At 37.2% G+C, this 144179-nt stretch overlaps 1 pseudogene; it reads right to left on the bottom strand.

Moving 5' to 3' along the window:
* Positions 1-62094: 62094 nt before the first annotated feature.
* Positions 62095-63461, bottom strand: LOC143611313 (protein IQ-DOMAIN 19 pseudogene; annotated as a pseudogene).
* Between the last annotated feature and the right edge of the window lie 80718 nt (positions 63462-144179).

The raw sequence follows: 144179 nt of genomic DNA, 5'->3' as shown, positions 1-144179 counted from the left end.
AAACCAACTTCGCGGGCTTGGGCTTGGGCCAGTAGGCGAAGTTGTTCCAACTTCGCCTATGGCGAAGTTGTTCTAACTTCGCCTATGGCAGAAGTTGTTATAACTTCGCCTATGGCGAAGTTGTTCTAACTTCGTCACTTCGTCTCCGCTGATTCGAATTGCATATCGACGATCAGAAAATGCACCAACAGACTCCCCTTTGACCGTTGCTCTCAATTCTAACAAACATAAAAGATCATCTGTTACAAAACATGCACCAACAGTACCCGAGTCTGATCAGGCGTATGGTTTATCGCGAATAAGTTCCTCCACTACCACACCCGAGCCGCCCTGCTTACCCCAACACCCTACCACCCATAACCGAACCTATAGAGCATGTTCTTGCAGCTGTTGTTTCCTGTTTAGAGCGTGACGCGGGATTTATGCGCTCGGCGAGAGAGAACGTTTCCGGATTGATAAGAGATGGAACCGAGGCTAGGGAGGAAATTTCCCGCCTGACAGCGGCTATGAAGGAAGTGTAGGATACTAATGATCAGCAGATGAAGATTATGAGAAAAATGCAAGCAGAGATGATAGATTTGCAAGAGCAACTTCTTGTGGCGAGATCCCGGACAGAGATAGCTCTAGAGCGATGCGATATCTTACAGACGCAAATTGCTCAGAATGCAGCAGAACCTGAGCAAGAACCTGAGGAAGATCCCGAGGAGGAACCCGAAGAGGAGCCGGGGAAAGAACCGGCTGAGCCGGAGGCACACTCAGAGGTGTCCTCAGACGATGACATCTAAGGATGATAACACCTAGATGGAGGGGTTTTCTCCATCCAGACTATTATTTTCTATGATTTTAAGGATTGGTTTTAAATACTTTGTAGCGAATACAATGGTTTTAATCATGAATTATTATTTGGATTATATAATGGTTGTGATGTGATGTTTGCTTCTTTTTTTTTTCTTTCTTACCTACCTTTTATTACATGTATGGTGTGTTGCATATGAAACCGAGAATTCATGTCTAACATTTTATGCTGTGACTCTAGGAGATGGCTGGAAGAACGCTGGACATGGTCGCGGTAACATCAACCTAACCGCAACAGAACTCCAAATCCTATTGAATGACCATGCGGCGGCAGCTCTAGCCGCACATGTTCAGAATCAAGCCGGAGGTCCAGCCGGAGCCTGTACTTTCAAGAACTACCTGGATTGCAAGCCCAATTCGTTTAAGGGCACTGAGGGAGCCATGGGTTTCCTGCGTTGGGCTAAGAAGGCAGAGTCAGCTTTCGAGATGTGTAACTGTTCACCCGCCAGTAGGGTCAAATTTGATGTTGGAACACTGGAAGATTCTGCCCTCACTTGGTGGAACTCTAACGTGCAAATTCTTGGATTGGAATTGGCGAACGCTATGAACTGGGTAGAGTTCAAGAATATGATGCGAGAAGAGTACTGCCCTAGAGAGGAAATCGCGAAGTTGGAATCTGATTTTGGTCGTTGAAAATGGTGGGTTCCGAGATTGAAGCCAACACCACCCGTTCCCACGAGCTAGCAGTAATGTGTCCACGGATGGTAGACCCACCGAGTAAGAGAATCGAGATGTATATCGATGGGCTGGTACCACAAATTCAGGGTAAGGTGACGTCTTCCAAACCGGCTACAATTCAGCAAGCGATCCGGTTAGCTCACAAACTGAGGACCAGGCAGTGACACAATGTGCGTTACCACCTAGAGGTTCAACCTCTAAAACCCGAGACAACTCAATCACTGACAACAACAACCCGGGTAATGGAAAGAGGAAATTTGACAACACCAGGTTCTCATCATCGAACCCCCCACAGCAACAACACTACCGTAAGCCCGAACTCACTCGAAGCTTCAATAATCAGGGTTCCAACAATAACAACAACAGTGTCGGGCAGGTTTCGAGTGGCTATGCTGGGAAATACCCGAAATGCAACAAGTGCAACTATCACCATGCTGGCTCATGTGACCGTATCAAGTGTCTGAGATGCGGCAAAATGGGTCATCAGGCCAAGGAATGTAGGGGAGATCTAGCGGCAAAGGGTGCTCCTAAACAGCCTACGCCGACTAAAGGGTGCTTCAAGTGTGGTCAAGAGGGTCACTTCAGGAAGGATTGCCCCAAACTAAAGCAGAATGAGAACAGTGGAGGCAGCAACAGTGGCGGAAGTAGTGGTAAAGGTAGAGCTTTCGTCATTGGGTCGGGCCAGGCCCGCAACGATCCGAATGTGGTTACCGATAAGTTTCCTGTAAATGACTATTTTGCTTCTGTTTTGTTTGACACTGGAGCTGATAGGAGCTTTGTATCGAAAGCCTTTAGTAAACTCTTAGACTTAACTCCAACCCCGTTAGATGCTAAGTTTCCTGTTGAATTAGCTGAAGGTAAGTCTATAGAAACAACTCATGAACTTGCGGGATGTAAGTTGAAACTATCAGGTCATACTTTTGATATCGACCTCATACCTTTTACACTTGGTAGTTTCGATGTCGTTGTCGGCATGGACTGGCTATCCGAGAACCGAGCAGAGATTATATGCCACGACAAGATAGTCCACATCACTACCCCTTCCGGTGAAATCATTTCGATACATGGCGAGAAGAGCGGCATGCCTACAAGTGTTATCACCCTCATGAAGGCGCAGAAATATCTACGAAAGGGTCATCCAGCAATTTTAGCCCATATTGTCGAGAAACCCGCGGAGGAGAAGCGAATCGAAGACATACCGATTGTGCGAGATTTTCCGGAAGTCTTCCTGGAGGATTTGCCTGGACTCCCTCCTATTCGACAAGTCGAGTTCCAAATCGAATTGACCCCCGGTGCAGCACCCATAGCACGAGCCCCGTATCGGCTCGCACCGGCAGAGCTTCAGGAGTTGTCCACTCAATTGCAAGATTTGTTGGATAAAGGTTTTATCCGACCTAGCTCATCACCATGGGGAGCCCCTGTCTTATTTGTTCGAAAGAAGGACGGGACTTTCTGCATGTGCATCGACTACTGAGAGCTGAAAAAGGTGACGATCAAGAACCGTTATCCCCTACCCCGAATTGATGATCTGTTCGACCAGCTTCAAGGATCGAGTTACTACTCGAAGATCGATCTGAGATCTGGTTACCATCAATTAAGAGTGCGCGAAGAAGACATTTCAAAGACGGCTTTCAGAACTTGGTACGGTCACTACGAGTTTTCGGTTATGCCTTTTGGCTTAACCAACGCACCAGCCGTATTTATGGATCTCATGAACCGAGTATGCAAGGCGTACCTCGACAAGTTTGTGATTGTTTTTATTGATGATATCCTCATCTACTCCAAGGACAAGACCGACCACGAAGAACACCTGAGATTGATCTTAGAATTGTTGAAGAAGGAACAGTTGTACGCTAAACTCTCAAAATGCGAATTTTGGCTTTGCGAGGTTCACTTCTTAGGACATGTGATCAATGAGAATGGTATCCATGTCGATCCCGGCAAAGTAGAGGCCATCAAAAACTGGGAAGCACCTAAGACTCTGACTGAGGTGCGAAAATTCCTAGGACTGGCTTGCTACTACCGACGTTTCATCGAGGGATTTTCAAAGATTGCTCAACCCCTCACCGCTTTGACTCACAAGGGTACTAAGTACAATTGGGGTGACGCGCAAGAATCTGCTTTCCAACTGTTGAAAACCAAACTCTGTAGCGCCCCTATCCTAGCCCTTCCCGAGGGAACAGAAAATTTTGAGGTACATTGTGACGCATCGATACAAGGTCTCGGTTGCGTGCTGATGCAACTCGAGAAATTTATAGCCTATGCCTCTCGACAACTACGGATTCACGAGAAGAAATACACGACCCATGACTTGGAACTCGGTACCAAGTTTACCATTTACACCGACCACAAGAGTCTCCAGCATATCTACGATCAGAAAGAGCTGAACATGCGACAGCGTCGTTGGGTCGAGCTGCTTAAGGATTATGACTGTGCCATCAAGTATCATCCTAGCAAGGCCAATGTAGTGGCTGATGCTCTCAGCAGAAAAGAAACCGATAAACCTAGACGAGTGCGAGCATTACAACTCAGGATTCACGCCAACATACCCGATCAGATTCGCGATGCGCAACTCGAAGCCTTGAAAGACGATAACCTCCCATCAGAACTCATGCGAGGTATGAACAAGCAACTTGAAACCAAATCGGACGAAGTCCGATATTTCGAAAACCGGATCTGGGTCCCTCGATACAGAGAGTTGAGAACTCTAGTGATGGACGAAGCACACAAGTCCCGATATTCCATCCACCCTGGCTCAGATAAAATGTACCATGACCTAAAGGCACTTTACTGGTGGCCAAACATGAAAGCCGACATTGCCACCTACGTGAGCAAATTTTTGATTTGTGCAAGAGTCAAAATAGAATATCAGAAACCATCTGGTCTGCTACAACAACCGGAACTTTCGACGTGGAAATGGGAGCACATTTCCATGGATTTCATCACAGGATTACCTAAAATACCGACGGGATGCGATACCATCTGGGTGATCGTTGACCGGTTAACCAAGTTTGCACACTTCTTAGCAATTAAGGAATCGGACAAGATGGAAAGACTGACTCGCATCTACATGAAAGAAGTAGTGTCTAAACACGGAGTGCCTGTCTCAATCATATCTGATCGAGATTCCCGTTTCACTTCGCACTTCTGGAAGTCACTACAGAGTGCACTAGGCACCCGCATTGATATGAGCACAGCATACCATCCTCAGACGGATGGGCAAAGTGAGCGCACCATTCAGACCTTGGAAGTCATGTTGCGTGCATTCGTGTTGGATTTTAGAAAAAGTTGGGAACCTCACTTACCTTTGGTAGAGTTTTCGTATAATAACAGCTACCACGCAAGCATTAAAGTCGCGCCGTTTGAAGCGTTGTACGGACGAAAGTGTTGATCACCTCTCTGCTGGGCAGAGGTGGGTGATAGCCAAATCACTGGTCCAGAACTAGTACTTGAAACCTCCGAAAAAAGATTGTCCAAATCCGAAACCGCATGGCAGCAGCACGAGATCGCCAAAAGAGTTGCGTCGAAAGCCTCTTGAATTTCAAGTGAACGACCAAGTATTACTCAAAGTCTCACCTTGGAAAGGTGTAGTTCGCTTCGGAAAGCGAAACAAACTCAATCCACGATACGTTGGCCCTTACCGGATAACTGAGCGCATTGGTCCGGTAGCGTACCGACTGGATTTACCAACGGAACTCAGTAGCATACACAATGTATTTCATGTATCCAATTTGAAGAAATTCCTTTCCGATGAAACCCAAGCAGTCCCTTTGGACGAGTTACAAGTTGATGAACAGCTACGCTTCATCGAAGAACCAGTCAAAGTTTTGGATTGGGAAACCAAAACACTCAAGCACAGCAAAATTCCAATCGTTAAGGTTCGTTGGAACTCGAGACGTGGACCAGAGTTCACGTGGGAACGCGAGGACCAAATGATGAAAAAGTATCCTCACCTTTTTGAAGGGTTGACCAAACACCAAAAACCGCGAAAGCCGTCAAACCGTCAGAAATCACCAGAGGTATGAATTAAATTTCGGGACGAAGTTTCTTTCTACTAGGGGATGATATGACAAACTGAAAAATTTTTCTTGCCTTTTCAGACACCCATCGCGACTTGACTCAAATTTTCGGGACGAAAATTCTTTCAACATGGGAATGATGTGACACTCGTCAATTTCAGGTTAACTCCGTTAATCCAAACTCCATCAATTCAAACTTAAGATCACTTGATCTATAACGCACATCCCATTACATTTAAACTAGGGTTTTAAATAACGCATGACAATCACTACACATGTAGTCTTTCGGGATTGCACGGAAACGCAAACGAGTTGACTCAAACCATTGGTGAACAAACGACAAACATCAAAAAAATAAGTAATTGATAATTATATGTTAGGCTTATGTGTTATTTGATAATATTGGGTAGAACATTAACTCAAGATGCAAAAAGCTATTTTATGCTAGAAAAGTAATAACTAAAAGTTGAGGGGCCATTGTGTAATATAATTATTATTAATTAATAACAAAAACCCTAACCTCCTCTCTCCCTCCCAAACCCGATCGCCCCCTCCCTCCCTCTCTTCTTGGATGCCGTCACACTACACACACATACACACAAGGATTTTCAAGCTTTTGGTTGAAGAATTAAGGTGCTAGGAAGGTATTAACAACTACTCTATGCATTCCATATGTTTAATTTTGATATGGAATGGGTTAATCAAAACCCTAATTCACGAAATTGATGATTTAGATGAGTTAGGATTTGATTATATGCTTGATGATGATTTGCTAATGAAATTGATAACTTGTTGTGTTATTGTTGTTTGTTAATCATTGTTCTTTGATTTTAAACTTTCAAGAAAAACCCTACTATGTGTATAATGTGAGATTGATATGCATGGTTGGTAAATATTGTGTATAGAGTGTTATATGCATGGGTTATGGTGCATAGATTGTTGTTATGTTGAGTTTTGATGTAAACTGGTACTGGACAGATTGTTAAGTTTATGTTTAGACGACTGTAATTGAATGTTAATGTGGTAATTGGTCGAAATTATTAACACTACGGTGTACTAGGTTGAGTCTTGTTTCTATAAAGTCCAAGTTTGTAATTTTTGGACGTGTAAAAGTTAACTTTTATTATTTTACAAAACTGAAGTGCAAGTTTGAATTGTGAGGTCTGCTGTTAGGCTGTTTTGTAATTATCATATCTCATAAACTACAAGACCAAATGGGTTGGTTCCACTTCTGGAGGTTAACATGTTGAGTTAAGAACCTAACCTAATTGGTCTTGCATTAATTGGAATTACCATTTAACAGGAATAACAAATATCATTCTGTTGCGCATGATTTTGACTGCTGTGAGTTTACTGTAATGTTTTGGTCTTTGTGAGAAAACTATGTGGAATAAAAATACAATAAAAATAGTTCTAGAAACCTTACTCATGTGTTCTTTCGTGAAGATTTTTGGTGAATTGATTGATATGTTATGATCTGTTGAATAGAGTAATCTTTCAAGTAGAAATCTGTCTTGATAAAACTAGCTGCTGAACTATGTGAAAATACATGAAACGTGTTTGTTGATCGATAATTGCTATGTTTTGACTAAATTGCCCCTGGTGGGGAATAATTTACTAGTAATGTACAATGTTAGTATTTGATGCTTAAGTAGTTGTATACATATGTAACGTGTCACCAATGTGTTTGTCGAGTCACAAATAATTCACAAACGAAACAAGAAACGTATCTCATGCATAGGTATTATGTGCCGAGTCTAGGGACTCAATAATAGTTCCAACACTTAGAAAATCTCATTCTTGGTTTAGAACGCTAGTGAGGATTTTCTGTGACGCGCATCTCTCGGTTGACTTGTTTTTGAATTCTTCGCAAACAGTGAGTTTCACGTTCCCCTTTTACTCTCTTAAACACTTTTTACTTGGGGGAGATAACATACTCCAAAACGCTTTAGATGTTGTTATTAATTATATATCACTTGTAAGGCTAAGTGGCAAGCGAACCAACTAAAGTCCTTCATAACATCGAACCGTTTAATATTTGGATAATAGCGAGTCACTGTTGAGTAGTACTACTGGGTTTGACAAACCCCACCCAACTCTAAACTCGACTGGAGGTCGAGTGGGTGTAATTTTGACTAACAAATTTTCCATGGTCGTGGTAGACATGGTGGAAAGGCAATTGATAAACAGTCAGCTTCGGTGTCGAACACTTAGTAATACTTGTTGTATAGGCTAGCTACCTATCGATATATAATTGACATAACATTATCTGGTAACGCAAACGCAAAACGCAAACACTTACACGCAAACGCTTTATTTATATAAACTTGTGGACTCACCAACCCCGTGTTGACACTTTTAGTATGTTATTCTCAGGTAGCCGAGGCGGGCGCGCTGTATAGGAACATGCATTACATTGAACTCTATCGTTTTTGCAAACTTGTTTTTAAACTGTTATTAATTGGGTTTTAAGTCGTCCTGCTTGACGCAACACTTGGTTTATGAATTTACGCTTCCGCACTTATTTACACTTAAATGTTTCGTGGTTTGAAAACTTTACTTATGGTGTTTGATTATAACTAATGATTCCGATCCTGTTAGTTCACACCCTCTGACGGTAAAACTCCGTTACTGGATTTTGAGGGTGTGACAGTAACATGCCCTAGTTCAGTAGTTGGTGTAACTATATTTCCAGTGTCTACCGGAGTAGTATCTGCTAATAGAGTGAAATGTCCTCGAGCCGTTGAACCACCTAAGGTAAAACCTCCAGGGTTCACGCCATCTGTTCGTGGAACAGAATTCGTGATTCTAGCAAAAATGGACGCTGCACCTTCACGTGTTTCAATATTGAGATCACGTGGAGGTTGCGATTGATTCTCCGTCCGCCCTTTAGGTAACTGATTCAAAGAGAACGGAAAAATGTTTTTCCTGTTCTAACAAAAGCACAGATGGCGCCAATGAAGAAACACGGATCTACTCCCCTTGACGGGTCCTAGATCCAATGAGTCCACGGGGTAGAATATGGTTAACTATCGATACGATATGAACACAATTCCTAAAGTCCAATGACGTGAACCTGCAAAACAGACACCGTGAGCTCGTTATGGGAAGGACAAGAGGGGGTCTTCCCGTAACCACCCTCCGGCGTGAGAATAAGTACAGCTATGATGAAGATAATGCACTTAAGTAAATAGTGAAAGTACAGTGGGAGTGAATATGAATACCTCATGATGGTTGAGGAAGTATTTATAGCCGAAGGGTGTGGGAAGGTATTGGGCCAGCTGTCCCTTTGGAAGATGCTCTTGTAACCGCCTGGACAGGTGTCCTCATATTACAGGTTTAGTTTATACGTTGCATGTGCATGTATAACAACCTGGACACGTGTCTTTATATGATAGAATGGTAGACAACCTTGGCCATGTGCATGGTTATAACGACCTGGCCAGGTGTCCTTTACTGATTGGCTAATACATCATGTATTGCTCAAGAAAGCATCTTGGAATATCTTCTAGAATGTTATCAATTAATGACAGCTGTCCCGGTGCATTACCTCATAATTATTTACGCGGACAAATATTCCGTCTCGCGGATAACTTCTGAGGGTGCTAGGATGCTTCCGCATGTCCTGTGAGGGTGTTTCTTCCTTAGGTGATTGTGAGGGTGACCCATATGCCCCGCGGGTGTCTTATGAAGGACTTCTGACTGACCCACGGGTATTATTTAAGGGTATTTGGGTCTTTTCAGTACCCTACCTCTATATGCACCCTTAGTATGGTGTTCTTGCAATAGGTATGTGATGGCCAATACGGGTACTTGTCGTGCTCTCGTTTAACCAGGGACTCACTGGCAAGTCATTCAACACAGGTTTATAGATGCCCGAAAACTGTAGCAGGCTATTAGCTCTTGTTACCAGAAATTTGGCCTTCAGACTATTAGGTGGCTCATGTTCGACTTCAGGAATTCTAGTTATCCTTTCATATCTGGTTTGTTTTTCTTTCATCGTTTTATTTTGTTTGATTATGTATATTTTAATTCATTTCAATTGCTATGATTACTTTTGCTTAATTTAATCACCTTAAAGCTTAAGTGTATGAGATTATTTTGGATATATGTATCATATTTAGGTCTAACCCAAAATGTTTCTAACATTTATACTCCAATTTGATTTCAAATCCTTTAATTTTGAGTTCTCCAGTCATGTTGATCCAATTAAAGATTACTTTCTAACTTCAAGCCCCTAAGAACACCATCAACTACTTGATGGGCTGCAGATTTGTAGTAATTTCAATAATAATTGATCTTGCTCAAATACATCTCATTGACGTGCTTGTGGTCAGTTGTGATGGAACTTAATGAGTAAGTCCAATCTCTTTCACATAACTTGAATGAAAAAGTTTGTTTAGCTAGAATACAGTGACAAATTATAGACTTCAGCTTCTCTAATTACATAGTGTTATATCCCATTGAAGAATATGAGAATACATATTTATTTGTAATTTTATGTCTTGTAGTGCTTTTGTGAAATCACTTGGGTCCATCTGAACTAGGCAAAGTAGTGTTCAGTTAAGTACCCATTTTCATGTTAGTTTAAGGTTAAATTAACGAACATGAACTTGCCCTTGTTATTGTTTGTTTGGTTCATTTACTGTCCTACCCTCAATGGAGTGCTTGTAGTAAATTTTTTGAATCGGTGGCTGGCTTTTGTTTGATCAATTGTTGTTAGAAAACTTGTATTATAAATTCCAGAAAAAGAAATGAAAATAAACGTAAACCGGGCTTGTGTTTAACACAATTCCCTTAAACAGATTCGCGGTCTGTTCCCAGGGTACTCCGGTTCGTAACATAATCGTAGCTCTGCCGGAATCGATCACTTGCCTGAAACGAAAACGAAAACAATATTGTTGCAACAAAGAGGAAGATGAAGTGTGTTTGTTTGTGTGTCTAAAACTGAAAACTGGTCATGGTATTTATAACCAAGAATCATAATCAGATAATCAATTTTGATTTATGACCATTAAAGAACATTAAAGAATAATAATATTCTTATAATGACCATTAGAAAATTGAATAGTAATAATCAGAATCAATATGATCATTAATGGTATTGACCAGACCAACAGATTTTGAATTTCAAAAACGAATTCAAAAAATCGTCTCACGCGGTCTCGGGTTTTTGGAGCTGCGTTCGTGTCCGTGGGAGGTGCGGGCACGCACGAGTTCGATGAATTTCTAGTCCAGAAACCCAAATTTGCACCCCCCCCCCCCAAACTCCTGCACGCGCGTAGGACTTGTGGTAAAACATGTCATAAAGATTCAAATGAGTGGTAAAGGTTCTACCTTATAAACCACTCCTCATTTTGTTTCCAATCCAATGTGGGACAACCATTTACCACTTCCTTATTAAGACTTCTTTCACACACTTTTTTACTTAAACTTCCAAAAATCCCCCACATGAATGGAGATCGAAACAACATTATTCTGATTAGATTTCAGCAGTTGAATCTTGCATACAATAAGTAGGTGTTATCCTTTGAACCTTTTCTTATGAAATATACTTAGCCCACTGGCTCTGAGTAGACAGTGATGTCTTTGAACTCGTCTATCGTTTGTGTAGATGACAATACACTTCACACAACTCTCCCTGACAAAGTCAAGTCCTCATAGTTAAGTTCGTTATGGTCATGAACATGCGCCTAGTTCTGCAAGAGCTATTAAGTATTGTGCCCAACAACACCCTTCGAAGCGACCCCACTTCTCTCTCACATAGGTGATTCACCATGTATGCCTACCTTGGTCGAATCATTAAAAGCCATATGCTTAGCCTCACACTTGTCACTTTAGGACTGGACTAGGAAGGTTACCTACCTATGTGGTAAACTCCCTCTTAAAATTGTAGGGTTATTCCCCCCACAGTGACGTACTAATTCATACAATTAGGTTTTTCTATTGAACTCAATTCTTGGGATCTCCAATCTGTTAAGTTAGGTTTCCTTCTTATGAACTTTAATTTTTCAAGGGTTTCAGTCCCATTCCCATGGACGACTTCTGAACTAACTCTCTACTTAGGCCTGTTGTTAGCGGATCCGCAATATTATACTTTGACTTCACGTAGTCAACAGTGATAATTCCAGTAGATATTAGTTGTCGTATCATATTATGTCTACGTCTAATATGTCTATTATTACCATTATAGATTGTGCTATGAGCTCTGCCAATTGTCAATTGTCTATCACAATGTATACAGATGGCCGATGCTGGCTTAGGCCATCTTGGAATATCCTCAACAAATTGACGTAACCATTCTCCATCTTCGCCCGCTTTATCTAGGGTGATGAATTATGATTCCATCGTGGATCTAGCTATAACCGTTTGTTTTGACGATTTCCATGATATAGTAGCACCTCCAAGTGTGAATACATACCCACTTGTTGCTGTGGAATCATTTTTTTCAGACATCCAATTTGCATGACAATGTCATTCGACAACTGCTGGATATCTGTTATAATGTAACATGTATTCCCTAGTGTATATTAGGTACCGAAGTAACCGAATCACACTGTTCCAATGACTTGTGTATCTACTTAGCTTGCTTACAGCATATTCAAAGTCGGGTCTAGTGCAACTCATAAGATACATCAACCTGTCAATAATTCTTGAGTATTCCAACTGGTTAACAGGTTCCCCTCTATTCTTAGCTAGATGTTGACTTGTGTCAATGGGAGTTCGAGCTACATTAGAGTCATTCGCATTAAACTGCTCAAGTATTTTTCTCAAGTAATGGGATTGACTTAAAACAAGTCCATTTTGGGTCCGTGTGATTTTAACTCCCAAAATCACATCCACAAAACCCATGTCCTTCATGTCAAATCTTGCTTTTAGCATGTTCTTTGTGGACGTTATGATTTTGTCATCACTTCCAGCAATGAGCATATCATCTACGTATAGACACAAAATGACATATCCATCGGATGTTTCCTTCACGTATACACATTTGTCACATTCACTGATTTTGAACCCATCATCAAGCATGACATGATCAAACTTTTGGTGCCATTGTTTAGGAGCTTGTTTCAATCCATACAAGGATTTCACAAGTTTACACACTTTCTTTTCTTGCCTAATGGCTATGAAGCCTTTAGTTTGTTCCATGTAAATCTCTTCCTTTATATTTCCATTTAAGAAAGCTATTTTTACATCCATTTGGTGAAATTCCAAATTTCTAATGGCAGCAATGGCAAGCACCAACCTGATAGAAGTTATTCGCGTAACTGGCGAATACGTATCAAAGTAATCTAAACCTTCTCGTTGTTTATATCCTTTGATCACCAACCTTGCCTTATACTTATCGATGGTGCCATCAGGTTTCATCTTCTTCTTGAAGATCCATCGATATCCTAGTGATTTACACCCTTGAGGAAGATCCACTAGTCCCACGTATGATTTTGTAAGATAGAATCTATCTCACATTTGATGGTCTCCCTCCACTGAGGTCCTTCAGCGGAATTCATCGCTTGTTGATACGTTTGAGGTTCCTCTTCTACCATGTAGGTAAGGAAATCAGGGTCGGAGGATTTTTTAGTCCTTTGCTGTTTACTCTTTCTGATTTCAACCTCCTCTGTCTCAGATTGTTCCCGTGGTTCATCTCTAGTATCCTCGTTTTGAATACTTTCCTCAACCAGTCTAGAATAGCTCGGTTTTCCTTTATCCAAACATGGGAACATATGTTCAAACCATGATGCATCCTTTGATTCTATTTTGGTGCCATTGTTTATTCCAGAATTCTTGGAATCATGCACAAGAAATCGAAATGCACCACCAGGACGGGTATATCCTATAAATACACAATCCACGGTTTTGGGTCCTATTAGTAGGCGTTTTGGTGGAATCACCACTACCTTGGCTAGGCACCCCCACACTCGCAAGTATTTATATGATGGTTTATTTCCCGTCCATCATTCATATGGCGTTAGATCTTTCTTCTTATTGGGTATCATGTTCAAGACATAATTCGCTGATAAGATTGTTTCCCCCCACATGTCCGGGCTTACCCCAGAACTTATTATCATGGCATTCACCATTTCTTTCAAGGTTCGGTTTTTACGTTCCGCTATGCCATTTTATTGAGGGGAGTAAGGAGGCGTGACTTCATGTTTTATTCCTTCTTTTTCACAAAGCCAACAAAAGGTGAAACATATTCACCTCCTCGGTCACTCCTTACTCTTTTGATTTTCTGATTTTGTTGATTCTCAACTTCGGCTTTAAATAAGATAAACTTATCAATAGCCTCGTCCTTACTCTTAAATAAGTAAACATAGCAATACCATGTACTATCATCAATGAACGTGATGAAGTACTAGTTCCCACCACGAGTAGGAATTGCTTTTAGATTACACACATCGGTGTGAATCATCTCGAGGGGTTCGGTAAATCGTTCAATCTTTTTGAATGACGATCTCATTTGTTTTGCCTCCACGCAAGTTTCACATTTATTATTTGAGTCGATATCGAATGTTGGTATACAATTAAGTTTAATCAATCGCCGAATGGAATTAAAATTAACATGACCTAGCCTACCATGCCAAGCATTAGAGGACTCAAATATATAAGAAGAACTAGTAGCATTCTCATTCATTTCATTAAACACGGTTCCATTCAACTTGAACTTGCCATTGAGGGCATAGCCCTTACTGACATACAAACCATTTTTGGTCAACACGACCTTATCAGACTCGATCACCATTTTGAAACCAAACTTGTTCAACTGCCACCCCCGACACAAGATTCTTACGAATTTCGGGAATATACAACACATTTGACAAAGTGAGTTCCTTTCCCGAAGTCATTTTCAAAACCACATTCCCCTCACCTTTGACTTCGGTCGTAGCAGAGTTTCCCATAAACACCTTTTCTCCATTGGTCACCTCTTTGAAAGGGCTAAAGAGACTTTTGTCAAAGCACACATGACAGGTAGCCCCCGTATCGACCCACCAATATTTGTTATTTTTCACAACTAAGTTAACTTCGGTGACCATAATCGAGAGATCCGTGACCACCGCAACAAGTTTCTCAACCTCTCGAGCCATGTTCACATGTCGAGCATTTTCATTCTTTGGAAGCTTGCATTCATTGGCCCTATGGCCTTGCTTTCCACAATTATAACAAGTTCCTTGGAACTTTTTTTCCTCCCAACCTCCTCCCTTAGGACTAAGGTTGAAGCCTTTCCCATGATTCTTCTTTCCACCATTTTTATTACCCTTTAAAGATTGGCCATGTTCAACAACATTGGCCTTTGTTGTTCCAAGACCGTCAATCCTTTTCAATGCAATTTTATTATCTTCTTCAATACGAAGACAAACAACAAGATCTTCAATAGTCATCTCCTTTCGCTTATGCTTGAGATAGTTCTTGAAATCGACCCAACTTGGTGGTAGCTTTTCAATAATACAAGTAACTTGAAACGTCTGCGACATTTCTTCCGCATGAATATCATGAAGAATAACTTGCAAATCTTGGACTTGACTCATAACAGTTTTTGAGTCTATCATTTTAAAGTCCAAGAACTAAGCCACCACGAAATTTCTTAGTACCGGCATCTTCTGTTTTGTATTTGTGGTCCAAAGACTCCCATAATTCTTTGGCAGTCTTGGCCTTACAATACACGTTATAAAGTGCATCCACAATTCCATTCAAGACATAGTTCCGGCATAAGAAATCCGAATGATTCCAATCCTGAACCACGCTCAATGACTGCGCATCCATTGCCCCTTCATCAAGTTGGGGAACAGTTTCATTCAAGAACCTCGCGAGGTTCAAAATGCTCAAATAAACGAACATCTTTTGTTGCCACTGTTTGAAATTCACATCGGTGAACTTCTCCGGTTTCTCAGCATGACTCGTGACTGCATTAGGCAGCGGAGCAACCAAACCGGTTGTGACAGCTATAACGGAAGTCACGATTGTAGAGACGGCAGTACTCATGGGCTGGGATTCCATTCTGAAACAAAAAAACAAGAATATTAAGTAATCTATTTAAGTTTGTTGGAAAACTTGTATTATAAATTCCAAAAAAAGAAACAAAAATAAACGTAAACCAGGCTTGTGTTTAACACAATTCCATTAAACAGATTCGCGGTCTATTCACAGGGTACTCCGGTTCGTAACAGAATTGTAGCTCTGCCGGACTCGATGACGGGTGGTCCATTGGACGACCCTTAAGTGATATAAGATCGTTAATAACCATACATACAATTGATTTATTTTGTGTAATTAGTTGACTATGGTTACTCTTATAATTGCAGGTAGGAGGAGATAGAGGATGTAATTACGAGAACGTGGGCGAAAACGGTGAAGAAAACAGAGTTGAAACGAGAAAGTCATGAAGAAAAAAATGAGGCAAGAATGGAAGAAACCGTAGCTTACGGTGGACCCTGAAGAAAATGGTCACCGTAAGACAGTTTTAAGCCACTGTAAGCTACGGTGGCCACCGTAGCTTACGATGGGCTTGATGCTAAAACTTGTAACAGCCTTATAAACTCGTTTTATGGATGGCTTTTGACATCCTTATCATTATCTTTCATCTAAGGATGACCTAGGGGCGATTTGGAGGTGCTTTAGATCAATTGTGAGTGTGGCATAGAGACTCGATTTTGATTCATATGCAAACTTTAATTGAAGGAATGATGAACCGAATCATGCTCGGCTAAATCCCTTTGTGTTTTCCTTCGGATTGTAAGGTTTATTTATAAATGTTTGGTTGAATGTTTATGCAATTTCTGAGATAATAATTTAATCTTATTGATTTCATTATTATGGTGTTTATGAATTGATTGATAGATTGTTAGTTTATTGAATTCGTGTTCTAAACCGTCAGTTCATGGTGCTTTAACGATCGAGATTAATCGGGAGGGAATCGGGGTTGGATAAACTAATTGGTTTTTGAGTGATTACCTTGCGTTATATAATCCAAGTAATTGATCTTCAATTATCGTAATCGTTTACATAAACACAAACTTTATCTATTGCTCATCTCAGTTTAAACATTAACTTTGACATTTATAGAAACCTGAAACCAAGTGAAGACATATTTTCTCATGTTTATTTTAAACTTGTTAAATTGTCTTTAGTTCTTATTGTTAAATCAAACCAAACAACCAAATCATTGATTTTACTTTTTGCACTTAGTCTAATTTAGATTAGTTACAAAGCTACTTAGTAACACATTTTCCACAAACTCCTTGTGTTTGACACCCGCTTATCGCTATAATTAGTTATAATCGGTTTATTTTTTAGTGAGTCTTCGACCTCACGTCAAATTTTGGTGCCATTGGCAGGGAGTAGTGCGCAACGTGTGTTAGCTTTAGTAGTTTTTGTTTGTTATTTTTGGGTTTACGCTGGTTGTGTTAGTGTGCAGGTACCTACAGGTGTATGCATACTAGAGGCTCCAACCACTAGTAAGTGATCCCGAGATTGAACTGACACTTACAATAAACCAAGTGTTACTTACGGAAAACAAGCTTCTTGGTTCTCCAACTGCATCAAATAGCACCATGGATTCACCAGCTCCTACTTGGGTCAAACATTACCATCCACACCTCTACCAGTTTCACCTCTACCTATCACTACTACCATACCTACCGCATCAAGCGAACTGAACCAAACTCACAAAACCGAACCCATAGTTGCTCATTACACCTACTCAACATCATCCACATTGCTATATATTTCCAACCTTTTCCCTACCTTTGGTGCATCGTCATCTCAACAAAACCCACAACCAATCTTTCAACAATCACAATCAAGTTACCAATATCAACCCTCACCTTTCATGTAACATTCAAGAACACAAGGTGACGGATACGGATATGTGTTTGACAGTGAATTTGAGGGTTATGAAGTGGAAGGTTACTATGTGGGAGGTGACGGAAGCAGAAGGGTAAATCCGGGAAATTTTGGTTATGGTCAATGGCAACAACCGGAATCGTTGCAAGAGCTTAATAAACAACCACTACCGGTTGTTCAACAACAAGCCCAACAACAACCAGTTGTTGTTCAACAAGTTCAACCGCCGCCGGTTATTCAACAACCACAAGCTCCACAACAAGGGCAACTACAAGGGCAACAACAAGATCAACAGTTTCAACAAAAAATGCCCCAACCAGAATTTCAACAATTTTCACCTCCAAGGCCCGGTTACAGGCAAATGGGTCAACCAAGAGTACCAATGGGCAAACCAAGAAGACATGCAAGAGAGATGGTAAGGGGTATTGAAACTCATTTCCGACCGATAATTACTATAACCCGTCTCCGGTTGTTATTCCTTATAATCAACAAGGGAGGACATTTGAGGTGAGAACAAATTCCCTCCAAAGTCTACCTAAGTATAAGGGTCTAGCCACCGAGGAACCTTACTTTTACTTGAAGGCATATGACTCTATTTGCAAAACGATTGGGGGGTTCAAGGTTTTACATCGGATGAGGTTAAGTTAGTATTATTTCAATTTTCATTGGAAGAAAAGGCGAAGAGATGGTTTTACACATTGCCTTCCGCATCCATCTATACTTGGGCTGAGATGCAACAAAGATTCTTGGAAGAATTCTACACGGCCCAAAAGACCAATGATGCAAGAAGGACTTTAAGAACTTTCCAACAACAATCGAGTGAGATGTTTCATGAAGCATTTGAGAGGTTTAACATGATGATTAAACATTTTCCTCATCATGGTATTGCTTTATGGGAGTTGTTGAATGCTTTTCATGAGCGGTTGAGTATGGAAGATGAATGGGATTTGAGGTCGATCACAAATGGTACATTCGGTACCAATCATGAACAAGATGATTGGGCATATTTGGAACAAATGGCGGTTACATAAAAGAGAAAGGCCCAAACCAGAAGAAGAGTAAGACCGAAGATTGGTAGACCACAAGTGCAAGCCGTGGAAGAAGGAGGGGTACAAACCACTAATCAAGTAATTGATGTTTGTACAAATTGTAACGAGTTGGGCCATGCTTAGGAAGTGTGTACGGTGGGTCAAGTGCAAGTGGAGGAGGTGAACGCACTTCAAGGCCAAGGAAGTGGTAGGAATTGCAACATGAACTCCAATACTTACCACCCCGGGTTGAGAAATCATCCGAATTATCGTTATGGAAATCCGGCTACTCAATCCAATCCAAATTTCCAAGGGAATCAAGGAAATTATGTTCCTCGCTAACAATATAACAATCAAGGGTTTCAAGGTCAATGGGGTGGTGGTCAAAGTGGGTCTTCGAGTCAAAGTTCATCAAGTGGTAATGAAGTTATGGAGATGCTCAAGGTGATGCAACAAGACATGCAAAGGACAAATCAACTTGATGAAATTCGCATGCAAAAGGATGAGGTCTGTGACAAAGCCATTCAATCGTTGACCACTCAAATGGGTCAACTTGCAACCGATGTGGTGAGTTTGAAGAAAAACAACTCGAGCTTAAATAATGGGAACAACGTGCATATCAACGCGGTAAGTCTTTTACCTAATTTTGAAATTTCTAGTGTTCAAAGTGATCCAACACCACAGTTTGTTGAGAGGGTGGTGGAAGATATTAGTGATGAGATTGAAAATGTGGGTAATCAAAATAACTCTAAATTACAACCGAATGAAACATCTTTTTGTGAAAATTTTTCTTGCGATAAATGTTTAAATGACAAATTAACCAAAATAAGGGATGAGAGGGTTGATAACAATATTATCCCGAGTAAACTTCAAGACCCAGGAGTGCCCTTTTTATCAATCCAAATTGGTGAATTTAAAACTGATCGGGCACTGCTAGATCTTGGAGCTTGTGTTAGTATAATGCCTGGTAGTTTATATGATCAGTATGAGTTTGGTCCGCTACAAAAAGTAAACACCACCGTGGTATTAGCGGATCAAACCCATACACTTCCCTGAGGCATGATATATAATGTGAAAGTACATGTGGAGGATTTTTGTTACCTAGTTGACTTTTTAGTGCTTGATTATGATAAAAATGTAACTAATACGCAACCCACAGTCATATTGGGTGGACTCTTCCTTGCCAGTGATTGATTTCGCTAAGGGACACTGGAATTAAATTTGGGAATCGTGATAAACTGTTAGTTTTATTTGAAAACACTACTGACCCAGCTATTGTTGACAAGGAAAGCCCGGTGGCGGATTTGGTTAACAAGTGTGTATCCTTGAGCATAGATCACACAAAAGTGGAGTGTTTTGTGATTGGCAGGTCAGCTGAGAAAAATAAGTTTAACATCAACAGAGTGAGAAGGTGGCAGTAAAAGGTTGCCGACCAAAAAAGACGAAAGTGAGACATCCACCTAACCTAAATGATCCAGGGTGGAGGATGAGGATGTTTGGGCCCGGCCCTGGTTTTCCGGAAAACTGGAAACAATTGCTTGAAAAAGGGCGTATTGATAACGAGAAGGCTGCACGGGAGTGGGCCAATCACCCACCTTGAAAGTCATAAAGTTTCAAAAAGGTAGTATTGTACATTTTGTATATTTTTATCTTTATTTTGCATTATAATTTCTAGTTTGTTTGTTATTAATGGTATTTTAAGCATACCATCTTAGCAAAAACCAAGTGTGGGAAATTCTTATGGATTTCTCTTCAACACTGTTGTGGGGACAACACGGGTTTTTCATGAGGGTAGGGTTATTTTCATGTTTTAAAAAAATAAAAAAAAAACAAAAAATAAAATAAAAATATGCCAAAACCATACATTGGGGACAATGTATCCCAAGTGTGGGGATGTGGAGATATTTTTGAGAAAATTTCAAAGTTTTTGAGAAATTTTTGTGTGGTTCAAAAGATGTGTTGAGATAAAAGTCCCTTTTCATTGTCATAATTCTCTTGTGTGAGTGTTGCCAAGTTTTAAAAGAAATGGTAATAGATTTTTGGCCAAGAGTGACATGTTTTTGGTTATTTATTTCACGTAACATGCCGGTAACAAATTTGAAGATGCAGTGTTTTGTGATTGGCAGGTCAGCTGAGAAGAAAGAAGTTTAACATCAACAGAGTGAGAAGGTGGCAGTAAAAGGTTGCCGACCAAAGAAGACGAAAGTGAGACATCCACCTAACCTAAATGATCCAAGATGGAGGATGAGGATGTTTGGGCCCGGCCCTGGTTTTCCGGAAAACTGGCAACAATTGCTTGAAAAAGAGTGTGTTGATAACGAGAAGGCTGCACGGGAGTGGGCCAATCACCCACCTTGAATGTCATAAAGTTTCAAAAAGGTAGTACTGTACATTTTGTATATTTTTATCTTTATTTGCATTATAATTTCTAGTTTGTTTGTTATTAATGGTATTTTAAGAATACCATCTTAGCAAAAACCAAGTGTGGGAAATTGTTATGGATTTCTCTTCGACATTGTGTTGGGGACAACACGGGTTTTTAATGAGGGTAGGGTTATTTTAATGTTTTAAAAAATTAAAAAAAAACAAAAAAAAATAAAATAAAAAATATGCCCAAACCATACATTGGGGATAATGTATCCCAAGTGTGGGGATGTGGAGATATTTTTGAGAAAATTTCAAAATTTTTGAGAAATTTTTGTGTGGTTCAAAAGATGTGTTGAGATAAAAGTTCCTTTTCATGGTCATAATTCTCTTGTTTGAGTGTTGCCAAGTTTTAAAAGAAATGGTAATAGATTTTTGGCCAAGAGTGACATGTTTTTGGTTATTTATTTCACGTAACATGCCGGTAACAAATTTTAGGTTGGAACTTTATACCACGGGTTTTCATAGTTGGCATTATTTGAAGATAGCAGTGTGACCCTTCTTGTTAGAAGTTGTGTAATGAATGCATTTCGAAACCTTGGCATTAGTGCAAAAATGATACAAGCATTTAGGTATAGCCTCGTCTGGATGAGTGCGAATGTGGGTTTTGGGGGTTGGGCCTCATACATTATACCTATGAGCGTGGTTAATGAGATGGGCGGGGAATTGGTTCCTTTAGAAGCCATTTCTTGCACTTATTTTTTATCAATCAACCCCGTTGTTACATTTGCGAGACGATCCGGCTTAGTAGGTTATTTCTTGTAATTGTATTGTTGTTGGTAATTGATATGAGCATTTGGTATTATGTTTGTTAGAATGTAGAGAGTAAGCAAAAAAAAGAAAAAAAAACATGAGATTCATTATTCAAAGTATGGAGATTCAAAAAAAACAAAAGGAAAGGAAAAAGAAAAAGAAAGAAAAAAAAATTAGTGGTGTATATACTTGTTTATTTTAGTTTATGTTTTCTTAGAATGTATGTAATAAGCCGGATCGGATCGCCTCAGCTACTTTTAATATTCCCATTCCTTACCCGAACACTTAGCCCCGTTACAACCCATGATAAGCCCTCTTGATTTGTACGACTGTCTATGCATTTATTAGGTGGAGGTTCGATATTTACACAAGCTTATTATAATAGATTGGCACACGTGCATTTGGGTGGACTAGAACAACATGCTAGCTTTGAGAAAAGTTATTGAGTGGAAAGTTCAAGAGGGGTGTGTTGCGTGAAAGAAAAGCATGAAACGTGTTATGTTTGGTTGAATTTCTAGGTTTGATAAATAAATGCGTTAATAGTGCAAATACGAAACATGTGGGAATAGGGTATGACTTGGGACCTTAATCGAGATGCGTTTTGTTGAATGAGTTAATGTTTAACTTTAAATGATTGAGTTGATTGAGGGAAAGCAACGAGTAAGTGTGGGAATGTGACGGGTGGTTCTTCGGACAATCCTTAAGTGATACAAGATCTTTAATAACCATACATACAATCGGTTAATTTTGTGGAACTAGTTGACTTTGGTTACTCAAATAATTTCAAGTAGGAGAATATTGAGGATGTAATTACAAGAACTTGGGAGAAAACGGTGAAGAAAATGGAATTAAAACGAGAAAGTTATGAAGAAAACAAGGAGGCAAGAATAGAAGCCACCGTAGCTGGGTGAACATGCGATAGAATACAAACCCATGCCAGCAATTAAGGGGCAGGAGTTGGCGGACTTCGTCACGAAGGTCCCGCGACACAAAGAAAATGAATGTTTGATCGAACAACAACCTCAAGTACCTCCTAAAAGGGACAGATTTGGTCACTATTCACAGATGGGGCCTCAAGCAGCGAGGGATCATGCGCAGGCCTCAGGCTAGTCAATCTCGAAGGCCACGAATTTACATATGCCATAAAGTTAGACTTCAAGAGTACTAACAACGAGGCGGAGTACGAAGCTTTCCTGGCGGACCAACGGATAGCCAAAAAGCTGGGGGGGAAACACTTGGAAGCCCACGTGGATTCCATGTTAGTTGCGGTACAGATCAATGGCACGTACGAAGCAAAGAATGACACAATGGCTTCATACGTGTCACAAGCAAAAGATCTGATGCTTCAGTTTTCTTCATGCAAAGTAATTCTCATAAAGAGAAGCTAGAACAAATCCGTGGACGCCCTTAGTAAACTGACTTCAACGAATTTTGAACACTTCGTTAAGGACATCCGCATTGATATACTAGATCGCCCGTCTGTCCCGCAACATCAAGTTTTGGTAATTTAAACTGGAGTGGAATCTTGGATGACACCTATCATAGCATACTTGTCATCAGGAGTCCTCCCAGAAGATAAAACTGTGGCCCGGAAGATTAAACACAAAGCTTTGAACTATCAGATGCATGACGGTGTTTTATACCGATGTTCCTTCCTCGGTCCATTACTTCGATGCGTCGATGCCGAAGATGAGAACTATTTAATTAAAGAAGTTCATGAAGGCATCTGTGGTCTTCACGCGGGCCCACATATGGTCGTAGCTAAACTGATGAATGCCTAATATTACTGGCAAAGAATGCATCTGGACGTTGTGCATGAAATCAGGAAGTGTGATTCATGTCAACATCATGCCCCCAACACGCTACGACCAAAGAACGAACTCGTTCCAGTCACTTCAGCATGGCCGTTCCAGAAATGGGCTATCGATATAATGGGAGCTTTCCCTGAAGCCCCGGGATGCGTCAAGTTTTTAAATGTAGCCATCGACTACTTAACGAAGTGGGTGTAAGCCAAACCAGTGACATCCATAACAGCGGCAAGCGTTATGAAATTCCTGTGGGAATTCATAATTTTCCGGTTTGGTCTTCCGCCGGAATTAGTTAGTGACAACGGTACCCAATTCGCGGATAGTGGGCTACAGGAATGGTTGAAGGAACTGCAGATCTCTCAAATTTTCACATCGGTAGCCCACCCTCAAGAGAACGGTCAGGTTGAGAGAACCAACCGGACAATCAAGGAAGGAATCAAAGCACGATTGGGAACTAAATGGACTGGTTGGGTTGACGAGTTGCCCCATGTACTTTGGGCCTTCCGCACCCAAAAGAATTCTAGTAATTCTGAGACCCCCTTTAGTTTAACCTACGGCACAGAAGCCATGATTCCAGCCGAGATTGGGATTCCATCCGCGAGGGTTTTATTGATCGATGACAATGATTATGAACATCGGATGAATCTTGACCTCCTCGAAGAAAGGAGAGAACTGGCATCGATCCGCGAGCACAATTATAAAGGCCAATTGCAAAAATATTATAACTCGCGGGTCCAAGAAAGCGAGTTTGATGCGGGAAACTTTGTCTTCCGCAACAATGAGGCCTCCAGGCAAGAGCCACCGGGCAAGTTGGCCCCGACTTGGAAAGGACCTTATAGAGTTAAAAAAGTGTTATCTAAAGGTGCCTACAAGTTAGAAAAGGTGGATGGAACTAAGATTCCTAGAACTTGGAACGGGGCCCAATTGAAGAAGTGCTACATATAATACGTTTTTCCTTTTTGGCCTGCGTGCCTAAATAGACTAGCAAGCAAAGTTATGTAATTTCATCTTTTGTAATTCGGCTTATGCCTCACCTATGGAAATTTTATTTCAGTCATGTAATATGTGTTATTATGTAATCCTTTATTGACAAACAAGAATATCCTACAAACACTTATATTATGAAGAATAAGACAAAGTGTACCGGACAACAAAAACTTCTTATTACTTATCAAAAGGGATTACAAAGAGATCTTAGTTACAAGGAAGAAAAATTTATATCTATGATGTTGCGTTTTGGTCTTCCGCATTTCCATCTTCCGCATCATCTGGTGAATCCTCATATTCTCCTTCAACATCAAGTAGAGCTTTCAACTGCTCCACGCTGTCTTCCTTATCCGCAAGCTCGGATATCTGCTCCGCAAGAGAAAACTTCAAAGTATCAAAAAATTTTGTTTTCTGTATAAGTACGGCAGCAGTATCCTTTCCATGTAAAATGTGTTCTTCCGGAAGCTTAGATTCTGAGGCAAATTTATAGCCTTCCTGGAAACCCATTTGACGGCCAGCCTGTTTGGACGCATTCAGAAGAATGGCGACACAATTCCTAAGTTCATCACTCGCCCGGACATCAGCAATGACCTGTTGGAATATTTAAATATAAATAATTATGAACAATTTGATTATTCACAACAAGATAAGACACATACCTTGGGGATTCCCTCCGCCAACAACCACTTCTTGTCTGCCTCAGCTCGGACAAGTTCCATTTTGGGACCTGCACATTCTAAGGCCTGTTCCCGGCTCTTAGTAGCAAGGTCAGTCAAGCGCTTGTCTTTGGCCGCTGACTCGGCCTGAAGAGTTCTTATTAGCTCAGCTTGTTCATCCAAATGCTTTTGGAAGACGTTCTTGGCTTCCTCAGCGGTGAGACGGTTAGCCCTCTCAGCTTCTAAAGCTTGACGGCTCTCTTTTGCCTCATCCATAGCCTTAAGGGCTTCTTCCTTAGCATCAGACGCCGCAGCCGCCAGCTTGTCCCACTCCTCATTCATCGCCAGCTAGTCCCGACATATTTCTAGGCTGGTGGAAACAGTACTCGCCAAATGATATGAATTTGAGCTTAATAACTCGTGGCGAATACGGCGACGTTGTCGCTCCCTTTCCACAGGAGGAAGGCTTTCCCGCAGATATTTGAAGCATACATCCACGTCGTTTAGCATGGAATTTAGATGTAAGGACCAACACGGATTATGTGGGAAAGATCTTCCTCATGAGAAGGAGGAGAGGTTTGACGCCCATAGGCGAAGGCACTAACACCTCCTTGATCTCTGAAGCGATGATCATTGAAAGAAGGTGACATATTAAGGTAATAAAAGTCACCAACTTCCTTATTCTTCAAAGGAGAGTCATCCGCTACATGGATCGAATCTTTGGCGGTGTTAGGTGGTGGAGATGGCGGTGGCGGAAGAGGAGTCGAGCTCTTTAGACCTGAAACATCTTCAAAGAAATCATTCAGGGCCACTGTAAAACGTTAATAGTAGATCAGATATATACATTTGATTCATAACAATCGACAAATTTGAGAAGTATTAAACTTACCCAAGGAGTTGTCTTCTGAGTCAAGTTGGTGTAGGCGCGTTTCCAAATCAGCAGGCTTTTGCCTTTTCGGCTTCTTTGATGGAACAACCTTGGCAGGTTGAATCTTGCGTTTACCAGCCGCTTTAGAAACGCTCGCATCAACAGTTTGATGCTCACCTTCAGGGGTGATGTCATCAACCGTTGGACGACTACCCTCAGCAGTAACGTCAGCATCATCCTCACCCGCAGTAGTGCTAGCAGATGGGTTCTTACCAATTCTCCGGGTCAAACCTATAGATGAAGGCAAGACATTTGTAGAATCAGTGGTATCAAAAAGTGTTCCTCCATCACGGGACAGTGATTCTTCACTAGAAAACAGAAGCACAATCACCCCGCTAGGAGTCATAGCAGTAAGAGGTCGAGGTTTTAAAATGCCCTCACCTTCAGCGATGATCTTCTCACCTTTTGCATACATGGCCTCAGACACCACAGACTCTGAGCGACGGGTGGAGAACAAAAAATTGTGCTGAGTGCGTTCGAGAAATGACAACTCATTAGGATGAATAGGCCGACGCACCATCAGACCCTCCACCTTATCCAGAAGGGAGGAAATAACAGAACCTTCACCTGTAATTAAAAATGTTAAGACGATGAAACGAAATTCTGAACAGTGAAAATAAAGACTCACTCTTGTCAGAATTCTCGAAGAACGGCTCCAAGTTGGGAATGGGCATAAATGGCTCATCTTCGCGTACACCAAAGCCCCCTCATGAATTGCCCGCAGTGGCGTTGGTGTCTAGACTAACGTAGTATACGATGGAAGGTTGATCTCGGTGGTTGCAGTGACGGATGGGGAAACGAGATTGCATCTTCCCGAATCCAGAAGAACTTGGGCTTCCACTCATAAAGGCTCTGGTACCACTCGGTACCAATAGGACCCTTCTTGGTAGAAGCCCAACCGAACCATCCATCGCGGTTCATCTATTTGTAAAAAACGGCAAATCGGGCAACTGTATGCTCAATAACATGGGCCTGACAGTAGAATTCGAAGTGACGAACCCGCAACATCCCGAAGGGATGAATCTGGGACAAATGAAGACCATAAGATGTCAAAATGGCCCTCATAAATTTCGTTGCGGCTAACCAGAAGTTCCCTGTCGTAAAGAAATCAACGTACACGGCCATCTTCCCCGGTGGAGGATTGGTAGCAATTGAACTGTCGTCGGATGTTCCAGTCCCCACTCTGGTGCAAGACCGTATACGTTGATGACATCATCATAATCTTTCTGCTTTAAATTCACAACGTATTCATGAATAGCCGAAGTGTTCTTCTTATTACCAGCCATCAAGCAATTATGTTTGACCAAAGGTTAGAAAGAAATAAATCTCAAAAGGCCTAAGAATTTGAAAGTGATAAGAGTAAATTGGAAACCACGAGTGACTTATTTATACTCATCGCAATAAATGTGACGGACTGACTGACAGAAGAAAGAGAAAACGCGAACCGTCGGATGGTTGACACATCAGACGAGAGATTCAAGAAAGTACGAACAGGTTGTTAAAGGCGTCATGCACGTCCTGTCAGTTATCCCTTAAAAGTTTCTCTCTCCTCCATGTCATCAAAATTATACAACTTTCAAAAATTCAAAATTCAAGAAATATCTTGCAAAGATATTATCAAAACAAACAATATAATATTCACAAGACAAAAAGTTGTTTTCCATTAAATCAAAAGATGATTACAAAAATATGGAGGAGCAATTACAAAGTCTTATAAATCTATCTTATCCTATTCTATGGATGGGGAGCTACAATATCTTCCGGCGGAGTTGGTGGAGTGTCCTCAGATGAGGCGTCCTCAGATTCATCGTTAAGATAACTCTTCAGTTGTTGCACACTATCATTTGCTGAGGAAAACCCTAGAAGCATATTTTGCAGCGGAAACACCAGGATGTAATGTTCCTTAATCCGCATATAATATTCCTGCTTAACGTCAAGGCCATGAAGCGGATGATTTTCGAGGGAACGATTAGTTTGAGCATAGGTCATCCCTTCATTGAAGCCTTTCATTCGACCAAGCAGGGATGAGGCAGTCATCAAGTTAGCAAATCTATCAATTAGCTCCGGACTTCCTTTAATATAGCGGATGACCTGACAACATAAAAAGATAATTTATTTAGCACCAAGGCATGAGATGTATAGTGAACAACAAGTGAGAAAAACTCACAGAATCAAGCCCTGGAGTGAGGACCATTGGCGGTCTTGCTCGGCACGCTCAGCCATCTCTCGAAGTCCTTCGTACTCCTCGGCCATTTGTTGCTTTTCGCTCAAGGCTGCAGTAGCACGGGCTTCCGCCTCTTCGCGAGCTTGCAAAAGGAAGTCATAAGCAGACTACATCTCAGCAGCATTTTTATCATTAAGTTCAGACTACTCCCTCTGCAACTTTAGTTCCGCCTCGAGCTCTTGGATCTGGTTGCCTTGAAGGGTCACTTGACTTTCTAGAGCCGAGTTTGCTTCTTAGGCCCGCACCAAGTCATCTTTTTTCTTTAGAGCTTCAGCCAGGGCAGTTTCAAGAGTGGCATTTTGCCACTCACAGGCCTCCTTCCATTGACGAGCAGCAGCAGCATTCCGATCCTGTTCTCCCCTAAGGGCGATTTCTGCATCCGTTCGTTTTCACCTGGTTGTACTAGCTACTAAGCGATGTTTTTCAGCCTCTTTCTTGACAGTCTCGACAGCTCGAGAAGCCTCACCCAGTTTCCCGCCCATCGTACGCCATTCGCGTAAGATTTCCTGGCTACAGGCCAAAGTGTTAGCCAAGGAAAAGGATAAGTTGGTGTGAAGATCATGGCGGGAACGGCCACGCTGGTATGCCATCTCTGCAGGTGGCACGCAGTGTTTAACAAAACTCATGCAGGTCCCGGGGTCAGAAAACCGGGACCCATTGACAATGTCCCAAGGCGGGACGAACAGATCAAAGTCATCCCCCAGATTCGCCTCCCCGTAATAATGTGAACTCGAAGTTTCAAGGCGAACTGGGATCGAGGAAGATTGTTGAGGGGCACTTTGTATCGAACCTCCTCCAATCTCATGGACAGATGGTCCAAATTGGAAACTCTCGCCTACACCCGTAGTCAAGGGTGAGGAAGTAGAGAAAAATTGAGGAGAAGATCGAGTTGGGGATTCATTAATTCTAAAACCCTCTTCGTTAACCTCAGGGTTATCGCCTGAGAACCAGCAACGTTCCCAGACTGGAACAGATAGTCTAAGGAGTCGTTAGCTCCAGACTGAAAGATGGACCCATCCACATTTGCTTCAGTAGGAGGAGTAGAAGGCTTATCTTCCGTCTCCTTCTCTGGAGGAGGAGATAATTGTTTCTCAAATACCGGGGTGGGTGATGTTAATTTCTCCAACATATCATCCCCGGCAATCGACATATCTGCACAATGAAAAAGTTGCACTTAGCTAACATACTAAAACAGTAAAATATAGCAACGAAACACGTACCATCTACCGTCTGCATACGCTCAGCAAGACTAAACCGCGGCTTCTTCGGAAGATGAGTACGTCGCTTCTTTTTCGAGGATCCTTCTCCGGCGTCCGTGGTACTTGCACCCGCATCACTCGCCTGAAAGAGCGAGAAAGCCCTCTTCTTATCCAACTCTGCCAATAAGTGTGAGACAGAGGAAAATTCAGAGGCATCGTCATCAGAGCCCCCTTCTTCTTGGGATGCAGAATCGTCACTCAAGGATAGAATGGTGATCACCCCATCGGAAGTATGAGCATTAATTGGATGAGGGTTTAAAACATATACACCTGATTGAAAGGTCGCGTCCGAAACTAAGGGTTCGGCTCGCACCTTTGTTGGGAAAAGGAATCGGTCCTTAGTCTTTTCAAGGATAGGTCTGTCTCGCGCATCGCGAATGCTCTTTCGGACACAACCCCTATCCTCGAAAAGAGCGTTGAGCATAGGACCCTGACCTGAAAGGAAAAACATAAAAAACTAATCACAAAATTTCAAGCAAGAAAAAAGTCAATGAGGGTAACTTACGTTCGTCCAAGCCAATAAAAACAGGCTACAAGAACTCCGATGGCCATAGGCGGCTCATTCCTGCCCATACAAGGGCCTCCTCAGGTAACGCCCGCATCGGTGTTGGCTCCGACATTAGGACACAAAACCAATCACGACCCTGTGTGGGGCCGAGACAACTTCCAAGAGCATGTCATTGGCCAGACGTCGGACCATGGTAGGTGGGACCACGTCCTCAGATATCCAGAAGAACTTGCTACGCCAATCCTTGGACCCTTTCTCGACCTCGTAACCGATAATCCTATCGGAAAACCCTTGGCACGTGAACCAACCGCCACGGTTGGAAAATCGGTAGAAGATGGGAAATCGGTCAAGGTGAGGTAACATTCCATGTGCAGTACACACGAATTCGTAATGACGAATTCGCATGACGGCAATGGGATGCAACTGGGATAAATGAATCCCATATGCACTCAGTACCTTCATGAAAAATTTTGTCATGGGAAACCGGAAATTCCCATAGACAAAAAAGTCAGAATACACAGCCATTTTGCCAAGAGGTGGCAGGCTAGCTATGGAACCAGGAGAAGGAAACTCCGGTCCCCACTCCGGTGGAATACCATAAGTTTCGATTAGCTTTTCAAAGTCAGACCGATCCCATTGAATATCTATCTCGTTAATCTTAGATTGACCAGCCATTGTATTACATAAAGAACAATTAACAGAAACTTGGAGGAGATTTAGTGATTAATCGGAAATCTTCAGAGAGAGAAGCAAGATGATAATCATAAATCAAAGGCGATAAAACTTCGGATAGAAGTTAACTCTCACTATTTATACCCATCGCAATTAATGCATTGGGATATGAACAGTAGAGAGAGAAAATCATCGCCCAATCAAAGACCGTCACGTCACGCAGGAAATTCGAAAAAGAGAAAAAGTTGCGCAGTCGGGTACAATGACAACCGTCACAAACGTCTCATCATCTGTTCACGCGCCTGCAAGTGGTCTACTTGTCCTTTTTCATGATTATCCACACCAACGGAAGATATTTTCTACCTAACTTCAAAATTCAAAAACCCCCAATTCTACCTTAAGTACAAAATTTCACCCGCATAAAAACTTCACGCGGAAGAAACACTGGACTGGGGGGAGTTATAGAGGTAGGATACCAAAAAGGCCAAAATACTCTTAAGTACCATCCGCACGTAGGAGAGGAACCCCTTATATACCACCCGCAGAACATACGGATCACCCTCACAACATGGTAGAGGAAGAACATCCTCACACCACTCGCGGAAGCATCTAGGCACCCTCAAAAGTCATCCGCAGGACAGGACATCTGCCTGCCAAAATGACCGGAAGGCAATGTTAACAGGATAACTGTAAATAACTAACTACCTCCTAGAAGAATAACCACAATTGTTACTTGAATAATACGTGACCTATCAGCAAATGAATGAAGGACACCTGGCCAAGTTGTTATAACCGTGCACATGGCCAGGATTTGATTTTTCCTATCATAAAGTGATGCGTGTCCAGGTATACCCATGCACATGGGACGTATAGCTCAACCTATCACAAAGGGACACGCGTCTAGACGGTTACCGAGGTCTTCTAGAAAGGGACAGCTGGCCCATTCACCTTCCCACATCCTTCGGCTATAAATACCTTGTCAATCTTCATGAGGTATTCATTCACAATCACTCACTCACATATTCACTCCCATATACTCCCACGATACTTACTTTGTTTACTTGAGTACTTTCTCTTAAAGAACTGTACTGATTTTCACGCCGGAGGGTGGTTATGGGAAGACCCCCCTCTTGTCCTTCCCATAACGAGACTCACGGTGTCTGTTTTGCAGGTTCCGGTCACTGGACTTTAGGGAGTTGTACTCATATTGTGTTGGTTGTTATCGTATCCTACCCTGTGGACTCATTAGATCCAGGACCCGATCCGGGGATCGGATCCGTGTTTCTTCAAGGTTAATGTTACCTCGGTACTGAACAATGATGCATTGATGTGGGTAGTATTGTAAGTGACATCTTGATTGTCGTGTAGATGTTTATTTGTATAATGTACAATTGTGTGTTTAAAATTGTGTTTTATATCATTTTAGTTGATAAGAATGTTTGAATTTGTTATACTAAAAGAAATTAGAATTCCCCAGCTTTAGGTAATATGATTTAGCATGAATACCAAGGATGTTTATTGCTTGGTAACAATGGCAAGAGTTGTGGGTTAAAGAGTGTCGGGAACGCTGTATCTTGAAGATTGGCACAAAATGATGTACGAACTTCATGACTTTAATAATTCAGCAATATTCCACTGCTTTGGAGCCAAGTATGGATGGGGTGTCACATATCAAGGAAACGAACTTAACTTTGAACGAATCCACATTGTTGCGCAACAGTCAAAATTAGGTTTACTCTTTGACAATACATTGAAGGCTAAAGGTGACTTACTTGATTGGTATGACTTTAGAATCGTGACAGTTGAGTAACCAAAAGCAATAAAAACTTTGGACAAATGCTTGCAATTTGTTCGAACTATATGGGTGAAACTATATGTAGCAATTGATATTTCGTATTAACAAATAAATTGAAAAAAATTACTTGGTAACTCAGATGGTTTAAGATAAAAGATTTACATCATGACTAAAAGGGTCAAAGTGATGAATATTGTTTATGTGAAACTCTCTTATGAAAAATACTAAATTAGTGGTGCATATCTAAATCAAATTAAAAATCATAGTCCCTTCCATATGCTCAATAACATTTACTTAGGTGACAAACACTTGTATTTTATAAAGGACTAATATATCTATTTTACAAATATTTTAATCGTAATAGGTAATAATACTGCATGACTGCATTATTTAATAGCCAATGAGATATACATTCACACTTCTTAATTTCATATAGGTACCACATTATCTACTTTACTCAATTTCATTCCACCTCATATTAAGAAAATTGTTTAACCCTCCTTTATTTCTCTTTATTTAATTTAAAATTGTTTTTTTTAAATTGTTATGTATGTGTAGAGAATTTTAAAGCCCTTTAACATTTTAACTCACATTGCATTTAACGCTCATTAACCCATGAAGGGAGTAGTATATTACTCGTTAACCCTTACCAACTCAACCTTAACGCCGACGCTGTGACATTAATGTATAGCCATGGGCCTTAGCCTCAACTTATAATTCCATTACTCACTTTTAGAGTGCAAACGTAGAACTTGATACTAATTAATTCCGACACCCTGGTGATCATGCCTAAATTTTCACCAATTCGCCCGTGAAATAGCATTCATGTGACCTTGTCAAATGTAACTAGCTTTTGTGAATAATTAGTTTACAAACACTGTCTTAGTATATAAAATATATTTTTGTCAACAACACATGTTGAGTGAGTAAAACACCAGTTTAAAACACAACAGTAATAATATATAATAAATAAATAAAGATGCAAACTGTTCCTTTGAGATAAACAGTTAAACCATAGCACATGCACAAATAATCAACCCTAAAGAAAGGGCTAAACTGTTGCCATGCGAATGGACATTGGTTACCAAAAATGAGGTGTCGGTGAAACCATTGTCAATGCATCGGACGCCGGCCACTACGACGGTCGTATGATCTTACTAGACTGAGAATATGTTGGACCTCTCCGAATGCGGTTCAAATAAAGCAAGTAAGCAAACAGCAAGTTAGGCATATACTGATTTACACACAAGGATTAAACAGTTACAGTTTTGTATACTAGATAAATATGTAAATACGCATAAGTCCCCAAAATGATTTAAAATAAGTAAAAAGGGGAGTGATTACTCACCTGATCGGATGAACGAAATATATGTGATGATGAGAGCAGTTAAACCCTCTTCGGAGTTCACCGACAAGGATTCCTAATTAGATATAATACAATATGAATTAATTATAAAAGATATAACTTAATCTGATGAATTAAGATTTTGATGTTATGGGAGCTAAGTTTGGGATTGCAATGTTATTGATTTGCATGATTGATTTATATAGTTAGAATCATTAGTCTTAAAAAATTATAAATTCATCAATAAGTATTCTTAATAAAATATATAATTAAATATTTAAATAATTAAATAATATAAGATATGCTTGAAATAATAAAGTCTAAATAAATAAATAATTAAATATACAATTTAACTAAAATGATTGGATTAATAATCGGAGATATAATATTTCGGTAAATATGATATAAATATATAGCTAACCAAATGTTCGACTAATTTTAATATATGTGATAGCGCTACTTAAATAAAAATATTGCAAGCTATACATCGTTTAAAATAAACAAAAATATATAATTTGACATAATATCAACCAATAATGTGTTCTAAATCTTTTGATGAAAATTTAACGGTAAAAATATAGTTAACCATTTTAATACGTTTATTATACTTTTTTTTAAAACAACTAATACATATATATTAAAGAATAAAGTTTGTAAAAACGCTTAACGGCGAGAAGCCACTAATATTAGTTTCGGGTTTTATTAAAGTAACGATGATTTATTATTATTGAAAAAATATACTTATAATACACACATATATACACACACACAAACACACAAACACACACACACACACACACATATATATATATATATATATAAACGAAAGCCTTTTAACAAAATTCGACAAAAAAAATGTAACTTAATGATTATTTTTTAATAAAATAACATTTGTTTTGTATTATATGTTAATTATAATGTTTTATGCTTTAAAAATAAGCACAAAACAAAAATTAATAAGCAAAAGGGGCTGGCCGGGACTCGAGCTCACGTCCGTGGCTGGCACCCTGATAAACACATACCACAATAACCATCTGTTCTAGCAAAACATTTGGGTTATAAACGGAAATCAATTATTATATACAAGAACGAACATAAACCCCAAAAACCCAAGAACCCTAGATTCCACAATCACTCAATACACGTTAGATCCGTTTAATTCAAGTTAGGGTTAATGATATACGATGATGAACAATTATGTTACACATCTTAATTACCTCAGAAGATCAAGCAGTGACGTTTAATGGTTCGTTAAGCAGCCGGCACAAAACGATGATGAGCAGGGTATTTGCAGAACAAGATAATCAAATTAGGCTTAGGGTTTACGACCGTGATGGGTTATAAACATTGATAGATTATATTTTGATGTTAGGGTATTGAAGGTCTAAGAAAAGAAATCAATACGTATCATATATTATCTCGTTTCCTAATTAACAGAGTCGGTTAGGCCATAAATGACACGTATAACAATATGTGATAATAAATTCCAAGTTTATAGCGAGTATTAAGGTTCAAGAAACGTAAACGGGTATACGGTTAAGAAAATCGGGTCACGGGTATGGGTTTTGGATCTTGGCAGGTGGTTTAATGGATTATATAATTTGTCAGATTTGCAGTTTAGTCCTTAAACTATGAAGATGGAGACAGATATAGGTTAAAGTATCTCGTTGGGTTAAAAATGTCATAATGTGAAAGTCATAAATATATAATATATAGATAATTAAACTATAATATATAATAATTAATTAACTCGATATTTTATTCGATAGATTAAACGAACGTAAATGCGGGTCGGATAAACTGTAAATTTAAAAACCCGAGTTGTTACAGTCTCCCCTATTTTAGGGAATTTCGTCCCGAAATTAAAAAAATACTAAGATAACACCATTACATTTTGAGGAAAGGAAAATTTTAAATATAAATTTTAAAGTTTTTCATAACACGGAACTTTGAATAGTCAAAACAATGCTCCAAATGAAAATCCAATAAGGGCACTTATATATAGCTTGTACCATCGGCATATCCACCATGTCCTTATCATCTTCACATTTGTACCGTTATTTCAACTACTTTCGATTCTATATTATGACACAAAATTGTACGTTTTATGATTTCCATGCGAGGATTTTGATAATTATGTTCCGGACCATAATTACTTAGATCGTCGGATGGTTCGCATAACTAGTCCCATCGTGTGGTTTACAAAACGTTTGAGGAACGTAATTTTTAGAGAAAACAAGAATCTTAATACGCTTTGGTTATAAATAAAAGACTGTCATTGAGTAAAATATTGCAAAAAAAAAATGAATGTAATTTTTGAGTTTTTTTTTTAACAAAATATTAAAATTACAAAACATCTTTTGAAAGTATTGCAAACAGTTGTCTTTGAAAAGTTAAATTTTATTGTATGAGCATAATCACTTAAAATTAATAAGTTATTAGAATTTAAATTATTTAAATCCAAAAAAAAAATCAAGTGAGGATTTCTTATAATGTATGATTGAGAAAGATTTTTTTATGTTTAGATAAAAAAAAATGACAAAAACATTTTCTTTAATAAACTTAGTTATGATTGATTTGATTTATCTGATTAAAATAACTCGATTAATTAGATCTACAAAAAATTTGGATAATTAAAGTTGATTGAATTGAAATATTTCGATTAGGTTGCAAATTAGGGCTTAATAGAATAAGTTTGGAAATCTTGAGCTTGATGAATATGATTGAATCGAGAACACACATGGCGTAGGTGATTATGGTCTTCACCGTTGTAGCAAGTACGGGTAGCAGATTTGTAGGGTTGAGCAACGACATAGCAAGGGTTTTAGAAATAGACGACATAGATCATTGTGGAACGTCTTGTGGTATATGGAAAATATTAACAAGATGATTGAACGAGTACACTAGGTACAAATGATATGAGGACTGAATTGAATAGTGTTAGTGGCAAGCGAAGCATAACGAGTGAATTTGACGTATAGTTTCTTGTTTGAGACGCTATGATTTTGCTGAGATTGATTGTTAACTTGTTTAATGGCATATAGTTGATGTTTAGACTTGCGTTTGTTATTGTTGTTGTTGTTATGAGCATGAGTAGGTGTTAGGCCCCGTACCTGGTAGCCCTACTTTAGCGTCGGATTTACTCATAAACACAGTTCTTACAAATCAGAGTTCATTAAAACTTTCGCGGAAACGTTAATTGAAATCATTTGTTACAAACATTAAATCTTTTCTTTGATACCATAACCCAAAAATTTATATTTAAAACATCTTTTCTTCTATATTCATATGTCAGCCGTTCAATCCATGCCATGTGCCAACCTCATGCTAGTTCTTTAATCTGATCACCCGCGTGCATACTAAAAGTCAGCTACCCTGAGTGAGTTCTAGTTAATCAAGAAACTTGTCATACAACCACTACTTACAATATATACGTATCCGAAGACACATAGTCCACCGTCTAACCTGCTACTGCTTAACCACTTAATTACCCCTACAACTTAGCCTCTTAATTACCCCTACAGCTTAGCCACCCATGCCAGTTTATGCCACTTTAATAACGAATATCGTTATGCCACTTTGCCAATTTAATAACGAAGTCACGTATAGGCTTACCCTACCATGTACTACCGTCAGGCCACAAACACTCTTGCTAGACTCTTGCCACTTCTAACACACTCTACCTCTACTTGTCTACAACACACTTCATAACATTACATCATTTACATAATAACCAAGTTACATCATAACATTTACGCACACTAAGAACCACTTGACAGTCACTATCCTTGACGATACGTGCAATATCCGAATATCGTTCACGCACCGACAAGCATTATATAATAGCTACTTGTATAACATCTATTGCATACACTTACCACTTAAGGTAAGTGTATTCACACTTCACATCGAGTATGCACACATCCCCGAAAACATAACAAGGAAATGGGGCTAGAAACTCACCTGAACTTGGTTACTTCTTCTGCTACTGGTTATTCCTTCTCGAGCTGCGCGCGTCTAACTGTTTAATAATTAAATATCAAATACTGCTCTAGCCATTCTCATTGCTACTTAATTAGTCTTACGCGTCTAAGCCGGTTTTACTTCATTGAATCATTACCCGTTTAGTTAATCGTTACTCGTTAATCCTTTAAAGGCATCTTTCATTAATTATCAAAGTCCAAGGGCTACTATGCAATTATCTCATTCCTTCTAAGTACAGGGACCATTATGTCATTATGCTAAACTTCTAGTTTAATTATAACCCTCAACGGACGGGGGTCCAGGGGCAGCGCCCCTGGCAGCGGGGTCTAGGGGCGACATCCCCTAGCAGGGTCCAAGGGGCAGAGCCCCTGGCTGGGGTCGAGCTGCCAGGTCAGCTTGGAAAAATTTTATTTCTATTAACCGCCTTAACACATTTTCCATTAAGATGTTAAATTACTATTTTATTCACCATCAGATTTTTCATAACGAATTAAGTGTAATTCGTTATCAGATCACACTCTAATTCGCTATCCAGATCACATTCAGATTCGTTATCCTTCCTTAGTTGATTCGTTAATCTAGTTCGTCATCTTCCATAACGAATTGGACCTTGTTAATGAACTGCTCCTTTAACGAACTGACCCTTAACGAACTGAACTCTTAACGAACTGAACCCTTAGCGAATTGGGGGTTCATTCGTCATCCTTGACTTAACGAATTGACATAACGAATTAAGGCTAATTCGTTATCTTCCCCTAACGAACTGGCATAACGAACTAAGGCTAGTTCGTCTCCTTTTGCTAACGAATTAGGTTTAGGTCAGAGGATGTCAGAACATTCTCTGACATTTACCTTATCCTCGTACCAGCCAACTACCTTCGCCAGAAAATCGTGCGGTGGCCGGAAAAACGTATTCCAACACCGTTTTCACTGTTTTTCGTCCCTTTCGATCCAGATCTGAGCTAGGGTGAACCCTAAGCTCATATTAGGTTCGGTTTATACCCGATTCCACCCGGATCTCGTGACTTCAACGGTTTAACGGTGTCGGTTTATCGTTTCGCCACTAGATCTAACGATTTTGGACCTCTACAATATCACACTATCATACCTTGGGTCGGAAATCGGTTCTCCTTCTTCTTCTTCTTGGTTACGCTTAGAGAGAGAGTAGGATGAGAGAGAGCTAAGTGTGTGTTTTGGTTGTGTATGGAGTATGAGAAAATGAATGATAATTGGGTAATTAAGGCTTTTATAATTTGAATCATGGGCTTAAGCCCATGGTTTCATCCTTCTTTCCTTCATGACCCAAGTCCATAACCCATATCCATTAACCAACACTAGCCCGACCCATACTAACTCCTACTCTATTTCATTATTTCTCCGCTAACCCGAGTAAACTTTCCCTCCAATATTAAATAATATAGTTATTATTATTTTGGAAATTTCAGGATGTTACAGTAGGGGCAAAATAATTGAATTTATTAGTGAATAAGTTAATAAACAAGATTGAATTTATTGTATTTATGTTTTGGAATTGAGTTTATATTTTATAGATCGCATGAGCTATCTCCTTGACTAATCATGTGACCATGAGGCGGTTATAGAAAATAAATAATTTATGTTGGCTGATGTTGAGAAAACATTATATGATTAATAAAGATGTGATTTAATGAGAAGATTGGATAGTTGTGTAGATTTCATATGAGTTATTGTGCAAAACGAAACTTAAATATGTTATGTTGATGTTTATTCATAACTTAAGGATAAGTTAGAATCTAGAATGAAAATCAGTGAGTTAATTTGATAAGTGAATGAGTTTTATCAAAGTTTGACATGTTTTACAAATTAAAATTTGAAGTTGAATACTTGAAATATGTTTAATAGTTTATGTATATGATGTCATGAGTATAAGAAAACCATTTGATTATTAAATTGTGCAATAATATTATTACTAGATTTTTTTGATGATATAATAACGTGATAAGATGAATATGTGAAAACTATTAGAGTGTAAATTGTTTTTGTATTGGCTTGTGATAACCGAATCTAGATGAATGAAGAATTTGTATCCGACCAGGAGAATAAAAATGTTTTGAGTGTATAAAGAGATCGAATCAATAGATCTTGATTCAAAAGTGATTTAGTAAGTAATTGAATAATTTAATAATATAATAATAAAATCAAACAAATAAACAGATAACGAATGTTCTTCGATGTGTTGGGTTTCCATTGAGCTTTACATGGCATTTTGTTTCCCCAACTCATTAGCATACCAAAACAAAAAAATGTGTTAGTCGGCCTCCCATGAGCATTATATAGCAATTTTGAATGACCCAACTTAATTAACGAATAAACGAATCAATTGAGTTTGTCGACCCATGAGCGTTACATGGCGATTTGACCGACCAAACTAAATAACGAATAAACGAACTCAAGCATAAGTAGTTGAAACATCTCCTGTATCACCACGGATGATAATGTCCCAACAAAATATCGCAATTATAACAAATTGTGTAAATGTACAGCTGGTGGTCCATGGGGTCCCATGGGATTTACACCCGACTAGACATTTTAAAACAGTAAAACACAATAAAGGGTGTAAACGTTTGGCCAATTACGTTAAACGCTTAAAGTGTCAGTCGCATGACAATTTCCACTATGGCGCACACTCCCTAGTTTTAAGTGAAAACGAGCAAAAACAAAGCTAGGAAATTCGCAAGAAAATTTCCGACAATAAAAGGCAATCTTATAAAATTAAAGATAAATATTAAGATAAATATTTTAAGATTGAGGCATAGCCTCGAAGTTATAAAAATATTTTGAGGATGAGACATAGTCTCGGAGTAATAAAATTTTTTGAGAGTGAAGCATAGCTTCGGATTTTTGTGTGTGTGTGTGTGCATGACAAATAGGATAAACAATTACTTAAACAGTGAAATAAGTACCTAATCTGGCAAGGCAAATACGTAAGCCGTATGGGCTACTAAGCATGTTACTAAGGCACCACTAACGACCTATTTTAAACCATCGGCTCTGATACCAATCTGTCACACCCCAACCTACGGCGGAAATGCCGAGGCGTAACTGATTCCTCACAGCTTTCAAAGGTTACTATTATGAAATATTGAAAGTTTCAATATCTATTTAATTTATGTAAATGAAACAATTACTGTTAAGTACATCAAGTATAAAGAAACTACAACAATGATTAATTAAGTTTGTATCCTAAAAGGCATCTCTACGTGATCTTCATCTTGCTAAACAACCAAGCTGATAACCTGCAAATGCGTATAAAATATGTTTTTGTCAACAACACATGTTGAGTCAGTAAAACACCAGTTTAAGACACAACAATAATAATAAATAATAAATAAAGAAAGATGCAAACTGTTCCTGTGAGATAAACAGTTAAACCATAGCACATACACAAACAATCAACCATAAAGAAAAGGGCTAAACCTTTGCCATGTGAATGGATATTGGTTACCAAAAATGAGGTGTCGGTGAAACCATTGTCAATGCGTCGGACTCCGACCACTACGACGGTCGTATGATCATACTAGACTGAGAATATGTTGGACCTCTCCGAATGCGGTTCAAATAAAGCACGTAAGCAAATAGCAAGTTAGACATAAACTGATATACATACAAGGATGAAACAGTTGCTGTTTTGTATACTAGATAAATAGATAAATACTGTAAATACGCATAAGTCCCCAAAATGATTTAAAATAAGTAAAAGGGGGAGTGATTACTCACCTGATCGGATGAACGAAATATAAGTGATAACGAGAGCAGTTAAACCCTCTTCGGGATTCACCGACAATGATTCCTAATTAGATATAATACAATATGAATTAATTATAAAAGATATAACTTAATATGATGAATTAAGATTTCGATGTAATAGGAGCTAAGTTTGGGATTGTAATGTTATTGATTTGTATGATTGAATTATATAGTTTGAATCATTAGTCTTAAAAAATTATAAATTCATCAATAAGTATTCTTAATAAAATATATAATTAAATATTTAAATAATTAAATAATACATGATATGCTTGAAATAATAAAATCTAAATAAATAAATAATTAAATATACAATTTAACTAAAATTATTGGATTAATAATCGGAGATATAATATTTCTGTAAATATGATATAAATATATAAGTAAACAAATGTTCAACTAATTTTAATATATGTGATAACGTTGCTTTAATAAATATATTGCAAGCTATACTTATAATCCTTTAAAATAAATAGAAATATATAATTTGACATAATATCAATCAATAATGTGTTCTAAATCTTTTGATGAAAATTTAATGGTAAAAATATAGTTAACCATTTTAATACGTTTATTATACTTTTGTTTAAAAACAACTAATACGTATATATTAAAGAATAAAGTTTGTAAAAACGCTTAACGGCGTGAAGTTACTAATATTAGTGTCGGATTTTATTAAAGTAACGATGATTTATTATTATTGAAAAAATATACATATAATACATACATACATACATATATATATATATATATATATATATATATATATATATATATATATATATAAACGAAAGCCTTTAACAAAATTCGACAAAAAAATGTAACTTAATGATTACTGTTTAATAAAATAACATTTGTTTTGTAATATATATTAATTATAATGTTTTATGCTTTAAAAAGAAGCACAAAACAAAAATTAATAAGCAAATGGGGCTGGCCGGGACTCGAACTCGCGTCCCTGGCCGGCACATAGATAAACACATACCACAATAACCTTCTGTTCTAGCAAACCATTTGGGTTATAAACAGAAATCAATTATTATATACAAGAACGAACATAAACCACAAAACCCAAGAACCCTAGATTCCACAATCACTCAATACACGTTAAATTCTTTTAATTAAAGTTAGGGTTAATGATATACGATGATGAACGATTATGTTACACATCTTAATTATCTCAGAAGATATAGCAGTGACGTTTAATGGTTCGTTAAGCAGCCGGCACAAAACGATGATGAACAGGGTATTTGCATAACAAGATAATCAAATTAGGCTTAGGGTTTACGACGGCGATGGGTTGAGGATGTTGCAGCCATGATTAATTGGGTTATAAATATTGATAGATTATATTTTGATGTTAGAGTATTGACGGTCTAAGAAAAGAAATCAATACGTATCATATATTATCTCGTTTCCTAATTAACAGAGCCGGTTAGGCCATAAATGTCGCATACAACAATACGCGATAATAAATTCCATGTTTAGAGAGAGTATTAAGGTTCAAGAAACGTAAATGGGTATACGGGTAACCAAATTGGGTCGCGGGTATGGGTTTTGGATCTTCGCAGGTGGGTTAATGGATTATAATTTGTCAGATTTGCAGTTTAGTCCTTAAACTATGAAGATGGAGACAGATTTAGGTTAAAGTATCTCGTTGAGTTAAAAATGTCATAATGTGAAAGTCATAAATATATAATATATAGATGATTAAACTATAATATATAATAATTAATTAACTCGATATTTTATTCGATAGATTAACCGAACGTAAACGCGGGTCGGATAACGAATATAAATTGTAAATTTAAAAACCCGAGTTGTTACATATATATATTTATATGGGAAGGATCAAGAGAAAATTCATTGTTTGGGAGAGAACTAGAGAACTCATAAATAGAAGGTTACTTTTGTAAAAATGTTTTCCAAATAATATCAATAACCCACAGCCTCACCCAATTAGCGTCTTCACCATACATCTTCACAAATTGATGATCCATATCTAATATTTGTTTGAATTGATGAGAGTTTTATGATATAGTAATGATTTCGAGATGTTATGGAAAAAACTTAATGCTCAATTTTCTAGTTTTAGTCAGCAAATTATCAGATCTAAGAGTTTGACTTCATCATTGGTCAAAATTGGATAGAAAACGTCAAAAACAGAGTTATACTGATGAAATTGAAGGTTGATTGAAAGTCGATTGTTGATTCTAAGTATGTTTATATTAGTTTCGTGAATCAATGTGTAGTTTTGATGAGGTAATTTGGATAATTATGAACCAATTGTGTTTATGAGGTTCCTGCAATACTAATATTATGTATATCACATAAGTGCATATATGCAATACCACCAGTCCACATGCACTTAGTTGCAGATAAATGCATATAGGTAACACAATACCCTGAAAACATTCCATATGCTTCTTAAAAAACACACTTCAATCCAATCAATTATAAGTGTTGCATGTATGCAATATAAAAAACCACAGATATATGTAATAGATAACTACTGCATACATGCAATACAACATATTGCATATATACGTAACAAACAAGTGTTGCATATATGTAATACAACAGACTTCATATGCATGTAATATTTAAGTGTTGCATATATGTAATACAACATGCTATATATGTAGGTAATAGATTAGTGTTTCATATACGTAGTAGATAACTACTGCATATATATAATACAACATATTATATATTAGATCTAGATCGGTGAAAGATACATGGAATGCTGAAGTGAGAGAAGAGATAATGACATGTTTAGATTTAGGTCAATTCCAATTTTACCCCCTCATTAAAAACCCAACCTTTTTTTTCTATTTTCACTTCCCTTATTTTCAACCATTGATCATATAAAAACAATGGTTTTAATAAAGTTCTCTAGCTCTCTCTTTAGAGAAATGAGTTCTTTCTTGATCCCCCTATATATATATATATAGAGAGAGAGAGAGAGAGAGAAATGTTCAAATAAAAAACAATTGTTTTGTGAGAAATGTGAGAATACTTTAAAAAAAGTACATCACCTAAATAGGACACTACAACGTGTAAATATGAAACTATACAACTTTTAGAAACTGCCAATCTCAACCATTAGATCATAGATCTACGGTTGTATATCTATTTTTATGCTTCTCACAAAACTATTGTTTTTTACATTAACCCTACCATATATATCTTTATATATATATGGAAAAGATCCAATACAATAATAGCTTATCGTACAATAAGTACGTAAATCCTCTTTTTTCATGAAATCGATCCATGAAATCACATCCCAACATCTCAGAATCGTCAATACATATCCAATTAATCATTGGTTCACCGGAAAAAACAGTTTTGGATCGTTAATCGACCAGTTTTTTACTTTTTTTTTCACAAAAACCGTTTTTGAGCGTCCTTGGTTTTGGCAGAGCGTTTTGGGTTTTTTGTTGAGCGTTTTTAGGTTTTGCCTTTGTTTTTTGCCTTTGAGCGTCTCGCATACCTATCGTACATTAACGCATTATTGTACAGTATTTCGACCATATATATATATATATATATATATATATATATCTTAAACACTGCCGACCCCAAAATTATTAAGGCCTCATATTTGAAGTACATAACTAATATATACATGGTTAGTTATTAATACGCCGATCAATAAATTGTTATATAAATTATGCCATATGAATGTGTTGACCAAAATCGTTTTATTTAGTATTGATGAGTACAACGTATACAGAGAATAGGAACTCTATATACATGAAAAAGATGACAACATTAAAATACACTAAAGAAGAATAATTGATTATAAATTACAACTAAATATGATAATTAAATATGAATTGAAATGTTATTTATTTGGAGGGAGAATGTTAATAGGTTATACATTGTTAATTAAACTAAAGAGACTTCAATGCATAAAAATTGGCACAATTAATCAATTGACGTGGCACAACTTATACGGAAATTTCTCTAACGTCTCTTGAATTACAATCGTGAATTTTGGAAAGAAGTAATGTCCTATTCTTCATCATTTTAAAACATTGAGAGTCTATTACTTGCTCTTGCGATTTGCAGACTATATTAGGTGTAATGTGATTTGGTCCTTTCGGAATTGCCGATTGTGATTGATTCTGAATTTTTCATTTTTATTTCAGTTTGCCGATTGAAAAGTGTTTATACTTTATAGCGGTCACCGAGAGACCGAGGCTTGCAGGTGTTCTTTTGAAATTTGGATTTGCACTTAGATTTAGATTTTCCCAGTTCATATATCACTGGATTTGTAGTAGGGATGTTCTTCGTGTAATTTATTCGGGTTTCGAGTTGTTTGGGTAAAAAAGGAGGGTGTATATGGACGTTTTTTGAAAGGCCCCCAACTTGATAGTTAGCCTGAGGCCTCCGAAAACCTTGGGCCGCCACTGATCTTAAATATATATAAACGAACCCTATATATATATATGTGTGTGTGTTAAATAAATAAATGAAACCTCCCTAAATTCGCTCAAGCCATCAGATTGCTTTAATTGTAAATGAAGATTTCTCATGCATTTGACCCAAATTCACGTGTATGGGTTTTACCAAACCCTGATAGCCCTTAAACGGGTTATAACATCTCATTATATTAAAAATTAATCTCATAAAATATTTGATATAAAAATCCTATAAAATAGGGATATGCTACAATTAATATCCATATTTTTAAAGATATTATTTATTTTAAGAAACAATTTTTTAGTAAAAAAATAAATGAGTCTCATTAAACACAGATAACTTTTAAACCGAGTATAACATCTCAATTATTTATAAAACTCTTTTATAATCAAATACTAAGTATATTATTAACTTCATTACAATAACTAAAACTAAAATTTAAAAATATATATATAAATATTATAAACGAATAGTGTAAACAACATATGAGAATGTAAATAAATTACAATGCATTTTGCGCACAAAAAAAACAAAAACAAAAAAAAAAGAAAAATGAAATAGAAAGAAGGAAAGGAAAAGAAAAACTATAGAACTAAGAATCTTAATCTTAAATATATATAAATGGAACCTTAAAAGCTCTCTGGTTGCTTCTTACATTCTCTCAAGCCAACATATTTTTTTATTTGTTAATGAAGACTTTTCATTCATTTGACCCGAATTCACGGGTATAAGTCTCACCAAATCCAGATAACCTTAGCAGAGTTATAACATCTCATTATATTAAAAACTAGTTTTATCCCCCATATTACGGGGGTTGTGTTTCTTTTTCATGTCTAATATTTATACTTTTTTTTGAATTTGAATTTTATTTATTTTAACATAGTTAATAATTTATTTAGATTTTGATGATGAAATAGTTTCACAAAAAAATAAGATTTTGTAACCAGTTTAAAAGTTATGGGTTTGAGACCTATGCCCCGCTTAATTTTTTTTATTTTTTTACTAAAAAATTGTTTCTTAATATTAATAATATATTTTTCTTAAAAATTTGGATATTAATTTGTAATATATCCATATTTTATGGATTTTAATATCAAATATTTGGTGAAATTAATTTTTAATATAACGAGATGGTATAACCCGTTTAAGGTTATCTGGTTTGGTGAGACCCATACCCTTGAATTCGGGCCAAATGCATGAGAAGTTTTCATTTACAAATAAAACAATATGTTGGCTTGAGAGAATGTAAGAAGCAAACAGAGTGCTTTTAAATGTTTCGTTAATATATATTTAAGATTAAGATTTTTAATTCTATAGTTTTTCTTTTCTTTCATTTCCTTTTTTTGTGCGCAACATGTGTTGTAATATATTTACATCTTCATATGTTGTTTTACATTATTCGTTAATAATATTAATATATATTGTTTTTTGAATTTTCATTTTATTTATTGTAAAAAAGTTAATAATATACTTATGATTTGATAATAAAAGTGTTTTATAAATAAATGAGATGTTATACTCGGTTTAAAAGCTATCAGGGTTTAGTGAGACCCACGACCCACTAATTTATTTACTTTCTTACTACAAAATTGTTTCTTAAAATAGATAATATCTTTTTTTTTAAAAATGGTTATTAATTTTTAGTAATCTTTATTTTATAGGGTTTTCATATTAAATATTTGATAAGATTAACTTTTAACATAATGAGATGTTATAACCCGTTTAAGGGTTATCTGGGTTGGTGAGACTCATACCCATGAATTCAGGTCAAATGCATAAGAAGCCTTCATTTAAGAAAAAAACATCTGATGGCTTGAGATAATTTAGGAAGCTTTCATTTATATATTGTAACGATTCCGACGAAACCAGGGATACCCTAACCGGTAGACAGTAGTTACGTTATATTTAATGTCGGGTACATGAATTACCATAGTAATTACACGAGAATACATGGTTCACTGTATTGATTGTACGTGAATATATAATTCATCGTATTGAATATGCGATTAACCGATTAACGGTTATTGAAGCCCGAACGAATCGAGGGCTCAATTATAGACGATATCTATAATATTTAGTGATTTTACGAAGCATTAATGCTTCAGGATAAGTAAAGTACGGCACAGAAAAAGAATTTCGATTTAATGGTACGTCGGTACATTAAACGAAACCTTTAATACCAAACCGAGCAAGAGACGATCGATCAAGCCGAAAAAGATGCGCAATTATTAATAATATGATGTTTTAAGTTAATGAAAGTCATGGTTTAAGTTTTTAAAGTTTTTAAAGTGGTTTTATATAAATTTCATTTTTATGCCGAAAACGACCGTTTTAGCCCGTTTTAAGCCGAATTAAACATTTAACCGAAAAACGAACTGAACCAGATTATCCAAAACATTATCCAGATCTCTAATATCCGAATGTGTGGCTAGAAATGGAGAGGTGGGTCCCACCCCACCTCCCTCTCACTTCCGGTCGCAAAAAGGGGTGTAACCCCCTTTGCTTTATTATTTTTTTGTAAACCATATCCAACATCCATCATTTTCTCTCAATTTCATGAGCCAAAATCCAGAATTTTTGTAAGAAAACCGAGGTAAAAATCGAGTTATTTACGTGTTCATCTTCGTTTCTTGAGTTTATTTGCAAGAAAATGAGGTTTCAAAGATGAAAACCGATTCTTGCATGATCAAGTGATGTATACGGGTTATTCAAGGGATCTTGGTCCAAGAAAAGAGTTAAACGAACCAAAAACGAATTTTTACGGTTTAAACTTTAGTTTTGAAACAATAACCGAAACTATAGTGTAAGAGGCTTGATTGTGAGTGTAACTTGCTTGGTATTGTGGTATGTTGGTTGTAGGTTCTGTGTTTAGTGGTAGATAAGGCGGAAAGACGAGTTTGTAGCTTGTAGTGGCGGAAAACAAAAGGTATATTCGGTTTATGTTCGGTTATGGATTTTTGGACAGATTGTGGATGGTTTAGAGTTAGGTCATGAAATTTTACAGAGGTATTAGACACATGAGAATATGAGTTCTGTGAATTTTTGGTAATTTTTAGACAAAGGATGAATATTTGGTGAATTTAATGCTCGGTTTTGGCTAAAAATGGTGAAAAATAGTTAAATACCATGAAAAATTCTGCAAAATTCCAGATAAGCTTTTTATAACATGTATAAGTCACACACAAAATATTAGATCAGTTGGAGGAGTCTAAGTAGGCTTTTCGGTTATACGAGTTCTAGGGTTTTCTAGCTCGGTTTTAGTGAAAATGGCATGTAATGAGAGATTTTGGTTCTGTAAAAATTACAGGAGACTATGTGGATGGCAGGGGACATCCAGGAAAAATTTGGGATTTTTCTAAGGTCGTTTGGTATTTACGACATATTTAGTGTTTAAATGGTGTTTAAAAATAGATAAATAAATTTTAAATATAAAAATTAATTCTGGAAATATTTTTATAAAATTCCCCACTGTCAAAAAGTGATTTGTGCAAAATTTCAAGATCCGAGGATGAACGGATATTTATTTGGAATAAAAGTGAACTTTTATAATATAAAACGCGTAAACCAGCAAAGTTCGGGTAGACGAGCTGACTGGTGTATAAAAACCCTAAAAAATTAACTATTTTCATATAATTGAGTTAAACAAGTAAAAATAAATCATCCGAAAATAATTCGGATGATTTGAGTAATTTTATCCGATAAAACAGTTTCCGGTGCACTAAAGACGGAAACGGGTCCCGCGGCCAATCGGGGCGTCTAAACCGAGCTCTAATTTCACAACTTTAATTAAATTATCATCCAACAACTTTTTTCGGGTCGTGTGTGACCAAACTCATTTTTGAACGTAAAAACGGATAACCGTGCTAGGCACGCAAAACGGGAAAAACGACTAATAGAAATTTTGACTAGTGAACTCTAAACGATATCACAATCTGAGTCCGGAGAAGTGTGTCTGGGTTAACATTGCCCCCGGAATGGGTACAGTACTGGGTTAACAGTGTCCCCAGATGTACCGGTTGATACGGTTAAAGATTATATAAACAATAATTGTATAATAACGATCGTAGGGATCATAATACAGATTGGACGTGTTAACTGATAATGATTGTTGTTACCTGCTTGCATGTGCTAAGGTGAGTTTCACGAGCCCCTTTTTCTGAATTGTTTTTAAATATTTTCCCGGGGCGGAAGCATGTTACTCCTGAAATGTTTAAGTACATACTGAACGCATGGATTTGCGTGGATTTATATATATTTTATTGTACGGGAATCGTACGGAAATGTACTAAGATGGTAATTGTCTGAGTTGCTAACATTCTAAGGCCCCGGAACACGTGTGATTAACTGAAGCCGGTAGAGTGTGGATAGTACTATTGGTCTGACAAACCCAACTGGTCCGGCATGGATTTGCTGATGTTTCCCAGCCAGTTGCACATGTCTATTTTGTTGTTATATATATTTTTGCTATGTAATGTTAGGCATAGCGGTTTGGGGCAGGTTCGTGGGCGGAGTATGCCACGGGGTTGTGTGTGGATAGTCAGAGGTTTCACTTGTGGGCTCAGCATAATTACAACGATAATATTATATTATGATATGGATTTATCATGGTTTATTCAAATTGTGAAACTCACCAACTATTCGTAGTTGACCCGTTTTCTCACATGCTTTTCAGGTACAATTAAGATGAAGTGATTGCTTACGTGCTAAGTGCTTGATGTGTGTAAGATTTGCGTGCTGGATGTTAGGATACATTATAATAAATAGAATTATGTATCGTAATGCATGATGTGTGTATCACCTAGACGGTAATGAAATACGAGATAATGTAATTTGAAGTATATTAATGTATTCAGTTTTCTTTATAAACAATGTGGTTGATATCAGAGGTGTCTGTTGCGTCCCGTTTACGTTTCCGCTGCGGTTACGGGTTGTTACAGAAGTTGGTATCAGAGCCATTGGTTATAAAGAATTAGGATGTCTTTAAAAGATACCTAAAATATAACCAGTAGCTCAAGTATTATAAGATCTGAATATCAACTAATAATTTATAGTGACGAGATCTGGATGAACTTGGATGGACAAGTGAGTTATTATGGTCCGGAACATAATAACAGACTTGTCCGCACGAGGGAATTCAGGGGAAGTCACGGGGTACATTAATAGGTAAAAAATGGCAACATATGTGTAAAGTATATAATATTATTTATGCGTGCTAATGTGTATATATATATATATATATGAACATATCTTGTGGATACATGTATTGAGAAATAGGACCCGGATAAGGAACCGGGTGATAAAATAATAAAAGTACCGAGGATGCTGAAATTTCTAGAGCATCGGTTGATGATAAGTCTGGCTTATCGGGCCATAGTTATGATAGTACCAAGTTAGATCTCCCGTTTGACATTAACCAGAAATATCTAGTAACCGTCACTCCCAACCAAAATTGATAAATCCCTTACCCTACCAACACCGGTACCGTATATCTTAATAACCCCTATGTTCACCCGAACCGCCGACCCTCACGTACGGACGGACCTGTACCTGAACCCATTCTTATTCCATTAAGGTAAATAAATAAATAAATAAAATAAAATAAAATAAAATAAAATAATAATAATAATAATAAATTTGATAATAAATGAGCAGATAAAAATAATATATAGAAATATATATGTGTATTTCTCACTCTCAAACATATGAGACACACCACTTCCAGGTCGAGAATTATCGATTTTACCGAACCTAGAACGCCTGAGGACATTGACTGAGCAAGTGATAGAGTTTCCCATAATAGTAATTGATAATATTTGAAGGCAACATGGGTTGCGCGATTACCTTGAACCTTACAACTCCCGATGTTATCCTTACATCCGATAGATGCCTATACCCATGTATACTCGAATAGAATGATTACCCATACACAAAGAGGTGTTGGAATCATTATAGCATAGTTGGTTGTTCGTTCGTAGGTGGTATACCGTGTATGCCAGATATACAAATAGACACGGATATTATAACTCCGTGGTACGTAATCGTTTGGTGCTCACGGTGAGCATGTATCGGTTATGCTGACATGCAAAAGGATATTGAAATCAAGCATATTAAACATTAATCTTTGTTGAGAAAGATCTATATGTCAGTTGGTGACAAGGGTTATGAAACATATTTGAACATTAACCGACGTCAGGTTAAGTCCATATGTTATTATATTTGTGGGACATATATACTAGATACGGGTATGTGTAATATGTATGATAATATTTGGTGTGTATGTGTACCTGCTGTTATGATTGAGCTGGTAACGAGTTATACGGTGAGATTAATATTGATTACTGCGTACGGGATGGGTACGGCAGAATGACATAAAAAGAGAAACTCCAATGATGGAGATTGATATGATTCAGTTGATTGCTCAAAGATAGCAGATGATGATACCGAATGTCGTATCACAGATCACTGCTAGTGTTGATGCAAATGTGATTGCAGAATTATAGATTGAGCAATCACATGAATATGAATATTTCAATTCTTAGTGGTATTACTAAGAGTGATAATGTCCCACCGAATACTATTATGACTACAAGTATTAGTTATAAACTAAACATGAATAGTAGTCGTAATGGATTAGATCCGGTATGAAGGATATGTTTGTTGGTTGTGTTAAGGAAATTATTAATAGTTTACTGATGGTAAAGGGAGGAATAGATTAGCGAGGGGATAGAAAAGATCGAAATGGTTAAGGATATTGGTAAGAGTCTAGAACATTGTGTAGTGAAATATGCTACAGATATGTTGGTAGATTATGTTGTATCGTGATGGAACACGATGGTACAAAATTATAGTTAGAAAATTATTACTCAGATGATATGGTCGGAATTTAAAATTCTTGTGCTAGAGCACTTTTATTCGAGTAATTAAGTCAGAGATTGGAAACTGAGCTATGAAAGATAGAAATGTTGTGTGCTGATCACTTAGAACACGCTAATCGTTTGAAGGAATTATCATGTCTGGTAACATGGCTAATTACTCCTGAAACTAAGCGAAGTGAGCGCTATATTGGGGACTAACTCCATCGATAAGGAGTATAGTCAATCCTGTAAAATATACAACCTTTGGAAGGGTTGTGTCACAAGCCAGCATTGATATATTTGACTCTATGGGAAGCGGAATGGAAGGACGTTAGGTGAAACGTCGAGTGTTAAAGAAGAGAAATGATAAAGGTATAGTGCAAGATAGGCTTTTGAATAAGTAGGTAGGTCCTACAACCCAGAATTATACTAAGACTAGTTCTGTGTGAAAACATGAACCGCATGAAGGGTCCTTCCCTAAATGTGGAAAATATAGTTATCGGTAGAAAGAAGAATGTCGAGTGATAGTAGGCCACAGGTGTGGTAAAGATGGACGTAATGCCCCAATTATAGAACCAATTGAAGCCATGTGAACCGGCAACCCCAACCCATTCGTGTACAGCCACTTCGAACCCAACAGCTTCAATAACAATCCATCCAAAGAAATCAATTATGCCAAATAGTTGTACTTGCTATGAATGTGGCAGTACAGAACGTTTCAAGAGAAATTGCCCAAAGTTGAACCAAGGTGTAGTTGGAAGACGAACCTCATGACAAGCATCAACCTCTGATCAAGCAAGGAGCCGTGCTTTTGTGAGTAATTCGAATAAAGCACGTCATGATCCAAAGGTGGTATTAAGTATGTTGTAGTTTTAAATCAATAGGCTTCAGTGATATTTTTACGGTCGTCGATAGAAGTTAGTTCCTGTTAACCTCCTACCATTTGGAAAGATACCGATTAGTGAAACTATAGAACCCTATACCGTAGAATCGCTAACGGTAAATCCCTAATGGTTAACTAAATTGTTCGGAATTGTCCTATTATTCTGAACGATTAACCTTTCCTTATTGACCTACGACTAGTAAAGTTAAGAAGTTTTGACGTAATAGTTAACATGGATTGGTTAACTCAACATGAAGCTGAAATCAAATATGAAAAGAAGATGATTAGAAGCTCTCTTTCGGACGATGAAGAGATTAGATACAGAGAAAAGTGTACGATTTAAAAGAAAACATACAGAAGATATCCCGGAGGTACGCGAATTTCCACAAGTTTTCCCAGAAGAACTTCCTGGATTACCGCCAACCCGACGGGTCGAATTCAGAATCGATTTAATGCCTCAAGCTGACCCTGTTGCTAAAGCATCTTACCGACTTGCACCAACTGAAATGCAAGAATTATTTGATAAGGTTTTATACGACCTAGTTAGTCACCATGGGGTGCACCAGTGTTATTTGGGAAATGAAGGACGGAAGTGTTAGGATATGTATTGATTAGGGAGAATTGAATAAAGTGACGATCAAGAATAGGTATTCACTTCTTCGAAGTAAATGATCTGTTTAACCAACTGCAAGGGGCTATTTATTTTTAGAAAATTGATCTTAGATATAGTTTCACCAAATGAAAAATCCAAAAGGAGGACGTTGCAACAACAGCGTTTCGGACTCGCTACGGCCATTACGAGTTCTTAGCTATGCCTTTCGGACTAACAAATGCGCCGGCAGTGTTCATGGACCTCATGAATCGAGTCTGTAAACCCTACCTCGACAAATTCGTCATCGTGTTTATTGACGATATTTTGATCTACTCGAAGAGTAAAGAAGAGCTCGAGCAACACTTAAGAATAATTTTAGAGCTTCTGAATCAGGAGAAGTTGTATGCAAAATTCTCCAAGTGTAACTTCTGGTTACAAGAAGTGCAATTCCTCGGTCACGTTGTAAACCATCAAGGAATACACGTTGATCCGAGTAAGATTGAAGCAATTAAGAATTGGCAAGCGCCTAAATCGCCAAAGGAAATCCGCCAATTCTTAGGCTTAGCTGGATATTATCGTCGATTTATAGAGAACTTTTCCAGCATCGCCCAACCTTTAACTCTCCTGACTCAAAAGGATCGAAAGTATGAATGGGGAGAAGAGCAGGAAACGGCGTTTCAAACGTTAAAGCAAAAATTGTGCCAAGCGCCGATTTTAAGTCTCCCCGATGGAGACGATGGTTTTGTCGTGTATTGTGACGCATCGCGTAGAGGGTTAGGATGCGTGTTGATGCAGAATAACAAGGTTATAGCCTATGCTTCCCGACAGTTAAAAGTACACGAGAAAAATTACACTACTCACGACTTAGAACTGGGAGCGGTTATCTTCGCACTTAAAAATCTGGAGACATTATCTCTACGGTCCGAAGTGCACCATCTTCACCGATCATAAAAGTTTGCAGCACGTATTCGATCAGAAAGAACTGAATATGAGGCAACGAAGATGGGTCGAGTTGTTAAACGATCATGACTGTGACATCCGTTATCACCCCGGCAAGGCTAACGTCGTAGCCGATGCCTTGAGTAGGAAAGATCGGGTTAAGCCATTGCGAGTGCGAGCGCTGGGGATGATAGTCCAGTCGAACTTTTCGGACCTGATTCGAGTCGCTCAACGTGAGGCGTTGAAAGAGGAACAATTGGAAAAGGAGGGTCTTTACGGCAATGAGAAGAATTTCGAACAGCGTGGACGAAATTCCTTATTTCAAAAATCGGATTTGGATCCCGACCCTCCATGACCTTCGCGAATTAATCATGGACGAAGCGTATAGATCGAAATATTCCATACATCCGGGATCGGAATAGACTATTGATAATACGAATATCTGAAAGAATTTTATTAATGGCCGAGTTTGGAGAAAGATATGGTTACGTATGTTGGTGAATATTTAAGTTATGCAAGAGATAAGGCTGCACACCGAAAACCCTAGGGAACGCCACAACGACAGAAAATTCGCCAATGATAGTGGGAATAAATTACAATGGATTTCGAGACGCAAATTCCCAAGATATATCAAAGGCATGAGATAAATTGGGTAATCGCGGATCGATTAACCAGTCCTCGCATTTCATCCCAATCCATGACGATTACCACAATGAATTCTCGCCAAATTCATGATGATGAAATGGTATCTCGTCGTGGAGTACCATTTTCAATTATCTCAGATCGAAATAGTCATCCTACTTCCATTATTGGAAGGCGGGGAAGGAAGCATCGAGAGCTTGAAGCTTTCTATGGGTGAAGTAATTATCACCAATTTGTTAAATTGAAAATGGGCGTCAATCAAGCCATAAGATTTGAATTGATTCGAGAAACAACCAATCGGATTTATAATATTTAAGATGAGTTGAAAGCAGCGCGAGATTGGCAAAGGATTTATGCCAACATTCAAAGGAAACCATTGTCACTGGAAAGAGGTGACAAGGCATTTTTAAGGCATCACCTTAGAGAGGTGATATGAGGTTTGGCAAAACCGAAAATAGCTCCTTAATATATTGGACCTCATGAGACTATCTCCATGATTGGTCATTTAGTTTATCGATTAAAGTACTCCAGGGGCTAAGTACTATACGTAATGTTTTGCCATGTATACGAATTGAAAAGTACCTAAGCGATGAGGCAACGAGAGTACTAGTAATGGAGGTACTCATAGAAGACATGCCTGATATCAGAAATAATTCCGCAGAGATAGTAGACGGGAAAACTAAACAGTTTGGACATACCAAGCGTTATTGATTAAGATTAAGAGGAATTCACAGCGAGGACCAGATTATACCTGGTAACGCGAGGGTGAATTCTGAAGGAAAAACCCCCACCTTTCTCTCGGAAGGGGATAGTGGGCGTGTAAAATTTCGAGGACGAAATTTCTTAACGGGGGGAGAATGTAACTATTCCGACGAAACCAGGGATACCCTAACCGGTAGACAGTAGTTACGTTATATTTTATGTCGGGTACATGAATTACCATAGTAATTATACGAGAATACATGGTTCACTGTATTGATTGTACGTGAATATATAATTCATCGTATTGAATATGCGATTAACCGATTAACGGTTATTGAAGCCCGAACGAATCGAGGGCTCAATTATAGACGATATCTATAATATTTAGTGATTTTACGAAGCATTAATGCTTCAGGATAAGTAAACTACGGCACAGAAAAAGAATTTCGATTTAATGGTACGTCGGTACATTAAACGAAACCTTTAATACCAAACCGAGCAAGAGACGATCGATCAAGCCGAAAAAGATGCGCAATTATTAATAATATGATGTTTTAAGTTAATGAAAGTCATGGTTTAAGTTTTTAAAGTTTTTAAAGTGGTTTTATATAAATTTCATTTTTAAGCCGAAAACGACCGTTTTAGCCTCGTTTTAAGCCGAATTAAACATTTAACCGAAAAACGAACTGAACCAGATTATCCAAAACATTATCCAGATCTCTGATATCCGAATGTGTGGCTAGAAATGGAGAGGTGGGTCCCACCCCACCTCCCTCTCACTTCCGGTCGCAAAAAGGGGTGTAACCCCCTTTGCTTTATTATTTTTTTGTAAACCATATCCAACATCCATCATTTTCTCTCAATTTCATGAGCCAAAATCCAGAATTTTTGCAAGAAAACCGAGGTAAAAATCGAGTTATTTACGTGTTCATCTTCGTTTCTTGAGTTTATTTGCAAGAAAATGAGGTTTCAAAGATGAAAACCGATTCTTGCATGATCAAGTGATGTATACGGGTTATACAAGGGATCTTGGTCCAAGAAAAGAGTTAAACGAATCAAAAACGAATTTTTACGGTTTAAACTTTAGTTTTGAAACAATAACCGAAACTATAGTGTAAGAGGCTTGATTGTGAGTGTAACTTGCTTGGAATTGTGGTATGTTGGTTGTAGGTTCTGTGTTTAGTGGTAGATAAGGCGGAAAGATGAGTTTGTAGTTTGTAGTGGCGGAAAACAAAAGGTATATTCGGTTTATGTTCGGTTATGGATTTTTGAACGGATTGTGGATGGTTTAGAGTTAGGTCATGAAATTTTACAGAGGTATTAGACACATGAGAATATGAGTTCTGTGAATTTTTGGTAATTTTTGGACAAAGGATGAATATTTGGTGAATTTAATGCTCGGTTTTGGCTAAAAATGGTGAAAAATAGTTAAATATCATGAAAAATTCTAGAAAATTCCAGATAAGCTTTTTATAACATGTATAAGTCACACACAAAACTTTAGGTCAGTTGGAGGAGTCTAAGTAGACTTTTCGGTTATACGAGTTCTAGGGTTTTCTAGCTCGGTTTTAGTGAAAATGGCATGTAAAGAGAGATTTTGGTTCTGGAAAAATTACAGGAGACTATGTGGATGGCAGGGGACATCCAGGAAAAATTTGGGATTTTTCTAAGGTCGTTTGGTATTTACGACATATTTAGTGTTTAAATGGTGTTTAAAAATAGATAAATAAATTTTAAATATAAAAATTAATTCTGGAAATATTTTTATAAAATTCCCCACTGTCAAAAAGTGATTTGTGCAAAATTTCAAGATCCGAGGATGAACGGATATTTATTTGGAATAAAAGTGAACTTTTATTATATAAAACGCGTAAACCAGCAAAGTTCGGGTAGACGAGCTGACTGGTGTATAAAAACCCTAAAAAATGAACTATTTTCATGTAATTGAGTTAAACAAGTAAAAATAAATCATCCGAAAATAATTCGGATGATTTGAGTAATTTTATCCGATAAAACAGTTTCCGGTGCACTAATGACGGAAACGGGTCCCGCGGCCAATCGGGGCGTCTAAACCGAGCTCTAATTTCACAACTTTAATTAAATTATCATCCAACAACTATTTTCGGGTCGTGTGTGACCAAACTCATTTTTGAACGTAAAAACGGATAACCGTGCTAGGCACGCAAAACGGGAAAAACGACTAATAGAAATTTTGACTAGTGAACTCTAAACGATATCACAATCTGAGTCCGGAGAAGTGTGTCTGGGTTAACATTGCCCCCGGAATGGGTACAGTACTGGGTTAACAGTGTCCCCAGATGTACCGGTTGATACGGTTAAAGATTATCATCATCATCATCATCGTACTCAGTATATCCCACCAATAGCAATGCTATGGTAGGGTCTGAGGAGGGTAAGATGTAGACAGCCTTACCTCTATCCCATAGGGATAGAGAGGCTGCTTCCGGTGAGACCCCCGGCTCGATAGTAGTTTTGCATCAAGCCTTGGACATAAGGCACATAGCACTCAATCATCGGGACACCGGCTGATTGGTGCATGTGCCCTTGTCTTTCGGCTATCAACGCCACCACATGATGCCTGATTAACCTTCCGCCACTTTTAACGTTATTTTCACGAGATTAGTAAAATAACGTCAAAATTAGTGCAATTTTACTTTTGCCCACCCGAGGGTTCACACATATATACATTATATGCGCGCACCGCAAGCAGGGCGTAAATACGGTTAAAGATTATATAAACAATAATTGTATAATAACGATCGTAGGGATCATAATACAGATTGGACGTGTTAACTGATAATGATTGTTGTTACCTGCTTGCATGTGCTAAGGTGAGTTTCACGAGCCCCTTTTTCTGAATTGTTTTTAAATATTTTCCCGGGGCGGAAGCATGTTACTCCTGAAATGTTTAAATACATACTGAACGCATGGATTTGCGTGGATTTATATATATTTTATTGTACGGGAATCGTACGGAAATGTACTAAGATGGTAATTGTCTGAGTTGCTAACATTCTAAGGCCCCGGAACACGAGTGATTAACTGAAGCCGGTAGAGTGTGGATAGTACTATTGGTCTGACAAACCCAACTGGTCCGGCATGGATTTGCTGATGTTTCCCAGCCAGTTGCACATGTCTATTTTGTTGTTATATATATTTTTGCTATGTAATGTTAGGCATAGCGGTTTGGGGCAGGTCCGTGGGCGGAGTATGCCACGGGGTTGTGTGTGGATAGTCAGAGGTTTCACTTGTGGGCTCAGCATAATTACATCGATAATATTATATTATGATATGGATTTATCATGGTTTATTCAAATTGTGAAACTCACCAACTATTCGTAGTTGACCCGTTTTCTCACATGCTTTTCAGGTACAATTAAGATGAAGTGATTGCTTACGTGCTAAGTGCTTGATGTGTGTAAGATTTGCGTGCGGGATCTTAGGATACATTATAATAAATAGAATTATGTATCGTAATTCATGATGTGTGTATCACCTAGACGGTAATGAAATACGAGATAATGTAATTTGAAGTATATTAATGAATTCAGTTTTCTTTATAAACAATGTGGTTGATATCAGAGGTGTCTGTTGCATCCCGTTTACGTTTCCGCTGCGGTTACGAGTTGTTACATATATATTTAAGATTTAAAGCATAATATAGTTAATATAATATTCATATATATACTATATATAATACATAAGTAAAGAGCAAATATATTACTTTTTAGTATATCACTACTTTATAGGATTTTGATATTAAATATTTGTTGAGATTAGTTTTTAATTTAATGAGTTGTTGTAACCCGTTTAAGAAATATTTGGGTTTGATGAGACCCATACCCGTGAATTCAGGTCGAATGCATGAGAAGCCTCCATTTAAAAATCAAGCAAATCTGGTGACTCCAAAAAAGGGGGAGCGGCCACATCGCGACACATATGATTTTTATGTTTTCGTTTATATATATTATAGATATACATTAATCTCACCAAATATTTGATATGAAAATCCATAAAATAGGGATATACTAATAATTGATATCCAATTTTTTTTAAAAAAAAAAATTATTTATACTAAGAAACAATTTTATAGTAAAAAAGAAATAATAAGCGGGACATGGGTCTCAAACCCATAACTTTTAAATGGGTTATAATATTTTATTTATTTGTAAAACTCTTTCATCATCAAACCATAAGTAAATTATTAACTTAATTTGTTACAATAATTAAAATTAAAACTAAAAAAAATATAAATATTATATACGAAAAAGAAACATAATCCATGTAACACGGGGGGTAAAAACTAGTATATATATATATATATATATACTATATATAATACACCAAAAAGGGCAAATTAAGAAACTCATTTTTAAGTAATTTACAACAATTAAAGCATAATGTACAATCTATGACAAGGTTAAAGGGGTAATTGACACACTAAATATCACATGTTATTCAGTTTTTCTTAATATATTTATAATTTTTACCCTTTAACTTTGACTTTCTTATGAACATTTTAAAAATTTATACAACATTGCCCCCTCATCTTTAACCCTCAACTTTGACTGTCTTATGAACATTTTAAAAATTTATATAACATTGCCCCCTCATCTTTAACCCTCAACTTGACAATTCTATTTAATGTTTTATTTTTCTTATATTTTTAATATATTGTGCTTTAAAAAAAAGACAAATATACCGTTGCAACGAGCTCATTTTTTTCGATGCTTCGATATTAAAAACTTTCAAAACCGATGTGTTTTTTAAAATGTACAAGTCAATAAAGCATTAGTGTACAACTCAAATGTGCAACTATTAATAAACTTATAAATTACAAAACAAGTTCTCCCATTTAAACATCACGTGTTATTCAATTTTTCTTAATATATTTACAATTTTTACCCTTTAACTTTAACTAACTTATGATAATATTAAAAATTTATACAAGATTGCCCCCTCATCTTTAACCCACAACTTGACAATTCTATTTAATGTTTTAACTGTTTTTATATTTTTAATATATTAAGCTTTAAAATAAAATAAAAACATATCGTTGTCATGACGTGCTCATTTTTGTCGACGTTTCGATATAAAAAGCTTTCAAAACCGATGTGTTTTTTGAAACTTACAAATCAATGAAGCATTAAGGTACAACTTCAATATGCAACTAATAAACCTATAAAATGTTTAAATACATAAACATGTATTAATGTGCAACCCACCCTCGTTCTATTGCATGATTACCGAAGTCTATGTTCAAACACCCGCTGCATCGCGCGGACACTCTTCTAATATAATATGACACGTCAAACAAATAGTATACCGAGAATTTGGAGAACCGGGTAATATAGTTTCACATAATACGTACAGGATAATCAAACTTAAGAAATAGAGAAAAAGGACACTGGAACGAATTAACACATTTTGTAAATAAAAATAAGTGCACACTGAATATTCACGTAAAAATACAAGGAAAAAAAGGACCTTTTAAGTGCTAAAAGATCCGCATGATCCATTTGTAAAAGAAAAAAAAAACAAAGTTTAAAATACTGAAAATCATATAAATAAACAAGATATAGCAAGTATGACGGCACCTTCTGATGATCAATCAGTATTCGTTTCGATAATGAGTATCGAAACCAACAAGCGATTGGCAGTAATTAACGTTCGTTAGCACGGTACTTGTTGACCCGCACTCGCTTCCAACAAGAGAAACCGTTGACTTGTCGAGCTTTACCGACCACGGGTAGTGATAGTTTTGAGCACCAATCCCCGTGTTTGAAGACGACCGCTGCATCCTAACGGCTCTCGGGACATTCCGCCCTTCTATAGATGGGCGTCGCCTCGTTACACTCGAAAACTGCCTCTCATACGCCGCGATAAAATCAGCCGGCCGCTGCTTTGGTGCGCTGTGGGACCGCACTTTTGCCCTTGATGATTGTGTGTTTGCCATATAACTCGGGAACTCGTAAACTGACTCAGCGTATTTGGGTTTTGAAGCCGGGCTACTTTGAGCGGTTACATACGAAAAGTCCTCAAAATGGCGACCAAAACCCCTCGGGCTCGGTTCCGAAGGTGCGGGTGAGACGGGTATCAACACTCGTTCTTTAGAGTGGCTTTTTCTTGTACTTCTAGTGTCCATTTCAACAATCTTGATGTGTTCTTCTGACATGTCCTGATCTCTGATACCGTGATAAAATTCTGCCTCTGGACACCCATAATAATTGGTGACTTCATCATTACTACCCCTTCGTCGAGCACACGCTCGGGCTTGCACCGATACTAACGCCTGCATACACCGCAACGTCGCAGTAGCCCGTTTCCGCACCAAGTGACCCCTCACCAACGCTTGTAGCTTCACTAGTCCTTTCAAAGCAACCAAAGCCTTTCTTGCTAAGTAAGACCGAAAAAACGATTGAACTTTTGTAGCGGCAGCATGCCTAACGATTGATGCTGCCGCTAGAGCCGCTGCATTCGCAGCGGTTGCATTGGCGATGGCTACTTCCTTAGCAAGCTTCTTCTGCTCATAATTGTCATGTTCATGCACAGATGAGGGTTGTAGGGAAGATATCAAGTCTATAGAGTTACTGGTGGTGGTGGCGGAGGCAGACGACCTCCGGAAGCTCCATCTACGCTTTTCCTTGGGGGTTGATGGTGCACCGGAAATGGGTGTTGTTGGGCTTTCATGGACGCTTTGCCTGTCTTTTTTACCGGACAACAAGTTCTTGATCCATTTGCTTGTTTTCCCCATGTCTTTTCTGACTTATCTTCCAAACTCTGGCATTGTGATCACAAAAGACCAATTATTTGTAGATCTAAATTTCTCTTTCTAATTAATTATCAACTTGCTTCCAAATACCATTATGACTTTATACATTTTATTATTAATATTATAATTACATATTAATATATGTATACGGTTCACGCAATTAATAGTTTGTCTTTTCTACAAAGATTTCATTGAGATTTTATTCGGTTTAGGAAACTGATAGTGAATTATTTATTTAATATTCCAATTAACTTTATACTTTAGTTAGTTATGACGAATTATTAACTTGATATATTTAATGTATTTTATAAAATGTTTATATTGATTGTTGCTTAAGAGATTGTTGATGCATACATGTCCACAAAATATCTATAAGATTATATATATAGTGTGCGTCGATTAATTTGGCGGATCATACACAAGTCAAAGATCAAGAATCAACACGAGCTCTATAGGTCAATAACATGAATCTTAAAATTAAGAAAATCAAGCCTCAAATGCAATAAGCGTATGCTCGATTCACGGTCGGACCATGTATAGACCATTAGAATTCTAGAAAAGATCAGTGAAAGTGCACAAAGGAGGTGTCCCACAGTCCCTGGTATGGTCATGGAGCAATCCCTGGTATGGTCATGGAGCAAATACATCATTTCTAGAAGAATCGGTGAAATACTCAACAACAGAAAATCAAGAACGTAGATATATGGTACCAAAATTAAACATGACATTCCCTCTTGGGCATAAACACACAAAACAAAGTTTTAGAAATGGTTTCAAAGAGATTTTAGAAAAACATTATTAAGACAAATAATAATTTAGGGGAATATGTTCAAATATAATGGTTTCAAAGTTAAGAACAAGTCAAAAGAGAGTAATTTATTCAAAATAGGCATAAACCATTGGAAGGAGAGAGACAAAAGACAACTAATTCTTGCAAGGAAAAAACGCTACTGGTTAAGACAAAAGCCTAATAAATGCCTTTATTTTATTTAATTTTTTCTTTAATATTTCAATGAATGAGTCCTTGCAAAGATGGTAACACTTGCTTTCTGAATACATCACGGCATACTTATATTTGTGCGATAAAATTAGGCAGAAGGAGCAAGGTGGATGCATGGATCGACCATGCAATAATTGTGGAGTACCAAACACAACACCATTGATCGTCCGACTTCATACGTGTTGTGCTTTTCTCTCTCGTTTTTGCTATTATGCAAGTCATTCTCCATAAATTACTTCCTTTTTTTTACAATAAAATCTACATAGTATCATCAATATCTAAAGGACCATTGAAGAAACACAGGTCTAATCCCCTAAGGGTCTAGATCAATGAGTCCACAGGGTACGGATCTAACGAATACCAAACCAATGATATAAGCCCAATCTCCCAAGTCCAATGACGTAAACCTGCAAAACAACCACCGTGAGCTCGTTACGGGAAGGAAAAGAGGGGGGTCTTCCCGTAACCACCCTCCGGCATGAGAAAGTACTAGTTCCAATGGAGAGAAAAGTACAAAATATTGAGAGTATATGTGAAGTGTGAATGAATACCTCATGGAGATGATGAATGTATTTATAGCAGAAGGGTAAGGGAATGTGATTGGTCCAGCTGTCCATTTCTAGAAGATGCTTTCGTAACAACCTGGACACGTGTCCGCATATGATAGGACGGGCCATTTTGGCCATGTTCATGGTTATAACAATCTGGCCAGCTGTCCTTCTATCATTGGCTGTTGCGTCTCGTGATTCCCAAGGAAAGTTCTTGTAAATCTTCTAGAAGAAAGTTAGTTAATCACAGCTGTCCTTTTGACGTCACCTTCTGATCATCCTTGCGGGTGGGAATAGTACCCTGTGGATGACTCCAGAGGGCGTCTGGATCCTCCCGCGTATAGTCTCTAGATCTTAATATTGGTGTTCCTCTATCTTCAGTTATGCGGGTGATAAATATGTTCCGCGGGTGACTTCTGAGGGAGTCCTCTTCCACACGCGGATGGATTTAGGGGTATTTCGGTCTTTTTGGTACCCTACCTCTATAAGTCCCCCAGTCCATTGTTCCTTCCGCGTCAAGTTTTATACGGGTGAAATTTTGGACTGAAGATATTTTTTTGGGGATTTTTTGAATCTCTTGTTAGGTGGAGATATTTTTCTTTTAAGGATAACTATGGAAAAAAGACGATGGGATGTTCATGCCGGCTGTCAACTGTACCTGACTGTACACTTTTTCATTTTCTCGGTTTTCCTGCGTGACGTGGCGTATTCCCATTGGACCCTTGATTTCTCTCTTCACTGTCGACCTCCCATCGCATTAATTGCGATGGGTATAAATATGGTCGTTCCCTTCATTTTTAACCTTACATTGCCTTCGTTTTCTTCCTTTCTTCAACCAAATTTGAGCTTTTTTATTATCCACCATAGCTCGCTGCTTTCCATTACCGACGGAGATTATGGCCCGCGAAAAGAAAGGAAACCCGTCAATAGACAAGATTGTCGTCAGTTGGAAAGAAAGAGACTATGAAGACATCGTCAACGTAAACGGGCTGGCCCCGGAGTGGAAGCCGGAATTTCCGGTTGCAGGTTCAACCGCCAATAAGCCTCCGAAGGGGAAAATGGCTTTCTATGCCGAAGATTTTACGACCGGGAATCTCCAATTCCTCCTAACGAAGTTCCTTGGGAGAGTTATAACGAGTTATGGGGTTCATCTATCCCAGATTCATCCGTTCGGCTTAATGAGAATCCGTAATTTCGAGTTCTGCTGCCGTGCCAACAATATGGTGCCATCTGTTGATAAATTTGCTGTTTTTTACAAGATGGCAAGTCGTGGTGGGTGGTTCAATTGGTCAACCACGGGCAGGGGTGTTGTCGGAACCGAATCACCACAGAGTGCGTATGAATGGCGCACCAAGTTTTTCTGGATTCGGGAAGATGTCATTCCCTTTCCAATGGTTTACCGTTCCTCAAGCGAGAGGTTACCGGAGATACACACTGCCGCATATGCAAACCTCTCGTGGTTTGTTACCATGACCCGCACGCGAACTCCAATGTGTGCGATAAACGAGGGTGCTCTAGTGCGTGCCGGCCGGAGCCGCTTGTGGCCGTTCCCGGATGAAGAACCATTCTACCAGAAGAAAAGAGGGGGGTCTTCCCGTAACCACCCTCCGGCATGAGAAAGTACTAGTTCCAATGGAGAGAAAAGTACAAAATATTGAGAGTATATGTGAAGTGTGAATGAATACCTCATGGAGATGATGAATGTATTTATAGCAGAAGGGTAAGGGAATGTGATTGGTCCAGCTGTCCATTTCTAGAAGATGCTTTCGTAACAACCTGGACACGTGTCCGCATATGATAGGACGGGCCATTTTGGCCATGTTCATGGTTATAACAATCTGGCCAGCTGTCCTTCTATCATTGGCTGTTGCGTCTCGTGATTCCCAAGGAAAGTTCTTGTAAATCTTCTAGAAGAAAGTTAGTTAATCACAGCTGTCCTTTTGACGTCACCTTCTGATCATCCTTGCGGGTGGGAATAGTACCCTGTGGATGACTCCAGAGGGCGTCTGGATCCTCCCGCGTATAGTCTCTAGATCTTAATATTGGTGTTCCTCTATCTTCAGTTATGCGGGTGATAAATATGTTCCGCGGGTGACTTCTGAGGGAGTCCTCTTCCACACGCGGATGGATTTAGGGGTATTTCGGTCTTTTTGGTACCCTACCTCTATAAGTCCCCCAGTCCATTGTTCCTTCCGCGTCAAGTTTTATACGGGTGAAATTTTGGACTGAAGATATTTTTTTGGGGATTTTTTGAATCTCTTGTTAGGTGGAGATATTTTTCTTTTAAGGATAACTATGGAAAAAAGACGATGGGATGTTCATGCCGGCTGTCAACTGTACCTGACTGTACACTTTTTCATTTTCTCGGTTTTCCTGCGTGACGTGGCGTATTCCCATTGGACCCTTGATTTCTCTCTTCACTGTCGACCTCCCATCGCATTAATTGCGATGGGTATAAATATGGTCGTTCCCTTCATTTTTAACCTTACATTGCCTTCGTTTTCTTCCTTTCTTCAACCAAATTTGAGCTTTTTTATTATCCACCATAGCTCGCTGCTTTCCATTACCGACGGAGATTATGGCCCGCGAAAAGAAAGGAAACCCGTCAATAGACAAGATTGTCGTCAGTTGGAAAGAAAGAGACTATGAAGACATCGTCAACGTAAACGGGCTGGCCCCGGAGTGGAAGCCGGAATTTCCGGTTGCAGGTTCAACCGCCAATAAGCCTCCGAAGGGGAAAATGGCTTTCTATGCCGAAGATTTTACGACCGGGAATCTCCAATTCCTCCTAACGAAGTTCCTTGGGAGAGTTATAACGAGTTATGGGGTTCATCTACCCCGCATTCATGAGTTTGGCCACGATCATCCTTGGACCCGCATCAAGACTACAAATGCCTTCATGTATTTTCCTTATCAAATAATTTGCATCTTCGGCGTCCACACATCTCAGGAGTGGACCGAGGAAAGATGCGGTACAAAACACCATCTTGTATTTGATAATTTAAGGCTTTGTGTCCGATCTTCCGGGCCGCTGCTTTTTCTTCCGGGAGTACTCCTGATGTTAAGTATGCCAAAATTGGTGTCATCCAGGATCCAACATAGGTTATTATGACCAACACCTGACGTTGCGGGACAGAGGGACGATTAAGGACTTCAATGCAGATATCTTTTGCCAAATGTTCAAAATTCGTTGAAGCTAATTTGCTAAGAGCATCCGCTAACTTATTTTTTCTTCGTTTGATAGGATGACTTTGCAAGACGAAAATTGAAGATACAAGTCTTTTTCTTGCGAGAGATATGAAGCCATCCCATCATTTTTTGCCTCGTAAGTTCCATTAATCTGCCCGACAATCAGCATTGAGTCTACCTGTGCTTCTAAATGTTTTACCCCATGGTTTTTAGCTATTCGCAGGCCTGCCAAGAAAGCTTCGTATTCTGCCTAATTGTTGGTACTCTTGAAGTCCAACTTTATGGCATAAGTGAATTCATGACCCTCGGGATTAACCAATCTGAGGCTCGCGCCTGACCCTTCACCACTTGAAGCTCCACCCGTGAAAAGTGACTACATTTGGTCTCGCTCAGGGGGTATTGGACTTCGTTGTTCGATCAGGTACTCCCCTTCTTTGTTTCGCGGAACTTCTGTGACGAAGTCCGCTAGCACTTGACCCTTGATCGCGGGTCTAGGTCTATATTCGATCGCATGCTCTCCCAGTTCTATGGCCCATTTTGCTACACTTTCGGATAGTTCTGATTTACTTAACACATTTTTCAATTTTTACCCCCGTCAATACGTTGATTGGGTGCCCTTGAAAGTATCTGCGGAGGCGTCTGACGGCATAGACCAGTGCCAACACTAGTTTTTCAAGCATTGAATATCTAGTTTCTGGGTCCGTCAATGTTCTGCTGACATAGTAAATCGGTGTTTGAATATTTTTTCTATGTGTCAGCAGTACGGCCCCAATGGAAATATCAGATGTTGATAAGCACATCATCTGTGGCTCTCCCCATGCGGTGCTGTTAGGGTAGGCAATTCCATTAAGCATTTTTTGACCTCTAGAAACGCTTGTTCTGCTTCCGCGGTCCACTTGAAATGTGCTTTCTTTAAACAATTCCTTAGGGTTGACACAAAGGGAAAGGACTTAGTCGCGTGAGTGGCTAAAAATCTGTTTAAAGCGACGAGCCTGCCATTAAGTGTTTGCATCTCCTTGATGGAAGAAGGTGAAGGCAAGCGGGTGACTTCCTGGACCTTTTCCGGGTTTGCCTTGAAGCCCGCGCTTGTAACAATCATGCCCAAAAATTTTCCTTAATCCATTCCAAAGGAACACTTGCTGGGATTTAGCTACATATTGATCTTCCTCAGAGTATCAAATGTTTCCTCTATATCTTGCAACATATGATCCCCTTCTATGCTTTTTATAACTAAATCATCCATGTATACTTCCAAATCTCGCATAATTTGATCTTGGAAGGCCTCATCCATCAAACGCTAATACGTAACACCCGCATTCTTTAATCCGAAGGGCATCATTTTGTAACAAAATGTGCCCTAGTCAGTGCGGAATGCCGTTTTATCCTCATCACCTGCTGCCGTGCGGATTTAGTGATAGCCTTTATAGCAGCAAGGAAGCATTTGAATTTGAACGGAGCTAACGCATTAACTTTTAAGTCGATTTCAGGTAATGGATAACAGTCCTTCGGGCACGCTTTGTTTAGATCCTTGAAATCGATACACATCCGCCATGTCACGTTTCTTTTTGGAACAATGACCAGATTTGGAACCCACGTTTGGTACTTCATTTCGCAGATGATTCTAGCGTTTAACATATCTTGGACTTGTTCATTCATAGCCCTGGTTTGCTCCGGACCCATTTTTCGTTTTCTTTGAACAATCGGTGTAAATGCCGGATTCACCCTCAACTCGTGTTCTGCAATCCTCCGTAGAACACCAGTCATGTCTGCGGGTTGCCAAGAAAAAATTTCTATATTTTTTGTTAACAATTGTTTACAAAACGTCCTCACTATCTCGAAGATAGCAGGTCCAATCGTAACTGTCTGATCTGGAAATTGCTTGTTCAATACCCACTTCTCTGGTTCAGTTATTTCTGCTTGCTTAGGTATCTTACTTGGTTTTGAACTTTTTGCCGCGAAGCAATGTCTGCTTATGTGGATGATTGCCACTCTGGTGCGGGTTGGAACTCCTACCTCACCATGGGATGTGGATGGATGAGCATTGAAATCTCCTATTGCTTTGCGTCTCAGGATGATATCATGTTTTGACTTAGCTGGTAAAACCAGGAATTCAACATCCTCAGTTTGTGAGTGGACTCCATCACTAAGTGTAGCGGGAAAAGAGATCACCCCACGCGGGTGCATCACCTCACCCCAAAATCCAGACATAGGCACATGAATTGGCTTCAGCCTCACCTTGTCTCCCTCGTCTAGTTGTTCAAAACACTATTCGTACATAATATCTGTCGTGCTCCCAGTATCAAAGAAAACATACTATTATCGGTAATGGCTTATCAGAGCAGTGATTATCAGCGGATTCTTGTTGCATGGATCTCCTTTGACCCGCAAGAAAATTACGGGTTCACTCTTCCATTCTTCCTCATCCGCCTCTTGCCTTTTGTTACCAATTATTCGCCCTCCTTGAATCATATGGACATTCAAATCCCTGGCAACCTTTTTAGGCGGGCCTTGATTGTTTTGTGCGGAAGCTTTGTTAAGCCCTTGTCTCATATTTTTTACTAGGTGTTCTAACATTCCGAACTTGACTGCTGCTTCAACCTCGTTCCTCAAAGTTACACACTCATCTGTGTTATGACGAATATCGTCATGGAATGTACAATGCTTTTTGGGATTGAGGAATCTTCTTTTCATGATCGGATGAGGCTTTTTGAACTTCACATTCTCAGTGGTCAAAATTTCTTTTGGAGTCTTTGTCAATGGAGTCCAACTATTGGTACTTTGCATTGAAGCACTCGCTTTATTTTTGTTACCAATCAGTGATCTTGCATCAAATTGCTTCGATGTATCCGCACAAGGTTGGATCCTTGACCAGATTGATCTTTTGGCTTGTCTGTTCGTCCCCGGATTATGAAATTCCATCTTCGGTAACTGTTTAGGACATTCTGGTCCTTAGGATTTTTCGGTTCTTACAAACAATTTTGCGGCAGTCATTATCTGATCCCATGCTTTCGGCATTCCATCCTTGCCAGTTAAGCAGCGGATCAGCACGTTACTCCGCACGATCCTGAGAAAGGCTCCTCTCAACTTGTCCTCACTAATTCCTCCGATGTTAAGACTTTCATCGTTAAACCGGGAAATGAAGTCTTCAATAGACTCATTGTCCCGCCTAACGACGTCCGGATTTCAGAAGGATCATGAGTGTGCTTCTTTTGTTGATTGAAGTGTTGAGAGAATTTTTCGAACCATTCTCGTGCCGCCCCAGTTAATGTTAACGCAAACATGTGGCACCAATAGGGAAGAGTCCAACCACTGACTCCTCCTACAGCCACAAAGTTCAACAAGTGATCACTTGGATCTGACATTTTGTTATACTTCCCCAAGATAGTAGGGATATTCACGTTAATGGGAAATGGAGCAGTGGCGATGCGCGGGATGAACTTTGACTTCTCAGCAAATGCCGCGGGATGGTATGGTTTTGTGAAGTCTTCTTCCGCATCACTGTAGTACTCTGTATGGCAAACTATCGCAAGCAGGCGACTAGTTCGCTCTCTTATATGGTCTTGGCTGTCACCACTGAAATAGGTGTCATCGCCTTGACGAATGTCGGATCATAACTTTCGTGGTACTCAATTCTACGGGAAGACTCCCGCATCACTGGAAGTCCTTTGTTACGATCTTTTCGTCTAGCTTGTTCCTCAGAAAACCTCTCGGAGAATCTCCCTGTCTAGAGGATGTCACGCATGTGGCTCCGCTGAACTATTGGAGGAGGAGATGGAGATCTCCTGGGAATCTCTTCATAGACCAATGTGCGGCGCGGAGTCGCTCTTCATGAATCATGTGCTCATATTCAGCTAGGACATTCTCTTGCTGAATGCGCAACCAGTCCCGGGGAGATTGGATCCCTTCAGATCTGAGGTTACGACGGTGAGGCCTCGCCGGTTCAATGTTATCAGATTCGTCTTCCAGACCTAATTCTGTGCGAGCCCGGCGAGTTTCCAACGTAACATGTCCCAAGTCACCCGGAGTTGGACCTCCAGGTGCGTCAACACCAATCGTACGCCTAACTGTCGCCGGAGTTTTCGTCGGCCCTTGGAAAGATTGACTCATATCATTCGAAACAACAAAAACTCTTACAATTCTAGCATAGGCACGGATGGCGCCAATGAAGAAACACATATCTAATCCCCTAAGGGTCTAGATCAATGAGTCCATAGGGTACGGATCTAACGAATACCAAACTAACGATATAAGCCCAATCTCCCAAGTCCAATGACAAAAACCTGCAAAACAACCACCGTGAGCTCGTTACGGGAAGGAAAAGAGGGGGGTCTTCCCGTAACCACCCTCCGGCGTGAGAATAAGTACTAGTTCCAATGGAGAGAAATGTACAAAGTATTGAGAGTATATGTGAAGTGTGAATGAATACCTCATGGAGATGATGAAGGAATTTATAGCAGAATGGTAAGGGAATGTGACTGGTCCAGTTGTCCCTTTCTAGAAGATGCTTTCGTAACAACTTGGACACTTGTTCGCATATGATAGGATGAGCCATTTCGGGCCATGTGCATGGTTATAACAACCTGGCCAGCTGTCCTTCTATCATTGGCTGTTGCGTCTCGTGATTCCCGAGTAATGATCCTTGTAAATCTTCTAGAAGGAAGTTAGTTAATTACAGTTGTCCTTTTAACGTCACCTTCTGATCATCCTTGCGGTTGGGAATAGTACCCTGCGGATGACTCCTGAGGGCGTCTGGATCCTCCCGCGTATAGTCTCTAGATCTTAATATTGGTGTTCCTCTATCTTGAGTTATGCGGGTGATAAATATGTTCAGCGAGTGACTTCTGAGGGAGTCCTCTTCCACACGAGGATTGCTTTTAGGGGTATTTGGGTCTTTTTGGTACCCTACCTTTATAACCATCAACCTCTAAACTACATTACCTAATGATAGAGATCACAAAGATGCAAAGAGAAGTAATGTTTGAGAGTTTGAATATAAATTTTAGTCATGAATACTCAATTCTAGTTGAGAGTGTGTTGCTTCAAATACAATTTTCATACTTAAGGCTCATACAGATTTGAGAGATATAAACCTTATAAAGACTATGGAGATATTGTAAGAGTGAACATCACTTTATTAATGAGGGGTTGTAAGGATGATTATCATGCTTAATGAGATGTTATGACGGTGATCATTAGTTCATTACTCACTTAGTGAAACGTTGAAGTGGTGATCACTATGCACTTAGTGAGATGTTGTAAGGATGATCACTTCCCAGTTAATAAAATCTACATTGAAAGGGTGATCAGTACCCACTTAATGAGATGATAAAGAGATGATCACTATCAGATTAGTGAGATGTTGAAATGATGATCACTGTTGCATAGTAACATGATGAATGTTTGATCACTGCCTGCTTAGTGGGATGATGAATGGGTGATCATAACACACTTAGTGAGACATGAGGTGAAGATCACTCCTTACTTAGTGAGACGTTGTAATAGTAATCTCTACCAACTTACATGGATGATTATACTGATAACAAACTATCGGTTGAAAATCCAGGAGTGTACATGAAATAGATTTGTTAACATCCACCGAAACTACTATACATTATGTTGTTATCTCTTCCCTTGTCTTTTAACTTATTCTATTTGTTCGTTTAATAAATGTACAAGCATGAACAAAGAATTTCATTCGATTAACTAGTTGTACAAACTTGAACGCAGGTCATGTTTGTTTAATTTTGTTCGTGAACGTTTAATAATATTATCGTTTGCGTCCATTTTATGTCCGTTGATGTTTGTTTGTTTAAGTTTGGTCACAAATTGTAGCATTTTCTTAGACAGACTAGCGTGTACGTCTTTTAAACCTAGTATTACATTTACAAGTTTGTTCGCTATGAGATTAAAAAACAAATTTTCATGTTTCTTGATATCATTAATAGCCTAAAAATATTTTGATACAATATGTTGTAGATATAGTTATAACTTTCTACGGAATACAAATATTCTTTTTCAAAAGTTGTTAAAATGAAAATACAAAATGTTTCGAAATTATATATGCAATTACAAAATAATCGCACAGTTTTGTGTTGGGACTAAAGAAACATGTAACATCTCTAAAATTAAATTCAGACACCCGCATTCATTTGATATTGAAGAATTAATTACAATCTTACTAATATATTAAATCAATACAATTTGTTACATGTTATTCTAGTAGGCTATCCACATAGGCTTCCAACTCACCAAATTTCCAATCTAATAGTCTCTATTATGCTGCCATGTGTCATCTCACACACTATTTAAACCTTAGAAATTTTCACCATCATTTTAATCATTTTAATCTCTCTCTCTCTCTCTCGGTTTAATTACTAACTCCACCATATTCTATATTCCGGTAATGTGGATCGAGATTAATCGTTTTCCGGTAAGGTTATATATTATACTTTAAAGGCCAACAATGTTATATGATTTTCCGGCAAGATTATATCTTTTTCCGGCAACATCATATTTTCTTCCGGTTATCGTAGATCTAACCTTTTTATCTTTATTTTAATTGTTAAGGTTTTAAATCAAAAACGGCGATGAAGCTAATATTTCTACGTATTTACGTTATTCCGGTAAGTTATTCCTGTAAGTTTTCCGTTTATGTGTTATATCTATAACAATGGGTGTTTTATAGTTATTTGAAGTTTAATATTTTTCCTGTTTTTTGTTACACATGTTTTTCTTCTAGGTTCCAAATATAAATCAGCTTCATCCATATTCAGTATCATTATTTAGTTTTTCCGTTAAGACACATTTAAATTATCCGGTTATAAATTATAATTCTAATATTTCATAATATCAATGTTATAACAAAATTTTATTATTTCAGGTAATTTACCCGATTGGTTTACGGAAAATTTGATTATTGTTTCTTAATAAAAAACGGAGATACCATGGTTATTATCATTATTTGTATTTTCTGGTAAGACATTAAAATTTTTCGGTTATAAATTAAATATCAAATGTTCCATAACATAAACATTAATATTCTACTTTATAATTTCAGGTAAATGTCACGAGTCATACAACCTAATTTCAATTTAAATTCTACGAAAAAATCCGAGATACCATAGGCATTCTCACAATTTCGTTTTTCCGATAACACCTTTAGATTTTTCCGGTTATTAATTATAATTCAAATACTTCATAATATCAATATTAATATTTGATTTTATTATTTCAGGTTATTAATAGAATTTATTTAGTTTGACTTTTCTTATTTATCTAAATAACCGAATTAACATGAATATGGTAATTTAAATACTTTAATTATTCCAATCACACTTTAATTAAAATCAATATTGAATATTGACTTTCCTTATAAATAATTGTCCATAATAATAATGATTTGACTACAATATATTATTTTATATAGATTTAAATTTTGACTAAATTTTAAAACATAACTTATATTACCGTATTTTTATAATTTACAAAACTATTTAATTTCTCTTTATATTCTAATTTAAAAAATTTATTATCGTTATAAATTTGATCACCATATATAAATATATGTAATGGATAGTTATAAAATTAATCACGCACTCAAATTTCAACTTACATATTTAAGGTCAGTGGAGGTTAATGCTTTGAATATGGTAACTCTAAACACTTTTGGTATATGATTAACCATTAATTTATAATTAATGATCCATATTAATAATAATGATTTGACTAAAAATATTATTTTATATACATTGAAATTTTGACTATATTGTTACATTTAAACAACTTAATCTAATTGTGTTTATTAATGTTAATAACTTAAGGACCATATACAATATACAATATTGTATATATATTAATTACAAATTCAAATTAACTTTTCGGTAATTGTATGCATCTTTGGTATATGATTTAGACTTTATTTTATAATAATGATAATGAATAATGATTTGAATATAATTTTCATACTTTATATGAACTTTATAAAAATAAGTTATAGACTTTTTCGTTAACAAATCGAAATTCAAAACAATTTATTTCAATTTTAAATCCAATATTATAATCTCTACAACTACTACGAATTATTTCGTACTTTCGTTTTAAATATTACCCAGGATTGAAATATATTGTTAGTTCAAATACTATCATTTGGACACAATATTGAAATATATCATTTATTTATAAGTACAACATTTAGATTTAATTAAATTTATATTATGTTACATATATATTATGTTTTAAATATGTTCTACCGCGTGTAACACGAGCACTATCCTAAATCAATATTAGAATCTATGTTTCTTTTAAGAGATTTGAATCATTTGAAACTTGCTAATGTTAGAAAAGAAAGGGCACATTTGGATTTAGAAAATGAAGTTAGCGAGAAAGTAAAATGGTCGTTAGAGTGTGAGAACTATGAGTTAAATTTTGATGATCTTCTAAACTCTTTGGAATATGAAAATTAAATTTAAGGTCACACTTATTAAATAACTTAGTTATGCATGAATTTGTTGTTTAAATTTATTATGTTTGTAGACATGTTTTTCCACCCGTGTATAACACGGCTATACCCTAGTAATTCTATTAAGTCATCATCATTTGATAAATCATTTAATCTTTCATTTTAATTTTAATATATATGAAGTTAACAATTGTAATTTGTATGTAATCTATGCTCTTCAAATACGTTTTAAAGTATTTTCACTTTGAAAAAACACGTATCCGAACCCGAATATGTTATATTAATATTTCCACTGAATGTGGGTCATGAAGTAGAAATTAAGTTAACTAAAGTCTAGATCTAAGCAACTCCGACAGTGTTGACATGCAAAATATAACCACCGTGAGCTCGTTACGATAAGGACAAGAGTGTGGGTCTTCCTGTAACCACCATCCGAAGTGAGAATAAGTATCGTTCTTTAGAGAGAGAAAATACTAAGTGATTGATGTAATATGTGAAGTGCGAATGAATACCTCATGATGATAAGTTGGGTATTTATAGCCGGTGGTTAGAGGAATGTGATTGGTGCAGCTGTCATTATCTAGAATATGCTCATTCTACCTGAATAGACACATGGCAGAGTTTGATAGGAGATGACAGCTAGCCATGTGTATTGTTAGGCTATGTGTAGTGGATGGACTACAAAATGGGGTGATTTGCGCCGTGTGACGTCTAGTCAACAAATGATAGGTTTTTGTGTTTGAGGGTGAAATGGTGTTGTAGCCATATATATATATATATATATATATATATATATATATATATATATATATATATATATATAATCACAAAAAAAATATTATAATAATAAGCAGGCAACAAATACCCTGCCCCCACATCCTTTATAGCCCCACAATTTGGGGGGGGGGGGGGGCTTGCCCACCGTCGCCCAAAATCGCCCAAACAAGGCGTCCACTACGTGTGGCCTTATAACAAACTGTCTAGCTGTTCTCTTTTGATTGACCACACCGTCACGTGCTCCTCACGAAAGAGGGAATGCCCATTTCAAAGATAATTCCATTTAATCTTCTAAAAGGAAGTTGGTTACAACAGACTTTACTGACGTCAACCAATCCTTCTCCTGCATTTGGGAAGCTTCCGCACTTGCGGGCGGCTCCTTACCCTTTAAGGTAGTTATTTGAACTTGTGTTCTTTTATTGCTTGGTCTTTGCATGCTACGTGGGTAATATAAATGACCCGCGGATGTCTTTTGAGGGAGTCGTGAACGACCCGCGGGAGTTATCTAATAGGTATATGAGACTTTTTGCCACCCTACCTCTATACACTTATTTCAAATCTTATTAATATTTGGATCATAATCTTGTTATATATAAAGTGTAGGTTATTATCAATTTAAACCAATTTATATTAAGAAAGTATTATCTTTTTTTTGGTACTGTTGTAGGTGATTTTCGATAGGTCACCAACCAAATTTCAAAATTTATTATTTTGTTCCTAGTCGGGTAATCATCCTTTTTATTCAAAGTATTTCGTAGTTAGGTAATATCCTATTATTTTGATTTATCTCTTGGTGATCCATCATACTCATCATCGAAGAACCACCCGTCGATGAAATCTTCATTAGTGAAACCCTTTTAATTTCCTGCTTACTCATGATAAAAAGGCCTTAAGATGTCTTGTATATAGAAATTATTAAATCAAAATTAATCATGCCAAACAATATGATATATAGGCAGGCATCTTTTGCCAGCATGAAGATTCAGATGATTAATTAGAGGGTTGGGTTATTAGTCTGGACGACATTAGCATGTTCATATGTCCACTGACCCCAAATCATAGAGGCTAACATGCGCTTATCGGTCTTCCAAATTTTGATTATTAAAATTTTGACCCCACACTCTGTCACTATTCATTTGTATGTCTCTATTATTGCTTTCATAGAGGGTCATATATTTATATTTATAACCAAATAAAGCGTGAACTTCAGTATATGTCTAAACTATACTTATTAATCAAATATAAAAATCCAAAATATATTGATGACTAATTTATAGATAAACTTTAAATGATATTCAAAGCATTTGTGTTATATAGTTCAATCATTTTTGCTGTTTTAATATTAAAACAAAACGAAAGTAAATCAACGTTAATATAGTGTTTCTTATTGTTAAGTTAGACCATGTGTAGTCATATGCTTCATATGTGGAAATTTTGCGTCATGTGGCGCTTAATCAGTTTTTCTAAATTTTGTAAAAAGAGAGTGTAGTCATAAATAATGTCCTACCATTGGGCATTTTGGGCCACGTGGTGCACAGTCACTTTTACATTTTTTGTTTTGTTTTTTTTTTAATTATATTATTAAAAGTAAACAAATAATAAATTTTATTAAATAAATATTGCATTAAAATAAAAACAAAAACTACTCATCTCCATCGTCACCCTCGTCGTCGTCATCGTCTTCACCCTCGTTCTCGTCCTCGTCATCGTCTTCATCATTGATCTCGTCTTCGTATTCATCGTTGCCCTCGTTTTGGTTTTTTTTTCTCCTGGCAAACGCCTATTCATCCAAATATGTTGGACCAAATCCCCTTAAGTGCGTTATGTATTTCTCTTGACCGCACGAAATATGCGTTTACAAGTCTTTGTTTCATACTTGCTGGACTTCGTGGTGGATCCAAGTCCGGTATGAAAGTTGGACATATTGTTCTTCCCTCGTCTTCGATGATCATGTTATGCATTATGATACACACATACATAACACTTTTCATTCTTTTTAAAGACCATAGACGACAAGGATTTTAACAAAATGCCAGCGTTGTTGAAGATCCCCAAAACACCTCTCGATATCCTTTCTCGTAGACTCTTTTACATTCTTAAAATACTGTCTTTTTTCATTCAAAGGGTGTTTAAATAGTTTCACAATAATCGCATATTCTAGATATATTGCATCGCCCAGATAGTATCCATGATCGTAGAAGTTACCATTAGCCCAAAACGAAACGACAGGAACGGTCCCAAAGATGTAACTCTCCAACACAGATGACTGTTCTAAGACGGTTATGTCATTGTTGGAACCGAAATAACCAAAGAATGCTGACCAAATCCAAAGGTCGTATGAAGCAATCGCTTGGAGGCTGACCGTTGGTCCCTTTTGATCACCTCGTGTGTATTAAACTCGCCATGCAGTTGGACAATTAGCTCATTCCCAATACATACAATCTACACTCCAGATCATGCGGGGTAAACCATGCATCCTTGCATGTATCTCGTAAAGACGTTATATAGTTTTAATATTCCTATATTTTGTACAATTTATAAAATAATTTATTAAAGTATACAAGTGATATAATTATTTAAAAAAAATGAAATGCACCGTAACAAAAATACTCCAAGGTGTCCCGAGGTGTTTTATCGGCCATCTTTAAATACTCGTCGTTGATGTCGGACGTGTTTCTGTAGGCGAGCACGCGTATGGCTGACGTAAATTCTGAATAGCTGTGAATCCTAGCGTCCCTCGACCGTCTGGTTTTTGCTTAAAGTAATCAAGGTCACGCTCCAAATCATTGGTTGTCACACCCCAACCTATGGCGGAAAATGCCGGGGAAATCTGTCACACCCCAAACTAAGGTGGAAATATCGGTGCGTGAGATTGCTTACAGCTCTCAAGGTACTATCGTGCAATAATTATAGTTACAATATCTATTATTTAATTAAATAATTCAAAGTGCATGATTCCATAAATAGAACAAGTAAAAACAAAATAAGTTTAAAGTTTTTGTGTCTTCTCTCTAGCATGCATATAATCCTAAGTATCCCCAAACAACTTAGTAATCATATCCCACGGTAACCTGCATATGCGTTAAAAATACAATAATTTTGTCAACACTAGGTTGAGTGAGTATAACACCGGATTTAAGACACTATATTAATAATAAATAAAAGTGTAGACTGTTCCTGTGAGATAAACAGTTAAGCCATAACACATAAACAATCAATCAAACCATAAAGAAAAGGCTCAGCCAATTCCATATAAATGGATATTGGTTACCAAGCAAGGACTAAACCATTGCCATAAAAATGGACATCGGTTGCCAAATATAGCCGCATGATCATATTATAAATGAGGAAATTCTCCAAAAGGCGTTCAAATAAAGCAAATAAGCGAATAGCAAGTTAGGCAAACTGATATACACACAAGGATAAACAGTTTCAGTTTAGTACTATATAATATAAAAATAGCTAGTTACGCATATGTTCCGAGGGGAGTTAGATACTTACCTTGGTAATTAAGCAAGAGATAATGATTCAACAAGTAAGATAAAGGTAGATCAAACTCTGACGAGATAGCCTAATAAGGAATATTTGCGGAAATTTAAATACGAATTCAACAACGAATCTAAACTAGATAGATGTTTGGGATTAAGATCTAATGGGTTATTGTAAAAGTTATTTATTTTTTTAGTTTATTATTAATTTTATTAACAAAGCTTTATTGTAAATCATATGATTTAATATATAAAATACACATAAATAATAAAACTTTGGGTAGATTATATAAAGATATTTGTTTTTCTTAAAATAAAAAATGCCTTATATATATATATATATATATATATATATATATATATATATAGAGAGAGAGAGAGAGAGAGAGAGAGAGCAAGGTTAAAATAAGAAGTAGATTTTTCCTAAAAAGTGTAAAAAGTGTGTTTTCATCATTATATCTAATAAAACACACCGCATAATAAACACACCTCCACTAAAATAAAACACACCGCACAATAAACACACTTTCCATATCCACCATCAGATCAACATATCTAACGCACCAGATTACTTCTTACACTTTCTAGACACACTTCACTTCTTATTTTAACCTCACCCTATATATATATTTATATATATATATATATATATATATATAGGGAAGGGTTATACTAAAGAGAAGTAGTTTCCTAGAAAGACAAGGAATAAAACATAACCATTGGATCATGTTAATCAATGGTTGAGCTTTAAAATTACCAAAAACCGACATAGTTTCCTATAATTACTCTTTCACCACTATAACCGACATAGTTTCTTAGAATTGTTCTTTCACCATAGGTTGTAATGTCACTTGTCAAAAATCTATTGGTTCTTATCACTCTTAGGAAACTCTTTCTTTTTATATGAACCCTTTTCTGTGTGTATATATATATATATTATTAAGGATATCTTTTATATATGTATTGTAGATAATAAGTAATTGATAATAAATAATCATGTTTAGATAAAATAAAATCTTTTATAAATACTTACACTTATAATTATATTCTTATGTTAATCTACAATAACTCATATATATATATATATATATATATATATATATATATATATATATATATAAACTTAAAACCCTTTATTATAAAAACTTTAACAATTTTAACAAATATTATACATACATATAAATATCTATATACATGTATACATATACAATTTAAACACGATTTGGAAAAGTGTTTGGTTGTTCTGAAAATTTTATATAAATACTAATCATTTGATTATATTTATGATATAATTTAATTAGATTAACTATATTAATGAAATGGTTTATGTGAAATAAAAATTGATTTAAACCTAAACATCCTACAAAAATTGGCTGGGGGAATCGAACCTGCGCCCCCAGCCGTTTCTGACCTTAACGCATGCTGCACCAGCCAACTGGGCTGGTGGCTCACTCATGCATAAACTGAAAACGATTATTTAAAAATACTCTTCCAAAAATCCCCAAATCAAACATAAACCCTAAAAATCCAATCGGCCAAACACATAGATTTTTTGGCTATAAATCTTAGGGTTATTGACAAGGAGGGTGCGGCGAACATAACCATGCAACTTAATTACCTTAACGATGATAAAACAGTGGCTAAAATGGAACGAATACGCCCGACGCTAAACGACGATGAACGGCCTATCAAACTTCGATGATAATATAACTGATTGTAGGGGTTTGTTAGGTGCTGGTATTAGGATGATGTTTGTATGTTTAATTGAATTAATATTGTCGTTCAATAGTATGTTCATAAACGGGTTAAAGGCGATGAGATATATAATCAATTGATGCCGTTGATGATCTTGTTTCCTAATTGAATATATCGGTGAGACCGTAAATGGGATGACGAATCATAAGCACGATTTAATTCCAAGATTATTCTGAGAATTAAGCAACAAGCAAGATAAAAGGGTTCCATAATCGGGAATTGGATAAACAGGTGGATCTTGGGTTAACGGGTTTGAGGATTAAAATAATAGTTATATATATATAATTTGCACTTTAGTCCCTGTATGTGAGTAAGGAAACATGTTGGGATGAGAAAAGGCTTAACGAAGATTGGAATCTTCTCACCCTCCTTGGAAAATGGCTAATTATGGAAACCTAGCACACTTAGGCCTCCAACAAGCTTAAACTTAGTCAAGCAAGGTATTTTGTTCTTCGAGCGAAGTTATTTTCTGGAATTCTTCTTAAGTGTTAGTTCTAGCAAACTACACTTCATCAAGCAAGGTTGTTCTTCAAGTCAAGCAAGATTTGTTTCAGAGCAAACTCTTGAATAAACCAAGCTTGAACCAAGTATTTTGGTGGATCGAGCAAGGTTTATTTATAATAAACAGTGGTCCCAGCAAGCTTGAAGGAAGTTGATGAGAAAATTACTTAAGGACTTCTAACGAGCAAGGTTCAACCTCGGGCAAGATATAGTGTCACTAGCACACTTGGATTTGTTCAAATAAGTTAACTAACAAAAGGTTGAAGGGATCTCTGAAGAACAAGTTTGCTCGTAGGGTATATATCGAGCAAAGTTTGATATTATCAGGAAAACTGAAGTCTGCTTGATGAATATTTTCTAAGGAAAATATTCTAAGTAAAGCTTACTCGGAGAACTGTTCCCCAATACACATAATGGTAACCAGGTCTGCTCACTAAAAGACAAAAGCTGCAAAGCTTACTCGAAGAACTGTATACACTTAGAATATTTCGTAATACGTTTGAATATGTTTAGTATAAATCATTAGGGTTTCTTAAAGGAATGTCAGTTGTCAGGGTAGGCCTATAAAAGGAAACTTTATGGCACACCTATTGTAACACCCTTGGCAAACACAACATCATCCCACTCTTAGGCAAATCCCACATAGGCCGTGGACAAGAGATATCCTTGGTTCATAAGTAAATGTCCTGCCTCTTCAATCACCAACGCGTTTTGGGCTTAGTTGGCTGTGGAGCACATGGAAACTCCACGGTTAAGCGTGCTTAGGTGGAAGTGGTACTAGGATGGGAGACCTCCTGGGAAGTCTCCATCTGGGCAACCAAAAACAAATCCGTGAGCTCTTCGTGGGCAGAGCGGACAATATTGGCGGTGCGAGGGGCCGGATGTTACAGATTGATATCAGAGCCATGACTATAAGATAGGAAATTAGACTTAGTGTTCTAGTTGGTTATAGTTTAATTGCTTAAGTGTTTAGGTTGCATGATTAGAAATTATGTGAGCCTAATTTGATTGTTCAATGCACATTATTTGGTTATTATTGATTTGTTTATGCCTCATGTACGCAAATACTAATATACTGATGATTCGATTACTACAATTACACAAGCACACACAATTCCAAGGCTTATGCCTTACGTAAAGATTCTTGAGGATTTTCAACAATCGGATTTTTGATTTTCAGTTTTCGATGGTTTATGCGACGTTTGACGTCCGACTCTCTATGTTTACAATGTATTTTAACTGAAAGTCTGTCAAGTCATGGTGATCCACGAATACTCAACTTTCGGTTCGATTTAATTACTCATTTTTATACGAGAATAGTTAAGTTTAAAAATTATTGTGACACGTTTTCTTTATTGTACGCTCATTTACGGCTTAAACTTTTAAAAGTTTTCAAAGTAATAACCGAATTTCAAACGGTTACCTTGTTATTTTACTATTATGTTTTGGAATTGAAAATTCAAAGAGTTATGGTGATACATAAATGGTTGAATTTCGGTTTGATTATTATATTATTTTATTCATTTACTACTACGTTTTAGAATTGAAAATTCAAAAAGTTATGGTGATACATAAATGGTTGAATTTCGATTTGATTACTATTTTATTTTATTTATTTACTACTACGTTTTAGAATTGAAAATTCAAAAAGTCATGGTGGTTCATGAACACTAGATTTTCAATTCGACTTCACTATTTATTGTTAAGTTTAATACTTTTTCCCTATGATTATTCTATAATTTATGAGGTTTCGTTTATTGAAAGGTGAAAACTCATGACGTTTCATGGGAATTCAAAGTTTGATTTCAAATTTGTTTCATGCAGTTTCTTTTCTTTACTTGTTTTCCTTAATGTATCTAGTAGTCGTTTTCATACTTACGTACCAAGTCACGTGAATTCTTCATGTTTCGTATCATGTCTCCTCGTTTTCCTAGTTGTTACACTCAACTCGCAAAATGACAATCCAAGTTATCAAGCAAATGGCTTCCGCGATCCCGATCACCCCACGTTTAACCACACCCACCTTCATCGCTATAGTAAATTCAAATTCAAACCAACACCATTCTTGGAAACGCAAGCTAAACACAACCGAAAATCCTCGCGCTGGAACACACCCTTTGTACAGTATGTGTAAATCTTACCACTTTACTTCCCTGAAACGTTGATATACTTCAATCTGTGGTAGATTCAGTTACCACTTATTGCTAAAACCCACCCAAACTCAACACCACTCACCCATCTGCAAGACCTGTACCTAACCATTTGTCTCAATCACATGTTTGACCTCATGCTTCAAGCCTACTATCATTGTGGTGACCCTAGCACACCAGCTATACTTTGGAAGGCCTAACTTGGTTCCGCAATGCAATATCCTAACCCCGCATCCTTTGTCGACCTTACACGATTTTCCGGTTTCAATACTTAGATCTTTACAAAACTCATCAAACTCGTCTATATTTTCTTTTGCATACTTTCCTATATTTTATCTCTTTTACTAACACCTCGCGCTTAAACCAAATCCTTGGCTGTTTTTAACTTTCAATCATATGGATTTTCTTTAAAAATGATTTATTACCTCTATTACTATTACTAAAACTATTATTATTATTATTAAAGTTATTAACATCATTATTAATATTACTACTACTACCATTACAGTCATCATTATTTTTAATACTACCATTATCAATATTATTATTAATAAAATTTATTAATACTATTTATTATTATTAGTAATATTATTATTATTAGTAGTATTATCGTCACCACTAATAATAATGTAATTATTTATTCAAACCATATTTAAAGTAAACTTTTTGTTCCAAACAAGTCTTAGGCCCTTTAAGACTAGTTTTTCATTCAACAAGTCGGATACCTTGACAATCATTTCTTTCCTTTCTACCTAGGCCGCAGGCCAACAGAAAACATTTGTTTTTATGTGAAGATTCATAAAATTTGCAAATCTTTGCGATAGCTAAAAACATTTTGTCTAAATAAATTTTATTTCAACTTAGATTTAAAAGCATCACGATTTACAACCGATTTTCGTAAGATTAAAGCTCTCTTTTTCATTCCCCTTCATTAACGCCAATGAGTTTCGGCTAAGAAATCATGGCACAACCTCCCACGTCAACCTCTCCTACCCTAAATAAAACGACATTCGAGAAGACAAGTGTCACCAGCAACATTTTCGTTTCTTTAACTTCTCCTTCACGTATTTTTTTTGGACATACCCAAAGTGATTTTACATCCACGTCTTTAGAATATTGTGTACGACGTTTATTTTGATTGTTCATTGATCTTTGATCCATATTCGTTTGTATTTTACGAAACGTAAATTCGTACATTATTTTTATTCGTTTTGTTAAATCGGTTTACGTTTGTTATTTCGAATTCTGTGATCTATGACCAATTTCCCATCAACGTAACCGTTAAGTGGAAATTGGGACTATGAACATGTATCTGTACATAGTTACCTAATAGAAACCGTATTTTCATTTTATTTCTACATTTTACTATCAGTGACCGGTTCTCTCCAAACCAATTCGTTTACTTAGAACCGGGACTGTGTCCCATGTACATGCTGAGTTTATCTGATGTTATATTTTTACACAAATTGTTTTATTTATTCTTGTACTTCTCTTCCACTCAATGTTTTATTTGAACCATTTTATTGTTCTTGATTTCATCAATCTAAGACAAATACTTTATTTTAATTTCGAAGTTCTAATTATATACTTGATAAGCACAAAGTTACTATTGAAAATTTTTCTTTTCACAAACTTAATCGATTTCAATATGTTAATATTAAAATTTTCGTTTATCTATTTCATTTCAAGTTATTATCTTTTTACATGTTTGTAAGATATAATTGTTATCTCAACGCTGCCATTGGTCACGTCAATGTTCTATTGGAGATTTTCTTTTTTTTTAAATCATAATATTTTGATAATTAAAAGTTTCGTTCATTTAAACTATTCTCGAACCCAATGCGTTACCAAATTACATGTTCATATTTCGTTGGTTAAATGCTACGTTTACTTACCACGTTATTCTCAACCCCATTATTTCAATTACATGTTACGATGTTCATAATTCAAATGTTTTCATTCTTTAATTTCATTACCTCTTTTATTATGTTTTCAACATCATTTACTTGGTTCAAACTACGATGATTTCATTTATTTGACTTAGTGTTTTCGCGTTATCCCTGGCCTGAATGGTATAACAATGTGTTTTGTAATGTTTTACCCTTTTAATTCATTATTTTTATTTTTAACATTATATATGAGAATATTATTTATATATCTAAAGTCTATGTCTTAAAACCACACAATATGGGCACAATATATGGACCATCCGACGATAGAGGTAATTATGGGTCAACACATAATTATCAAAGTCCTTGCATGGAAAATATAATAAGTCTAGTTGTGTGAAATAACTCGGAACTTGAAATGATTTTGGGGAACGGGAAAAACACAATATGATAAGAGCATGGTGGATACGCCGCTGGTACATCCTATATATAAGTGTCCTTGTCATATTTTCTATCTGTGGCGTTCTCTTGGTTCATTAAAAGATCGGCGTTATTCTAATTTTTTATTGTGTATGTATAAAATTGTTTAAACTTCTAACAACTTCGTATATTAGTTGTTCTCTTTTAAAATTTTATTTTATTTTTAATTTCAAGAAGAAATTTTCAAAAGTTGTAATTCCTGTAACATTCGTTACTTTTCAAACCCGAAAATTCGACCCGTTTTAAATTTTTTGTTTTTATTTATAAACATATGTATAAAAACATATTATAATCCAATTCCATAATAAAATATACATTCAACATTTCTAATCCCTAATGTGACACCCGACATTTTCAGTTAAATCCTGTTGACTGTGTCAGTAAACCCAGTTAGTTCTGTTAACTAAGTTAATAAACTCCCATGCATATAGTGTCATGTATGCATACATTGAGTCAGTGGTGTCGTTGGTGACCTAAGTGAGAGTAACTAGTTATTGATAACTAGAATAATAAACTTGTCACACATGTTATAATATATGATAGGTTATAATAAATTTGTCAGACATGATATGTTACATGTATTATATGTGGTGAGTGAAATTGTGTTACATGCTACATGATTAGTTGTTGTATACTTATATGTTGTAGGAGAAGTGAATAATTAAAATAACATAACCTATGATATATTACATGACAGGTAACATAAAGACTAGTACACAACATATGTTTACTAGAAAATGTTTATAATAGAATGTAACATGTCACTTGTAATAAAAAACTGACATAACCTAAAGTTTAATAAAATTAATTATGTCTTAATGATTGTGTTAATGATAAGTAAATAACAATTATGGTTATAACTTTTCTTTTTCTTCCTTTTGGCCATCCATACTACATCACACACACATACACTTTATTTTTCTAAAACACTCTCAAAATATCATAATCAAGTTGGGTGATTCTTGGAACAAATAGTGATATAACATTGATCAAGCAAGTAAGTAAGCATGGTTAATATATATTTTGTTTATGTTTCTTTGATTTGGGATTGAGTATCCAAATACATGTAATCATAACAAATAAAAAGATGATCAAGTTGATGGTTTAAAAGAAATTGTGTGTCTTGTCATAAAAGGAAATATGGATATCTTTTGTACATAAATATTATTTTATAAATCTAAAATAATGAAATACATGAGATTTGGTTATAGAAAATGATTCCTTGATGATTAAATATCATAAGGATATAAGAATCATGATTTTTGTGACTTTTGGTTTAAATCTTCTTGTTGACAAATTCTGTGTTTTAGATTGTAGATTGTATAAGTTGATGCTACGTTGGTGTTTCCAATTGATTTGTGATACTATGATAAGTACTTTGAATCTAGTCTTCAAAAAGTCAAGAATAATAATTTTTGAACTTTGTTTGACTAGTTTTTATTAATTTACAAAATCGGGTTGCAATCTTGATTGAAAGGGAAATTTTCTGAGCTGTGTTGTAAATTGTATAACTTGAGATTAAAAACAGATATGGGTGTTATTCCACTTCTATAATGTTATACATTGAAGTAGAAATCTAATCCAGTTTGTCTTGCATCAATTGGAAAAATATAGAATTTTTGGCAAATATTTGTGTAATGCTGTGTTAAAATAGAGACTGAAATTAGGTTGTTATAGAGTGTGAATATTTTGTATATTTGTGTGAATTGGAAAATTATAAGAAAAATATATGTTATACATAATACTTGAAATAATATGTGTGAATTATTTGGTAATTTAATCACAAGTTTTGGTTGGTTGGAAAAATCAGTTTTGATGATTGAAAACTTATTAAGGATGATCAACATATTGGTTAGTGAAAATAATTGTAATTTGTAATAGATTGATTATGGTAAATTGAATTTTGACTTTATGGGTCAACTTAGAACTATTTGACTAAGTGGTTAGTCTTATTTATGAGAAATGAAATTGGTAAAAGTGTGACTTAGTCATAGGGTTGCATGAAAACAATGATTAACTGCAAATTACATGATCAATTATTAGGTTGCGACTATGAATATCTTATGAATATTTTAAGTCTAGATAATTGGTCAAAAGTCACCAACGGGTCGTCAGTCAATATTTTTAGTCAACGGTCAACAACTTGGACCTTTTGGTCAAAAGTCAACAGAAAGTCAAACTTTGGTCAAACTTTTAATAATCCATGGGATTGTTTGGATACTAAGGATTCTAGAAATCGCTTAGAAAATACTTATAGTGCTTGTATGAATATCTACTTTTTATTATTCGTCAGTTAATATTAATTTTTATGCTTTTAATTCTAGTTAGTGACGTTCAATTGCTTCGATTTCATTTACGTACTTTCGGTTTTATTTCAAGTTTGTCTTCAACATCAAGGTGAGTTTCTCACACCCCCTTTTTACCCTTTTTAACTATTTTGGGGGTAGCATGTTTATCCTATCAACAATTCAATTTCGCTTATTTATTATCTACAAACTACAATTAGTTACATGGACTTGTGTGTTTACTTGCTTACTTGCTCAAAGATTACGTGCTCTTGGTTTCCTCATTAAGTATGATCATATGCCCCCCTATGCACTCAGGACCTCGATGTTATGAGTGGAATAGGGACCCCTGATCCGAGTATGTTGGTTTTTACCAACTAGAAAAGACACTTACTTGCGCTATTATCCGAGTATGTTAGTGCACAATCCCTATTGGAAAAGACTTTATTTTCTTTTCACGAGTTTTCATGGAATTGTAGATTTTTATATAGTTATGTCCAAGATTGTGTAAACTCACCAACTATTCAATTAGTTGACTTTACTTTATATATATGCTACATGTACTTTCATTAGAGGATGAAGTGACGAATATACTAGAAGTTAGGTTATTTAAATAATAAACAAGAAGATGTTTGTTTTGTTCCTTTTTCTTTGTATTTGTTCATTTGATAAACTTGTGTACTTGATGCTTTTGAATGAATTAATGATAATATTGTCCATGTGTTTTGAGCAATCTGTACGTCACACTCCGGCGTTTCCGCTTTAGCTGGGATGTTACACCTATGACAACAACGGACACCGAGCGAATATTGTGATTTGAAGGCTGTCTTTATCTTGTACGGAAAAGCTGCCAAGATTACAAACATTCCACCTAGAAACCCTAACTGATTTTCATTTTATCCTTCACAATATAAATGAAAATCTTTTGAGTTATTTTGTTTGTTTGTTACTTTCCTGTCCATTGAGCGGTACTAAGAGTATTATTGATTCCGCCTTTAATATTCTTTGGTTTTTCAAAAAAGAAGTATATCGTAACCTTCTTGTCGACACGTTTGTGTGGGTTACGATAGTGAGTAAGTGAGTAATTAAGTGAGATATACAGGACCGACAAGTGGTATCAGTGCTTGTATTGCTGCAATTTTGAAGAACTATTGCTGAAAACTATTGAGTTTTGAAGATGAAGAATGACGTTAGCTGACAACTGTTCCATTGATTTGTGACGTCAAATGCCCTGTTTTTCATTTTTCTCATATCTACTATTTCATTGAGGTTTAAAAGTGTTTCTTACTCTGTTTTTCTTTGATTTCTTTTCTTGTGTGTCTAGATCTTGTTACTATCCATCCAGATTCATCAGATATGAGGATTTACTTCACAGATCTGGTTGTTTTTCAAATATTTTCAAAAGTTTCTTTAAGTTTAAGTAATTTTTCATTTCTAAAACCTTTAAAAATACCAAAAATATGTCTGGAATTGTGGATGAGCAAGAGGTGTCTACTAACAAAATTCCTAGATTGTTAGGGTAGGAGAACTATATCAAATGGAAGATTATGTTTGAAGCTGATGTGTGCTACAATGATGTAGAAATGTGGAACTCCATAAAAAATGGACCCTATGTCCCATATGGCACAAACAACAACTAAACAGTTGAAAGACAAATGAAGAAGAAAGATGACAGAGCTTTGTCTATGCTGAAACTAGGTCTATCTTGGGAAATACCGACTAGTGTGGCTCATCACACTATTGCAAAGGCCATGTTTGATGCCACTGTAGAAATGTTTGAAGGAAACATAGAGCTCAAAGATATCAAGAAATATAGACTGAAGCAGCAGCTAGACAGATTCAAGTTCAGAGAAGGTGACATGCTAAGATGTGTTTTGAACAGGTTTGTGGCCATTGTGAATGAGATCATAACCACATATCTTGGAATAACTAATTTTAATCTTAACAAGAAGCTTTTTTCATCCTTTTCTAGAGAATGGTACATTGCTAGCAAATTCATCAAGCAGAAAGAAACTTTTCATCTCACAAGCTTGATGATGTGATCTGCTTTTTGCAAGCTGCTGAACATGAGATGATAGAGAACAACATGATTGAGGAAGACAGGCCAAGCTTCCAAGTGAAAAATGCTCTTATTTCACCCATAGGAAACTTGTCTACCAAAAACCAACAACAAGTCCCAATCATTGTAGAACCAAGTGAATATAGTGGTGAAACAACAAGAGTATTTGTTGCTGGTCAGTGAAGAAATCAAGGTAGACAGTCCAGATTCAATGTTCAACTGCTGGATGATAATGATACATCATCAGTGGCCAGTGGAAAAGTGCCATACAATGATGGAAATATGAATCATGGGAATGAGTATCAATCTCGCTTTTCAATGTTTACAGATTCATACAATACTTTTGTGTCTAAGAATCTGATTCATACTAGTGTGGTTCAAGAGGATCTTGAACAAATTAATACTGATAATTTGGAAGATATGGATCTAAAGTGGCATGCTTCAATGTTAGCCTTGAGAAGTAAGAGGATGTACAACAGACTAGGAAGGTCTCTGGTGTCTGGTCTAAATGACACAATAAGTTTTGACAAGTCAAAATCAATCTGCTACAACTGGCAACAACCATGACACTTTGCTAGAGAATGCAATCAGCCAAGGCAATTTCAGAACAATAATCAACATAGAAATCAGTTTCAATACCAAAACCAAAATCCAAGGCAACCAAGGCAATTTATCAACAACAACAACTTTCAACAGCAAAATCATCAACAAGTGATCCCACAATAGCAATCATATTAGAGAAACCAACAAGTCCCTCCATAAGCTCATGTTAACCAGAACAGAAACAATGCAAATCAACCAAGAAATCAAGGAATTGTTGCATTAGCTCAACCACAGCAAAAAGGGGTATTTGATTGGAGCAACCACGCTGATGATATTGAAAAAGCCAATGTAACATTCATGGAAAATATTGGGAATGAAGCAGAGTCCTCTTCATCTCAGGTACATTAAAATCTCACAAATTTTGAATTACTTGAAATGAATGATTATTTGGAAATGGAAATTGGTAATTTGCAAAGTGAATGCTTTAAGAAACAAAGCATCATTAATGTGTATGAAATGAGTGAAGTGACTTTTGAAAATCAAATCAAAAGTTTGTAACAAGATTTTATGGATAATTACATCATTCAGTCAAGATATGTTACTGAAATTGAGGATAAAAAAATGTTTCTTGATGAGAAGTTGAAAAATACTCAACTTCAAGTTGAGGTAGACTTTCTAAAGAACTTGGTGTCAACTAGAAACATTTGTGGTAAGTTGAAAAAGATCAAGGAAGATGATAAGTATAAAGTTGTTCCTCCACCTTTTAATTATAATTACTCATTGAAAGTGGATAAGGAAAAAATAAATGCTTACTTTAAACAGTTTAGAGAAATGTTTGATGACAAAAAGGAGTTTGTTGAAAATTACAAGTTGGTTAAGGTTAATAACAAAGGTGAATTTGTAATGAAGGCCGTTGAAACAAATGTTGAAAATTTCGTTGTTGTGCAAGTCTCAGAAGATGACTTTAATGATGATTTATTGGATAGAGATGACTTGAGTGATTCAAGTGACAAAAGTTCAAGCAATGAAAGTTTAAAAGAAGAAAAGAGTGGCAAACAGAAACCAAAGAACAAGATTCCTTTGCTACCAAAGATAACTCCCAAGATGAAAAAGCACCATGAGCGAATGAGAAGGGAACACAAAGCTTTTGATATTTGTGGTGGTTCCAAGGCAAAGAACAACAATGAAAAATTTGCATACAGAGTGCCACAAAGAAGGGAGAGTGTCAAAGAGAACAAGAAAATAGAAGAAACAAAGAGGAATGATAATTTATTCATTCCTGTTTATCCTGTCTTCTCTAACCAAGAATTGTTTGATATTGCAGATGTAGAAAGCATGGAAGAATATGAAAGAAGACAATCAAGATTTAGAAGCAACAAAGATGACAAACCAATCAAGATGGAAAAGATAATCTTTGTTAAAAGTTCAGTTGAGAGACAAGACATAAGGATTGATGAATTTGTACCTTTCTCAATGAATTGTGATGGTCTCATTACTCAAAAAACCATTGGAGTTGATCCTCCAAGATCAAGTGAGAGGTTTAAAAATTGAAACTCAAGTGAAAGTTTCAAAGGACAAGTTCGGTGTAAAATTTGTGATGTGTGTGGACATCATACTGATTCTTGTAATGATAGGTTTACCTTCAAACCAATTGATGTTCTTGTCACAAAAAAGTTTGGAAAAGACTTTGGTTTATACAAGAAAAAGTACAATGAATATTTGGAGAAGGGTAAAAAGATGGTTGATGAATAAGTAAACAGTGTTGCAGAGGAAAGTAAGAAGAGAACTGAAGCTGTTCACAAGAAAGAAAAGAAGAAAGTATTTGACTGAGAAGAAGAACGCACCAATGAACAAACAACCCATCAGAATTAATCCTGATGTGGATTCTAAATCAGTAAAATCTGTTGACTCTGAAAAGTCACCAAAATTTAAAGAGAAAATCAAGAATAATGTGTTCAAGAAAAAGAAGTCAAAAGAACTAAATGGTGATGACAAATTTCTTCTGAAACATGGGTTTGAGCCGCATGGATTTTTGTGGAAACCAAGGGTTCAAACACAAGTAATAGTTGAGAAAAGGGAGTTTGTCATTGAAGAATGCACAAGCATAGTTCACAAGGTTGGAAACTTAATTGAATATGGTAATGAATCTGATGATTCATGTGAGATTGTTTATGAGCACACCAAACCAAATGCAACAAGTGCTAATGTTGCTGATTATTTGCAACTAAGTCAGCTTGTATTTCATCACTTAACTGATTCCTTTCTCTTTGATTTGTGCAGGAACAGTCCACACCACTGAGTTATGTATGGTATATGGATAGTGGATGTTCCAGGCACATGTCCTGTGACAGGAGGTCACTGGTAAATTATGAAGAAAAGTTTGAAGGACATGTTGCATTTGGGGGTGATGAAAATGGAGTGAAAATTGTGAGGAAAAACATTCTCACTAATGGAAAAGTGCCTTTTGATAATGTGTTATATGTGGAAGGATTACAATATAACATATTGAGCATATCACAGATGTATGATAAAGGTTATAAGGTTGGTTTTGATGATTCTCACTGTTTCATCCTCAAACATGAATTTGTAATTCCTCCTGATATGATTATGATGATGGCTCCTAGAAATGGGAAGTTGTATGAACTGAGAATGAAAGATGCAATTTCTAGAGGTGGCACTTGTTTTGTGTCAAAGGCCACTAAAAATGAAACAAAGTTGTGGCACAAAAAGCTTTGTCATGTCAATTTAAAAAATATGAACAAACTTGTTAAAAGGTGAACATGTCGTTGGTTTACCAACAAGGGAGTTCAAGCTGGATGACAAGTGCATTTCATGTCAAAATGGAAAGCATCACAAATCATCACACAAAGTAAATCTTATAAACTCAATTGAACCAGCACTGGAAATGCTTCATATGAATCTTTTGGTCTTGTAAGTGTTCCTAGTATTGGGAAGAAAAGCTACTGTTTGGTGATAATTGATGATTTTTCAAGATATACTTGGGTTTATTTTCTGAATCCCAAGGATGAAGCTGTTGAATTAATCAAAGGGTGTGTGACAAGAATGGAGAATCAATTGGATGTAAATGTAAAGGTAATGAGAAGTGACAATGGGACTGAGTCCAAAAATGGGGTAATGTATGAATTTTGCATGACTAAAGGAATATTTCAACAATTCAGTGCCCCTGGAACACCTGAACAGAATGGAGTTGCTGAAAGAAGAAACGGAACACTGATAGAAGTAGCAAGAACCATGTTAGCAGATGCTTACTTTCCTGTTACTTTTTGGGCAGAAGCTATAAACACTGCTTTCTATGTTCAAAACAGGGTTCTTCTTAACAAAAGTAAAAAAAAAAATCTCCTTACGAGATTTTGTTCAAAAGAAAACCCTACATCACGTTTCTCAAACCTTTTGGTTGCAAATGCTTATTGTTGAATACTAAGGAATATATTTACAAGTTTCAATCAAAATCTTTGGATTGTTTCTTTGTTGGATATTCTACACACATAAAGGCATATAGAGTGTATGTGAATGATCATTTTAGTGTGACTGAAACTTCAGATGTGGTTTTTAATAAAAATCAATTCAACATTGTTGATGGAGTAACATGGCTGTTTAATCTAGAGAAGTTAATCAAATCTTTCAAGCTATATCTTGAAGATTTTGATGATACTTTATATAGGACAAGTTTCTCTGAAGAAACATCAAAACAAAATGTTGACTTGGACAAATTATGGTCAAAGGTTGCTGAGAAGAACAATGAATATTCCTTTATTGAAAAAGTAACCAATGATGAATCTGAAGATGAAATTGAGCAAACAGACAATCTTGATCAGTCACAAGATCAAGAGAAATTTGTCAATAATGAAATGCAACCTGAAGATCAGTAAGATCAAGAACAAGCTGAAAGACAACCAAATTTTGAAACCTTGTTTCAAAATTTAAACATTGGAAATGATATTGCTTCAACATCTCAACAGAATGTTAAAGAAATTGCTAATTTAAACCAAACTGAATCAGATTTGATCACTGAAGAACCCGATGTTAATGATTCAAATCTTGATTCAACTATTTCTTCAGATCAAATTGTGCAAACTTCCAATGTTGAAAGAAATCATCACGCTGAAAAAATCATTGGGAACATTCATGAAAGAGTTACACGAAGTGCATCTGAAACTGCAGACATTTGTTTTTAATTCTGCTTCCTATCCCAAATTGAACCCAAGAACATAGTTCCAGCTTTAAAAGACAATAGTTGGGTGGAAGCAATGCAAGAGGAGTTGGCTTAGATTAAAAATCTGCAAGTGTGGGAACTTGTGGACAAGCCAAAGGGAAAGTATGCAATTGGCACCAAATGGGTTTTCAGAAACAAAAGGGATGAAAGAGGGATTGCAATAAAGAACAAAGCAAGACTAGTTGCACTAGGATGCTTACAATAAGAAGAAATTAATTTTGAAGAAGTGTTTGCACCAGTAGCAAGGCAAGAGGCAATCAAAATATTTTTAGCCTATGCTACTTCAAAGAACATCATAGTATTTCAAATGGATGTAAAATCTGCTTTTTTAAATGGAGAAATAGAAGAGGAGGTGTATGTCACTCAACCACTAGGTTTTGCTGATCTTGAGTATCCTAATAGAGTATACAAACTGAACAAGGCTCTATATGGGCTACATCAAGCTCCTAGAGCTTGGTATGATGAGTTGCAAACCACCTACTTGTTAATTGATTTCAAAGGGGAGCCATTAGTAATACTCTCTTCTACAAGAAAAGAGGAAGAGATTTACTTCTGCTTCAAGTTTATGTTGATAATATCATCTTTGGATCTACAAATGAACAAATATGTTTGGAGTTTGAGGAAGTAATGAAGTCTAAGTGCTACATGATCTCAATGGGAGAAAAGAATTGTCACACCCCCATCATAGGCATGGCCGTGTGACCAACAGTTAGTACCACATTTGTGAATAAATCAGAGTTACGTGTTTAAAGTGGACGTTATAATTATGTGGATTAAAATATTATTATTTACAAGTCAAAAGACGAGATTATAAAAATACCCGTTTAATGTTTTATAAAATATTACTTGTTCATACAAACCACCATTTCGTATTTTGAGTTTATCAAAAGATCTGAGCCATCAAATCATCTACCTTCACTTCGATTCTTCAAGCATGCTAATCTTCTTTACGTGTAAAATGTTTAGAAAATACGTCAACAACACATGCTGGTGAATAAGCTGACGCATAAAATATTTTCTTTTACTTGATTACCCCTCGAGACATAACTTAAGTCCGGCCCATCGTGGCTTAGGAATAATCAAGTTTTAAAACAAAACACAATTATAAACTTAAGTTCTACACAAACCACTCAGCAAACACCGCAGTGTTCGACATTACTTAGGTACCATCAGTATACACATGATAACTCTCACTCGGACGTAACTTAGGACCGGCCCATCGTGGCGGAGGCTCATGACCAGGTGTGGCGCGGTGTGCCCATCGACTTTTTACCACATATGTAAGGATCCAAATAAATGTACACGACACCCTGAGGGCTAGCAGTTACTTTTGTTTATAAAGTTTTAGAGATACGTAATTTCATGTAATTCATTTCATTTATTTGACTCGATTAAACATGTTTATAAAGTTGGGCGTATTCACCTTTTCTTTGAAATGATCATCTTCAATACACTGACCGATTCTTCCTTGCTATCTCGCACATATAGTACGAGTATAATCTTTTATTAGTGGGATCTTAAATCCGGCTTAAGACCTCTAGTCTCTATTGTATAATTTTTACCTTGATTATATTTTCTTTTAAACCTTTAGTTTAAATCTTCTTTCTTTTCTTTTACAAGTTAAACCTCTAGTTTTTCTTGTTTTACTTTTCTTTTAAAATACTACGTTTCTTCTTCTTTAAGAAAAATATACTTTATTTCTTTCTTTATTTAAGAAATATAATAATAACTTAAATAATATTATAACAAGGAATCACTTTAATATATATATATATATATATATATATATATATATATATATATATATATATATATATCTTTCTTTTATATTTCTTTGTTATGTTTTCTTTTGTTTATTTTCGAGGTATCGAGTATATCCTTGACTTAGGGTTTTAAGTCTTTTTAATATTTTATTATTATTTAATCGGGCATTACTCCTACCTTGGTTGGCTTATAAAAACCCTAGTTACTTGAGCAGCGCTTCAACACCTTTACTTCTTTCGAGCTTTCTTTATCAATACCTTCTTTGACAGGTTTATCGAGATACGTCGTTCTTTAATATTTCTTGGCATGCACTTCGAGGCGGGACTTCAGATTGTTTCGGTATGACTCGGACTTCAAGATAACATCGTCGGTACTTCGGGAAATGGCACGAAACACGAGGAATCGGGCACGAAAATCGAGAAGGGTTTACACGTACTTCAAGGTAGAGAGAGGTTGTTTAAGAAGGAGAAACAAGCTGTGAAGTGATTGTGTGCTGAAATGAAAGCTCAAGCCCGCTATTTATAGGCTTATCTATAGGCCCATCGCGATACGCGATGGCCCTTTGATTACCCCGTTGCGTATCGTGGCGGACGCGGTGCCACGTGGTGACACATGGCGGACTTCGTGCCACGTGGCAGGACACGTGCCCCTTGTCAGACCATGTCATCGCAATACGTGATGACGTTGGGTCTTCAGCCATCGCGTATCGTGATCGGCATCAGAAACATAATTGTTCATTTTGGTCATTGGAGTTTGAAACTTGGCACTTTTGGTCCTTTAACTTTTGAACTTGTTACTTTTTGACCCGATAATTTCATGATGTTACGTCCTCCCCACCTTGAACTAAATCTCGTCCTCGAGATTTGGTTCTTTTAGAACAAGTGGGGATACTTTTTCTTCATTTCGTATTCAAGTTCTCAGGTGTATTCGGGTCCTCTTTGTGAGTCCCACTTTATTTTGACTATTTTCAAGTTTCGTCTCTTTAGTTTCATTGTTTTCGAATCTTCGATTTGTATTGGTCATTCTATGAATTTTAGATTTTCATTTATTTCAACGTCTATTAAAGGCATAGACAAAGATTCATCGGCTAGACATTTTCGCAGATTAGAGACGTGAAATACGACGTGTATCCCATTCATTTCTTCAGGTAGTTACAAATTATATGCGACGGTACCAATTCGCTCGAGTATTTCAAAAGGTCCAACGAAACATGGACTTAAATTTCCTTTCATTCCGAAGCGAACCACGCCTTTCCATGGCGAGACTTATAATAGAACTTTATCTCCTATATTGAATTCTAACGACTTACGACGGACATCAGTGTAACTCTTTTGTCGGTCACGTGCCGTCTTAATTCGTTCTCGGATTTGTAAGACTTTGTTGGTGGTTTCTTGGACTATCTCGGGTCCAGACAATTGATTATCTCCGGTTTCAAACCAGCATACTGGCGTTCTACATTTACGACCATACAACGCTTGAACGGTGCGGCTTGAATACTTGTGTGATAACTATATTAGGGGAAGATGGTCGTCCCAACTTCCGCCTAAGTCAATCCCACAAGCATGGAGCATATCTTCAAGCGTTTGAATTGTCCTTTCTCTTTGCCCATTGGCTTGAGGATGATAGGTAGTGCTAATGTTTAACTTTGTGCCTAACGCTTGAGGATGATAGGCAGAAATGAGACGTAAAGCGACTATCTCGATCAGAAATAATAGACAACGGTACTTGATGTGTGAAAAAAGTATATAATATTAAATACCAAGTTTTACCGAATTCACCTAAAAAACACATAATCGGCAAGTGTACCAGTCGCAATTTAGTTTGTAAGTAAGAACGGATATCGAACCTAGGACACTATGGGTAAACTCTAATTATTAAACCTAAAAGATTACTAACCTAAACTTTCTTTTGATTTTTAGAATTTTTTTATATTAATTAAACTAATAAAACTTAACTAATTAAAATTTAAGCTAAAAATAAAACTTTATAAAAATTGGGTCTTACTAATATGCGAGAAACGACTACCTAAGTAATGGAATCCTACTAGTTAAATTAATAGCTAACGAACTTGACTTGGTTGAAAAATAATATCTTAAATATGACACTAGAGACCACTAAACATGCACTAGATCGTCTCCCGACCTCACCAACGACACCCTAGAACTCTAATGACATGTGAAACTTAATTGTTAAAGGTTTGGATCACCTCCTGGTCTCACCTTACCTAATAATATTATGGTACCCCAAATCACCTCCCGGCCTCTTCGGATACAATATATATTAATATAAAGGGGGTATTTTTAATTAACTTGAACAAAACTTGTATCACAATAATCTAAGGGACCTAGGATAACCCACTCCGTGCAATTATTACCCAAACCCGCAAAAGACAAAGATGACACAACACTAAATTACCTCCAGGCCTCTATAGTGAAAGAATAATAAAATCTAAACCACTTTCAATACTTATTCCTACGATTTTTTCGACCATAAACCGCAAACAAGTTGAAAACACAAAGTAGACAACCTAATCATGCGTCTAACAATCACCAAAAACTATTAAACACAAGTGGAATAAATATTAAAGTAAGAAACTAGAACAATATTATGACCAAACCAATTAAAAACTTTACCATAATATTAAATCAACCAACGTCAAATAATAGTAGTTCGTCAAACAATTAATATAACATAGTGCTCAACCAAAACCTAGTCAGTTTAACATATTTAGCTACTCATAATAAAGTATGAAACGAAAGTAAATATTAAAGTTCATTGATAAAGAAAATAAAATATAATTTAGTGACTTGCCAACTAATATGATTTATTTCTCTGTCGTTTGTGAACAAGCTCTGTAGACCAAATGCCAAAACACAATTATTGTATCCCTGTTTATTCTATGAGACACAATAAGATTAAAGTCCACAAAATATCTTCACTCTTCTGCGAATTCTTGAACAGCCGCCGAAGCTATAATATTAGGGGGTGTTTGGTACTGAGAAAAAGAATGGGAAGAAATGGAAATAGAAATGGGAGAGAAATGGAATTGGAGAGAAATAGAAATGGGTGAAGAATTGACAATCATTTCCTTTGTTTGGTACAATAGAGAAATGGGTGGAGAAACGGGAGCAGAGACGTGATTAGGGTTCCGCCTCGGCATCATCATGGTGGAGAAATGGTGGCTCAGAGACGCGTCGCAACACCGCGAACGGAGTAGAGCGTCATCATCATCGCCGCGCAACATCAACACCACGATTTAGGGTTCCGCCTCGCAACACCGCCTCGCGATTTAGGGTTTCGTTTTGGCTCAGAGACGCGAACGGACGTGGCTGCGGCGTCGGCCGCCGTGCCGGACGTCGGCATCATCATCACCATCGCCGGTCGGAGCATCATCATCATCATACGCGAACGGAGTAGAGCAGAGACGCGATTTAGAAGCAGAGAGAATTCCATTTCTCTTCCAAATGGAGAGAATTGGATTTCTCTACTTTTTGCCTACACCCAATTCTCAGAGAAAACCAATTCTCCGCCTAATTCTCCCAAACAAGATAAACCTAATTCTCCACCCTCAAATCTCTGTACCAAACACCCCCTTATATTCTTTCTCCTCATTGATTTCTCCATCCAACACCGTATGTGCACCCAAAAAAATAATAATAATGTCCTTATTTTTTTTAACGTGAACCCTCCACCAAGAAAACCCCCACCAAACTTTTTATTTTCTTTTAACCTTGTGGCTATGATTTATGCCAGTGGCCAGCCCGAGGAGTAATAATAATAATATTAGGGTTTTAATAATTGTTCAAAAGTAATAAAACTTGAGCCTCACTCCAAACTCCACTAACAAGTTTAATTTCATAGACCCAATTCTTTTTCTCTTTTTTGTTTACTTGCTTAGCCTTGGAGTCCATTTAAAATAGTTCAACGAGCTCTCATGGACTTTGTAAAAAAAATTAAATTAAAAATCATAAGTAATTGGAGCATGGATAACGTGGATTTTATTTTTTATTAAGCATGTGAACATGAAACTCCATAAAATATGTGGCCATTTATTCCACCAATTATTACTTTGATGCCATTGTGGTCTCAAGTTTAACACAAATACTTTAATTTAGCTCATTTAAAAATTTAATCTTTAAAATCCAATTACGAGGCAAATAGAAATATATTCAACAAAAACTGGCTCAAAATACTAGAAAATGTCAGAAATATCTATATAATAACATGTATATATTAAACCATATCAAATATCCCCACACTAACCTTTTTCGTCCCCGAAAAATATATATTGCAATGGAATCAGAATTCAAGACTAGTTTTCAAAACATATAGGTTATCTTTTAAGCATAGATAAACGCAAAAACTGTGATTATTGTTGTCTACTTAAACCCAGTCATCAGCCTATCAAACCCCCAATTGCATTAAGCGTTTTAAGTTCAAAAACCACGGCTACACTTATCCCATCTCAGACAAAGAGAGCTAGAAAAACTAGAGTTAAAGCAAACTGGTTCGACAAATCACCATAAGCCAAGGACTCGTTGATGGTACTAATTAGATGCACTCGGTGAAATTTTGATGGATGAATGGTCGTGTGGAGGCCGTACGAGCTATTCCTAAATATTATTGGACTTTGTCCTATAAACCTAAAACTTTATTTATTGACTAAGAACCTTCGAGCCCCAATAGTGTATCCTTAGAGTCACTATCCCTAAGGTAACACGTAAACTCTAAGTCCCGTCTAGTATGTGCATCTTTGGCCTCTTTTACTAACTTTAAAGAATGCTCATTTGACATTTTACAATACATAACTTTCTTCACAAGCATTTTGCTTTGCTTGAACATCTTTTGATAATACAATACATAACTTTCATAACAAACTTTTTTTTTTCTCGTTTTTTTTCAATCTTTTATATCACCCTAAAATATATAACTATTTCTAAGATCGTAAAAAGATGGACATGTGGTGTGTGCTGGTTTGAGTGCATCTAATTCTTACCATCTCAAATTTTTTAGATTATGGTAATCCTCCCTAAGCATCGAAATTCGGTTTCACCGTTTTTCAAATTATTATATATATAAAATATGCTAAAAAAGACTATCAAAGCTAGTTGGGCCTACCAACACATCCCAAGTTTAATGCGTTATCTTTTATTTAATCTAATATATAATAGTAGTTTTAAAAACCAATCTCAAATTTTTCTATCATTTTCCATTATTTGCAAAAAAAATAATTAAAAATTCGGGACATTTTTTTCTAACTTTTTTATTTTTTTTTTCTTTTTTTTTGTATATTTTATATATATTTTTCTTTTTTTAATAAATTTGAAAACTATTTTTTTTATTTTTTTTTGTTTTAACTTTTTTTTTAAACTTTTTTTTTACCAAAAGAAAACGTCATTTTCCATCCCCACACTTGAAATCTACATTGTCCCCAATGTAGGAATAGAAAAAGACAGAAAATAAAGTAGAATAAAAAAAATTTTAAGCAAATAAAACAATAAATTGGAACAGACTCCCCTGGTAATAATGCAGTTATCTTCAAAAGTCTCGTTCCAAGGCGACCGTATAGCATTTCATTTGCGGCCGCAGCTTCTGGGTGTCCTCTACAATCTGATAGGCTCAGGAAATCCTCATCCAAATGGAGATTGAGTACGAATGAGAAAACCCAATCCTGCAAAATAAAACTCAAAACAACCCAAAGTAGACATCAAACAGACTCTAAGGACTAAAATAGACTCAAAGAAAAATAAAATAAAGCAGAATAAAAAATAAAATAAAATAAAAATAATGCAACTAAATTTTATACAAACTCTACAACTCGGGCAAAGTCCCGAGTGTTCTCTCCTCCTCTACTCTCCAGGTGGATCAAGGTAGATTGCCTCCTCCTCGCGATCACCAAGCGGACCTCCAACATAATGCTTCAGTTTATGCCCATTCACTTTCCAAGAATGTCCATCATCAGCCTCTATCTCAACCGTTCCATACGGAAATGCCTCCTTAACAACGAACGGACCAGCCCATCGGGATTTCAATTTACCCGGAAACAACTTCAACCTGGAATTATACAGAAGCACCTTATCCCCACACTTAAACTCTTTGGGACCCTTAATATGTTTATCATGGCGTTCCTTTGTCCGCTCCTTATACCCCCAACTTCTTTCATACGCCTCATTCCGTAACTCTTCAACCTCGTGAATTTGAAGAAACCGACTCTTTCCCGTCGCAGATAAATCAAGATTTATGGCTCTTAAAGCCCAATACGCACGATGTTCTAACTCTACTGGAAGATAGCACGCCTTTCCATAAACTAGCCGAAAGGGAGTGGTCCCGATTGGCGTTTTGAATGCAGTACGGAAGGCCCAGAGTGCATCATCTAGCTTTTCAGCCCAGTCTCCGCGACTGTTCCTACTGTTTTCTCTAAGATCCTCTTAATGCCACGATTGGTGTTTTCCACTTGACCGCTAGTTTGAGGATGGTAGGCCGTAGCAAGTCGATGGGTGACCCCATAATGTTTCAGAACCTTATCCATCTGAGCATTACAAAAGTGGGGTACCCCGATCACTGATCAGGGCTTTAGGAGTACCGAATCGAGCAAAGAGTTTTCAAAGGAATCCCACTACAACTCGCGCGTCATTTCTATGTAAGGCTTGAGCCTCCACCCATTTAGACATGTAGTCGACAGCAACGAGTATGTATCTGTTCCCTCTAGACATAGGAAACAGACCCATAAAATCGATGCCCCATATATCGAAAATCTCAACCACCTGGATGGGGTTTTGGGGCATCTCATTTCGGGATGAGATGTTACCAGCTCTCTGACACGCGTCACACGAACGAACAAACGTATGCGCATCACGAAAAATAGTTGGCCAATAGAATCCCGCGTCAAACACGCGTTTGGCGGTATAAGACGCACCAAAATGGCCACCAGTCGAGCCCTCATGACAAGGTCGAAGAATACTACGAGCTTCATCATGAAAAACACATCTTCGAATTACCTGATCCGAGCCAATACGGAATAAGTGCGGATTCTCCCAAATGTAGAATTTGATATCTGCAAAGAACTTCATCTTTTGCTGATATGTCAGTCCGGGCATTAACTCTCCAGAGGATGAATGATTAGCAAGATCAGCAAACCATGGAAACCCCTCATCATTCGCCTTTACATACAATAGAGTCTCACCCGGGAATCATCGCCAATTCCTTGTTCGGTCTTGTCCATGTCGGAATTCTCTAGCCGTGACAAGTGGTCGACGACGACATTTTCAGCTCCTCTTTTATCTTTAATTTCTATATCGAACTCCTGAAGCAAAAGGATCCAATGAAGGAGTCGAGGCTTCGCATCTTTCTTAGCGAACAAGTAACGCAGAGCCGCATGATCAGAGAAAATGATAGTCTTAGAAAGCACGAGGTATATCGCATGCGAAAACAACCGCAAGAATCTCCTTCTCTGTCGTGGTGTAATTTTCCTGAGCATCGTTAAGGGTTTTGCTAGCATAATATATGAGATGAAAATGTTTCTCCCGACGCTGCCCTAACACGGCTCCAACAGCAAAATCGCTCGCATCACACATGATCTCAAACGGAATAGTCTAATCGGGAGCAACTAGAATAGAAGCACTCACTAACCTCTCCTTAATCAACTCAAAGGCCCTCAAACACTCCTCACTAAAATTGAACGGCCTATATTTTTCTAAAAGCTGGGTCATCGGATGGGAGGTTTTTGAGAAATCTTTAATAAATCGCCTGTAGAATCCCGCATAACCTAAAAAACTACGAATAGACTTCACAGAAGTGGGCGGTGGAAGTTTGGAAATGGTGTCTACCTTAACTCTATCTACCTCAATCCCCGCACTAGAAATCTTATGACCTAAAACAATAACCTCACGAACCATAAAATGACATTTCTCCCAATTAAGCATAAGGTTCGTCTCATCACATCTAGCAAGCACTCGATCTAAGTTACGCAGACAATCATCGAAAGAATTCCCAATGACAGAAAAATCATCCATAAAGACTTCCATGGAATCCTCGATTAACTCATGAAAAATGGCCACCATGCACCGCTGAAAGGTGGCTGGAGCGTTACATAATCCGAATGGCATGCGTCGGTACGCGAATGTGCCAAAGGGACATGTAAATGTGGTCTTCTCCTGATCACCCGGGGCGATGGGGATATGGAAATAGCCAGAAAAGCCGTCAAGAAAATAGTAGAACTGTTGTCCTGACAAACACTCAAGCATCTGATCGATGAATGGAAGCGGGAAGTGGTCCTTTCGTGTGGCCTCATTAAGTATGCGATAGTCAATGCAAACTCGCCACCCTGTTCCAGTCCGTGTCGGTATGAGCTCATTCTTTTCATTCGTGATAACTATCATACCGCCCTTTTTAGGGACCACCTGGATTGGGCTAACCCACGTGGAATCGGAGATCGGAAAAATCAAACAAGCATCGAGCAACTTAATAACCTCCTTCTTGACAACCTCCTGCATGTTCGGGTTAAGCCTCCTCTGCGGCTGAACCACAGGTTTAAACTCGTCTTCCATAAAGATTTTATGTGTGCAGAATGACGAGTTTATACCTTTGATATCCATAAGCTTCCATGCGATGGCATGCTTATGAAATTTCAGAACAACCATCAACTTCTCCTTCTCTTCCGTCTCCAAACTCGAAGAGTTGATGACGGGAAGTTGAGAACCCTCCCCTAAAAACGCATACTCAAGGTGAGATGGTAAATCTTTTATCTCTAAAGATGGGGGGTTCTCAACAGATGGTTTTTCGATTAGAAACTCTCGCTCTTCAACCGCAAGGACATTAGAAAAAATTTGGGAACTCATAATCGGCTCGTGTCCCCCTGTCTCATGTAACTGCTACTCTTCCTTCTCCTGCAACTCAAAATCAAATTCTGTCATCTCGAATGACTGATTTTCCACATCGATGATCTGGGTATCGGACGTGTCTCTCTGGCAGACCTTCGTAAGATAGTCGCATACGTGCATCATGAAAGTGTCGATGAAGTAGAGAGTGTCATCATGCTGCTGAGTATGCCTCATGGATTTCTGCACGTCAAATGTGACCGTGTCATCATGAACTCGAAGAGTTAATTTGCCATCGACAACATCAATGAGAGCGCGTGCGGTGGCTAAGAAAGGACGACCGAGAATGAGCGGAACATTCGAGTCCTCATCCATATCGAGAATAACAAAGTCGACCGGAAAGATGAATTTGTCCACCTGCACCAACATGTTCTCCATAATGCCCCTTGGGAACTTAACGGATTGGTCTGCCAGCTGGATACTCATTCGGGTGGGAAGCAGCTCTCCGATGTTAAGTTTGGCTAACACTGAATAGGGCATGAGATTAATGCTTGCACCGAGGTCGGCCAAAGCATTGCTAACATGAAGATTACCAATCAAGCAAGGAATGGTAAAGCTGCCCCGATCTGTCATATTCTTAGGAAGCTTGTTCTGTACGGCATCAGAACACTCCTTACTAAGAGTAACAGTCGAAAGCTCCTCAAGTTTCTTTTTAGTAGTGAGCAAATCTTGAAGAAACTTGGCGTGTTTTGGCATGTTCGCGAGAGCTTCAATAAACGGAATGTTCATATGGAGCTTCTTAAGCATGTCGAGAAACCTAGAGTACTGCTCCGAATCATTCTTCTTCACCAGACGACCAGGATATGGCGGTTTTGGCTTATAGACGCGCACCGGTTCCTGCTCAACCTGTTTCTCCTTCTGAACTAACGCACCGCCTGATCGTGAGGTACTTGCTGGGCCTCGCCTCTGGTTCACCTTGTCAGGCGGTGTCTCCATCTCCAACTCCTCGTCAACTTCTTCCTCATTTGGTGTATCTCTAACTACACCTCTACCACTTCGGGTGGTCACTGCCTTGGCTTGAGCATTTTGAATGGTTTAGAATAGGTGGGGCCAGGATTAGGAATGGTGTTACTTGGAAGACTCCCCGAGGGTCGTTGATCAATCTTTGCAGACAACTCACCAAACATGGCATCGAGATTCTGAAATGCGACCTGTTGTCCCTTCATAAACGTTTCATGCTGCAAAAGAGTGGATTTGGTGTGGGCATCATTTTGTAACAGCTGATTTAACAATTGAGATTGATTAGCCAACATCTCCTCGATTTTAGAAGTACTATTTGGTACATGAGCAGGTTTGGGGGCGGGTTCTTGGAACAGAATCTGACCTTGCTGATAACCGGTGTTACCTGCCCGCCAGTTAGAATTATTGTTTCACAACCCAGAATTGAAGGTACGGTTTTGATTAGCAAGAAAATCTACCTCCTCCTGAGAATCAAGAGGACAATCGGCTGTCTCGTGATTTCCACGGCATATCTCGCACCTACGAGCTTGCAACCTTAGCTCTTTAACTTCCCTCTTCAATGCCTCCACATCTGCCGACACACTCGTATTCTGATCAACATGATGCACTCCACGTGACGCTGAAATGGCTGCGGCCTTGGCAGCCGAGAAGGACCTTCTACTCGGTGTATGCTAATCCCCTAATGCAATGCTCTCGAACATTTCTTCAGCCTCTTCTATGGTGAGTTTATCGAGCATGTTTCCTCCGGCGGCGGTATTGAACCGCTGTTGGGTTTCGGGAGTAAGACCGTTATAGAATTTTTCAACCACAGCCCAATCGTTTAGGCCATGCTGAGAACAACGGCTTATAATAGTTTGGAAACGCTCCCACGCGTAGACGTCCAGCCTTCGATGGAGGAAAATACTTCCAAAGAAACTTGGATTGCAAGTCGGCCCATGTGGCGATCGAGGCGTTTGGAAGAGAGTCAACCAGAAAGTGAGAATGGGAATAACATAAGATGAATGACGTCAGAAGTGATATTATTAATATTAAAAGTTTCGCAGATCCGCATGAATCGGGACAGGTGTCCCGGAGCATATTCGTCATCCAAGCCGTGGAACTGAGCAGAATTAGTGATAGAATTCATGACGTGAGATGGAATTTACCAATTTTGGTTATTAGTCGCAGCAGGTCGGACAATTGCGGATCGGGCTCCCATGATGCCATCGCTGGCTCTAGGATGAATGGTCTGTCTCGGCGGTGGAACGACATCGTCCATATCTATTCTAGGAGTAGAGACGCTAACCTGGATGTCGTGTGAATCGCTCTCGCTATCAGTAGTCTCCTTAAGTCGCTCTTGAAACTCTCTCTCAGGCTCTTTTGATGCAATGAATAAAGGTGGGCCTTGAGAATGGGTATTATGCATAAACTAAAACAAAAAATTAATTAATTAATTTTTTACGAAAACCTAAAGGCACAAATATCAAGTAAAGGCACCTAAAGAAAAAATAACAACTAAAAAGCAAATAAACAATTAAACAGATCAGAAAATCAACTCGGCTTTAACAAAGAATTTGCTAGTGTCCCCAGCAACGGCGCCAAAAACTTGATGTGTGAAAAACATATAAAATATTAAATACCAAGTTTTACCGAATTCACCTAAAAAAACACACAATCGGCAAATGTACTGGTCGCAATGTAGTTAGCAAGTAAGAACGTATATCGAACCTAGAACACTATGGGTAAACTCTAATGATTAAACCTAAAAGATTACTTACCTAAACTTTCTTTTGATTTTTAGAATTTTTTTATATTAATTAAACTAATAAAACTTAACTAATTAAAATTTAAACTAAAAACAAAACTTTATAAAAATTGGGTCTTACTAATATGCGAGAAACGACTACCTAGGTAATGGAATCCTACTAGTTAAATTAATAGCTAACGAACTTGACTTTGTTGAAAAACAATATCTTAAAAATATGACACTAGAGACCACTAAAAATGCGCTAGATCGTCTTCCGACCTCACCAACGACACCCTAGAACTCTAATGACATGTGAAGCTTAATTGTTAAAGGTTTGGATCACCTCCCGGTCTCACCTTACCTAATAATATTATGGTACCCCCAAAACCCAAATCACCTCCCGGCCTCTTCGGATACAATATATATTAATATAAAGGGGGTATTTTTAATTAACTTGAACAAAACTTGTATCACAATAATCTAAGGGACCTAGTATAACCCACTCCCGTGCAATTATTACCCAAACCCGCAAAAGACAAAAATTACACAACACAAAATTACCTCCCGGCCTCTATAGTGAAAGAATAATAAAATCTGAACCACTTTCAATACTTATTCCTACGATTTTTTCGACCATAAACCGCAAACAAGTTGAAAACACAAAGTAGACAACCTAATCATGCGTTTAACAATCACCAAAAACTATTAAACACAAGTGGAATAAATATTAAAGTAAGAAACTAGATTTAATTACTCAACAATATTATGAACAAACCAATTAAAAACTTTACCATAATATTAAATCAACCAACGTCAAATAATAGTAGTTCGTGAAACAATTAATATAACATAGTGCTCAACCAAAATCTAGGCAGTTTAAAGTATTTAGTTAGTCATAATAAAGTATGAAACAAAAAGTAAAATATTAAAGTTCATTGATAAAGAAAATAAAATATAATTTAGTGACTTGCCAACTAATATGATTTATTTCTCTGTCGTTTGTGAACAAGCTCCGTAAACCAAATGCCAAAACACAATTATTGTATCCCTGTTTCTGCTATGAGACACAATAAGGCTGAGGGGTGTGGGGCTATAAAGGGGGCGCGAGAGCCCCTCCGCTCGCGCCCCCAGGCGCGGGCACCACACCACCGGGGCGCGAGAGGGGCGCGAGCACGAAAAACAAAGCAGGCGCAAGCCTGTTCGCGGGACCAGTATGGCGTAAAGGTGTATGGGATTGTGTGAAAGAGCCGTTGGACATTTAAAATGAGCCGTTGGGCTCTTATTTAATAAAAAAAAAAAGTTTTTTCTTCCTATATATAACCCATTTCACATAAAACAATTACCACAACTTAAAAAAAAACCCAAAATCAACCCATCTTCCAAACTTTTTTTTAAAAACATGGCTGGAAATTGGTACCCAAACCTAGATTCAGATTATATTGACGACGATTTATGGTCGTCACCGCACCAATCGATGTTTTATTCGGAACCGCAACATTCATCCGGCTTTCAACCATCCAACATACAACCGTCTCCTAACTTTGTTGTTCCGGAGACACAAGAATCACACGGTGAAGCTACGGGACAAAGAAGACGCGCCCACCGGAAAAAACAAGTTGCAACGGACGGGTCGGGACCGGCTTCGACTCCGAGGACGAAACGGAAAACCACTCCGTGGTCATCGGATGAGAAGGAAGCCTTGTGTCGGGCTTGGATAGTCATTTCTGAGGATCGGCGTTGCGGTAATTGTTTTAACGTTTTTAAAAATGATTTTTAATAAAAAAGTTAAATAAAAAAGTTAAATGACTTACAAATTTATTTATTCATTTTGCAGCCGACTACCAAAAGAGCAAGATTTTTTGGACAAAGGTTAGGGAGACGTTCTATACGCTCGTTGGGAGTACAGAGCGGAACCCCGATATGATTTCGGGTTGGTGGTCCGAAATCAGAAAATTTGTCGGCTTGTTTACTAATCTTTTCAACAGGAACAGCGGTCGTATGAGACCAAGTGGCAGTGATGATTTGGCGGTTTACAATTTCACTGTCGAAGAGTGGAAGCAGGAGTGTTTGCGGAGGTATGGGACGGTGAAGACGTGGGACGATGTAAAGTTGTGGGAGAGGTTGAAATGGTGTTCCAAGTGGGTTGAGCTGGTGGCGCCGGACGTTGATGCGGAAGTACGGCCGAAACGGACTAAAACAAGTTCGTCCAGAGCGTATAGCACTTCAATCGGGTCGGATTGCCGCGTTGGATTCGACCTAAACATTGCGGGGGAGGAAACGTCTTCACCGCCTAGGAGGCGGCCATTGGGACGGGACGCCAAGGGGAAAAAACCGGCTGAGGGGGAAGCCGTAAACATCGCCAATCTTGTTGAATCCCTCAATAAATTCAACAAAACCATGGAGGTGGTCTCTAATGACAAAAAGGAAAAAAGTCGAATGAGAGATTTGGACTTCCTTACTAGAGACTTCAGTAACCTAAATCCGGTCGATCAAATGCTAATGGAAAAGCAAAAAGGAACGTATCCGAAAGAGGTTGATCGAAGAAGACCAAACCGAAGAATAAGAATAATGTTTTTTTAGTACTTTTATTTTTATTTTATTTTTAGATATTAATGTGTTTTTTCATTAATGTGTGTTTTTTTAATAATTTATGAGTTTTTTTAATAATACGTTTTTTGAATATATTTATAAAAAAATAAAAAAAAATCCGCTGGAGCCCCTGCTGGAGCCCCTCCACACCAGGGCCAGGGGCTCCACCGGGGGCTCCAACACCCCCCTTATCCAGTTTCTCTCTCTGCCACACGTCATAATATTATTGGCTGGAGCCCTCACTCGCGCCCCCATTAGAGCCCCCCACACCCCTCATCCTAAGATTAAAGTCCACAAAATATCTTCACTCTTCTGCGAATTCTTAAACAGCCGCCAAAGCTATAATATTTTATTCTTTCTCCTCGTTGACTTCTCCATCCAACACCGTATGTGCACCCAAAAAAATAATAATAATGTCCTTATTTTTCTTAACATGAACCCTCCACCAAGAAAACCCACCAAACTTTTTATTTTTTTTAACCTTGTGGCTATGATTTATGCCAGTGGCCAGCCCGAGGAGTAATAATAATCATATTAGTGTTTAATAATTGTTCAAAAGTAATAAAACTTGAGCCCCACTCCAAACTCCACCAACAAGTTTAATTTCATAGGCCCAATTCTTTTTCTCTTTTTTGTTTACTTGCTTGGCCTTGGAGGCCATTTAAAATAGTTCAACGAGCTCTCCTGCACTTTGTAAAAAAAATAAAAATCATAAGTAATTGGAGCATGGATAACGTGGAATTTTATTTTTTTATTAAGCATGTGCAAATGAACTCCATAAAATATGTGGCAATTTATTCCACCAATTATTACTTTGATGCCATTGTGGTCTCAAGTTTAACATAAATACTTTAATTTAGCTCATTTAAAAATTTAATCTTTAAAATCCAATTACGAGCCAAATAGAAATATATTCAATAAAAACTGGCTCAAAATACTAGAAAATGTAGGAAATATCTATATAATAAAATGTATATTTTAAACCATATCAGTACTCCATGCAAAGCAACGATGTTGTTGACATAGATACGCGCTAAGCTATCCATTGAGTATGACTTGTTGATGGGTATAAAGTGGGTGTATTTTGTTAATCTATCCACAATGACCCAAATTGCGTTATGTTGTCATGTCGTTTTCGGGTGTTTTGTGATGAAGTCCATGGTTATTAACTCCCACTTCTAAACGGGAAGTTCGGGTTGCTGACGCAATCCCGATGGCTTTTGATGTTCAGCCTTAACTTTTAAACAAGTTAAAAAATTTGCTACATGCAAAGCGATATCTTTCTTCATTCCATTCCACTAGTTGTTCGGCTTTATGTTTTGGTACATTTTGTCACTACTGGGGTGCATCATATACTTGGACTTGTGATCTTCGCTCAAGATCTTTTCACGTAAGTCCCTAAGGATTGGCACCCAAATTTTATTTCCGAGTCTAAGTATGCCATCGTCACCTTTGTCTAGCGACTCGATGGTGCCGTTATGTTTTTCGTCAGAGATCTTGTTTTCATTAATTGCTTGGAGTTTGGCGGATTTGATTTGCTCGATCTGATCTACTTGGAGTTCTAATCGTAGCGCTCGAACTCTTCTTGGATTTTCATGTTCCTTACGACTCATGGCGTCAGCCACAATGTTGGCTTTACCTTCATGAAAGGCGATCTCACAGTCGTAGTCATTCAAAGTTTCCATCCAGCGTCGTTGTCGCATATTGAGTTCTTTTTGTTCGAAGATGTGTTTTAAACTCTTGTGATCGGTATACATGACAAATTTAACTCCATATAGGTAGTGCCTCCATATCTTTAATGCAAAGGTTATGGCGCCTAACTCAAGATCGTGAGTTGTGTAGTTCTTTTCATCTACCTTGAATTGACGAGAAACGTTGGAGATTACTTTCTTTCGTTGCATCAGTACGCATTCCAAACCGGAATGAGACGCGTCACTAAAAACAACAAAGTCATCGGTACCTTCTAGCAAGGCCAGTATGGGTGCTTGGGTGAGTTTTTGTTTAAGTATATCAAACGCCTCTTGTTGTTTGGTCCCCCATTCAGGCTTGATGTTTTTACGAATTAACGAGGTTAGAGGAACGGCTATACGAGAGACATTTTCTTTGAACCTACGATAGTAGCCGGCCAATCCCAAGCAATTTCAGGCCTTGGTCGGCGACTTTGGAATCTCCCAAATAGAGATAGTTTCAATCTTAGCGAGATCGACTAGAATTCCGTTCACATTTATGATGTGTCCAAGAAATTGCACTTCGTGCAGCCAAAATTCGCATTTCGAGAACTTGGGGTAAAACTTATCGGTTTTAAGTAATTCAAGCAGGATTCGAAGGTGAGTTTCATTATCTACCTTAGACTTAGAGTAAATAAGTATGTCATTAATGAATACGATAACAAATTTATCTAAGTAAGGTTTACAAATTCGATCATCATATCCATAAACGCGGCAGGGACATTATGACCGTGGACTCATAATGTCCATACCTTGTTCGAAATGCGGTTTTCGGAATGTCTTCGTATTGAATATTGAGTTGGTGATAGCCAGAACACAGATCAATTTTTGAGAAATAGCTCGTGCCTTGAAGTTAGTCAAAAAGATCATCGATTCGAGGTAGAGGATATCGATTCTTGATGGTTACTTTGTTTAAGGCTCGGTAGTCGATACACATACGCATTGATCCATCCTTCTTCTTGACGAAATGAATCGGTGCTCCCCACGGTGACGAACTTGGGAGAATGAAACCTTTATCGATTAACTCGTCTTGTTGTTTCTTCAATTCTTTCATTTCGGTTGGAGGTAGAAGATACGGGGCTTTGGCGATTGGCGCAGTACTAAGCATAAGATCAATCCTAAACTCTACTTCTCTATCAGGAGGGATACCAGGAAGTTCATCGGGAAAAACATTAGAGAATTCGGAGACAATAGGTACGTCCTTTATCTTCTTTGGTTTGGTTTCTTTGGTGACGTAGGCCATGAATGCTAAGCAACCTTGATATAAAAATTTGTTAGTCCTTATCATGGAGATTATGCTAACTTGGCCAGCGCCTTTGTCCCCTTCAATTCGAATGGTTCGTTTATTAGGGGCTCGAAGTTCAACAGTTTTGCTATTGAAAATGATAATGGCATGATTGTTGGATAACCAATCCATACCAAGTACAACGTCAAAACCAGCAAGAGTCATGGACAACAATTAAATAGGCAGAATATAACCAGCTAATAAGATCTTTCCATTTCTAAGGCTTCAGAGATTTTTACAATATCGCCACTAGCGGTCTCACGCTTAGAGTTTTATTTAATTTCGTTAGAGGTTCGTGTAATAAACTACAAAAAATATAATCTATAGTTGGCACCTAAATCGAACAAAACTCTAGCATGCATGTCCTTAACTAAGAACGTACCGGTGATGGTTTTCGGCATGTCGGTCGCTTTCTTCGTGTCGATCATAAAGACTCTTGCATTACCTTTCTTTTCATCATTCCTGTGGCTACTTCCACCGCACCACCAACAACGGGTTTGTTGTTAGGGCACTCAAAGCTTAAATATCCCATCTCCTTGCAATTGAAGCAAGTCATCGTATTCTTCCAGCAATCGGTCGTTGTGTGGCCGAGTCTGTGACACGAGTCGCTGAAAATTGTGGTTGAGGACGGAGCAAAGTGGCATTTCCCTTTATAGAATTTCTTCATTGTTTTACATTAAGTGTAGTTGGAGTTGAATCCGGTTTTATGTTGATCTATACTATTGCCCTTGAAGCGGGCTTTTCCTTCTTTCTTGTTGTCGTTTGACGTTACGACCTTCTTGTCTTCTTCCTTTTTACGGATAAGACCGTTTATGAGGTAACCAGCCAACTCCGTCGCAGAGTCAGCGGATTGAGTAAGGTGAGACCTTAGCATGTCCCGGATTTCCCATGGGAGTTCCCATATACAACGTGTTGCTTTTCTGGACTCAGGGGTCACCAGCTAGGGCACAAGACGACAATATTCATGGAACTTGGTGTTGTATTCTCAAAGATTTGTTCCTACGAACCTATGAATAAGGAATTTTGATTGGATTTGGTCTGTTTTATGCATCGGGCATAACTTCTCCAGCATCATTTCTTTGAACTCCTCCCACATCAGATTGTATAAAACTTGCCTTCCTTTGCTCATGATGAGATTATTCCACCACTCCAGTGCTTCGCCTTTGAACATTTGGGCCAAATACTAGATCTTCTCCTGTTCAGAACACGTGCTTATTATTACGATCGACTCCATCTCTTCTAGCCATCTCACAGTCTCAATGGCGCCTTTGTCTCCATAGAATTCCTTAAGTCTATAATTCTTAAAGTCTTTAAATTAGCAGCTTTTGATTTTTAGTTTCTTAAACTTTTGTTTTATACCACCAACAACATTGGACTCGTGAATGCTTTCTTCGATATGAGACAGTTTAGGGCGGGATTTGACGGATTTTCGAGATTGTTCAGCAGAATTGGTTTGCTTAGTTTGAGACCTAATGTGAGATTCGGCTCTCACAGCTTCTCTTATCATATTTTTAATTTGGTTCATATATTTTTTAAGGATTTGTTCTTGTTCTTGTTCTTTTTCTTTATCTTATCGATTTTCTGCTTCCTTTCGAGAACCTTCAACGTTACTTTGGTTTGACATGCTGAAATTCAAATTACATTCTTTTCTTAATCACACATTTCATTTATTCATTTATTAAACATATATATATATATATATATATATATATATATATATATATATATATATATTACATCACACATTGATATATACATCAGTACTTGATGTATATATTTCTCTATCCTTATTTTAACACACAACATTACAACACTCATTACGACATTAACAACATCACTTCATCCTATTTCTTACTCCTTCATGAACTTTTTCACCATCTTGGTCATCTTGTTGCATTTGCGAAGAAGCTTATCTCCTATCTTCTTCTTCTTGGCTCCATCAAAAACTACCTTCTTTCTTAGATCATCAGTCTCGTACAAGGATCTATCAAGATTCTCTTCTTGAGATTGTGGGATCTCATTTGGATATCCATATCGAGGTGGTCGTTCACGATATCCCATCATAACAATGTCATAGTGGTTCTTGGGATACGGTGACGAGGTAACGTCAGATGGATAGTTGAAGAAGGCTTCAGCTGCTTCATTTTGTTGACGGATCTCGTTTGCTTGTTCTTGGATTGACGGAATCTTGCCTTGATACGGTGGGAAACTTGGTGGTGACTTTTTCATGAGTTCTTGAAGGTATTGCATGTAAGGGTCTACCGAACCATAACTTGGACTCTAGTGGAAGAATGGTTGAACACATCCTTGTCTGGGTGGGCAGTCACAATCTGATGTTTCCTCTATTGGAGTTGTTTCTTCTTCAGGTTCTTCCTCAGGGTCTTCTTCCTCTTCCGGATCTTCATCCTCTTGGGGGTCTTCTTCCTCCATCAACTTGGTAGTCTCATTCACTATAGGATGTAGACGATAACTCCTGTATGGTAGCATAACTCTCATCTTCGGCTTTTGAGATGGTCCTTGGTAAGAGTTGGGATGAGAGTCTATTGAGTTAAAAGATGAAGTTCCAAAATGCCATCTTCTTTGATCGGAGTGGCATTGCATCCAGTCAGATGAATCAGACTCAGGTTCCTCCTTGATTTTCTTTTTGGAGAGAAATGCATATGACGGATGAGGATTGGGTGGTTGATACGTTGGAATGTCAGACGGATGATACATCAGAATATCGGATGGATGATACGTGGGGATGTCGGACGGGTGGTACATCGGTATGCTTGTTGGATGATAACTTGAGTGTCTTGGTGCTTCATACTCTTGTCTTGGTGGATCATCGGGTATGTTGATTGGTAGTTATTTAGTTCCAAGGAAGTATACCGGTGTGGGTCGTTCGATTGGATGATCTTGATGAAAGAAGTCTTCGTAGTAATCCTCGCTCATATTTTCCTTAGCATCGGATCGGGACATCCAGATTTCCTTGCTTCTCTCATGAATCCCTCGATCACTATCTTGAAAAACATCTAAGGGTGGTTTATATTGAGGAGGGATAGAAAAGGTTTACGAGCCTATCTTATCCCTATTTAAATTTAACAAGTAATAAAAATAGTAATAAAAATAAAACTTTCTTACTCAATTGGATCGAAGCTTAGGTATTATCATTTAATACCTAATTCGCTAAGATCGATGGCTCTGATACCAACCTGTCACACTCCCATCTTAGGCCTGGGCGTGCGACCAACAGTTGGTACCACATTGTAAATAAATCAGAGTTACGTGTTTAAAGCGGAAGTTATAATTACGTGGATTAAAATATTATTATTTACAAGTCAAAAGACGGGATTATAAAAATACACGTTTAATGTTTTACAAAATATTACTTGTTCATACAAACCACCATTTCATACTTTAAGTTTATCAAAAGATCTGAGCCATCAGATCATATACCTTCACTTCGATTCTTCAAGCACGTTAATCTTCTTTACCTGTAAAATGTTTAGAAAATACGTCAGCAACACATGCTGGTGAATAAGCTGACGCAAAAAATATTTTCTTTTACTTGATTACCCCTCGAGACATAACTTAGGTCCGGCCCATCATGGCTTAGGAATAATCAAGTTTTAAAATAAAACACAATTATAAACTTAAGTTCTACACAAACCACTCAGCAAAACCGCAGTGTTCGACATTACTTAGGTACCATCAGTATACACATGATCACCCTCACTCGGACGTAACTTAGGTCCGGCCCATCAAGGAGGAGGCTCAGGACCAGGTGTGGTACAGTGGACCCACCGAATGTTTACCACATATGTAAGGATCCAAAAAAACGTACACGACACCTGAGGGCTAGCGGTTACTTTTGACTCGATTAAACAAGTTTATAAAGTTCGGCGTATTCACCTTTTCTTTGAAATGATCAGTTTCAATGCACTGACCGATTCTTCTTGCTATCTCGGAACTATAGTGCGAGTATAACATTTTATTAGTCTGATCTTTAATCCGGCTTAAGACCTCTAGTCTCTTTTGTATAATCTTTACCTCGATTATATTTTCTTTTAAACCTTTAGTTTAAATCTTCTTTCTTTTCTTTTACAAGTTAAACCTCTAGTTTTACCTATTTTTATTTTTCTTTTAAAATACCACGTTTCTTCTTCTTTAAGAAACGTATACTTTCTTTCTTTATTTATTTAAGAAATATAACAATAACTTAAATAATATTATAACAAAGAATCACTTTAACATATATATCTCTTTCTTTTATATTTCTTTGTTATGTTTTCTTTTGTTTATTTTCGAGGCATCGAGTATATCCTCGACTTAGGGTTTTTTAAACCTTTTTAATATTTATTATTATTTTAATCAGGCATTACGCATACCTTGGTTGGCTTATAAAAACCCTAGTTACTTGAGCATCGCTTCAACGCCTTTACTTCTCTCGAGCTTTCTTTATCAATACCTTCTTCGACACGTTTATCGAGATACGTCGTTCTTTAATACTGCTTGGCACGCACTTCCGATCGGACTTCAAGATAACATCGTCGGTACTTCGGGAAATGGCATGGAACAAGAGGAATCAGGTACGAAAATCGAGAAGGGTTTACACGTACTTCGAGGTAGAGAGAGGTTGTTTTAGAGAGAGAAACAAGCTATGAAGTGATGGTGTGCTGAAATGAGAGCTTGAGCCCGCTATTTATAGGCTGATCTCTGGAGCCATCGCGATACGCGATGGCTCTTTGATTACCCCGTCGCGTATCGCGACGTAGGTTACACCAGTCACCACTAGCTTTGCCACGTGGTGGGCGCTGCTCCACGTGGTGTCACACCCGGCCCTGAGCGGCGGAAACAGCCGGGCGTGCGCGAGTGGGGATTGATAATTAAGCACGGGCCATTGCAAACATTCAAAGATTTTCATTGCGCATGAAATGTTTAATACAAACACATTACATTGTTTAAAAATTACATAAAAACATCCAAGTATAAAAACTGTTGAAGATTTCCATGCCATATCCCCTTGCGCGGCGGGAATAACCACGCGCATCGAAGGGATAGAACTAAAATCTTCCAAAAAGCTAGTTTTAGATGTTCAGCGTGAGGTGCTCTAAGTGTGACTCCATGCGCTACCTAGTTATCTCCTGAAAGACACGTAAAAACATTTGAATCAGTATAAACTGAGTGAGTTCACAAGTTTTAGTAACTTGATTAATCGTATTGCATCATAATCATGATACAAATCATTCTGAAACATAATTCTGATAGCATCATTAAAACACATGCTCGGTAAAACATAGTTCTATCAACATATTCTGATAAAATCGTTCCGCGGGTTACGCGCGAACATTTCTGGGAACTGTGCTCGTCTATGCAAAGTGGCGCTGCCACTACGAGCTAAAATAAGTAATACCGTCCCGCGGGTTACGCGCGAACGTTTCAGAAAAATGTGCTCGTCCATGCAAAGTGGCGCTGCCACTACGAGCTAATCAATAATTCCGTCCCGCGGGTTACGCGCGGACGTTGTGCCGGAAAACAAGGCGCTCGTCCATGCAAAGAGGCGCGACCCCTACGAGCGGGCTCAAACCCATAGTACTGCCCCATGACCATACTAGGCACTCGTCCATGCAAAGAGGTGCGACCCCTACGAGTGGGTGGATCAAACCAGCAGTCCCTACCCTTAGAGTTCCAATGGTAAAGTGATCACTTACTCGAGTTCTAGCGCACATACATCGAAAACCTTAGATAACCGTTCGCATTGCTCATCATGAAATATAATTTAAACACATAATCGCTTGCATAGCTTGTAAGTATACCATGATAAAACATTATTTAAGTACGTGTCCCTCGCCCCGAAAACAGTTTAAAAACAGTGAAAACAGCGAGAATAGGGGCTGTGAGACTCACCTGTGGTTCTTGTTAAGGGGTTAATCGAGATTCGGGTTTTCTTGGTGTTGGCCTCGGAATCGAAGGTCTAGAATACGATTAAATAACAAGAAGTATATATATTAAGATCAAGAAATGGGAGAATATAAGGGTTGGAAAGTAGATCTCAAGGTTATATTCTCGGCTTACCTAGTAACAGGATCGGAAATGAAAACAACGGATGCTTGGGAGAGGATTAGTGCAAGTTTGCAGTTCTTTGGAGTGTGTTTTGGGTGATAATTTAGGTTACATATTTATAGGCAAACTCAAGGGAACACAATCCCTTGCTTTAGGGGATTGTAATCTTTTCATATCTAGGGGTAATGATGATAAAGTATGGAAATTATTATTATTTATTTAAAAGTGGAGTAGTGGATAAAAGATTTGATTTGATTTGGTCAGGACATGCAGGTCTGGGGTTGGTGAGAATAGGGTGGCTGACAGTTGACTTTTCATGTTACAGTGTGCTTTTTCAGGTACTTCGTCAGTGTACAGTAAAAAGTGGAAAATCTCTGAAACACGCTACCGTTTCTTTTTGGGCGGGAGTAATCTCCTTACAACTGGCACAAACATCCCTACTTTCCAAATCATACACACATATACACCTACTATCCAAACCAGAAGCCCATTACCCTCAACTAGCACAAACATAATAGAAATCCCACATCATGAACCTGTCCAAAACCAAGTTCCTGATCCATTTCCAATATCACCAATCCACTCCACTTCCCCTGACGCCAATTTCAGACTATTTGACATGCATATGGATGTACTAATTGAGAATTGTACTTTGAGGACCTGAAGAAAAATAATGCTGAACTGGAATCCCAATTGGCACAGGCTTTGCAATAGATTCAAACCCTGGTCACTGAGGTTGAGAAGACCTCAGTTGCACCAAAACAGGGGGAGAATCCACCTGTTGTCAATGTGGTTGATGATGATATACTGAAAAATCTTTGTGATGTTTATGTAAGTGATGAGGAGAAGGATGATGACGAAAAGGGAAATGATGAAAGGGGGTATGTGGCTGATGTGTCCGATGAGATGGTTCAAGATTACAATGTTAATGAAAATAATGACATGATGGTGGAAAAGAATGTGGTAGATGAGGAGGAGAGGGAGGTTGAGAAGGTGGTTGATAAAGATGTTGAAGAGAATGAAGATGAGGAGGAGGTTGTTGATAAGGAGGATGTGAATGCAGAGGATGATCTTGACATACTATATGGAGAATTTGATAATGTTGAATCTTTATTAGTGATGGGGAAGGCGAAGGAGGTTGAGAAGGAGAAAACATTATATAAGGAACTTAATGAACTCTTTGATGAGATTAATAACTTTCCCAATGAACCTACTGTGTTGAGGGAACTAGGTCCATCCAGAACTTTAACTGCTGATGAAGAAAAGAGGAGGATGAAAGGTAAGGCAGTAGCAGAAAATGAAGACCAACTGCAAGCATTAAAGCCCAAAAAGATCCAATCAAGTGATGAAGTCTTATTTGTGGATGATGCAGCTGAGGAGGCCATAAAAAAGGCATGATGAAATAGTTGGTGAGTGGATGCGGATGGAGATGATCACAAGATTTTTAAATGATAAAGAACTTGAAGATCAAAGAATCTTGTTGGAAGAAATTGAATTGAAGAAAAACCTGGATGAAGAGAAGGGGGAGATCGAGCAGGAAATAATTGAGGGGTTGCTGAAGTTGCAACAGATGGAGGAGGTTGACAACTCTTTGGCTATAGTCATATATCAATTACAGCAACCCAAATCCAATAAAGCTGAAAGTGAACAAACCACTCGTACTGCTGATAATCCCACTACCACTGCTGATAAGCCTGAAAATGAAAATCTTGATAGGCAGCTGGTCTCTGATATTCATGATGCAAAGACTATGCAACAAGAAATGATAAAAATGGCCAGTGATATGATGAATCAAAGCCTAATTGATGAAGTGAGTAAAGATGAGAAGAATTGGCCATCATATATAATTAAATATGTCAGGAAGAGGAAGAGATATAATGTCAACTTACCTGAAGAGGAAATGCCTAAAAGAATAAGAATCCTATCAGGGTTGTGCCTCTACAAGCTGTTAAGCCAACTTAGCCCAAAGTAGATGAGCCTAAAATTGATGCACTCATTGATTTATCTGATATAGATGATGAAGGGACTGACTCTCCACCTATGAATATGACTGAGGAGCATAGAGAAAATATACAAAACATGCTGGATGAAGCCAAGAAAGAAGATCCCAAGATCATCAGCTTGATGAATCATGGTTATAAATTTGAGACCCTGGCTGCAATGACTGATGAAGAGTTGCAGGTGTTGGTTGATGAAAAGGTAAGGGCAGAGGAAGATTAGGGAAAAAATAAATAAAGACACTCAAAGGTTCCTGGCTTATATGAGAGTTCATGGATTCTCAGAAAAAAAGTTAAATCACATGAAGTTTGAGGAACTGGAGAGTGTCTGCAAGTCAACAAAAGAGAGAATGCAGACAGAAGAGTGGGAGAGAATGAAAAAGAAAGCAGCTGATCAAAAGGATAAACTGGACAATCTTTATAGCAAGTATGGGGGAAAGTGTAAATTCTTGATAGATCATGGGATTGCTGTTGAGCATGTTGAGGGTATGAGCAAGAAGGTTGTGGAAGAGAGATTCAAACAAATATCTAAAAAGATTAAATCTGACTCAAGTACTAACAAGATAAAACCCAGGTTGATAACTTTGGTTGAAAATGAAAAGAAAGCTTGGGAAGATGAGAAAGTGGAGCTGCTTGATAGACTGATCGACAGCAAGAGGAGAGGCGGAGAAAACAAAAGCATGAATACAACAGAAAAATTGTCTCTCTATGAGTCTGAGTTGGGGAAATACAATGAAGAAAAAGGTAAGTCAAAAACCACTCATACTCCTTGTTGGGTCAAGAATTTGACCCAAATGAGGAGATTTGACCTAAACGAAGAATATGGAAGATTGGAATCTTCTCAAACTTCTCAGAAACTGCTAAGTATTGAATCCGAGCACACCTTGGACCTTCGAGTAAGCTTTTACTTAGCCGAGTACGAGATTTTGCCTCCCGAGCAAGGTTTACTTCAAATAGTCTTCTTAAGTGGATATCTGAGCAAGGTATGCTTTTTAGTGATTTCCGAGTAAGGATCATTGATTTAGCATATCCGAGTAAGGTTCACTTTGTTAAGCAGGGTTGTTCTTTAAGACCAAGTATTTTACTCTTCCGAGTAAGGTTTGGTCAACCAAGTCCATGAAGCCAAGTGATTGGAAGACCGGTCAAGGTATTCTTTAATAATTATGGTCCGAGTATACTTGATGAGTTAATAGAATATCTCTAAGTTATTTCGAGTAAGGTTTTGCTCAAGTAAGGTATGTACCCCCGAGTACGCCTTATCAATAAGTTGTTCAACTGACAATGAGCCGAACAGGATCATAGAAGAACAAGGTTGCTTGTAAGGATTTGTCGAGCAAAGTTTGATAAGTCCAAGAAGATTGAAGTCTACTCGGTAAATATTTTACTTGGTAAAATATTCTTTAAGTAAAGTCTACCCGGAAACTGATCCCGAGTACACTTCTATGTTTACCAAGTCTGAAGGAAGGCCGAGTACACCACGTACTCGGAGACTGAAGTTTAATGAAAAGCCTACCCGGAAGACTTGTTTTACACTTAGTTTTATTTTTGAATATGTAATTTGAATATGTACTATCGGATAGGGTTTCTAGAAGGAATGACAGCTGTCCTAGGTTGGCAGGCCTATAAATAGAATAATTAAGGCACGCCGCCAGAAGACACCAAAAAAGAGAGACGAAATCCAGACACCGAGAAAGGGACAGAATACACACGACACATTAATTGAGAATATTTTGTGTGTGTAACGGCTGTCCGAGGATTCCTTATAAACCCTAAATGGATTACTCCTTTTGTATAACCAACATTATATAAATGGAAATCTTTTGAGTGAATCCTGTGTGTCTTCTATCATTGAATATTCATTGCAACCGTATGTTTGTTATTGATTCCGCCTTTAACATACGGATATCTTTCTAAATACAGCAACCCGTCATTAACTCTCTTGTCGAGACGATTAATTTTGTGTGAGTTATGACATGATTGATTAAAGATCCGAGCCGAATCGACCATACACAAAAGTGGGACCTGACAAGTGGTATCAGAGCCTGTTACTGCTATTTTTTAGAAAGATTGTTGCTGATTGATGATTTGAAGAAGAATAACGTAAGCAGAGCACTGTTCGATTGATTTGTGACGTCAGCTGCCCTGTTTTTCATTTTTCTTTCAGATCTACAATTTTCCGGTGTTTTCTCTTCCTTGTTTCATTTAAAGTTTTAATCTTTATATCTAAATCTTGTTCTAATCACATCAGACACATCAGATCTGAGCATTCTGGTTTCAGATTTGATTATTTTGAAAACTTTTTTATAAGAAACTGATTTTTGTTTTCTCAAAATGTCTGGATATGAGGAATAAGAGGTGTCTACTAACAAGATACCTAGGTTGTATGGACAGGAAAACTTTATCAAATGGAAGGTACTCTTTAAAGCAGCCGTATGCTACAATGACATTGACATGTGGAACTCCATCAAGAATGGTCCACAAACTACTGTTGAAGAAGGTGCAAATGCTACTGCAACTGCTGCTATAAGAGAAAAGATGAGAAAGGTGGATGACAAAGCCTTGGCTATGATTAAGCTAGGTTTGTCTTGGGAAATTCTAACCAAGGTAGCTCATCACACAACTGCCAAACAAATGTATGATGCCATCATTGAGATGTATGAAGGGAACACTGAATTGAGAACATTAAGAAGCAAAGACTGAAGCAACAGTTGGAAAGGTTCAAGTATAGAGATGGAGAAAGGTTGAAGTCAATACTAGAATGTTTTCTGAGTATTGTGAATGAGTTGAGAACAACTGATTATGTAATGACTGACTTTGATTTGAATACAAAGTTTCTCAACTCAATGCCAAAAGAATGGTATACTGCTTGTAAATTCATCCTTCAAAAGCGAAATTTCAATGAATTGAAATTGGATGATGTGGTATGTTTTCTTCAACCTGCTGAACTTGAAATGATTGAAAATGAGATGATCAAGGAAGATAGACCAAGTTTTCATGTTTAAAATGCTTTGATTGCACCAATGGGAAATCTGTCTATCAAGAACCAACATCAGATTCCCATAATAGAAGAACCAGCTGAACATAATGTTGTGACTCTAAAATCTTTTATTGGGGGTAGCACAAGCACTCAAGGAAATCAACAAAGGTTCAATGTGTAATTGATTGATGATTCTGACTCTACCTCTGTGTCTAATGGAAATGTTCCTAACCCTGGAACAGGACATGTTCAAAGCAATGAGACACAAGCTTTATTTTCTATGTTCACTGAGTCATATAATGCATTTGTTGCAAAGAACATGATTCACACAAGTGTGGTTCAAGATGATTTTGAACAAATTGATGCAGATGACTTAGAAGATATGGATTTGAAATGGCAAGCTGCTATGTTGGGATTGAAAAGTAGAAGGTTGTACAATAGAACTGGTAGATCTCTGGTTTCTGGTCCAAATGACAGGATTGGGTTTGACAAGTCAAAAGCAATATGCTACAATTGTCAACAACCTGGTCATTTTGCAAGAGAATGCAATCAACCAAGAAACTTTCAAATGAATCAATTTCAGAATCAACAACCAGGAGGTCAACCTCAATATCAACAGAATCAATCAAGAAGTCAACAGCATTACCAGCAAAATCAGTCAAGATTCAACCACAACAGCAATCAAATGAACAACTTCAATAACAACAACAGTTACAATCCAAACTTCAACAACTTTAAGCCTCTGATGAACAATCAGCAACAGGGTATGCAACAGAGTCAAGGATTTCAGCCTCAAATGAATCACAATCAAAACCTTCAAAGGAACTCAAAATAGTTAAAACAACACTGTTCTAGCAAATCAAAATCAGATCAGAAATCAAGGAAATGTAGCAGTGACTACACAACATGAAGGAAGTTTTGATTGGAGCAGTCATGAGGATGATATTGCTGATGACATCAGAAAGGAAAATGTGGCATTCATGGCCATAATTGAGAAAGAAAAGGGAACCTCCTCTCAGGAACAGGCCACTCCATTGAATGACATATGGTATATGGATATTGGTTGTTCTAGGCACATGACTTGTAACAAGAGGTCACTTGTGAACTATGAAGAGAAATATGAAGGTCCTGTTGCCTTTGGGAGTGATGAAAATGGTGGAAAGATTGTGGGTAAAGGAATCTTGACAAATGGAAAGGTGTCATTTGATAATGTGTTTCATGTTGAGGGACTTAAATACAATCTTCTGAGCATATCACAGATGTGTGATAAAGGTTACAAAGTTAGTTTTGATGATTCTCATTGCTTCATCTTAAAACCTGAATTTGTGATTCCACCTTAGATGATTATGATGATGGCACCCAGAAATGGCAACTTATATGAGTTGAATATGAAAGAAGCCATTTCAAGAGGTGGTGCATGTTTTGTTTCCAAAGCCACTGAAAATGAATCAAAATTGTGGCATAGGAAATTGTGTCATGTAAACTTAAAGAACATGAATAGACTGGTCAAGGGTGAACATGTGATTGGTTTACCTACAAGAGAATTTAAGTTTGATGATTACTGTGATTCATGTCAAAAGGGCAAGCAACACAAGTCTACTCATAAGACAAAGCTCATCAATTCAATTGATCAACCACTTGAGTTACTTCACATGGATCTTTTTGGTCCTGTGAGTGTGCCAAGTATTGGAAAGAAAAGATATTGTCTGGTGATCATTGATGACTATTCAAGATATACTTGGGTCTATTTCCTAAGTACCAAGGATGAGTCTGCTGAGTTGATTATGGGTTGTGTTACAATGATTGAGAACAAGCTGAATAAGAAAGTTAAAATGATGAGAAGTGACAATGGTACAGAGTTCAAAAATGGAGTTATGGAAGAATTATGCACAAAGAAAGGAATATTTCAACAATTCTCAGCTCCTAGAACTCCTGAACAAAATGGTGTGGCAGAAAGAAGAAACAGAACTTTGATAGAAGCTGCCAGAACCATGTTGACTGATGCAAATCTGCCTGTCACTTTTTGGGCTGAAGCAATCAATACATCATGTTATGTTCAGAACAGGGTACTTGTAAACAAAAGGCATAACAAGACTCCATATGAAATTTTCAATAACAGAAAGCCTTACATCAAGTTTTTCAAGCCCTTTGGTTGCAAATGTTTTCTATTGAACACTAGAGATTGTTTGAACAAGTTTCAAACTAAGTCACTAGATTGTTTCTTTGTTGGATATTCTACTCACTCAAAGGAATACAGAGTTTATGTGAAAGATCACATGAGTGTGTTAGAGTCATCTGACATCATTTTTAATGAAAATCAATTCAATACAGTCAGTGGGAAACATGGCTGTTTGATCATGAGAGACTAATAAAGTCATTCAAGATTTATTCTGAAGCCTTTGATGATTCATTCTACAAGACCAGTGTGATTGAAGAGAATAAGAAGAAAGAACTGGACTTGGAAGAATTGTGGAAGAAGGTTGCTAGAAAAGAAAAGGAATACACTTTTGTGAAGAGCTCCTCAAGCAATGCAATTGAACAAGATCAGGAGATAACAAGTCAAGACAGTCCTAATGTACAAAATGATCATGTTCAGAATAGGAGTGACACAGGCAACCAATCAAATGAAGATGAAGCTGCAACAACAGCAAGATTTCAAGACTTGTTTCAAAGCTTGAATCTTGGAAACAATGGTGCATCTACTTCAGAACAAACCAATGATGAAGCACCAGAGTTTCATGATGCAGAAGCTGATTTGGTCATTGAAGAAACTGAACTTAATGAATCAAATCTTGACACAAATCTGTCTACAAATATGATAATACAAACTCCTACTGTTGAAAAGAATTATCCTGCTGAAAATATCATTAGTGACTTGCATGAAAGAGTAACAAGGAGTCATTCTGAGATAGCAAACATCTGTCTTTACTCTTGCTTTCTATCCCAATTAGAACCAAAGAATATTGCTCAAGCATTAAAAGACAACAGTTGGGTAGAGGCTATGCAAGAGGAATTGGCCCAGTTTAGAGATTTACATGTATGGGATCTTGTAGACAAGCCACATGACAGATATGCAATTGGAACCAAATGGGTGTTCAGAAACAAAAGGGATGAAAGGGGTTTGGTGATTAAGAACAAAGCAAGACTTGTAGCACTGGGATGTCTTCAAGAAGAAGGGATAGACTTTGAGGAAGTATTTGCACCAGTTGCAAGACTGGAAGCCATAAGAATTTTCCTTGCATATGCTGCCTCAAAGAACATAAGAGTATTCCAGCTTATGTTAAATCTGCATTCCTAAATGGAAAGATTGATGAAGAAGTGTATGTGGCTCAACCACCAGGTTTTGAGGATCCCATGTATCCAAACAGGGTGTATAAGTTAAACAAAGCCCTTTATGGATTGCATCAGGCTTCTAGAGCATGGTATGATGAGCTATGAAATCATTTACTTGAAAATGGTTTCACAAGGGGAGCCATTGACAAGACACTCTTCTACAAAAGAAAAGGGTCAGATTTGTTGCTTTTACAAGTCTATGTTGATGATATCATCTTTGGATCAACAAATGAAAATATGTGTTTGGAGTTTGAAGAGGTGATGAAGTTCAAGTACAGCATGAGTTCCATGGGTGAAATGAACTTCTTTTTGGGGCTACAAGTTCAACAAAAGGCTGAAGGGATCTTCATTCACCAAACTAAGTATGTGCAGGACATTTTGAATAAGTTCAACTGTCATGATTACAAGACTGCTTCAACTCCAATGGACACCAAAGAAAAGATGATAGCTGATGAAAAGGGGGAGTCAGTTGATGAACATGAATACAGAGCCAAGATTGGATCTCTGATGTATCTGACTGCAACAAGACCAGATATCTGTTTGCTGTGTGTGTGTGTGCTAGGTTCCAGTCAAATCCAAAAGTCTCCCACATGAATGCTGTTAAAAGAATATTCAGATACCTGAAGGGAAGACCAGACTTAGGGATTTGGTATCCAAAGAACCAATCCTTTGATCTGATTGCATATACAGACAGTGATTATGATGGATGCAATATGAGTAGAAAGTCAACATCAGGGGGATGCCAGTTTTTGGGAGAAAGGCTAGTGTCATGGCAATGCAAGAAACAGACTACAGTATCAATCTCCACTACAAAAGCTGAATATGTTGCTGCATCTGCCTGCTGTGCACAAGTTCTCTGGATTCAAAATCAGATGCTGGACTATGGTTTGAATTTTCTAAACACCCCTATTCTGATTGATAATACTGCTGCATATTTTACTGTTAAGAATCCTGTGCAACATTCTAAGACTAAGCACATTGAAATCAGACATCACTTTATCAGAGATTGCAGTGAAAAAGGTTTGATTGAAATGCAAAGAGTTGATACAAGTGATAATTTGGCTGACCTATTCACCAAACCACTTGATAGAACCAGATTCAACTTTCTTTTGAAAGCCCTGGGGATGATCAACTCTGATGAAATCTGATTAAGGATGTGTGCTTGGTTGGGTACCTCTATGTGCTACTTGAATATTTTATTAGAGGTTACACTTGCTGAATATGTTGTTGAATATGTTACTGAATATGTTGCTGAATATGTTACTGAGTATCTTAAATGTTATGTGACTTAACTGTTTCTATGTGTGTCTCTCTGTGATAACTAATTATTTTATTAGAGATAACACATATTGATTATGTTTCAACTAAATGTTGATTGAATATGTTTTGAGTATGTCACAAGTTTGATGTTAAACGATAGGTGCTTAAGTAACTATCTGTGCAATTTGCTTGAAATTGATGGTAATACTTGACTATCATGTTAACTGATCTGATGTTATGATAGGTAGTTTGATCTGTTTAGGTGAAACTGAATGCTTATATGATGTCATGAGTAATCAATGTTTATGGTTACTTGAATATGTTCTTAATCTGATCTTCTGAAGTTGCTAAGATAGGATATACATTGAATGAGAGTACAGTCTGTTTTTTCATGATGATGTTAAGAACGATTAAGATTTGAGTGTGTGATGCAACTGTTTGTGTCAAAATGTGTTTTATGTCAAAATTAAGTGATTCAATGAAATTTATAATGGATTTTGCATAAATGCTATATTTTGGTCAAAACATGAGCAAATTGATTAATGGTGTAGAGATATGATAAGATTATTCAGTTCAAGCTTTTAAGAAGCTTAGAAGAAGGTTTTTTTTTTTTTTAAAGGGAAAGTCTCAAGTAGTTATTTTTGCTGAAAATTATGTCATTTGCCAAGTTAGAAGGACATGCACTTGTGTATGTTTGGTTCTTAAATCTCTACAGATTCAAAGGATAGCCATTGACCTGAAAACTGAATGCATTTGGGGCAATTATGACTTGTTTCTTATTTCTTCACTTAAAACTATGTCAATAACTCTGAATTTGACAGGACATATATTCACATGTATGTTTGGTCCTATTGACCACTTTTGGTCAAAACAGGATAGCCATTAACCTGATAAGAAAGAGATATTGGGGTGATTGAATATTAAACTGTGTTTTTGGGAAATGATAGTACATTGACTACTTAGCTGCTCATATGGAATTATTAGGCAAAAAAAAAGGGCCTTAGTATAGTCATTAACATGTATGGTTACTTTCCCATGATGATGTAAAATCTAAGGTGATATAAACATAATGAATATGCTAATATTTATGTGGAGATGCATAGTTGTTTTGCATGTCTCAAGATAGATCTCTCCGAATGATACGGCAGAAAAGTGATTACCCAGTCATACACGAGCCTGTTGTTATTTGGTCAACCAAAATGAAACATTTTTAAATATGACAAAGAACATGCTTTAAGAAAATTTGAGAAAATATCAAAAACAAGGGGAAGAAGGAATAAATCAACAAAAAGTTGATAAGTGTTTTAAATATTATATTTTATCAAACAAGAGGGTTACAATAAGAACTACAAAGATGTTGGCAAAATCTGTCTCATCTTGAATGAAAGGCATGTTGCTAACTGTAAGTCCAACGTTCAACCTCTATATATGTTTGAATCTAAAAATACAAAAAAAAAACACAATAAGTTCTGTCATACAAAAACTATTTTTGACCAAATACAGGAGGTTGGAGTCAATTTGGGGTGATCTGGGAAATCCAAATAAGCTTTGAGAAGAGATATGAGGCATCATAGCACAGTGTTGACCATTATTGCATTATGCTCAAATTGAACTTTAATCATATCACCAAAGAGATGAAAATCATGCTAAGTTTATACCTGCTGTTAACCTATCTAAGTTGTCATAATAATGCTGAGAGTGAAGTAATGAGATAGCTGCTTAGTCAATATGATCCCATTCCTGAGATCTTTTCAGTTTAATAAAGATATTGTTTTGAAATGAATTATAACTGAAATTTGATCTCTAAATGCACCATTTGCTCTTAAACTATGTTCTGAAATGATACATAACTTAGAAATGTCTTTGACAAGTGGTTTAAGTCAAAAAGTGTTGCATTTTGCCTAAAATAGGTTGAATATGTAAGTTCGAGTAAGGTTTGATGATTTATAACCTTCTCGAGCACAAACTGTTTGAATATGTATTTTCGGGTAAGGTTTAACCTTTCCGAGTACAAAACAGTTGATTATGTGTGAATATGTAAGTTCGAGTAAGGTTTGATGATTTATAACCTTCTCGAGCACAAACTGTTTGAATATGTATTTTCGGGTAAGATTTAACCTTTCCGAGTACAAAACAGATGTCTATGTGTGAATATGTTGTTTCGGGTAAGGTTTGACAGTTTTCAACCTTTCCGAGTAAGCTTAGTCATTTTTGACTTGATTATGTGTGAATATGTTTTTTTTTTCGGGTAAGGTTTGACAGTTTTCAACCTTTCCGAGTAAGCTTAGTCATTTTTGACTTGATTATGTGTGAATATGTTTTTTTTTCTTTCGGGTAAGGTTTGAAAAATCTCAACCTTTCCGAGTAAGCTTAGTCATTTCTGACTAACTTTATGATTTTCGAGCATACTTTGAAGTGTTTACACTTTTCGGGTAGAGTACACTGTTGCACTCACTTTCCCGAGTAAGCTTGAAGTCTTGAGATGATTATGTGTTGAAATAGCTATCTTTTAACAAGAAATTCTTGTTTCGAGCAAGCTATGCATGTTATATGCTGGTTTCGAGTAAGCTATGCATGTTATATGCTGATTGTGTTTCCAAACAAACTTTGTGAACTTGAGTAAGTACACCGAGTAAGCTTTGTATGAATATGTTGTTAGGAAAGGCTTGTTAATCTTTCCGGGCACGCTTAGATGTTACTGTTTAAGTTTGTCATGTTTTGGGTATGGTTTGATATGTTGAGTTTCCTCGAGTAAGGACATACCTGATGATTAAATGTGTTTATCCTAGCAAGCTTAGTGCTAACTTAGGATTTTCAAGCAAGCTCTATGAAATTTTAGACTATAGCACACTTAAATGTTTATGTGTTTAATTTCATTCCGAGCATGCTCCGTGATATGTGTGTTTATGATCTCTTTGAAATTACAAGTGTTTTCGGGCAAATTTTGTTTTCCGAGCACACTTTATATTTCGGGTACAATTGTGTTCCTTCAATATACTTGGTAATTTCAAACTTTAACTTTCCGAGTACACTGTTTGCTAGAATTTCTTTTCGAGCACACTTTGTACTATATGAAAGTTATTCGGGTATACTTTACATAAGATTGTCGTCCGAACACACTTTATATTTGAAAGAGTGCTCGAACACACTATGTATACAAGCATACTTGAATGAATACGTTGATTGAATATGTTAGTTAATATGATAAAATTGATTATGATTCTTATTAGGGTTCATGCTAGATAAGTTTTAATTTGAATTTGAGAAATCTTTGTGAGGATCTTAATTGATTCTTAGTGAGAATGTTTATTTGATAACTATATTTGATTATTTGCCTTGTGATTAATCTCTCAAGAAATCAAGTATTTCGGGTAAGCTCTCTTCATTATATCTTAACTTTAAATTAATTTACTAGATCGAGCAAGGTTTGAAAATAAAAGAATTCGGGCAAACTCTGTATATTCAAAATGAAAATTTTCCGAGCAAAGTTTGACTGAGTAAGGTTTGTTAGTGGAAGAAGACCGAGTAGACTTTGAATAAATAAATCTCTCGAGTAAGGTCTTATAAACTTAAATGAAATTAAATGCTTTTAATATATCAAGTGGATAATGTTACCGGTTGACAGCTAATAATTCACAAGAGGACAAAAAGCATTTAAAACCCACTTTCAAAATAAGTATAAAAGAGGGACTTAGGCAAATTTTTCAACATTATTTCTCTATCTCTCTCTCCTTCCACTGCAAATCCTTCCTCACTAAGAAACATAACTGACTTATCGAATTCAACATTAACCCAAACCCTAATTTTGTCAGCCTTCTAATTCCGACTCGGTATGCATTAAATATTATGTTTTCCGATCACGATTAGATTGTAATGTGACTTGATTATGTATTCGAGTACTAACACTCTGTTTATGTGTTTAGGTTATAAATTTGTCGAAGAACAGGTTCTTGAAGATTTCTCCGTATCTTCTTCATTTTTATACACTGAAATTGTCTAAAGTATTAAACTTTATGTCTAATTTCACTTTGAATGTGTTTGTTTATGTATTACAGATATGGTAGACAACGAACCGAAGTATGTTTTAGAGCCAAAGCACAATATGTGCGCGTTACTACATGTGACACCAGAGAATGAACCGATAGCTCGAATGATATTATGGATGGCGCGGTCAAACATCAGCTTTGCACTCACTGAAAGCCCAATTATTTACAGAAATCACTCCTTGGATTTCTGTTGATCAGCAGAGCTCGTTGACGATGTAAATGGAAAACGAATAGAAGCAACCGTGGCCAGACAGGAGATCCAGATCACTGAAAGGTTGATCAGAAGGTGTTTGAGACTAAATGACGATGATCACAATCACATCAACTTCAATACAAAGCACTTATTGAAGATTTTTAAAGAAACGATGGGGTATCAAGGAAATGTCCATGAAGGACAGCTTCAGAAACGTTTATTTCCAATGCTGTACAGATTTCTGATTCACCACATTATTCATGGATTTGCTCCGAGAAAGGGATCATGGACTCTGATGAGTCATGATCTAGCAAATGCCACTGTTGGTACAATCTTTGATATGCCATTTAATTTTTCCAAGATGATATTTGAGGGGTTAGTGGGGAATCTGAAGAAACCAGAAAGAAAAAGATTTTTACAGTACCCAAGATTCCTGCAGATAATTTTCAACAACACATTACAAGATTTACCAACAATTGGAGTCAGTCATAAACTGCAAGATCCTGATGCATACAAGAGAATAAAAAATCCAGGTGTCTCAAATAACTTCAATGCAAATGTTCCATTTGAAATTTTACCTTGGTTGTTAAACCATGATTTGGCTATAATGCCTGTGCCTGAGCTGAGCTCAGAGGAGGAAGAAGGGGGTAATGATGAGAGTGCTGAAGGAGACTCTGATGATGATGTTGATGGCAATGACGGTGGAGATGATTTTGGAGATGGAGATTATGGCACCTGTACAGGGGGTGCAAAGAGAAGAACTTGAACAACCAATTCCAACACTACCACTCTCACCACCACCAATCTCACCACATCAAACACCACCTCAAACCCTTACCCTAGACCAACCAGAAACATCTACACGTCAATACACACATCAATCACCAACACCACAAACACCTACCACCAACCAACCTGACTTTGAACCATTTACTACATCAAACCCTACAAGTCCACATGATGATATGTTCCAAAGAAATGCTGAATTGATGTTTCAAAATGATGAATTGAAAAGACAAGTTGAGGAGGTTAGGGATGAGAATGTTGATTTGAGAAGAAAGAATGAAGAGCTAACTAGTGAAAATGAAATGTTATTGAAAAGGTTAGCTGATGCTGAATTGATGATTCGAACCCTGGTGCAGGAGGTTGAGAAGACCTCAGCTGACCCAAAACAGGGGGAGAATATAGATGATAATGATGTGGTTATGGCTGATGCTATAAGTGTTGAAAATGTTGATGGTTTGAAGATGATCATTAATGAATATAATGATAGTGATGAATCTGTAATGGATGTGAGAGAAGAAGTAACCAATGATGATGAAGAGGTTGTACTTACAGAAGAATTGACTGAGATTGTGGATGAGGAGATGAGTGTGGAGAATGTAAATGTGAATGCTGCTACTGAGGAACTAGAACACACTGAGCCAAATGATGATCAAGAAGCTAGTTCCAAGAGGGTAAAGCATGACTCTGAATTGGAAAACTTATTTAGAGAGATTGATGAGTTTGGAAGTGATGAGCAAGAGGATGAAGAATAGGTGCTGAAAAGGAAGGAAAAGGGAAAAGGTTTAGCAACTGATGATGAACCTATTGTGTATGTTGAGAAGGATGTATCATTCGTAGATACTGCTGCTGCTGCTGCTCTTGCTGAGAAAGAAAGACTTATTAAAGAGTAAATGGAAAGGGAAGCATTGCCCATTCCTTGATAGAAGAAGAGTTAGCACAGCAGGACCTATTGATCAAAGAAGCCAATGTAGCAAAAGAGATATTTCAATATGTGGCAGATCAAGAGGTGATTGAAATTTTGGTAAATATGAACAAGAATCAAGAGTTTGATGACTCTTTGGGAGGGTGGTCAGCAAGTTTCAGGAGCAACAATCTGAGACTGCTGAACCATCAACCAATCTAAACACTGACATGATTATACCTGAGGAAATTGGTGAGTCAATTGCATCTATGGCTGCCAAGAAATGGGCTGAACAGGTAAAAGAGGACTTGAAAAAGAACCCTACTAGAAACTGGCCAGAAAGAAGTTTTGAAAAGACTTATCAAAGAAGGAAGAGATCTGCTGAGCAGGCTGAAGCTGAAAGAGCTGATAGGAGGGGTATTTGGGATGAAAAGAATAAATGTTATGTGGAAACCCCAGAGGATGATGAACCAATCAGGGCAATCCCCTTATAAACACTGAAACCAGGAGAAAAATTACCAGGGGTCCCTGATGTTAATATTTCTGACGAAAATGAAAATAATGATGAACCAGATCATCCTGCCTCTGTTGAACCCAAAATAGATGCCATGATTGATTTATCAGATGATGAGGAGGATAACTCTGAGGAGTCTGATGAAGAGGGTGATGAAAACCCTGATCAAGGAGGAGAGAAAGTTGGTACAAGCTCCACTGCTGAGACCCCTCAAGCTGAAAAGATTTATATTCAAAGAGGCAACATTGAAATCAATGTAGAGGAAGTCTTAAAGAAGGTTGAGAAGAAAAAGAAAAATGCTGAGCATTATAAAACTTATTTGAAAGTTAGAGGCTATCCTGAAGCTGCCTTGGAAAAATACACTATTGACCAAATTCAAGATCTTTACAACAGTGAGAAAGAGATAGTTTCAGAAAAGTTTGTAAAACAGGATGATAAGGTTGAATTGGAAGAGTTAAAGAAGAAATATGATGGTATGTGTGGATACCTGCTTGAGAAAGGCATGAAGCTTGAGGTTGTAAGAAATCTAAGTAAAGAGGCAGTATTTGACCAGTATTCCAAAAGGAAAGAGAAAGAATTAAAAAGGGTCTATACTGAGAGCTCAATCTTAAAAGAAACATCTGATGAGCCACCTGCTAAAAGAACAAGAAGACTCAGGACTGTGAGGGAAAAGGAGATGGAACAAGAAAAGACAACTGATCAACCTCCAATCCCTCAGCCAGAACAGCCTGAGGTTAAACCTGATGATGAAGAGATTGTGCCATGGGAAAATGAAGAGATGATTGGGATATTGAGGAACATAATGATAAATGAAAGGGGGATGACTGAGGCTGATTTTAATGCACTGGAAAAGATTGACTTGAGAAATTTGTTTTACTACCAGAAGGAGGAATGGATGAAAGTATTAAGGGAGGGTGAAAACATAAGATATTTTTCAGATGGCAGGTTTGTGCCAGCTAGGTTTGCAAACACTGTAGAAATGGCCAAAATGCTGAATGACCTTCACAAAGCTGGGGAGAATATCAAAGATATGGAGAATTGGCCAGTTGAAATGGTAGAAGGTGCATACAGGAAAGTATTCAATTTGGGTCCTGAAAAGCCAAGGAAATCCATCCCAATCAGACCTCCATTCCATCAAAGATTCCCAAGAGGAAGAGGCCAAGGAGGAAGAGGAGAATCAAGCAGCTCAGTACAACAAAGAACAAGACCACAATCTGATGTGGATCTACCCAGAGAGCTGTATTATGATTCAGTCACTGATTCTCTTAAAGTGATCATGGAGAGCAGGCTATTGAAAGAGATTGTGGTCAGAAGTGACTTCAGGGATTATAATGAAGAACAGCTAAGAAGAATGGAGTCTCTACACTTGTATGACTACAGAAATAGGGACAGATCAGTAGGAAGACAGATGAATGACTTGTCAAAGTATCTACATGAAGAAGCTGATAAGGGATTCAAGTTTTTAAAAGAAAAAAGAATTTGGAGAATGATTCAACTTCACAGATCAAAAAGGTCAGAAAAGCTGAAGAAAATGGACAGAGCTGAATTGAACTACCAAATAAGTGTCCGAGATGACCAGAATCCATTGTCCAACATGGATACGTGTATAAGAGTGGGAAGAAGAATGAGAAGGCCAAACTATACAGTGCAGAAGAACGGTGTCATCACTGAAGTTGAATACAAAGAAGACACTGGTTACTATGTGCTGAGGAACTCTGATGGAAAGGCCTTGGCAACAATCAAAAAGGATGCAGATCTGACATGCTTACACAATGATGATCTTACAGATATAAGAGACTTGGTGATACCAGAAGGACACACTCACTACCAAGTGCTCAATATCTTCAGAGAAAGAGCAGCATCTGTAATCCAGCTGAGAAGACAAGCAGCCTACAATGAAAGGAAAAGACAAAAGAGATAGAATAGGCTTTGCTTTGTAATGTCTTCGGACAGCTTGTGCTTATGTAATTTTTTCTTATGTAATTTGATTATGAAATTTGATTTTTAATTTGATGTGTATTTTGCTAAATGTATGTAACCACAGAGTGTTTTGGGTCAGCTGAGGTGTTCCAATCTAGGGGGAGATTGTTAGGTTAAGAATTTGACCCAAATGAGGAGATTTGACCTAAACGAAGAATATGGAAGATTGGAATCTTCTCAACCTTCTCAGAAACTGCTAAGTATTGAATCCGAGCACACCTTGGACCTTCGAGTAAGCTTTTACTTAGCCGAGTACGAGATTTTACCTCCCGAGCAAGGTTTACTTCAAATAGTCTTCTTAAGTGGATATCCAAGCAAGGTATGCTTTTTAGTAATTTCCGAGTAAGGATCATTGATTTAGCATATCCGAGTAAGGTTCACTTTGTCAAGCAGGGTTGTTCTTCAAGACCAAGTATTTTACTCTTCTGAGTAAGGTTTGGCCAACCAAGTCCATGAAGCCAAGTGATTGGAAGACCGGGCAAGGTATTCTTTAATAATTATGGTCCGAGTATACTTGATGAGTTAATAGAATATCTCTAAGTTATTTCGAGTAAGGTTCTGCTCAAGTAAGGTATGTACTCCCGAGTACGCCTTATCAATAAGTTGTTCAACTGACAATGAGCCGAACAGGATCATAGAAGAAAAAGGTTGCTCGTAAGGATTTGTCGAGCAAATTTGATAAGTCCAAGAAGATTGAAGTCTACTCGGTGAATATTTTACTTGGTAAAATATTCTTTAAGTAAAGTCTACCCGGAAACTGATCCCGAGTACACTTCTATGTTTACCAAGTCTGAAGGAAGGCCGAGTACACTGCGTACTCGGAGACTGATGTTTAGTGAAAAGCCTACCCGGAAGACTTGTTTTACACTTAGTTTTATTTTTGAATATGTAATTTCAATATGTACTATCGGATAGGGTTTCTAAAAGGAATGACAGCTGTCCTAGGTTGGCAGGCCTATAAATAGAATAATTAGGGCACGCCGCCAGAAGACACCAAAAAAGAGAGACGGACACCAGACACCGAGAAAGGGACAGAATACACACGACACATTAATTGAGAATATTTTGTGTGTGTAACGGCTGTCCGAGGATTCCTTATAAACCTAAATCGATTACTCCTTTTGTATGACTAACATTATATAAATGGAAATCTTTTGATTGAATCCTGTGTGTGTCTTCTATCTTTGAATATTCATTGCAACCGTATGTTTATTATTGATTCCGCCTTTAACAAACGGATATCTTTCTAAATACAGCAACCCGTCATTAACTCTCTTGTCGACAAGATTAATTTTGTGTGAGTTATGACATGATTGATTAAAGATCCGAGCCGAATCGACCATACACAAAATCGGGACCTGACACTCCTCCTCTAGTTCAAGTGAAGTAAGAGCCAGTTGAAAGAGAAAACTTGCTTCCCTGGGAAGACGAGAACAAAATTAAAACCTTAAAAGGTTTAATGATGAGCAAGGGCATGGCTGAATCTGTGTTTGATAACATTGGGAAATAACAGTTGAAGTAGTTGTTCTTCACTAAGAAAGAACAATGTGAGATGTTAGAAGAAGAGCAGAGGAGACTGCTATCTTTTCAGTGTGGACCAAGGGGTGAATAATTCAAACTCAAAGATCAACCCCAATTGAGCCAACTTATAAAGAAACAATGGAAATGATTACAACATTAGTAAATGAGGGAGGAGATTATTTGAGGCTAATAATGATGCCAAAGGATCAAATTGTGAGTATGTTTGAACAAACTAGGCATGTGAGAAGACCAGTACCTAAAAATAAAATATGCTTCAAGGTCTTCCACATTAAGTGTCCCAATACCAACAACAAGAGCTACACATCAACGAAAACAAAGGCCACCAACTGATGTGGACCTACCCAAAAAGCTGTACTTTGATGCTAGAACAAAATCAATAAAAGTTATCATGAACAGTGGTGATTTAAGGCATATTGTTTTCACAGATGATTTTCAAGATTTCAAGAAGGAACAAATGGAGGAATTGGCAAGAATGAATCTTTATGACTATGAAAACACACATAGGTTTGCAGAGAAACAAAGGAATTAGTTTTCCAAATATTTGAAAGATCAATCCAGAAAAAGGATTTCCTTTGTTGAATAAGATGAGAAAGCTGGAACTCTCAAACTTTGAAAGAACAAAAAGGCAGAGGAAGATGATGGATATTGTTTTGACTGAAGCTTCTTACAAACAAAAGACCAAATATTTCAATCCTCTTGCCAACATGAAAGAGTGATTAAGCATGAGGCGGCAGATGACCAGGCCAAACTATGAGGTCCAGAATGGAAGAATTCCTAAGATTGTATTTGAACCAAAAGATCAATCTTTCATCTTAAAAATTCTGATGGACTGGCCCTGAGCATCATTGGCATGATACAGACTTGGAGTTTCTTTATATGGAGGATTTAGAGGAGATAATAAGATGGAATCTGCCTTCTCGACATCCACACCATAGGGAGATCTCCTTATTTCAAGAGAAAGCTGCTGCAGTGGTATATGACAAGAAGAAATATGCCGAAAGCTCACGAAGATGAAGAAGTTTTATCTTTCTGTTAAAATTACTTTGTAATGTTCTTGTGACAGAATTCTCATATGTAAATTTTTCATTAAGTTATGTAATTTTTCTTTCTGAAAATTTGATGTGTATTTTGAAAAGTGTATTAAACTAATAGGTGTTTTGGTGCAGCTGAGTGTGTTCCAATCTAGGGGGAGATTGTTGGGACGAGAAAAGGCTTAAAAAAGATTAGAATCTTCTCAACCACATTAGAAAATGCCTAAGTATGGAAACAGAGCACACTTAGGCCTCCAGCAAGCTTAAACTTAGTCAAGCTAGGTATTTTGCTCTTCGAGCAAAGTTATCTTCTGGAATTCTTCTTAAGTGTTAGTTCGAGCAAACTACACTTCATCAAGCAATGTTGCTCTTCAAGTCAAGCAAGGTTTGTTTAAGAGCAAACTCTTGAATAAACCAAGCTAAAACCAAGTATCTTGGTGGATCAAGAAAGGTTTATTTATAATAAACAGTGGTCCCAGCAAGCTTGAAGGAAGTTGATGAGAAAATCACTTAAGGACTTCTAACGAGCAAGGTTCAACCCCGAGCAAGCTATAGTGTCACCAGCACAGTTGGATTTGTTCAAATAAGTTAACTAACAAAAGGTTGAAGGGATCTCTGAAGAACAAGTTTGCTCGTAGGGTATATATCGAGCAAAGTTTAATATTATCAGGAATATTGAAGTCTGCTTGATGAATATTTTCTAAGGAAAATATTCTAAGTAAAGCTTACTCGGAGGACTGTTCCCCGGCAAACTTAATGGTTACCAGGTTTGCTCGCTAAAAGACAAAAGTTGCAAAGCTTACTCGAAGACCTGTATACACTTAGAATATTTCGAAATACGTTTGAATATGTTTAGTATCAATCATTAGGGTTTCTATAAGGAATGTCAGGTGTCAGGGTAGGCCTATAAAACGAAACTTTAGGGCACGCCTATGACAACAACGGACACTGAGCGAATATTGTGATTTGACAGCTGTCTTTATCTTGTACGGAAAAGATGCCAAGAATACAAACATTCCACCTAGAAACCCTAGCTGATTTTCATTGTATCCTTCACAATATAAATGGAAATCTTTTGAGTTACTTTGTGTGTTTGTTACTTTCCTGTCCATTGAGCAATACTAAGAGTATTATTGATTCCGACTTTAATATTCTTTTGAGTTATCTATCATCAATCGGTTGTTGGCGCAAATACGGTCTCGTTCGATATATGTTCTTTTTGAAATGGGGGTGGATGAGAGCTAATAGAATTAATATAAGTTGTCGCGAGCACAATCACACTCGTAACCGCCTCTTCCTCCGCGTCGTCTTCGGCTTGTCGATCGGGCCCGAAAAACTGGTTATATATAGAAGTGGGAGAATCCATAGATTTGGTTTTATAGGGAATTTGGTGTGAGAAAATATAGAGTTTAAGAAAAATGATTTATAAACTTGGTGAGTTTTGATTGAGGATGAAGATGATTATATATAAAAAAATTGTTAAAAAAACGGATAATTTGACCGTTTTCAACAGTCAAATTGTTGAGAATGTTTAAAAACTTGTACCGAAGTGTTTTGTACAGAATGCCTATTCCAAATCAACACCTCATAACAGGTGGGGAGGGGGGTCGACGTTTACACCCTCATAACGCCATAATTATGGCCACTACGGATGGTCTTATATATGTTCAGTCAAAGGTTCTAAGTTATATGTGATAACAACCAATTGATAATTTTTTTACTTCGTCCAAGTCTATGAGAAATGATAAAGAGAAATGAAAATAAGCTAAACGTTAGATTAAATTAAAAGATTTTTTTTTATTTTTTTAATAAACATCCATACAAATGTTAATATAAATAACAAAATGATTCATCTAAAAAAAGAATGTAGGGCAAAAAGTATGCCATCATCCTATTTTAAAATGTGTT

Source organism: Bidens hawaiensis, unplaced genomic scaffold, assembly GCF_021521415.1.
Source record: "Bidens hawaiensis isolate Kalapana, Puna unplaced genomic scaffold, B.hawaiensis_p1.1 tig00030539_1, whole genome shotgun sequence".
Lineage (NCBI taxonomy): Eukaryota > Viridiplantae > Streptophyta > Magnoliopsida > Asterales > Asteraceae > Bidens > Bidens hawaiensis.
The sequence above is the reverse complement of the archived record's forward strand: the minus strand, read 5'-3'. Positions and strand labels throughout refer to the sequence as shown.